Genomic DNA, 144179 nt, shown 5'->3' with positions numbered 1-144179 from the left:
CAAGGTTAAGGAGCATGCTAAGTGTTCCATTCTCATTACTAGTAACGTCCGACATAGGGGGGGGGGGGATTATGAAGTATGAAAGTATGTCAAGGAACCATTGTCATGTGTAAACACAGCCCTAAAATGTAAGTTAAATGCCTCTGCTATTACTGCCATATCATTACTCAAAACACCATTTACGACTAAAGCATCATTAATTGGCTTACTGGGAGAAATCAGCCTCCAGAACTTTTCCGGAGATGTTGAAATAAAGTTAGGAAGTTTCTACCCAAAGTAGCGTTGCTTGTAGCGTTCCAGAGCAGCAGCGTGTCTGCGCTGCTGCTCTGGAACGAGTCAAAACTAAACGAAAGCATGTCCAATATGGCGACATCATCTGTGCGCGAGAAGTTGAGCACGGAAGTGAAATCAACGCACTTGTCCACAGAGACGCCCAAAAGGGTTAACAACACAGCAGAATGATCGGAAATTCAAGGCAGTACTCCGCACTTTGCCCCGCAATAGATCCACTTAAGAAAAACAGATCCAGGATGGAGCAGCAGTTACCTTGTATTCTAGTGAAACTGTCAACTACTTGCCGGAGATCAAAAGAAAAATCATAGCAAACAACTGTTCCTGTAGCTTGTCATTAGAAACATTTAGTGTGAAGGTTGACCAATCCACCATTTGGCATATTGAAGTCTCCGCCCAGAATTAATTGATCACCAGGCTTCACATGAGGAATCGGGTAACTTTGCAAATGAGCAAAGAAATCAGGAGAGGAATTAGGTGGTCTGTAAAGTGCTCCCAATACATATACAATACATACAATTGCACCATAAGCTTTACAGAATATGCCCTCATTGTTCGGTGTATCTGGGATTCTCACTCCTTAAACACTTAAGCAACACCCTGCCTTTGCTTCCTCGATCTTTCCTGTGCACACTGTACCCCGAGGAACAAATTCACTACCTTTTATAAAATCATTTAACCATGTTTCTGTGAGAATAATTTCAGGGTTATGGGTCACCAATATTCGCTCAACTTATGTGAATTTGTTAACAAGACTCCGGCAGTTCCCGTTAAGCTCCTGAGGCTTCGGTACAAAACGTCAATTTTGATTTTTCTTTCGTTGAACACGTGCTCCTTTCTTTTCATCCCAATCAAGGATAACGCCGTCTACGGTCAATTCATTGTGCACAAGTTTGACTTTCGAGCCATTATTTCTTTCTAGAGTAGAACTGTTCCAAAGCTTCTTTCAAATTTCTCGATCTGTACGCGAGAAATCTTGCGATATTTAAACAGCTGTACCCATCAATTGAAATGCAGCCTTCAAAATTGACATTTTTTCACGAGAATCGAGCAACCCAAGCACGACCGGTCGGGCATGGCTAACATTTTCGTTTCCAATTCTATGGCATCTTTCTATATTCGCCACAGAAACACCCAATTTGCTGTGAAACAAATCTTTTACTCTCTTCACGATCCTCAGAAGATTCATTGCTTGCTTCATCAAGACCGTAAATGACCAAGCTGTTTCTTCGACTACGATTTTCTACGTCATCTAGTTTTTCAACAATGGAGGCTAGATCTGCTCTAACTGTACACATCGCAGTCTCCATATCCTGGACCCGCCTAGTAAGTACACCTAGTAACTACAGTTGGTGCTCTAAAACCATCAACACGATCAGTTAATGAACTGACTTGCTTGCCAATCTCTTTCTGAGACGCCATAAAAAAGCACCAACCATAAAAGCGCTCGCGTTCTTTAAGGTTTCTCACAAGTCCGAGAGATTTACTGGAATATTTCTCTAAGTCGCGCAACAAGGCATTCAAGACACAGTTGACAAGGCAGCAGCAGTAAAAACCTATTATCGTTACGATAGCAGGCCGTCGGCAAATATCCACTGACCTGGAATACGTATAAAACGGGTTCCTGACCATGTTGCCCATTTCGCTGCGTTGCTGCGAAGCACCGTGCTGACTTCACTTGCAGGGTCCTCCTGCAGGGTCACGTGAGTCGACGTGATCCATGGCTGATACCGTGTGTACGCTGTGATGCCAGGGCTCGATATCGTGTTGACGTGGCACATGTCACCAGGATCCGATAACGGGATGTGAAGCCGTCCGATATCGTGATTCCACGAGGCAGTTGCAGTGCGGCAGCCCAACAAAAGCTTGTACTTTGTCAGCAGAGCCGCAAGCTGGAATACGTAGAAAAAGGGGTTCCTGAGCATGTTGCCCATTTCGCTGCTGCGTTGACCACTGGACAACGATAAAGCCCCTCTATATAAAAAATAGCGCCATTCTTAGATCTTGCCGCCACCGAGCTCACCCCGGCGTTCCCTCCTCGCGGCCTCCTGTCGCCCCCTCTTCCTCCGCTTCCCCATTGGCCTTCACGTGGAAGCACGCATCGCGCTGTTGTATATTCTTCTTTCCAGCGCGCTCCGACCGCCATTCTCGGGCCTGTGCGACGAAAATGCTGTACGCACAAACTGATCAAACGTGTCAGGGACAAGAACTTCGTTATGATGACATGCTGCTGCGCCTTCTTCAGTTGCCGCAACCGACCAGGCGAGGGCAAAAGGCTTTTTTTTAACCATCCGGCGAGCGCAAACGCTGGCTGCACACTTGGTATTTGCGCCGTCTCGCATCGTCGCGTTCCTACTTCAAAAACGGCATTATTAAGGCCAGTTACTGACTGACGAAGCAATATCGGGCCCCAAAAACTGCTCCGCAGAGCGCGATCGAAGTTTTACGCGGATTTAATCTTGTAGCGTGTTAGCCATCGTCTGCTACGGCAGGGTTGACATAAGTGGCGCCACTGTCGATATCGCGCCTCGATCGCGCTGGCCGCGCCGAGCGCGACAGTAGAACGGAGGAGAAGGGCAGTGGTAGGCGCTACATTTTATATATATGGGCTTTGGACAACGACACTGGTGCCATCAGAAAGCTTGACACAGCTATTTCGCTTCCAGTTGCCAACAGTGACATTTACTGGAAGGACTCCCTTTCGCTATTCAAGAAGGGAGTCCCCACTGCCCTGGCAGTGGGGACTCCACTGCCCTGGCAGTGGAAGCAGTCAGGGCTGCCAGGGCAGCCACTGCCACTGCCAGGGCAGTCCCTGCAGCCACTGCAGGGCCACTGCCAGCCACTGCCAGGGCAGCCACTGCCAGGGCAGTCCCCACTGCCCTGGCAGTGGGGAAGCAAGGGCCCACAGTCATGCTCAGCAAGAGAGACGGGTGCTGCTTGTAGTTTCTCAGTCTGTACAGGTTCCACTGATCAGCAAGCCTATTGTACAGTTGCTTGAAAGGGTTAATTGCTTTCGTAAAAGCTTTTTAATTTTGCTAATGTGGCTTTCAAATGGAAAGGCATCCAGGCGTCAAGAGGCCCTAGGTGACGGGTATCAGCAGCACGATGGCATAGCGCATGCACATTATGTGAAACTTGGTGCTGCCCATATGTTTCAGCAAAGACACGAATGAAAAACAGCAGAAATGCTTAGCATAGCTAAAGTGATCTGGTGCACTTGATTACACAAGGATTGTGATCGCCACGTGAAGAGCTAAAACGTTTTCGTACATCCTTTCTAGTATCACAGAATGCAATACTGACACGTATACATGTTTATCTTTCACCGGTGGCCGCTTTCCACCGGCTAACAAATGTTAAACGTTATCTCTCGGCGCAGGACACGCCTGTATCGGAAGTTTCTAGAACGTTATCGATGCTTCTTTCCGTTGCCTGTTTTCACCGACGCTTATGTTATCTGATTGTATGACCGACGCGAATTGTCTAGAACTTTCTAGAAGACCCGCGGGCATCAGGGATTAATCAGGAACCTTCGATGACTCAGGTATAAAAGCCGACGCGTTTCGCCGCTGATCAGATTTCGACGATCGTCGACTGTGTTCGCCGCTTTCGTTGTGCTTCGAGCGTAGCTTGCTTTTGTGGGCACAGGTTCGCCCAATAAAGAATAAGTTTCGTCATATCCAGTTTTAAGAATGTTTACTTCAGCGTTTACTTCATGTTTACTTGAACAGGAAATCGTTCAGGCAGGGATGACCAAGCACGTGTAAGGAAGTGTCCAACACAACACGAAGCTTTGTCGTGACAGCATCTCAGGGGACAATTGCACAATGGAGCATATAATACACATTTTTCTTTGGCAGTAGCTCCTCTTCCACTCGCTCCGCGTGCTCTTGGTTAAAATGCACTCTTATTGCCATGTCATACTGCTTCAGGAGTTCCAACTATTGTCGAAGCCGGTTGAGTTGGGTTGCCTGAAGGCAGCCCAACTCAACAGCTATTCCTGGAGCTATTCCAACTCAACTATTCCTGGAGCTTGCATCATCAGCGGTATCTGGTAGCGCCCATCAAACTTGGTGATTCCCTCTTCAAATATGTCAAGTTCTGGATCGCAGTCTTGGAAGGAATTAGGGCTGCCAGTCAGAAACAGACTAAAGTATTTCTGTCACAGAGGTGGTATGAAATTAAAACTAAATAATTGAAAAATAAAAACGGGTACCTATCAATGGTTCTACTTATGATTGATAGTTATGACAGCAGAGCACATGCTCGGTAAGTAAAGAGCTCAAAGCAAATCACACTCGTGCACTTTAGATACCCACCGCATGAGTACAGGTTCCCGTGAAACTCCAGACCAGAAATGACGTCCCTAACCGGAAGTTGCTGCGCAAGGAAGTATCACTCGGTGCTCGTGCCACTAAAACGCACTACGATTGCGGGCAGCACAATCGTCGATTGTTGAAATCTACCGGTCAGACGCGTCGGCTATTTATGTGTCACTCATCGCACATTACGGGGCCATTGCTGGCGGTAACGCACATTCTAGAGTATACGCCAGTACCCTGATCGCGCACGAAATCTGATTGAAGAATCAGCAATAACATTCGACGCAAACAACGCAAAAAAAAAAAACCGGCGTCGGTGTCGGCTTCGGCCTAACTTCTAGTACGCTGAAGCTTTATGTCATTTGTAATAGCGACGTTCAGAAGGCAGATACAGGGGATCTAAGGACGCACATTTGCAGTCGACCACTTCGATGCACCCGTAAGTGCGCATTTCGTCGAATGCCATCTGGAGATGCCATGTCGTTGAGATGGTGAAGAACAATACATTCAATGCGATAGCGTTAAGGGCCCCGTGTCGCAAAAAAATCGGCGTCGGTGTCGGCCTAAGCATTGGCGTCCGTGGCATCCCTGGCGGAGAAATCGAACCACTACCGAACCACCCCGACCACACAGGCCCTCCACGTGGCGCAAGGCGTTGGGTGCAATATCCTATTGAATATCGACCGAACACGAGAAGACTAGGAGAGATTAATGTTGACATGTGAACAACCTACAGACATGACAGCTCGGATTGTAATTAGAATATACGAGAAAAAAGCCTGATAAGCAGCTAGAGAATTTTGAATGCTACCCCGTTCCACTCTGAAAGGCGATGCTTAAGCGTCCTCTAATTCTTATAGTGTGCGGCTGAAGCAAGCAACGCTCACGCAATTTTTAGACCTCAGGTTAACACTATTTTGGGCAAACTACCCTTATTTTTAAATGCGTGACCTTACTTAGCTTTTTAAGCATCAAATACTTTTAGCTGCTGTCGTCGGCGACATTCAAGTCACCTTGAGCCAAAAGCCAGAGCAGTTATCCGTGTACTCAAAACGAGGACATGCCGGGAATTTACAAATAAATCATAAAAAAATAAAAACGGGTAGTTATCAATGGTTCTACTTATGATTGTTGATAGTTATGACACCAGAGCACATGCTCGGTAAGTAAAGAGCTCACAGCAAATCACACTCGTGCACTTTAGATAATCTCCGCATGAGAACAAAACGAGATCATCCGGCCAACCAGTCGAAACAATAAAATTCGGTCTCTGGCCCCCAACCCTTTGTATAGAGGACTGCATGACATACGCTAGTTACTCTCCAAACAAGTTACAAAAAATATTGCTTCCGAGTTCTTCCTCTTCACAATACCACTGAAGTTGTAACTTCTAGTACGCTGAAGCTTTGTCATTTGTAATAGCGACGTTCAGAAGGCAGGGGATCAAAGGACGCACATTTGCAGCCGACCACTTCGATGCAACAAGAAAAAGTGGCGACAGACGCTGAGCGCGTTAGACTCTTGCAAGAAGAAACGCGGTTGAAGGCGGCGGCACCACAGGCAGAAAAAGACGCGATATGGCAGCGATTTCATGTTTACATCTACTCTCCATTACGGGGGAGCCAGCAATTTTTTATTGGATGAACTTGTGCCCACAACGCGTAAACCACCACAGCGGCCAGAACAGCAGTCAATTGTTGAAATCTGATCTAATGCTGAGCTGCGTGGACTACTTGTGCGTAATTTGAACATTCCGGCGTTATCGCTGGCGCTCGTACAGGTTCTAGAATGTAAACCGCTATTCGCATCGTGCACGAAACAATTGGACAAATATCGGATACATGCAGTTGCGAATTCCACGTTAGCAGGTAAAAACGGTCACCGTAAAAACCATCAACATTGTTCACATGTTAACATTCATTTGTCTTAATTTTCTCGTGTTCGGTCGATATTCAATGGGATATTGCACCTAAATATTGATTTCTCTGGACCATCATTAGCACTGTAAACGCCGACAGAATGAGCAGTCATAATATATATGGGCTAGCTTAGTCATATCGCTTTAAACAGAATCACGCATGAGCCCCTAATTGACTGGTTTTCATGCGCTTTGTCATTACTACAGTCCTATCACACCAAAATCGTGCCCTTCTCTGCGATTGCCCTAATGGCGCTCGCGGAGAGCCCTTGTGTTAAAGCACTCATACTCCGATATTGTATGCGGTTGCTTACTTAACAGTATCACTGAAATCTGAAATGCCATCGGACATGACATTATTTTGTACTCGTACTCGCACTGTATCCCGCAGCGTGATGGGAAATATATTGTCATGTAATATTAAAAGTAATCTTCATAGAAAATTAAGCCACCGCTATTGCGTAATAACGTTATACGGTTGTACCTTGTGTCGTAGTATAGGTTAAGGGCAAGGGGCGAATTCAGAGATCACCGCTTGCCAGCCCGGAAAATTTATAACCTGGGCCAAAAGCTTCACTCAGTGTTTTTGCAACCAGAAAAGGTGAGATCATTTTCGCTGCCTTTTCTTTTTTCTCGGAATGGATCACATTAAATCGAGGGAAATTCTCAGTATTTCGGCTAAAAAACTTGAAAACTTCTTCGGTGCGCGCTCGTTTCAGACGGCGATCAGAGAGTGCGGAAATGAACTTTCCATAAGTATAGGTGAATGTTTCGGCAGCAGCGCCAGCCACCCACCATGGAGCCCAACGAGGCGACGCTGCAGGACCTGGAAAACATAGGTCCTGCAAACGCCAGCTGTACCCCGCCACTATAACCAGATATGGAATATCCAAATTTGGCTACCCACACAAGGTTAACCCTAGCTGCCTGGGAAATTGGAAGTAAAATGAAGTGAAAAGAGGACAGGATAGATGGAAAGTGAGAGAAACAGACGAAGATTGAAGAGGAGGACAGGAAAAGGCAAGTACCGATTTCCCCCGGATGGGTCAGTCCGGGGGTGCCGTCTACGTGAAGCAGAGGCCAAAGAGGTGTGTTGCCTCCACCGAGGGGCCACAAAGGTCCAAACACCCGGTATTGACTACACCCCCATGATCCCCTTTTCCACGGACACGGCTAAGCCGCGCACGGCTACACGCGGGACGGTCCAACCATCATGTGCTCGGCTACGTGGTGGCGCAACTCACTAAACGCCTGCTGACGCAGACGCCCCTGCGGGGAACCTCGGTGTCCTGTCATGTGACCCTCACCACAGGCTGCAGACTTGAGAGTGCACTCGTGTCCGTATACAGGGTCCTGTTGTCCACATGTATGACACACTGGATTGTCTGACTGGGGACAGACGTCCGATCGGTGACCCATTTGGTGGCACACTTTACACACTTGAGTATTGACATTGTAGGGGTAGCAAGCAAGTTCTCCGCCGTGTAGTAAACGTACCGCGGCGTTATCCATCCAAAAAAGGTGATAACGGCCGTTTTCGTGTTACGGATCATGCGTGCTTGGAGAATTTCGACCCCTGCGCGAATGCGCAGATTCGCTTTTAGTGCTTCAGGCGTCGTGTGCGGGTCCAAGCCATGAATGACACCCTTGGTTGTCCCTGACACCCAGTGCGTCTTAGGAACAGTTGCCGCTAGGCAAGGCGGCACTTGCAAAATGTCTTCCACTCTCCCGGGATCCAGGCAAAGTCCTTCTTGTGTGAGGATGTGTCCCATGTGGCGAACTTGCGGCTGCAAAAAATGGCACTTCTTGTTATTGAGCTTTAGATTGTGCTCCCTGCAGCGTGCAAGTAAAGCTGCTAGATTATTGTCATGCTCTTCTCGAGACTTTCCCGAGACTAAAATGTCATCCATACAACGGCGACGCCATTCAAGCCTTCTACTACTTGGTGCATTGCCCGTTGAAAAACTTCAGGGCAGAGGCAATCCCAAAGGGCATGCGCAGAAATTTGTAGCGGCCGTAGGGAGTGCTCATAGTGCATATTAATGAACTTTCTTCGTCTAGCCTAGTTTGCCAAAACCCTGACGATGCATCTAAGGTTGAAAAGTACTTTGCCCCGTGCAGGCGCGGAACATCTTCTAATGTTGGCATATGATAGTGCTCTCTCAGTAAGGCCTTGTTCAAATCCGAGGGATCTAAACAAACGCGTACTTTGTCGTTTCTAACCACTACGACCTATGTGGCTTGACCAGGCAGTAGGTTCAGTTACCTTTTCAATGACGCGGTCGCGCTCCATTTTATCAAGTTCTTGTTTTACGCGTTCTTGAAGAGCAACCGCCACCCTTCGGGCTGGCTTGACGCTGCCTCGTGCTCCTGGCTTGAGCTCAATGTGGTACGTAACACCCTTCAGTTCTCCGAGGCCTTGGAATACATCACCAAAACCGGCGGTTGGGTCCTGGTTTGGCAGCGCGTCGACTGAGCGTACGCGGGATATCAGTCCCAAGCGTTCTGCAATATTGCCACTGATTGTTACTGGCACGTTCTGGGGTACGATAAAAAATTCCGCTAGACAACCTTGAGCCTTGCAAGATGTAGGCAAGGTAATTTTCTGCAAAGCTGTTTGCTTGTGGCCGAAGAAGGCACGCAAAGTGGTCGAGCACGGCTGTTCCGACTGTGTAGTTAGTTTTCGGAGCATCGTCTCAGACATGATGCAGCAGTTGGCTCCCGTGTCGATTTTGCAATCAACCGCTGCTCCTGCGATAATAATTTCCGCCGACCAACGGTCCTCACTGGCGATAGCATAAGCTTCTAGCGTGTGCAGGAAGTATCCTTCTTCAGTTCCTAGAACAATCTGACTTCGTGTGCCGTTGACCTTGATCTTTGTTGTGCGTGACGGCACATTCGAGCGAAATGATTGCTTCTACCGCAGTTGTTGCAGCGTTTACCCTGAGCCGCACATTTCCAATTTGTGTGTATTTGGAGACCGCACTTGGAGCAAGGCGTTGCACTCGCTTTGATTGCGGCAACTGTCGCGTCGGCTGTTCTTGCTCTGATTTCTCGAAGTTGTACTTGTGCTTGTTCTCGTGCGCGGCACATTTCTACTGCTTTTGAAAATGAGGGGTTTTCCGAGAGAAGCTTCTGCTGGAAGTCTTTATCTCTGATGCAGAGAATTATTCTGCTTCGTATCAGCCGTTCCTCGAGTTCACCGAATTCGCATCTGCTCGCGAGAATTCGCAGTTCCGTGATCCAGTCATTAAAGGACTCTCCCTCTTGTTGGTCCCTGGAGCCAAATCGGAATTCGTTAAAGATTAGGTTCTCAGATGGCTTGTAATGGGCCTCGAACTTTGTTAAAAGGCTTTTGAGGTCCTTCTTCTCGTCTTCGCTGTCGAACTTAAAAGTATGGTACGTTCGTCTCGCGTCTTCACCTATCGTCATCAGAAAAGTTGCGGCTTGAACTTCCTTAGGCTGCTGGGTCAGTCCCGTCGCCGTAGCAAAAAGGTCAAACTCACTTTTCCATACGGTCCAGTTATGAAACGTGTCTCCAGTCGTGTCGAGTGGCCTTGGTGGCTGTAGCAGAGTCGACGCCATTCTTGCAATGGGCGTTTGTGGTCGATCCGTAGATTCATTCATTGCCAACTGGCGGCGGTAGCAAAACGAACCGCCGATCCCACTTCTGACACCATGTAAACTGCCGAGCAGCAGGAAACGAACGAGCGCGTTATTGCGGGAAGCAGGTGTATTTCTACACAGGCAGACCAGGCTTGCGCATGCGTATCAACTATATTCCTGATGACGTTGCCACTGGTCACAGTCCCGTGACTTGTCGCTACATAGGCGTTGACCGAGTGAGGCCGGCCGTTGATGCTTAGCGTTTGAATGCGTCTAACGTAGTCCGCCACTGTCTGGTGCGGCGTGGACACGATAAAGATGTTGGAGCCTGGCTGGATTCTGAGCAAAAATTGCTCACCTGATATTTGCCGGCCGCATGCAGCAATCACGGCGTCCGCCAGTAGTGGACTAGTCAGGTTCTTGACCGGTAGCCCCTGATGCGGTCGAACCACTATCTTGAAGTCGTCTTTCGGGAGGGGGGGAAACCGCCTCGAGGCTGGTTTGCGTTTAGATTTTCCGGTTGCTTGACCAGCGGAAGCTTCTTGGTGCTTCAAGGTCCTCGAATATCCGGTGGTTTGGTCTTCTCTTTCGCAATGGCTTTTTTCTGCCAAAGCGTGAGGACCGTCTGCCAGCCCCCATCCGTTGACTTTTGCTCCCTGTACCGGTGTTCTAATCGCTGGGTCCTCTTGGTGCTGGGAGATTGTGAGCAGCGCAGTCTTGAAAATCTATGTTATCAAAGTCTTGGCGTCGCGTGTCCGTCAACCATGAGGGTCCGGGACGCGCGGTTATGTCGGGGGCTTGATTTGCAAGAGCCATCGAGCGCGCTCTGGCGTTCCTGCGGCCGCCTACGTGGTGGCTTTGGTCTTAGCGAGCTCGGACGAAACGAAGGCACGTTTGAGCTAGTAAAACAAGTTCCGGTCACTAACGGCTGTGGGTAGTTTCAGTCGATGTGGCGCCAGTTCACACATCCGTGATGATCGTGGAAACCAGTCGCACACACAATTTTCCACCAAAAAGCTGGAAAATTACCGGAGCACATGTGGACACGACAGTGCTCGTCGACGCCGCGCGACTGCAGTACGGCACCAATGCCGCCAACACGAAAGAGCTTTGAAGCGAAAGTTTCGTTACGCTACCTCAGGCAGCCGTCGGCGACTCAACATTTTTCACCTTGAGAACTAGAGGTCAAACCACAAGAGTGCATTAAGGCGCGTTTATAAAGCCTCCATGATTGTTCTGGTTAGCTTCCGAGTTTTGCCACTATATCACAATAGTAGAGATGAGCAAAACGGCTCACTTCAGTGAGCGGCTCGGAACGGCTCAGCTCACTGAAATGAACCGGCTCATTTGAACGGCTAACCGGTTCACTTAAACGTGTAACCTGTGTTATGCATATTATATAGTTATGTGGCTTTGAAAAAAAAAACGATATATGCATAATTTAATAACCGTGTTATTGGTATTTTTAGCTATGTTTAGAGAATATTTTTACATATATTAAAAGCGTGAATTTTTCGTTGTAATGAAGCTTTCTTTTCTGATATTGGGGATAAAATGCTTATGATACTGTGACAGGCAGAATGCGACGTACTTTTTCAGAAAAAAATGTAACTTTATCGTCATTGCAGAAGCTTGTCCGTTTTTGAGGTTACTTTAGAATCAACTTTTGTCAAACTAAGAACACAAAATGATTGTACATTATGTTTCAACTTTATTCATTTATTCACATACGTACGTTCACTATAATATGAGTAAGCTGTAACGCCACGCAAAATGAATGTAGAAATCATTTCTTGAAGCACAATACAAAAATCATACGAAAGATCCACAAAACTGCCGCACGTACATTTCGTTTTTTTCTTTCTCTTGAGTGCACGCGCGATACTGGCGATCATGCCATCATACACCAGGACAAAAAAAAAAAAAAGAAAAGAAAAAGAAATGAAGTTCTACTACAACACAACAGATCATTGGCCTCGTTTTATTGACGTGCTAATGATACACGCTCAGAAAATGCACTGAAGTGGATGTCATGGGCGACATTTTCACGACTACACGAATTAGCACAAATGAAGACCAGGACGTAAACTGTACGTTCACCTCTTGTCGTTAAAGGACCCCTAAACCACCCAGAGGTCGAAATTTAGTTCTGGTGTTGCAGTTGTGCACGAGTGTACAACGAACACGTAGCCACGGGAATTTTTCGAAATGGTGCCGTAATAGCGGAGTTACACGCGTTTGATGACTGAAAAACAGCCCTCGCTCGTTTTGCTCTTTCCTTCGCTACTCTCCTCATCCGCTGGTCTCCCCTCCTCGCCGAGTGCTTCTCGAAAGGTAACGTGACATACGTCATCGCCAACGCGCTTCTCAAAACACTGCATACTTCCGGTCACGTCCACGCTAGCGACACATATACCGACGGGGAGCCGTCCGCCAGTGCCGTAGAACGTCTGCCGCGTGAGAGGTGTCCAAAGTAGACGGCATTTCGGCCGGCGCCCCACCCGCTGCACCATCAATGGCCCAATCGACGACCGCGAACCTGCGCGCCGCCGCTACCGGCAATGAAAACATCAGCAGCAGCCGGGAGACGACGGGCTCGGCTGAGCTCGCATCGCCGCCGATGGCGCCAATAACATCAGCGTATTTCATTTCAAAGCGCCGTCCGTTTTAGCTTTGAAGGGAACCAGAAAAGGCCTAGCGACGATATCGGCGCCGTCGAGCGATTAGCGGCGGTGAATCTGCCGCACAAATGAGTCCCGGTCTCATCCTCTCTACGTACGGCAAGGAAATCTCGCCGTTTGCGAGCAAGAACAGCTGTCGAATGGCGGCCCGCGAATGGCAAGCGGCATGCGATGAGTTACCGTGCCGGTAACGTGGACTCAGCGCTTCTCGGCTACCCGCTGTTGCTGCGGTGCCGGCCCGTGTTATGCGAAGCGTACCGCTATAGACCCTGTGTTGCGAGCACGCCTGGAAAGGCAAACACTGTCGCACTCTGTTCGCGCAGCTAATCAGACCGCTAAGCATGACTGTGTTGGAACGCGAGCGATTTGGCACTTGCGTTGCGGGGCTGTAATTACCGATTCGCAAGGGCGCACAAACGAGCAACACGACGAGGAAGAGCAGAAAGCGCGCTTACCTGCTAGCAGACTAACCGGAAGTCGTAGGTTCTTGTTCAATCAACGGACATCGTTTCCGCAGTTGACATCACCCGATTCCCCCTGCTGACATCGTGACGACCGCTGGGGATACCGGAAAGGTGACGGGAGGAGAACGGCATTGTTTTTTTTTTGTTTTTTTTTTTGTGGCACTCCCGCAGCGCGTAGCGCTGCAGCGTTTGTCATCGTTGATCATGACGGCATTCTGAACTCGAGAGCGTTTACTTGAAATGTTAAAAAGATATCTGAGATGGTTTAGGGCCCTTTAAAGACACGGAAGACCATCTTCGAAGTGCTATTGGACCAGTGCACGATGTGCGATCGGTGAGAGTCGCGCGACATTGTTCGAACAGCAGCAGGCAACGAACGGTACCATCCTTTGCTAATTAAGACTTCTTTACTTCTCCCCTCGCTGGCATCGGGTGCCACACCATAAGACGCACAAAAAACCAAGGGGACTGCTGCGCACACCATACACTGCGAGCGAGTACCAGTAGCGCGAGTCGGCCCACACCGGCCACCATTCGTCGGTCAGAAATCGAAAAAAAAAGTTGCAGTGGCTTAGCTCGGCTATGCCAGGATATACGTAGCGTTAGCAAAGGTTCAGCTGATTATTCTTAGCTTTCCTGGTTGTCTCCTACGCTCAACCGCTAATTGCCAGGAAACTACTTCGGAATCCGATGAGTCAAGCTTCTCCGTTCTTCTGCGCTGTTGAGCAGCATTTGCGCTCTCCTTCTCCACGGCTATTGACCCTTTTCGCGGAGCAGTTTGTTTTAGAGAAACGAGATGGCGCTCACGGCGGCGCGCCATACCTCTCCTCAGCAACCGCGCACGAATACGAAACCATTACCGCTTCTACCTTGCTTCTGTGCGATCAGCTGTCGGAAATGCAACTGATGGCGAATTCCATTGGGAGAACAGGAGCACTCAAAAGCACGCTGAAAGTGCTCGTTCCACAGGCGACGTGTTTCAGTGGTCGAACAGGAGTGGGAGCGCCGTCATCCAGTGGTAGAACAAGAGCAGTTTCGCTGCGCCGAGAGCAGCTAGGAGCAGTCCGGACTGCTCTCGCTTGAAAAGCGGAGTACGGAGGAAGTCACGTGGCTTAAACCGTCATATCCTCCTCATTTCTTTTTATTTTGCTTCAGCCAGCGCGCGCGGCTGCAATGGCGGCAGCCTAGCGTGGTTTGTGTTTTGACACCGCTGATTTTGACGTCGGTGATACGAGCGAGATTCGCAGCGATTTAGCGACAGATCCTGGCATTTCTAGTCCGCCTTGCTTCTCGTCGGATGCGCGGGGGACAGCGGCAGCAAAGCGTCTTCGCCTTGCTGAAGTGCTTGAGACGCTCGACGGTGACAGCAGCGAAAGTGCTAGAGCTCAACTTGAGATGATCTTCGCAGGCGGAAACGTTGTGGGATGCGTCGGCGCTGCACAAAAGTATGTAGTACGTGGCCGCAAACGGTGACAGCGTTAAGCCCGACAGATTACAAGACGATCAGGCGTGTTCTGCCGCTCTCCTGCAGAGAATGGTGGGACGTCGATTGCTTTAGTCACATGGCACATTTCTCCTCACAAGTCCCCCTCCCAACTGCTCTCCGAATGCACGCCGTATTCCAGTGGCGGGTCGAGTGTGCCTGCTCTCACTGCGCTGTCACCCGACTCCGCACTGCGCGGCGCCCTGCTCCTCTTCTCCCAATGGAATTCGCCATGAGTTTTCGCTAACACACTGTGCTCCAATCATGCTAGATTGAATCATGTGGATTGAATACGTGTGCAGTAGTTGGCTGCAAAATAGTGACTGGCATGTTAGGCAACAGAATGAATCTGTGTGGCCAAGTTCGCGGATCGCTGCTGCCACTGTCCGAACATGTTACCGGCACTTCGTGATGTACGGCTTTCCTCGAGGATACAGAAATTTGCTCATCCGCCAGCCTTGTATCGCTAGCCTTCAAAGAAAGGGCTTCATCCCCAGAACATCGGCAAGAGTGAGTTCCACTCGTTAAAGAATGACAAATGGAGTAGCGCTGCCTCCTGTCATAGTAAGCTTCGCGCACGTTATCTATACACATCTGTCCCAAATGGCAGGGAAACTTACGCCCACTCTATCGCCGACGTATCAATAATAAGTAAATCAGCGCACACTTGAAAATATGCGCACTGTATACGCAGAACCAAATGACGGTCTATACAGCGATGGCGCACGAATGGCCGAAGCTGAATGTTTCGTGATGGTCCACAAGAGTAAGCGAGTTACTAGCTGTAATATATATTTGCTACAAGGTATTGCAATTTACAAAACAGCTACGCTTCAAGCCTTGTGCGCAGCAAGAACAAATCTATCGAAACTGAGCACACCCGCGAGCGATTAGGCAGAAAATAATCAGATAGTGCCGCACCGAGGAACTTCACTGAGTCAAACTTACAAGCCACTGCTTCAAAATATTTGCCGAATAAGAACAAAGAGCAAAACACACTAATCCTGACTGAATTCATGAGCGGAATGTTTGAATAGTTTGGAATACATATTTAGCCCCGCTTTTAGAACAAGCCCTATATACGCTGTTTGCGCCGTTTGGACATAGCTTAATCAGCTCCGAAAGCGCTTTTGCATGTTCTCTGAAGCTGTGATCAAAGCTTCGTGTCGTCCACCTAGTCACCGTCTATGATATATCAGAAAACGGAGGTTTTCTAAGCGCGCCAGCGTCATACACTTCCATTGTAAACAAGGAGGCAACGGAGGCGGCTGAGGCAAGCAATGGACGGCAATGGACGCGTCACCACGTGATCAAACATGGCAGCACCCACGGGATCACCGCGAAAAGGGTCAATACCACACTGGCAAACGCCAGTCAAGCGCCGCGGCTCCAGCGCAGTGTCAGACGGCGGACTGCACAGCGAGCGCGCGCCGGCGCCAGTGCGTCTACCACGGCTACGACGTCACTCCTCTGGAATGCGCAGACCGGCGGCGGTGAGTCGCGTGCGGCGGCGGCGGAGTGCGCGAGAGGTGCCGGCTCCGGTGCGCAAGCCGTGTGACATCCTGATCCTTGTGCATGCGCAGCACGGCTCTTGATGTTCCGCGCGAAACGGGCTCGGCTAGGCCAGTGTAGCTAACGCCACAAAACATCGAAACCCAGCAGAAGACCCAGGTCTGACGGAACGGTTCGGCACGGCTCATTCAAGGAGAGAGAACCGGCTTCCTCACTTCGAAGAACCGCCGCTCACTTACTGAACCACGGCTCCCTCGGTCTTCAAAAGAGCGGCCCGCTCCTGAGCGCTCAGGAGCGAGCCGGGTCTTTTGAAGAGCGAGGGAGCCGAGGCAAAAAGAGCGGCTCGCTCCTGAGCGCTCAGAAGCGAGCCGGGATCTTTTGAAGAGCGAGGGAGCCGTGGCGAAAGAAGCGGCTGGCTCCTGAGCGCTCAGGAGCGAGCCGGATCTTTTGAAGAGCGAGGGAGCCGTGCGAAAAAGAGCGGGTCGCTCCTGAGCGCTCAGGAGCGAGCCGGATCTTTTGAGCCGCTCTTTTGAAGAGCGAGGGAGCGGTGGTTCAGTGAGTGAGCGGCGGTTCTTTCGTTCTTCAGTCGAAGGCGAGGGGGTGAAGGCGACTCTTGCGAGGAAGGGCGGGAGGGCAGTTGATTTGCCGTACCGCTAATAGATGGCGCGGAAGTCGCACCCAGCAGAAGACCCGGCTCTGACGGAACGCATCGGTACGGCTCTCTGAACGCGACAGAACCCGCTGGCTCCCTTTCTGCAAAGAACCGTCACTCATTTTTACTGAACGACCGCTCACTCGCTCTTTAAAAAGAGCCGCTCACAAGATCCGGCTCGCTCCTGAGCGTCCCATCTCTAACCACCGGACTACCTCCAGCTTAAGCAGCTTCGCTGTTGATGTATACTCAACACAGAATACCAGCGCGCAATGCGTTGGAGAGCCTACAGTGGGTCAAAGGACGTCAGGTTGTCAAAAAATTGGAGCGGTTCCATGAAAGGTTTTGTTTCCTCAGTTGCTAGTGCGTAATGTCATTTCCAACGCAGAAAAACTGGAGCAGCACTCATGTACGCTTCGCGTTTCTCCCAATCGATTCCCTTGTCCTTCTGCTATTTCTCATTCTGCAGTGGACATTATCAACACTATTACGTTTAGAACTACGAGAACATCCTGCATCTGCGTAGAGGATAGCAGACGCGCTCCCTTTGAAACACGTTCTGCCGGCAAAGGTGATGCAACGCAGTACTAATATTCCTAAACCAAGTCCATAGCTGCTGTTTCGCATTGTTGGGTGCGTGACATGGTGATCATGCCGCCGTGGCAAATATCCGCATAAAATACATCACATGTTATCCAACTCAAATGCTGTCGATGATTCCATGGTCAGTCGTCACGCTGTCGACGTGTCATCACCGATTTCATTAATATCTTCATCGACATCGTTTAACCCGTTGTTCACCGCACCAAATACACGTGAAACTCATAATAAGGACTCTTCTTTAAATTTCTACAGGCGGCGCTGAGTATAGTCATACGGGGTGATAGCGCAGACGTTACGGCTTCAAATTTACCGAGCATCCCGGCCCGGTGAGGGGCGCCAAGTAACTCTGAGTGTAGCTGGCACGCGACCTAGTTGAGCGGTTCATCACTGGGTTTGATACCATGTCCTGGAAGTCAAACATCGTAAACTTTTTGGCGTGTGCATTTCTCACCGTTGTAAACAATCAAGTGCTCGGTGCGTCCAAGCTTGCGGAAAAAGTGTCAAGCGACCTTAGACGCTGGTCGTAGCTTGCCTGTGAAGGAAGGAAAGACCATAAACGACGTACATATTCCCACATTTTGAGCACGATACAAAATGAAAATGTCGAAGTTTGTTAGTACTTCAATGCGAAGCTTATTTGCCTCTTACGCGAGACGTTGTGGCAATTCGCAGAATTTGGAGCTTCATCAAGGAAAGAAAATGTCCCCAGTGATGGGATAAGGCAGAACGCCTGGAAGCGCAATAGTTGTTGATTTACCATGTTTTGCCCATTTAGAGAAGGATGTGGGCATGGAAAGACTGAATAACGGGAGTCTTTGCCACTCTTAATCGCTTTTAGCTGCTAAATAGCCCTCCATCAGCCCATCTTGCTTGACAAGACGAGGATACGGTCCATTCTGGGTAACGAGACCGGCGCTAAATGCAGCATGTCGCTTCTCGACGCCGGCTGCAGCCGACGAACGCCGGAGACGTCGGCCACGCTCCGCGCCGGACTATAAAGTGCCCGCTTTCGCTGGCATGGCGTCTACGTCCCGAGCGCGCTCACGCGTCAAAGCTACGTCGGACTTAGCTTCGACGCGCGGCCTTTAGAAGACTGAGCGCCGACCCCGGCTAAGTTTGGCTAAGAACCATCTAAGCCAAACCAATGTAAACAAAGGAAGCAAGGTGAAGCTAGGAAAGGTGCACCAACTTCGCCGTTTGCCCAGTCTCCGTACCACTTAGTGTGAAGTTACCCTTAATTTTCTTCTTTACATCAGCATTTAGCGTTCATGTCATTTTTTTTAATTCTACATATTTCTGCACACTACACTATTCATGAGAAACTGAAAATTTCCAGAATGCCGATTTTCTTCTTCTGAACGTTTGTGTTAACAACCATATTTCTTGCCAATGCGGGTGTTCGCCAAACGCACTCACGACAACAACACCAACCGTAGTTGATTAACAAGCGTGCCACCTGGACGAAGAAGAAGAGTTGGAAAATGCGAAACCCGAATCCGCCAGGTGCATCATCATCATCATCATCATCATCATCATCATCAGCGCGGTCGCGTTTCCAGGGGTCGCCCAACCGTGCGTTGGGACCGCCGTGGGCTGTGACCGCAAACCCCGCGCCTACTCCGCAGCCCAGGCGATATGGACTTCCCACAGCATCAGGAGGACCGACAGTTGCAGGGGTCCGCCAGGCGTCACAACCAGCTGGTATCTACCGCCAGAGCACCGACCCACGCTTTTCTCGTGATGCCGCACCTCAACCTGGAAGCACTGCGGCCACGATAGGCAGTGAAGAGGCACTTGTAGCAGGTGGCTACGGGGACCCTAGAGGAGCAGCACCGGAAGACTTCGAGTCCACCGAGGGAGAATACAAGCCGCGGTACGTGAGTGTCCTCGGACACTCACGTACCTCCACGTGCATCTCCAGCGGCTGTACAAGGAATGTCAATAACAAATATTTTAAATATATTTGTCATCATTATTACAATTTTACGCTTTTCGTGAATTGTCTTTTGATTTGATAAATTCCGCAAGATTTACTTCTTTGTTTAGTAATCATGGTGATCGAGTTCTCGTTTATCGAGTTCACCGAGTAATTCGTTTTGGCCTTGAAATATGCTTCTCGCCTAGCCCTAATGTTTCTAATTCGCATAGCTTTTACCAAGCGTTTCGATAATTGACCAAGTGGCATACTGGTGCTTAACTAAAGGCAAGCTGCTGATGGTAAACAAACACGACAAACTGATGAATGCACAACCATTGGGCAATAACTTCGGCACGTAAATACAAAAAAAGATGCGAACACTTAACAGCGTTTCTCTTCTTTAGAGTAATAGAAGATTTAGGTGTACCATAGAGCGATATCTTATACAGCCTAATTACTTCAGTACAAATTACTTGCACAATACATCTCAGTGGCATAGTAGATTGCAACAAGATTAAATTGATGCACTTCTGAATTATCTCTACGCAATAATTTGTTTCGGTGGGGTTCTTATTATTATCGTAATCGGCGAAATCTGCGAGTTTCTAGCTTTTGGATGCAGCTATATCTGTACGGACTCAGCGCAAGCATGCTATGCACAGCAAGAACAGTCATCTCTGACTGTTTTGTACGCATGTTTTGTTTCTGACCCATTTTTGGAGTGTGAGACTCTGCGGTTAAATAACAATAGAATAATGTGACCCTCTTTTGCATGCTCCATATTTCCCACCTGGATCTGTGGTCAAACTGTGCGCACTATGATTCATTCCCGCCATATATTCCTCACATATACTTGGGAGACGGCATGTTTATGTTGGCAATGTTCTTTTCTGATAATAGCTGCGTGCTGAGTAGTTTAGACATAAGTTCTGAGTGCTGCTTGTTCTACGTCTTCTGCTTATATTGGAAGATTCTTTGAGGTACAAGCGGGCCCTTTCCAAGCGTGGCAACTCTTCATCATGTGGATGGCCATCACTGGTCTTGCTGTCTACATCGCCAGCCTCATCGGTTTCCGTCACAGTGAGGTATGTTGGGCCATGCCACTGAACTTGCTTCCTTGTGGCGCTGGAATTGAGTTAAGCCTTAGTTCAGCAAAAAGTAGTCTGTGTTCTTATGATGTGCTTACATCATCGAAGCCGCGAAATGTAATGATGTAACGTCACGCCTGAGTTGCTATATCACTAATATTCTGTGAATATAGGCATTAATATACAAGTTTTTAGAAGCACAACTTAGGAATAATTCTAGTTGGGCGAGCTAGTATGTTATAATTACAAAATTTAGAGATTGCAGAGGACACACGAGAGTTGTTGAAGTAGTACAGCGACATTGCTGTGACCTGAGTGCAAGTGCCTTCGTCTGTGTTGTCCATGTTTTTTTTGCACTTTATTGAGTTCAATAAGTACAAAAGAAACCCACTTGAGCAGAGACCTCATGCATCATATGCAATGTAGAGGGTCACGTTGCTTTTTCTGATTACTATAACAAGCGGGACCCATTATGGGCACCTTGAAGATATCAGTCAAATTGTGGCAACACATGCGACAAGAATGTTTCACAGAAAAGTTGATTGGAAACAGCAAATGTTACAACGCTTGCGCCTCAAGTTTCAACCGCACGCGTTATCTGCAAAACCTTCAATAAGTTCAATAAGGGCTCTTTCAGCTGTGAAGACCAATCACATTTTCTTCCTGAGCGCAAAAAAAGTGTTCGCATAGTTACATTGCGAAGTAGCGTAACATCCGCTGTACACAACCCCAGCAATTCCGGACATCACCTTTAGTTCACAGCTTTTACACCACGTGGCGTACGGACCTTTAAGGTTCGAAATTCGCGCGATGACGCACGAAGTGTACTGGACGATAACAGAATACACGTTTTAACAATAAAAGAAAAAAAAGGACCACGCCAACAGCTTTCACCGTCGAGCATGGACGAGCGCGAATCGGGAATAAATGATCTGATAACCGCCGCGCGTATAAGACGAGCGGTCAGCTAGTCTACTGTGAATCAGCAGTTTTGCTGCTATTGATAGTCGTTTAGAGGCTCAGCCCCGCTTCGAGAAAGCGGGTGCAGAACCTTGAAAGAGCGGCCTCCGCCCCCCCCCCCTCCCTTCCGTCCATCTTTTCCTCGTCTAACTTTTTGTCCGATCGAATCAAAAAGCAAAAATGCCCTTTTGTCGCTTCATTTTTCGAAAGCTGATTCTAAAATACTAATGTAAGCTTGCTAAATGGTCGCGATGGGCGCATGTTTCAGGATATGCAGTCGCATGATTGACACCCTTCATCTCGGTTGGCCTCAGTTTACGAGTCCATTTGCGCATTTGCGTGCAGGTGCCTGATCGAGTTATGTTCACTGCCACGGAATTTCTGTTTTTCGAAGGCGAAAGCCTTAGGTGCATGGCTATATATTCGGTGCCATTGGCAGTGACCTTGGCGAAACCGCGCCATAACGAAAATGGCCGACATCGCAAAGAGTAAAATCACGTCAAGAAAAGCTCGGATTGACGTCAGTTTTCTCAGGGAGGTTCCTGTGAACAAAGTAAATTAGTAGCTTTGTAAAGAAAATTTGCTACATTTCAGCCGAACACCTTTTCTAATCTCTTGGTAAGCGACGGGTGTAAATGCAGAAAATCATCTGTAACTGGTCAGTGTTCGAAGACCTGCTTCACTGCACAGTGGCATAGCCAGAAATTTTGTTCGGGGAGGGGGGGGGGGGGGGGCTCACGTTGCAGCGCGGCCTCCTCCTTATAGAATTGGTCGAGGGATCAAATACATCAACAAAAACTGCATTACCACTGCCAATGTCATTGTATATTAGAGGCTGCAAATAAACTACTGAGTGCTACCCACTATCAACTAAAATATGTATTTTTTCATGAGAGAATATATTCCTATGTCCCAAAAATTCTGGAAGAAATAACTGATATCAATGCTTCCGCGTTTTTTTGTCTATTTAATTAGTAAAGAAAATATCACACGAACTTTAGAACATCAGAATATCATAGAATATCAGTTCCAAACCAGCAAAGCAGTGCCTACAGCTGGTGCGAAAAACGTAAAGGCCATGAAAAGAACAAGTTGAACACCAATATTTTGATAAATCTTTGTCATTAAAGAACCTTGTTTACTTTTTTGTACAGTCGCGAGCAGAAGTTTGGAGACCATGGCATCAGCAAAAAATTTAAATATATTCAAGCGCAGCTGCACGGCCCCGAATTGGCTTAATACGTTGTAATGGTCCATCACGCGCACGTAGGCTTGCGCTCTTGATTTCCGCCGGAATGCCCAGGCTGCGAAGGAAAAAAAATAAAATATTGGCAGCAGAGAGGCTCGACCTTTCTGTACCGACGTGGGAGCGGCCCGGTACGTGCTGACGCGCGTTCCGAGGGACCGTAATAAAACTTTATCATACCATCATACCCAACCTTTGGTGAACAAACTTTTGCTCGTGACTGTACATATGCAACGGCCAGAGAAAAACCTCAATGGCGCTGTCCTTCGTTGCAATAGATTGCGCATGAAAAGTTGTTACCGGTCGTGTATTGTAATTACACCGATAATATAGTCTCAGCAGTGAGTACATATAAGAAGCAGGAGTTCTGCAAGATGTAGATTAGAAATGCGAAAATAGAATGAATATACAAGTGCGAAGATACAAGTTGATAAAGGGCACAAAAGTGTCACTGGTAACAAAATGCACTGTTTGTATACACAAAGCCTCGCTACAAGATGTTTAAATATATGCATATGTATCCAATAAATCCACGTATTTAAGCAAACGTCACTGTATGTAATGCGTCGAACAAGACAAATAGACATGTTGCGCAGTCACACATAGTAGTAGCTTTACGCATAGAAAGACAGACAACTCCAGGCAGGAACAAAACTATGATCGCAGAAATCGTGATATGTTCCAGAAGGACCGCCTGTTGGGCTAGTTGGTCTAACATAGTTACTTTCAGTTTGGCAGAACAGTTTGGTTCTCCTAGAAGCTGACAAGGAAGGTGGATTTGTTGTGATGCCGAAAGGCATGTTCAATGAAAAAGCCCAAGCGGCAGGGGACAAGAACTTTGTGGCTGTTTAGAAAAGTGCAGTGAGGGTTAAGACTAAGTTCATCAAATTTATTAAGGACTTGGAATTGAATGATCTTGCTAGTGCTATTAGAAATAGTAAGGGGAACAGTCTGAAGGTTTTCTTTTCTGCAAAAACACATAAGGTAGATGTCCCTTTCAAAACCATTGTGAGCGAAGGGGGGGGGGGGGGGGCTTGGCAAAAGAATGTTAGTCAGTTTTTACTGAAGAGCCTTAAGTGACTCACGGTTGTTGATCCTTTCCGCGTGAGGAAATCTGAAGAAGTCACTGAATATGTGAAACACAACGAGAGTATAGATTATGGCTTGTCTGTCGACGTTGAGAACTTGTTATATTCAGTACCTCAAGATAAGCTTTTAGTTGCATTTGGGAAGTGCATTGAACAGAGTGGCGAAAGCGATTTCCAAAACTCCGCTTGCTTGTCGGTTCATAATTTAACGCTTTTAGAATTTTATCTTAGTGTAACACTTATTGTTTTTAACGAGCAGCCTTTTCTGCAACGTAGAGGAATGTGTATTAGGTCTTGCGTGGCTCCGATTCTATGCGACATATTTTTAGCTCATATTGACAGTGCGCTTGATTTGGCTTTTAATGGGGGGAAGGTAATCAAAGTGCTTCGGTACGTCGATGACTTTTCAATTTTTTTAAAGAAAGATCGAGGACGGTTTCACTGCCCTTGGGAGTGTTTTAGATGTTTTTGTTCAAGCTGGGCAGCGTTTGAGTTTCACTCATGAATTGCTTGGAACTGAGGGGTTACAATTCCTGGATCTCAGGCTAAAATTTAGTATAGGCCATGTTTGCTGAGAGTACCTCCCACGGGTTAAGAAGTATCCCCTGCCTTTTGACTCTGCCCACTCTAAAATAGTAAAAAGGGGCATCGCATTACAATGTCTGAATGCTGCGCTCCGTAAGTCATACCCGCATTCAATGCAGCATAGCTTTCAAAATCAGATTGGTCGCCCTTTAGCAGCGGGATTCCCTGAATTGCTTGTTGTTGCGGCGGCCGAGTCTATCCTGCAGAGGGTAAAGAAGAGAGCTGCAGCGGAAAGGGCTGCGACCCAGCGATGGATGGTGAGACCCGTAGCCATGCCTTATATGCATCAGGTCTCGCACAACCTGAAGAAGGTCGCGAACAGGCATCGTATTCCTGTGGTCTTCACGGCTCCTAATAAGCTATCCAGGCTCTGCCCTCGAATTTGCGGTGACAGGAAAGAAGGTTGTCAAACAAGCCAAGATAGCCGCTTCGTGGGGTGTGTGACAGGAGTGGTATACTCCGTTCCCTTGTTGTGCGGGAAGGTGTACATCGGCCAAACCGAACGGTGCATAAACGACCGGCTCAGGGAGCATGCGCTAAAAGTTAAGAAAAAAGGACAAGTATGCACATTTGGTTGCCCACATCATTACGTGTGGTTGCGAGGCGCGATTTTATGAGACCACTATCTTAGGGAAATCAACAAACTACACGGCTAGAGTGGCTCTAGAAGCATTCTACATCCACAAGAACTCAGGTATTTGTATAAGCGAAGCGTCAATTCTTTTGCACAGCGCCGAACTGAACTGTGTGAACTCTGTTGCCTGAGGGACATAGTACTGTTAACTTTTTTAGATTTCTTTTTATCACCTCGCATGGGAAAGGGGCGTGACACTGGTGTACGTGGTTCACCTTATAAATCGTAGGGTTTGTTGACTGAAGTAAACGGTTGGTAGTAGCGCTCGTCCGCGTCTGTCGTGTCTTCGTGTGTGTTGTGCGTACTTTTTTGCGCTATGTCTGAAAGTAACTCGTGATATGTACTTGGGCCATGCGGCGGTCGCGACAGCACCATATGGGTAGATAATAGAGGAATAACGCAGAAATCAGTACGAAAATGTGTAATTTAACTGCCTGCTGAGCGGCGACAAATTTTCTGCACCCAAAATTAAGGAAGAGTGTTGCTTCGGTTCAAAAAAGAAGTAAAAGCGGGTAGATAAAAAGGAAAGAAAAGACCAAACGAAAGCCACAGATGATGCGGCAAGTTAAACTACCCAATATCCGAGTGTGTTTGTTGGGAAACGCCGCGAGGGCCGGGCTTTCTATAAACAAGGTCGGTAAAAATTGATAATTGATGTCCTCGTAATTTTGGTTTTCACACGATAGCTTTGATCATGATGCTACCTGTTTGAATAAACGGCGATAATTTCTGCGGATTTAGAAACTAATGAACAGTCATACGTTTTCATAATTACGCGTTTATGGACCTGAAGGAACAGAACTTTTACTTGCATTGATTTTTGCCGCTTCCCTATCTAAAGGACAAATTTCACTCGGCGGGCAAGTTTAGTGAAGCGGTCAATGACTTCGGACACGTTAATGCCGACGTCTCTGTGGACGTCGACATCCTTGTCGAGCCAGACCTTGTTGTCCGCAAAAAAGAAGCGCCTCAAAAATAGGCCGTTAACTTTCTTCTGTTTTCTCTTATTTTACTTTGCCTGCCTAACCATGTGTTCCTCAGACATTGTGAATCGCAAGTAGTTTTCTAATTTCATGTTAAAAATATACTATCTGCGCTTGAAGTGGTCACTGGAACGGTGGCTAGAATCTGAAGCCGTTTCTAGACATTTACATAGAACCTGCAGTCGCAATGAGAGAGGGCATCTATTCCGGTGCTAAAACGTAAAAGTACTCCTTCGATGTCGTTGGCATCCTTGTTTAGGTACCTTGCACAAACAGTAAACTGTTGGATACCAGAAATATCCGTCGTTTCGTCAGCAAATATGGAGAAGCGGCCTGCACCATTTACTTTTGCATCTAGGCTTTCTTTGATAATTTCACTACAAATTTCTATAATTTCGTTTTGTACATCTGGGCTCAAATGCGAGGTATCACTGGGGCAACATGCAAATGGTTCTTCAGATATGTATCTCCACAATCAGCTCCCAAATGAAGAAGCGCTCTGAAAATACCAATATTTTCAGAGGGGATTTGCTTAAATCTATAGGACCACTGTCCCTATGGCCACGGAGAGCCAGACCTTGTCGTCCGCGAAAAAGAACCGCCTCAAAAACAGGCCGTTAACTTTCTTCTGTTTTCTCTTATTTTACTTTGCCTTCCCTGGTCCAGCTGATTGATCACATCGGGCGCCCTTCCTGAAAATGTTTGGAGAAAATTATCAGCTGCCAGCTGGCAGTCACGGTCATATTTAGTATTTTCGTGTGTGTGGAAGATTGCGAGCGCGGCCTTCCATTTCTGAAACGGCTTGGACACGAGGGCTCCAGTGCGCGCATGTTAGCTCAAGTTTATAAGAACATTAAACCCATAAAGTTCCAGAATTGAAAATCTAAAGCACGCCTTTGGAAATGTCAGTGCATCCTTTCGCGTCATAAGTTTATGAGAACTTTTTACCCATAAAGTTTTGGAATTGAATTCCATGCACTCCGTAGATTCCGCGGCCGCTGCGAGATGACGCAACGCGCCCGCTCGCTATCGAAAAACCCTTGAAAGTTTGTGCTCGGATGGGGCTCCTTGCGTTATGCGAGTCCAGGTGCCAAGGGCGCTGCGACGAAATCCAGCCCGAGTTCGCAATATGCGTGCCGAAATGTGTTTTCGATCGTGAAAAAGACATTGTGGACAAAATCCAGAATTATTCCCGGCGCCGGTGGTTGTTTTGGTCGGTGGTGCATGCCAGCACGAAATAATTTCGGGGGGGGGGGGGGGTCTGAAGTCCCATCAGTCGTACTACTGCTACTACTACCCCTACTGCTACTACTATTACATGAAATACATTATTATTAAATAATTATTATAGAGGAAGTACAACAACAATGAAAGCTTTACGTGAGATCCAACGCAGTGATTTAGCATAATTGATGCGAATATTCCATTGCGATTATAGAAAAGTTTTCATGTGTTAAATTTGCCGATTTGATGCAGATTGACAGTGGAATCAACATTATCTGGCTTACTTATCGTGATTATTTTTTTTCATTTACCATAAACCACTTCTCCACTATTAAATCTCCTAAGCAAACTTTAGTGGACACTGGGCTTGGACTCCCGTGTACTGGTGAGGGATGGTGCCCCTGTATACGCAGGGCCTCTCTTATCCTCGCGCCACCAGCACCGCCGTTGGCCGAGCGTCGTCACGCCGTGACAAGTGATATAAGTCGTTCTACTCGGCACAGAGCAGAGAACATGGCGGAAACAACGCCGGTATACCACTTTCTTCAGCTCTTGTGCCATCCGTATCGGCAAAGGCGCGTTCCCACCACTGCGTCAGGAAGCACATCTGGTCGCTTAGGCCGGAGCAGCGGTCTCACTCCTATCGCGGGCACTCGAGCAATATAAACGCTTGCCCTCATCGCCGCGCAAGAACTATCTGCAGCAACTCTGAGCATGACGGGGCGCTGCGCACCAGGTCTGCGCAAATCGCAATGAAAGTGGGAAAGCTGTTTACTCTGCGCCGTACAGACGGACCGTTGTCGTCTACAGTAGTCATTAATGCGAAAGCATTACATGAGCCATGAGGCAGAAAAGCCGGCGTCATCCACAACCAGTGGTATGAAAAGTCAATGTGACTTCATCAGCGTCTTGAATGAAATCAGTAGTAATAGAGAAGATAGTAAATGGTATGACAACGTTAATTAGTAGTAATTATGGGTAGTTATTGTGAATTAAGGTGAATTACAGTGAAGTGAATTAAAGTTACAAGTTAGAGTAGGGTGACTTAAGGTGAAGTCAAGTGAATTAAGGTGAAGTAAACTAAATTACAATGAATTAAATTTGGTTTAGGTGGATTAAAGTGGATCACCATATCAACTCGTAGCTACTTGGCGATGAGTTCTGAATGGTTGTGGTATGGTGACTAATGAACGCAGAGAAAAGAAAGCGAAGGAAGGATCGCAAACAGGTTGTAATACTTAAGAAGTCTTTATTGGTAATGACTAAGAGAAGTCATAATGCTTTCGCATTCAAATCACGTAAGGATACTTAACGTACAATTTTTTTGCGCATATGAGCCGCCACAGGGCTATCGCTTTAAACCCCACCGCGCCTCTGCCCGCCATATAACGCTTTGCAGTAAACCTTCTCTGTGATAGCGTTCATGATCCACCAATAAAACCCGCCATGTTTGGCTACGTCATAGTGCACAGCTGTCGCTTTAATATCAACAATCTTTTTAATCTTCGGCGCGAACGTCCGTCACATCCAATTATCCTAGCGTTGCAACGGCAGCCCCTGCCGCATCCGAGTTTCACCCCACCGCCCGTATATTTCGGCCGGCAACATGCTGCACTGTCAATGCTTGAAGGGGTTTGCTGCGTCACCGCGCGAAGCTCCCCTCGTTAGAAACCGGCGTAGTTTCTGCGCGCGCTAAGAGTGCATGTTTATTTCCCCTTAAACACTACGATTAGCAACATCTAGGTTTAAAAATTTAATTAAATTTTCGGCTTTTACGTGCCAAAACCACGATCTGATTATGAGGCACGCCGTAGTTAGGGACTCCGGAATAATTTGGACCACCTGGGGTTCTTTACCGTGCACCTAAATCTAAGTACACGGGTGTTTTCACATTTCGACCCCATCGAAATGCGGCCGCCGTGGCCGGGATTCGATCCCGCTACCTCGTGCTCAGCAACCCAACACCATAGCCACTCAGAAACCACGGCGGGTCGGAACAGATAGGGAATTGAAATGAATCACATGCATCAAAGTTTGCATTGCGAGTATAATGAAGTACATTTTTAGTTTTTTTTCTTGCAATTTATGATATATGACAGTCTTTGTGATGACTTCAATTTCCTGTTTTACGTTTAGGCTACTGACACTGCACAAACTATATTTTTGTCATAATACGCAATACAGGCACCAGAGTACGGCTCATAAACACATCGGTATAATGAGGTGTAATTTGTGGATACATTTCTCGCTATGGGTAATATAGGAGCTCCTTTCTCGCAAATATGTGTCTTGGGTCAGAGCGCTTATGCTGAAAGTGGACTGATTTTCCGCGCCTTCCGTGGAGCTACCGAAGTGACTGTGAAAGCCTTTCGCTGTTTAAAGGCTTAAACCTTTCGATGCCAGGCGCCTGAATAAACACAAAGAACGTGCTCGTCCGGAACCAAAAAAGTCGCAAGCATCATGAAAAGGTCGGCATTACCCTTCTATGGGTTAGTCGCGTCCTTGACAAAAAAAGAAAAACCGGGGAGTCAGAAGTCATTTGTAACGACGGGTGGTCGTTCTTATCGTGATCACACATGACGACTTGCGCCAACGTACCGCGCTTTGTCGGGAAGCTGTGATGGTTCATTCTTTAGAAAGGGTATTTATTTTTTCCGCAACGTAACTAACGTCATCGGGGCAGATTTAAAAATACAAAGGTCACGAGTCAGGCGGTGGTACCTAGGTTAAATGAACGCCCGAGAAAGATGGACTTGTAGTCGCTTTCTTTTGAAAACACTGATAACGTTGCAGTTTAAACCACAATAGAACTTCGTACACAGTATTTTTACCAACAGCTTAACAGAGGGCTACTCAGTCGTGATATTATTAAACTTATAACTTTTCAGCAGAGACACTCTCACATGACTTCAACATATATACAATAAAGGGCTCTGTAATTTCCACCGTGACTTAACCTAGGTACGTTGGCGTACTTCATGTAATAATCCCAGTCAGCCTACTCACATATACCGCATTACTAATCACATCTACCATGGCCTCGGCTACATCCAAAGAAGCAATTGCCTACCTCTGCTCATTGCTAAAGATTCGGTAGGCGTAAGACAGGCCAAAATTCGAATATGAATGCCCTGTATGGAATTAGCATGGAACCTTCAGTGATATAGAGCGTATGCATTACACTCGAGTCTGTCCAGAAACGGGCAGTAACATTATTTACTCTGACTATTCACTTATCATCAGTGTTAATAAACAAAAAGCATGCTGAGCTTCTATCGCTAGGTTTGCGTCGTGAAGTCACCTGACCTTGCACAAGTTCTACAATTCTACGCTCTAATATTCCATCATCAAGAGCTCGGCGCTTGTCATCACGTATAAGCTAAGAAGCAGCCTGGCCTTCAGAACGTATAGTCAGCGTCCAAAGCTTTCGCACGCCTCAAGCTGAAAAAATATTATATTTCTACGCCTGAGGCACGCATCGTGGCATTCGGATTTACAGCGTATACTGGTCTAGAGTAAACAAAAGTTTTGCATATTTTACTGGCTGTGGGCGTAGCTGCGTTGAAAATGAACTTATTCGCAGAATCTCGGCCGCGTAAACTTTTGAAGGTGACTGTGCCATTGAACACCTGTATTTTCTTTATTCTGCACACATTTTTTAATGAATGGCCTTCCAGCCAACGTCATGCAATGCTTACACCTGGTTAATTTTCAGGACAGCCATCTCAGACATGATGTATTAAGTGTAAGAACTGAACTACTATGTAGTCCGTCATTATTATCACCAATGAGGTGTAATAAATTTGTAAACAAATAAAGGATAATAACATTGCCTATGAAATTTTACTCAAATCTCAGGACTACTTCAAAATTTCGCCTGTTCGTCTTTTTTACCTCCCTATGCTTTCTAGGAAACTGAAAGGGCGAAAATCAAGTGTGAAATTGACATGTCCTGTGGCACCATGGCAGAAAAGGCAAGGTTTGGCTTAGTAGGACCATGTGAAAGGTTCAGCTGCCATTGTGCTACTCACACACAAGGAACGACACTTTTGTATTTTATTTATAGGCAGTAGACAAAATGATAGATGATGCTCAGTGCACGCTGGCGTGATCATGACAAAACGACCGTACCGATATGGGTCATAAACGATTCTAATAAAGGAACATTTCTGCAAACCATCACGGTCCTTTCTCATGTTTCTTCAATTATTCAAACATGTTAAATTTAGGGTAGGAGAATATTCGCACAGAATTACTAAAGAACTGCACCAGTAATTATATCATGGTGCTGTGACCTGATTCAGGAATAGAGTTAGTCAAGAACAGAACAGCAAAATGCTATATGGCAACTTCGGTAATTGTAGCCGAAAACAGTGTCTTCATGCACAACTTTGTGGGCATAATTCAAAAAGGGTGTGGTCTGTGATTGGAGTCGTTCTCTATTTTTACACGACAAGCTAGATTGACACCTCCCAGAGTCTTTTCGCATAATTTCCAATACTTCTCTGCGTAAGTTGTGGTAAAAGGGTAAAAGGATATGAAGACCTTTAGTATTTCTGGAATTTTGTGAAGGTATGTGGGAATGGTTCAAATGATAGGACACGTGCGGCGCATATTGAGGGTAGAATGTTTATGTTTCGAGGTACTGGTTTGAACTAAGCAAACAACCTTGTGCATTAATTCGGATAGCCTTCATTTGCACTGAAGGTCAGGTATACGCGAAAATTCTGCTTTGAAATAATGCAAATATACTCAGTCAAATTGCTTCAACTGTATTCCTTTGTAAAAATACTACTTCTGGGGCTGCAGCCAACTTTTCTACTTCTGTGTCTTTTAATTGCACACACTGGACGCTATTTATTTTTGTGGTACGTTTCAAGCCGCACAAGAGTTGCACAAACACGCCTTTCCCAAGACGTAGCTGAAAAGGCAAGATATTTCTTAGTAATGTCTTCATAAATATTCACCTTAAGAAAGAAATGTACTTTCAAAACACGTTACCTGGGTTTATTCTCCAAAATACAATATACCTAAACTGCAAAAGATGTTTGGAAGCACGTTCGCATGTTCTCGAAACCAGCCAGCTATTCTTTAGGAAGACGTTGGTAAAGTAAAAAGAAACCAAACAAGAACCGTAACCAAATGTCCTGCACTTCGGAATATGCAATCGGGTGGAAAACTGCCAAACTAAGCAGCGACAAAGTGATAAGAAGAAGCGCGGCACAGCTGGCTTCGAACCTGCGAACTCACGATCGTGCTTATCAGTGATCTTGATCTGTGGTCGCTCAACACGCTCGGCTACCGCTTCGAAGGGCTGCTGTTGGCGAAAATTAGGCTTATATATGTACCACAATAAATTCCGCGACCTTGTTATGAAACACTGCGATTTTGGAACGACTTCTTTGCAATTTCAAGAGCTGCTGCTGCAACTAGCTGAAAGCTGATTCATTGAAGTTGATAAATCCCCAGGAATACATCAGTAAATGCAATAGGTTCTTCGCTAATTGCTTTTACTGGCCAAAAAAGCCTCCAAAATGTTGGCTTTTCAATAGACTCCCATAATTGAAACTTCGCCCGCAATTTGGAACGAGTTTTCTGCCGTAAGTAATGGTACCACTTGCATGATATTTCGGGCTAAGTGCCTAGAGCCTATTTCCACGGGAATATTTTAAAAGATGGCTTCTATGATTAGTTATTTGGAAAAAAACGACGCTCTCCCATAGAAAACGCGTATGTTTTCAGAGGCGGCCGCTAGAGGCGCTGTTCGGCGATGTCCCAAATTCCTGGTAATGTAGAACAACTTTACACGCCTTTAATTTCAATATCTTTTTATTTTAGTCTCATTGTAACTAGTGTATGCTACATACCGGGGCCGGATTCACAAAAACGTTCTCACGCTAAAACTGTTCGCAGAAGCAGGTGTCAGCCAATCGTGGTGCAGCACTTACGTTCGAAAAGCTTTGTGAATTCGGCCCCTGGTGCTTTGTTTCTCTGTTTTAGATCTTGTTTGGTTTGGGTATCACTTATAATGTTACCTTGAAAAAAGTTTTAATGCGTGTATACATCCTCCCCGCTATAATCCTCCTCGAGCGAATATGGGACTGTGTGATAAATAAATGAAAGGCTCTTCCAGTGACTGAATTGTCCTGGTTCTGTTTTCAAGAAGGCTTAAATGTGCGTGCGATGAGGCGAAATTTAGTCACGGTGTTACGCAGGCTAATAACCAAAGTGGGCCATGCTGCAATAAAACATATACGTACCGCGGCAAATATACACAGGCTTCAAGCGTTGAGTTGTACGAACAATGCTGAAAATGTGTTCCTATAATAAAGTTTTACCCCATGGCCTGCATATTGGTTCTTGGTTCACTAAAGTCATGTTATTCTATTGATGGTCTAGTCGTATGCACGCCGTCATATGCAACAGTTGTCGCCTTGTGTCACCCTTGAATCACCTGTTAACAATAAGATTTTCTAACTTAGTGTGTCCTAGTGGTTTTTCCCACATTCCTTTGGTGCGAGATATCATTTTGTAGTTGGATTCATGATCTGTCTCGTTAGCGAATTTATTGTAAGGATAAGACCATGCCGCGTGCAGTTGGGCCTTTTCTGTGTGCTCTATTATGTCTGACTAGCGGCATTTTCAAGCCTAGTACATTAAATAAAAGAAGCAAAACAATGCAGCACTTACACCATTGAACATTCATTTGAAGAGCACAAATTTTTCATGTGCCAAGAAAATAACAATGTAAGGGTGTGTAAATGGTGTCATGCCACTCAAAAAGCGCTTAGCATTAACGAGAGTGCATCAATCAGCTGCTGAATATTGTATTTGACCTGTTTTTTTCCCGAATCTCTACACAACGCCGCCACACACGTCGCACTGCGGGAGAATAATACTGTCGAAAATGTTAACTTCCTATTGGGAATGCTTATTGTAACCAGAAAAACAAATTCTGCCGATTTTTTTCTAGGGCAGCATGGGCTTGAAAGAAAGCAAGTGCTAAGATCCAAAGACAAAGAGTTGATAGACGGTCACTATCCACTTTCAAAAGCACAAAGCCAATTTGCCTTGTTTGTGGTAAGGTTGTGACTGTTAGTTGACCGACTAGGGGGGTGGGACGGTTTTTTGTCGAGAAAACAAAAGTAGTAGCCCTGGCATTGTCCGATAAATGACCATACCCTGAGAGTCCACGTCTCGGCCGCACGAGAGTGGAGCCACGTGTGCAACTTTCAACAAAAAACGACTACAGCGCAAAAGCTTGTAATACTCACCTTCGCGCACTACCGTTAAATGTCGCACGTTTAATAAAAGGAAAAGAAAGATGGATAGCACTGTGCTTTTTGATCACCTCGGAAGGGGACTACTTCCCAGAACGCTGAACGCAGATGACTCTACCTACTGCAAAAATGTTTAGGTGGTTCCGTCGAACGAGGAAGTGACGTTACGTTAATGTACTGAGACGCTGCCCAAAACAAACAGGAAGAAAACAACAAGAGACGGGAAAGAGCGCACACAACCTAATACCACCATTTTTGGGCACTTGTACTTTGGATTCACTTTTAAAGCAACGGCTTGCGCGAGAGAATATATCCATTTTTCCAACAAGGAATCGACCCACCACCCGAAATTTACAACATCTCTATGCCACCGTATCCGCAGTGGCAGACACCAAGCTGCTTTTTGTAAACGACACGCTGTGCCCCATTTGCTCGAAAAAAATTATCGGCACTCAGTCGCAAGAAGACAGAACTGCGCCTGCATTCGAAACTTGTATGTGTATTGCGCCTGGCTTGAGCGTAATAAGTAATAATAATATTAACTACAATAATATTAACAATAAGGTCAATTTCACCCGACAGGCGAATCACTGATTCCGACAGAAATTTATTAGACAGCTGTGCAAACTAAGGTTAGTCGTTTTATCAGCTGCATAAACTGCTGTAAACATTTACTTACTAACTAAATTAACCTGCACGTTGTCACGCGCGCACAATCACACACGAGCACATCTCTCTCGATAAGCGCGGACACTCGCTGTCAAAACGATGGCGTGGGGGAGAGCGGCAGCAACAGCGAGCGAATTGTCCATCGTGCTACTTCTAGCTTCAACGCTAACTAATTGCGCCGAGAATACACCGCACATGAAGGCATCAGGGGCGCTATAACGAAAAGCTATTGCAAACTGCTTCTATTCTATTTTTGCAATCAGGCATCCACGATTGCCCAACTTCACTTGTGTTTCGCGCAACCTAAAGGAAAAATATTAGCGTAGCTTGCACGGGAGGCGCAATGCTACAGAGAAAGCGGAGCTGATGGGCACCTAGCTTGGCATGGCTTTTGGGCTAGGCTAAGCACTACCGAGTCATCCCCAGCATTTTCCGGAATTTATTGATCATTTATCGATTATCGATTAGCTGCTGGTTGACTATCGATTGTCAATCGATGAGAGACTAAGCTTAAGTAGTCCCAAACATGCTTATCTAGACTTAACCAGGCTCAGCTTTGCCAGTTCACAGAGGTGTGTGTCATTGCGCTTGGACCCTTTCTGCACTACCGCCAGGATCGGCCCACAATTTCTGTCCGCAGGTTACGGACTAACGCTCGACTTAAACAGCTCTGCTGTTAAAAAACCACGAGAGCTACTCACTCTTATATGACGTGTGCACACTAATTATGCATGTGAGACCAAACAACAAAAAAATATTATTTTTAGATTCTATGCCTTTTTACCATCAGCCATCCGCAATTGGTCAAAAGTTTTCGGGCTGCGTCCACTTCGCCTGTCTGTCACTTGACGTCCAAAAACCGTGAAAAATCACTGCGTCAAAGTGGCGTGTACGCATTAAAGATGCATTATTACGCCGATCAAAACTTAATTTTCTTTTTAATAGCCGGACACTGCCCCGTTCCGACATCAATACAAGGTGGGTACCCGCTGATCGCTCTGGCACTGGCTAGTCGGAGCTGCCGTGGAGAATGGATTTATTTGCCTATTTCAAAAATTTTGCGTGACATTATATGGTTGTAGAGTCCTTTCAGCACGTAAATGACATCGCTATGTAAAATTTTCTTCACTGAAGATTCGTTTTAGCTGCATTGTTACGTTTCCGTGGCACGCCGACGTGATTTTCTAGCAGACACCGAAAGCTAAGTAAGAAGAAGCAGGGCAAACGCAGACGCCGGCAACACCCTGCTCATCAGGTTATCTACTTTCACTGCGTTACCGCCTCCACTTCTGCGTGCTCATCGCCCTTGGTCAGCCAATCAGGTAAGAAATATATGTTAAGTTAGGCAATGCTATTCCTTTTGAAAGCAAACAACAGTGACCTCCTATAAAATAGGAGAGCGTTTCAATAGCCTTCTCAAACAACGCTGCGAGTCACCGCCCGATGCTTGCGTTGGCGGTTACGTAAATTGGACATCAGGAGATTAGAAGGAAAACAGATTGGAATAGGTTTACGTTATAGGGTCCCAGCCATCGGCCCGCCTAGACTTTGTACCCAGCGCAGATCGCTTTCTAGTTCGGGGCCGGGCGGCCGTGCTCAGCCACGTCATACGTAGCCGCCACGGGAGTAAAACGTCCCCCACTTTCCCTGCGGCCTTGTGCGCGATGGAAGACGGAGCGCTTTTTCCCCGCCTTCCTCCCTTGCGCACGCGAGACTGAGCAACCATTCTTTGCTCACCCTCTCACGCTTTCACTTTACCCACACCATACGGCGCGCGGCCACGATGTTATCGCACTTGGACATTATACGAAACATCACGCCATCGACGACGGCGGAAATGTGCCTGGAGTGTCCATATATTTGCCGTCGCAATAAAATTATGTGGATCCGACTCAGTGTGGGAAGCACAGTAAGCGAAGCTTTCTCTGCTGTTTGCTTTGACTGACAATAGTACGCGGTGATCTTAACAGTGAATGTTTAATTTCTTCAGCATTTAGTGCAATGCGAGAGTGGTGAGTTGATGTTCTGCGTGCACCTGTTTGTCCGTGTAATACACACAATACACAGCCAGACGTGCTTGCTTGAGGCATTGTTGTGCGCCGTTTTTCATAACCTTCGAGATTGAGCCACCAGGCTCCTCAGATGAATCTGGCACGCTTCCACTCGCACCGGCAACATACGGCATCCGGCCGCGATGTTATCGCACTCGGACTTAGCACGGAACATCGCTGTGACAGCGAAGGCGACGCGGATGACGTCGGCGTAAATGCGCCTGGAGTGTACATATAACTGCTTTCACAATAATAATAAAAAAAATTGTGTACGGGAAATACCGCTGTCATAAACTAGAAGCTTGTTTCCCCACTGTACGACTGAGTTTGTGGAGAAACAAACGCGTTGTATGTTTTCTTCGTATTTCCAAGCGATTTGGTGCGACTGCATTTAAAAGCCCGGAATCAGGTTAGTCATGTCCGAACGACCGTCAGACCAGTGTTTTGTTGCGCTACGAGGACATTGTAAGAGTCACCTTACGAGAGGAAATATTCCCGACAAGGCGGGGCTCCGAGAAGTATTGTCAAGCGATTACCTATTTGCGCAGCTAAGCAATCGTCTGGCTCACAGCAGGCCCTACAACAATTGACCCGGTGTAGTTCAGCGGTTGCGGCTCCACTTTCTCAAACCTTCACAACCTTACCTTCGCGTATAACGTGCGAGATTTGCGTACACTGAACAGGCACGCATGATTTTAGCTATACTTCCAAACTGATAAAAGAAATCACGCAGAAACTCCTCTGGGAGTTGCCTAAGTATGCACAAGCATTGTGCCGCTTGCTAATCCTTACGCTGCCCGGTGTCATCATCAATGTTATGAAACTTGATTCGACCAGCATAAACCCTTATAAACCGTCATCGCTCGTTATCAACCTTATCGAACACGATCCGACCATTATGAACTATTATCGGTCCTTATCAACCTGGATGTCCAGCTAAGCTGTTACAAAACCACCACTACAATTGCTGAGGGAGCATGCAATGTTTTATTCATGGTTCGGATGCTTGTTTTGAACTTGTTCTTTATTGAAACGTGTGCTGTTCTGTGTATTGCATGGGTGATCTCAATGAATGTATGCGCTGTTCGCTTCACTTAGCTGAGCGCTTGTAGCCGCTGCCTTACGTGGTTATGAGCCATTGCATTCGTCTTACGTGACGGACGGACAAATTTCTCATTTGGTAGGCATAGAAATGCTTATGCATTTAAAACTAAAACGGGATGGTTTATTAAACGAGACGAAGCTGCTGATTTTCGCTGTAACACGGGGACTATCTTTTTCTCTTTATTTCGTTCCGTCGCGCGTTCTATAGATCATGAGTTTTTACTTTCAATTTGTTTTTACACTGATAATATTCAAAGCTTCGCATTGTCGGCACATTGCACTAAACACACGTAACACACGTAACAAGTAAACACTTAACAAGTAACACGTAAACACACGTAACAAGTGCTCTATTTGGCGATGTGCTTTTGTGTCAAAAGTTTGCCTAATACTAAATCTGTCTAAGCACGTTATCTTTCTAAATACCAAATGAAACACTTTACCATGCACCGAAACTTGAGAAAAAGGGGGGCTCGCAACCAGGCTTCGCGCTTCGATGCCACTCCATAAAGCCATTTGGCCCGCTCCTTCTTGCAGAATCTAACACCATCATCTTTCCTTATACGTCATGGCGCAAATACGCATCACAGCTGCACATTCGTGTCCATTTTTAACATGGTCCGCAAGCTCTTTCGCATCAATTCCACGGCGGACGAATCTTTTGCCCCTGTAGAGATGCTTTGCCGCATAGTAGCCAAACAAAAGCACCCCAGGAAAAAAATTCAGCAAGCGGATTAAAACCAAACTGGACCTACATATATAGAGAGACCTAAAGTATGTGCCACTAGAGTGCAATTAGCGGATGAGTTTTACTGTGCTGCAAATTACATTTTAAAATCACCCCATGCATTTTCAATGGGTCTACAAAAGTGCCCCAGGAAAAAAATCCAGCCAGTGGAATTAGACTACACTCGACATATACCGTGAGAACGTTGTCGGGACTTAGTGCCTAAAGTGCAAATCGCGAAAAACTAGCCATTGCTCAGTAATAAATTTTAAAAAATGCTTCCCATAGAGTTACGCCAACCGCATCGCCCCATGGTCGGCTTCGCCGCAGTAGTCGATGTCCCAGATTGCTGGACTTGACAGCAAATTGTACTTGGACGCTTACTGTTCTTAATTTGTGTTAAAGGCCGGCGTTCTCAAATTACGCCAACCATTCAGCTAGGCGTAGACGACTGTTATTTGTCGTCAAATCCACTCATCCGCGGATCCTATTGTTCTTCAGAAAAGATCTTGATCGCGACAATAACTGTTGTTTAGCTTGTCAAATCACCCTGAATACATTTACAGGTAAACATTTGCATTCCACCTTCAGTTACTCGCTTGACAACTGCCTCGTCACTCATGCATCCTTATACCTTGGCATTCTTCTAACACCTAGCTTGTCGTGTTCTGACCACACAGAAAAAATAACAGCTAACACCTCGCGCACGCTGGACGGTGTAAAACGGAACCTTCGAGGTGTTCCGTCCTTCACAATAAAGCTTGCGTATAAAACATTAGTCCACCCCAACTAGAATTCGCAGCTTTAATTTTGTTATCTCACTAGGCCTATTTAATCCACATTTCCGAGTCAATCCAAAACCGTGCTGCACGTTTTGTTGCCAGAGATTACAACACATGTTCGAGCTTAGCTTACTTAGCTCAGATTCGCTTAACGAGCTTAGCTTAGCTTAGTTCTCATTCCCCTTAACATACTTGCAATCACACCGCAATTTAGCGTTACTTTGTCCCCTACATAAAATTATTCATAGTGAGCGCCCGTCCACCTTGACTCTCGTTCGTCCATTCTGCACATCTAGGCGCTTGCACAATCACGTCGTCTACCACTGCATTCTTGGTCGGAATATTTTATCTGCCTCGTCTGCTTTGCCACGTTCCAATGAACATTGGGATGGTCTTGCCGATGACATCACTAGCATTGACGATCCGGCAGCATAGAGACAACAGATCTGTGTAATATTGGGGTAGTGTTCTGATTTGCTGATTTGCTATACTCGGGGCCCCTGTGGTTCATCTTGTATTATTATTCGGCCTCAATCTCCGGTCTTGTAGCATCATATCCATGATTAGTTGAGATAGCAGTGTGGCTGCCCCGGAAAGACAGTTGTCCCGCGTTGAATATGCTGATCAGGGGCCCTGTATTGTTAAACTGTCCCAATATGTTTTATTCCCATTTTCTCGCGTGAAATTTACATAACCGCCGACGCAAGCATCGTGCCCTGGCTCACCGCGTTGGTTAAAGAGCCCAATAAAGCGGTCTCCCCTTTCACAGGAAGTCACTTTGGTTACTTTCAAAGCGAATAGCATTGCCCTACTTGACAAATGTTTCTTACCTAATTGGATGACCAAAGGTGAGTAGCACACAGAAGCAGAGAGAGTTTCGGTGGGGCGGGGCTAGAGCAAGGAAAATAGACAACCTGATGAGGATGTGTCGGAGTCTGCGATTGGCCAGCTTCTTCTTGCTTACCTTTCGGTGTATGGCAGAAATTCGCAGCGGCGTGTAAAGGAAGGATAAAATGCAGCTCAAACAGATCCTCAGCGAAGAAACTTTAGCAGAGTAATGTCATGTACGTACCGAAAGGGCTCTGTTACACCATACTGTCACACAAATTTGTTATTATACTTATATATCTTGCTGGCAGGCGCAAGTAGCCAGTGCCAAAGCGATCGGCAAGCAGCCATCTTCTATTCATTTCGGAACGTGGCAGCACCTAGGCTATTCCGAAAATAACTAATTTTATTCGGCGTATTAATACATCTTTAATGCGGTACACGCCACTCTTCGCCAGACAGGCGAAGAGGGCGCAGCCCGAACCTTTTGACCAATGGCGGAGGGCAGATGGCAAATGAATTTTTTTTGTTCGGTCTACTCATGCATGATCTGTGTGTACACGTCACATCAGATGACGAGCTTTCGCTGTTTTCCTGACGTTGTGTGACGGACGAGCGAAGTGGGTGCGGTTTGAAATCATTTTGACCAATCGTGGTGGGCTGACAGCAGAAATCGAATAGAAAAATTTGTAATAGCTTTACGTTAAAACTCCCCAGGGGTGTTAAGCAGGCTCCCCTGCGCTTCCTCGATGGCAGTCTTTGAAAATACATAGCGTGGAACGCAAGCAATAATAGACAATAAATCTGGAGATAAAGCTGCGTATGACAACGCGACCGCACCGCGCACGTGGTGCACAGCGCTTCCTCCTTTCAAACATAGAAGGCTCAAATATTAAGGTTGTTTCATTGAATTGGCAGTTATTCACACCGCATTATTACCTATTTCAACAATTCTACTGTTCAGCAATGTAAGTGGTAAAGTAAGTATTTATGGAAAGGCTGACGTTGTTTCGACATTGTAATATGAAGGAATTGTGAAAATATAGAGGCATCATTAAAAGTTTTTTTTTTTCATTTGGCTGTAGGCATGAGGGTTAAGTACAGCTCCATGATGCAACGTAGCATGAAAGGGGACTTTAGACAAAGTTGATACAAGGTATTCGAAAAGTTTTCCTATGAAATGTTATAAGCGCCTAAAAACTAATATTACCAAGAAAAGCACTTGGATGACCTGGGAATATAGAGCCTGCGTGAAAACATTTTCCTGCATGGTAATTCGCTCAAAACGCAGGCTAGGAGCACGCGATCGTACAGTGCTCTCTGAGTCAAGTTCGCGGCGTTCAGGCTAGGGCGCACAGCAATTATTTTCTTTGCGGATGCCGTTAATACCTGCTCAGTTATAGACGTAGGCGTGCACAGCGTACTTTTTATTATACAGGGGAAATAGAAAGTGATTGGTAAAACTTGTGAGTGTATTGCCATCTAGCGGATCAGTTTTATTAGGTGAATAGAATACCTTAGTGTATGATCGCAGACGACATTCCCATGGACACGATCTGGGAGCCATTAACCAAGTTTTCTCCTTAATTACTTGTTTTGCTGCAGCACACTGGCGCCATGACTCAACGATGGTTTCTGCGCGCCTGTGCCTGTGTCTGCGTCCGCCATTCAGCATCTCGATACGTTTACGAAGATTAACATTTTGGCGGCAAATCTTCTGGCAGGACGTATACCAAATGCGCCCATTGATACCGCTAGGACGGTGATTTCAAACAGCGAATGAAGTCACTTCTGGTACAAAATGAGCGTGTAGTCGCCCCACAAATACTCATCGTAGCCTATAAATAAGTATTGCTATTGCTTCGTTATTATATTGCACAAGACATAGCACTCTGAAAAAAGTTACCATTTATTTTTGCTAATTTACGTAACACTTATGTGATCGATTTACCCGCCACTGAATAAATTATCACGGCTTACGCACAGTTAAAAAAAATAAGGTCTATTTTCAGAACACTCTACAAAGGAATTGTCGCTCATCCCGAAAACAGCGTCATCGATAAATATATCAATGACACAACCCCTTCATAAAACCGCGAGGAGTAACTCAACAGCTCCATGATGCAAATGCATCATGCAGATGGCAAATGCAGGAATCACCGAGGCTATCTGAAAATGTCATGACGGAGCTGCATAAGGGAATTTATAAATGCAACTGTATTGAAACTTACGCTTCAGTTCTCAGGCTGAAAATACGGTGTACGCTCGGCAGTTTATGACAAAATGTCTATTTCATTTAGAACCCCTATAATTTATAGTTCGCCGCAAGAATTATCGGAGTAGAGTACATAGAGACAGCAATGATTACACATTTTAATATATGCCACTGCAAAAAATATTGGAGAAAACTGGAAAATAATAAAAACGTTCTGTCATGTTAAAACTGAAAGATGATAATGTAAGCACATATTTTGATAATCGCACAAAATATAGCTACCGATCCAGTCGAACGTTTCGCAATAACAGAGATTTCTCAGTTAGTTGTAGTTTCTTGCTTTGACTGATTTTCACTCTGTTTTACTTGTAATTTCTTCGTAAAAGTGTTTCCTTCAATAAATGCATCACACTGTTCAATAAAATTAGCTTTGCAGTCACAACTTCTCATTCACACGACGTCTGTTTTCCTCTCGTTTGCTTTGCGCTTGTGTAGAATTGAGAGCGGAGAATTGCTGCTGACAACGAAAGTTAGCGCTGACATTGAGACAACTCTTCTGTTAGGTGTCTCATGGTTAGCGCCAATTTTGATCGTCAGCGATGAAAGACTATGAAAACCAACAATTTTGTGTTCTAGATAATTTTCTGGACGATTCCGTCATTTGCATCATTAGTACTCCACATTTCTCTGACGCCACCGTGTCAAAGCCCCGATTTTGAAGATGAGTGAGCGTGCGCTGAAATTACGACTAACCTCTGCCGCACCTTTTATCAGAGCATAAAAGTGTACATGAAGCTTTAAAATAGTGTAATAAAGTTACCACTCCAACAGTTTTTGTACATCATGTCGCTATAAAGATATGTTTTGTTAAGCTATTGTTTCACGGTACATGTTTACGCCCAGAGACATCTTGCACAAATATTTCAGCCACAAAACAAACGAATAAACATCAAACACCTGTGATTAAGTGACTTAGGATATTAGGAGCATAACGTCTTAACGAACCGCAGAATCAAAATCGAAATGATGCAGCGACTATGCCCACGTGCGTAGAGTAGAGAGCCGTGATGCCTACTTGTCGGTATGGACGAGCACGGCATTAAATATTGGAGAAAACTGGAATATAATAAAAACGTTCTGTCATGTGAAAGAGCCCAACGGAGTACAATGGCGTCGAGTTAAACACATGCATTTTTTTCCTTTCTTCAGGGGAGGGAGGTTCAGCTCGTTTATTCTAGGAAACTGCTAACACAATCTGGCGCAAACTACTGCCAGCTGACTGTATGATAGCCAATGTCCGCGGGATCCGATAGGTAGTTATGAAAATGGTGAGGACCCGCAGGGGCGTCTGCGCAAGCAGGCGTTGGTGTGTTGCGACACCACGGACCCGAGCACAGGGGGATTCGACCCTCCCGCGTCTAACCGTGCGCGGCTTAGCCGTGTCCGGGGAAAAGGGGATCCTGGAGGTTGAGCCGAAGCCGGGTGTTTGGACCTTTATGGCCCCCCGGTGGAGGCAACACACCTCTTTGGCCTCGGCTTCACGTAGACGGCACCTCCGGACTGACCCACCCGGGGGAAATCGGTAGTTGCCTTTTCCTGTCTCTCTCTCCCTCCAACCTTCGTCTTTCTTACTTTAACTCTTTCCTGTCCTCTCTTTATTTTGCTTTCACTTCCGACTTCGCGGGCTGCAAGGGTAAACCTTGTGCATTATAACCTGCCTTGGGTATATGTATTTGGTTATAGTGGTGGCGTACAGTTGGCGTTTGCAGGACCTGTCTCTTACAGACTCTGCAGCGTCCCCTTGTTGGGCTCCATGGTGGGTGGCTGGCACCACCGCCGAAACTCATCCCACATATATGGATAGCTCCTTTCCTGCACTTGCTGATCGCCGCCCGAAACGGGGGCGCACCGAAGAAATATTCCAATTTTTTGGCCGACAAATTGAGAACTTTCCACGATACCACATGGTACATAGTGAGAAAACTGACAAGTCCGTGAGAGTGATCTCACCCTTTATTGTTGCAAAGACTCTGACAGAGACTATATAGGACCAGGTTACAAGGCGACGAAGATGGCCAGCGGTGATCTCCTTCTGGAACTCCGCGATAAGAAACAACATGATAAACTACAGAATCTAGTGTCGTTTGGAAATCTTCCTGTGACTGTGACCCCGCACCGCACCATGAACACCACCCGCGGTGTTATTTCTGATGACGACATGTTGGAGCTCACTGAAGATGAACTTCTGGAAGGATTTAAGGAACAAAATGTTTTGGCTGTAAAACGAATCAAGATGAGGCGCGATGGTAAGGAGATTCAGACAAAACACATAATTCTTACTTTTGGTTCAAGTGTTCTACCCGAGACCATTGAGGCCGGATACGTCAAACTACGTGTCAGGCCATACGTGCCAAACCCGCTCCGATGCTTCAAGTGCCAAAGATTCGGCCACAGCTCGCAGAACTGCCGAGGCCGACTGACATGTGCTAAATGTAGTGCCTTGGAACACACATCTGAATCGTGTGAAAACTCTGTCCGCTGTGTGAACTGTGATGGGGAGCACGCCGCATACTCGCGGTCCTGCCCGTCCTGGAGGAAAGAAAAGGAAATTGTAACTATAAAAGTGAAAGAATATATTTCATTTAAAGAGGCACGAAGGCGGGTGACCTACCTGTCTAAAACCAGCTTTGCCGATGTGGCGCGTCAGGGGGCAGCGTCACAACGGTCTCCGGCTGCTGTCCGGCTCACACGTAGTGAGCCGGCGGTGACGCCATCCGGCCCCTCGGCGGCTGCAGCTACCACTGCTCCGCCATCTCACAAGAAGGGGCGGGGCCATCGACCTCCGGGCTCGTGGCCTCAAAGGTCTCGTCCATCGAGACGAGGCCCTCACGTCAAACACTGCGCTCGCAAGAGCGCGTCTCCAGCGCCTCGCAAGAGCCGATGGACACAACAACCGGTCAGACGGCGCCACCAGCGCCTAAGGATCTCCGCGAATCTCGCGATCGCTCCAAAAAAGAAAAACCCCGCATCACAGGGCCCGACAAGAGCTCTGTAAGCTAATTTACAGTCCCTTCACACACAGCACAAACCTCTTTCTCAATATGGACACGCAAATATTGCAATGGAATGTTAGGGGACTTCTCCATAACATCGATGACGTTAAAGAGCTCCTTCATAAATATAGTCCGAGGGTGCTGTGTGTCCAGGAGACGCATCTCAAATCAGGAAACACAAACTTTTTAAGGCAATACGCCGTTTTTCGTAAAGACCGTGACGACGCTACCGCCTCGTCGGGCGGTGTCGCTATAATTGTAGATAAAGGTGTTGCCTGTCAACAATTAAACCTCCGAACTTCCCTTGAAGCAGTTGCTGCCCGAGCAGTACTGTTTGGTAAACTAGTCACGGTTAGTTCGATTTACATCCCCCTTGCTATCAACTTTCCAAGACACAGTTTCAAAATTACATAGATGAACTTCCGCCGCCATATATAGTTGTCGGAGATTTAAATGCACATAACACTTTGTGGGGAGACTCTCGTTGCGATGCGAGAGGGCGCCTAATTGAAAACTTTCTGTTTTCTTCAGGTGCATCTATACTTAACCAGAAAGAGCCAACTTATTTCAGCGTTACATATAACACATACTCATCCATTGACTTAAGTATAGTATCGAGTACACTAATACCGTACCTGGAGTGGTCTGTTCTCAAGAACCCCTTAGGGAGCGACCACTTCCCTATTATGTTAAACTCAACAAAACAAGATGGATGCTTGCCAAGTTTTCCTCGATGGAACGTGGACTCGGCCAACTGGCAACTGTTCCGAGAGCTTACATGTTTATGTGGCGATGACATTGCTGATTTTAATGTAGACGATGCTGTGGCATATCTAACATGTTTTATTATTGACGCTGCTACGAGATCTATTACGCAAACTAGCGGATTGACCAAGAAGCGCCGCATCCCATGGTGGAACGATGAATGTAGGAAAGCACGCAAAAACCAAAACAAAGCTTGGGGATTGCTTCGCAATTCTCCAACCACCGAAAACCTCATTAATTTCAAGCAGGTTAAGTCACAAGGCAGAAGAACCCGTCGACGTGCAAAAAGAGAGAGTTGGGAGAGGTACCTCTCTGGCATAAACTCTTACACAGATGAGGCGAAAGTATGGCATAGGGTGAATAAATTGAAAGGCCGGGAGTCGAACCCTTTGCCCTTAGTAAGTACCCAAGGAGATAGCCTGGAGGATCAGGCAGATTGTCTGGGCGAACACTTTGAATATGTATCCAGTGCATCTCATTACACAGAAACATTCATGATGTTCAAAGGACGTGCAGAGCGACAGCCCGTTAATCGGAAATGTGCTCGAAATGAAGATTACAACCGCCCGTTTAGTTTAGCTGAATTTAAAACTGCTCTCGCTTGTTGCAACAGCTCAGCACCAGGTGCTGACCGTATCATGTATGAAATGATCAAGCACCTACACCCTGAAACACAAAAGACCCTCCTCTCTCTTTTTAATGTCATGTGGGCTGCTGGGTACATTCCATCTTCTTGGAAAGAAGCTATAATAATCCCTATACTTAAACAAGGCAAGGACCCGTCCTTGCCTAGTAGTTACAGACCCATTGCCTTGACAAGCTGTCTGTGTAAGCTCTTCGAAAAGATGATTAACCGGCGCCTTGTCTATCTCCTAGAAAGCAACGGAATACTAGATCCGTACCAGTGTGGCTTCCGAGAAGGTAGGTCGACTACAGACCACCTTGTCCGTATTGAGGGGATTGTAAGGGATGCCTTCATACACAAACAGTTTTTTCTATCTGTATTTCTTGACTTAGAGAAAGCGTATGACACCACATGGCGCTTCGGTATTATCCGAGACCTATCCACTATGGGTGTGCGCGGCAATATGTTGAGTACTATCAAAGCTACCTTTCTAACCGTACCTTTCGTGTAAGGGTGGGCCGGGCATTGTCGAGGTCTTTCACCCAGGAAACTGGTGTCCCGCAAGGCGGTGTGCTTAGCTGTACACTGTTTATTGTGAAAATGAATTCTCTACGCACGGCTATTCCACGAACGATGTTCTACTCTGTATATGTAGATGATGTCCAGATTGGTTTTAAATCGTGCAACTTTGCTGTCTGCGAACGACATGTCCAGCATGGCTTAAATAAAGTGGCTAAATGGGCTGATGAAAACGGTTTTAGGTTGAGCCCACAAAAAAGCACATGCGTCCTTTTCACTAATAAGAGAGGAATAGTACCAGACCCTTCTATTGAGCTCTCTGGTACCACATTACCTGTAAGCAAAGAGCACAAGTTTCTCGGCATCATACTGGACTCGAAACTCACATTTGTTCCGCACATCAAATACTTGAAGGTTAAGTGCATGAAAACAATGAACTTATTGAAGCTGCTGTCACGTACAACATGGCGCAGTGACAGGAAATGCATTTTAAACTTGTATAGGTGCCTTGTCGGCTCACGACTTGACTACGGCGCGATAGTCTATCAGTCTGCTGCACCCAGTGCTTTAAAGATGTTAGATCCTGTTCACCATTTAGGAATCCGCCTCGCGACTGGAGCCTTCAGGACAAGCCCCGTACAAAGCCTTTATGTGGAAGCAAACGTGTGGTCACTCTACCTTCAGAGGACTTATGCCAGTTTTACATATTTCCTTAAAACCAATTCAAACCGTACACATCCTACCTATTTTACCATAAACGATACTACATGTGCCACACTATTTAATATTCGACCAACAGCGAAGCAGCCCTTTTCGTTACGCGTGAGAAAGCTCAGTGAAGAAATGGGCGCTTCACTACTTGAACATTGCGTAATGCCCCCAGCGAAGCTGCTACCACCATGGCAGTGGCTGCTGGTTGAATGTGACACATCGTTTATTGAAGTCACAAAACACGCGCCAGATGCACACATTCAAATGCACTTTTTAGAACTAAAGTCGAAGTGCTCTTGCCCTGAATTTTACATAGATGCATCAAAGTCACATGCTGGCGTTTCCTATGCGGCAGTCGGTCCGTTCTTCTCGGAATCCGATGTACTTTATTCCCAAGCAAGTATCTTTACGGCCGAAGCCTATGCAGTACTATCGGCAGAGAAACACATTGATAGATTGAAACTCCAAAAGGCTGTAATATTTACCGACTCTTTAAGCGTTGTTAAAGCGTTAATGATGCCGCAACATAAACACCCTGTAACTCACTGATCTGCTCTGCTTATGCATCTAAACAACAAATCATAATATGCTAGGTGCCTGGGCATAGAGACAATGAGGGTAATGTTCTTGCCGACCAAATGGCCACATCAATAACATCGCACGCTATTAATCCTACAGCTGCTGTCCCTGTAACAGATTTGAAACCTTTCTTGCGAAAGAAACTGTGAAGCCACTGGCAACGCTTGTGGGACGCTGAAACAGATAATAAGCTTCACCTGATTAAACCACAGTTAGGTTTCTGGCCCCCCGTAACGAAAACAAGACGAACTGACGTCCTATTTTGTCGTCTCAGAATAGGACACACGTACGGCACCCACAGTTTTTTGCTGACTGGTGATGAACCACCAACCTGTCGTAGATGTGGAGAGAGGCTGACCGTCCTCCACGTCCTGCTGGAGTGTCGGGAAGCCGAAAGAGAGAGAAACATTTTCCTCTAGCATACCGCCATTATGTTCCTCTCCATCCTGCTATGTTTCTTGGTGAAGAGCCGCTTTTTAGCACTAAAGCTGTCCTAGGCTTATTGAACGATGTGGTCCTGCATGTTAATAGTCCAATCATTTCGTAGCGCATCCTCTCTCTAGAGGATGCTGCTGTGATAGTAGTTCAGCATATATAGCACATGCCTCCAGGCCCTTGCACTTCAAGGGCTCTGAAAAGGCAGAAGTGCTTTTTGAGAACTTTCGCCTCTGACATATTTTACTATACCATCATTCTTTCACAATGCATCTCTCGTGTCGATAGCACACTTCATTACTTATTGCCATATTCTTATTACCTATAGATTTTACACACTTTACAGTGACTATTTTAGGCCCTTTTACAGCCATGCCACATCTGTTTTATTCACAACTTATGATTCACTATTCATACCACTGACAAGCCATTATCATCGCCTTGGCGCTCTTTGGCCACATCTGGCCCTTGCACCCAATAAACTCTAACAATCATCATCATGAAAATGGTGAGGAGGAGCCCTCTCTTGGAAACAAAGAATGACTAAATATTAGGAATGACGTCGCCTTCTTAAAAGGAGTGGAAGCTTCGTCAGTTATTCAGACTACCTGAGCTTATTGCTACCAGCACGCTATTCTTCGCTGTATTATGCTTCTTGAGCAAAAAGTTGTTCATTCCTACTCTTAATCTTTCTCTGTTAAGGTCGCCTCCTCCTTTCACGCCCCGGACAGGGCGTGAAAGGAGGAGAGATGCCTTGAAAAAAAAAAAGAACTTTACTAAAGGGCAATAAATTAACTGTACTCTCTCGTGACTAGCACCAACGCTAAACAATTTCTAGGGAATTGTAAAGAAGCGCTGTGGGGTAGGTGTGTTGCAAATAGCCAGCTCATTAACCCTGGCGTGTAAACATGTTCCAATCGTGCATATACTGTAAGACAAGGGCCTGAAACTCCCGATACCTCCCTTGGTACGCTCGGTCCCGCGCCGATACTAAAGTCCCTATACCTTCGGAAAAGTACCGTCATCTTTTGAACAACGCAGCGTCTCTCTCTCCTGTATCTCCAATTGGACGATGACAGCGCGCGCTTTCACTTCTTTATATTTTGCATTTTTCCGCCTCAGAGCCATGTTGAAAGTCACTCTGCGCAGCCGCCGTCGTCGGCCGCGGCGGCGGCGCGTGCCCGGCTTGAAAGCTTCAACGGGGGTTTTCGAGTTGCGCCAACGTCGACTTGCTTTCGCAAGCAAAAATAAAGAAAAAAACAAACGCTTTAGGAGAGGAGACGACGAAGGCAAGCATAGATGGTGGTACTTTTACTATTAGAGTGCACTAGAATACCATTGTCTAGTACACTCTATTTAGTATATAGAGATTTTAGCCGATACGCGGCGGCAGCGCCGCCTCCACCACTAGCGGTTGCCGGATATTTTACAGGAAATAATTCACAAACAAAACAATGCCTCTATGACGTCACTGATGAGGTCGGAAGGTAGAGGGAGAGGGCGCTCTGCCGGAAGGAGTGGAGTTGCCGCGGAAGCCCTACTTTCCCCGCTTCGCAGGCAGGCGGGCTGTGTTCGTGCTCTCCTGCAGGTCCGCCGGCCGCGGCGGCATTGGCCAAATCGCGGAGCAGAACCCGCTGAAATGTGCCGTGTTTAAGAAGCGCTTTCTTTCTGCCACGTCTACGTTGCAAACTGCTATTCAATTTTAAACCACTGGGACATCGCTCGTACGCACCAGTTCCAAGTAATTACAATGAATATTTATATAACAAACCGTCGTTATTTGCCAATATTCGCGAATAATACATTACATTTCGTCATTTCGTGAAATTAGTTGCTTTGAAATTCCTATCTAGCGGTTAAGTTTAAGGCTATACTTCAACTAGCCCACAGAAATAGAGGGGGGGGGGGGGTGTAGCCTACTGGAAATAACTTCCTGGCCCCATCACTTGTTAATTTTGTTCGTGTGTTGTAAGTGGATCAACTAAACTAGCCGATTTCTCGGCCATCCAAAACTGAACACAAGTAAAGGTTGACTGATTTTGTTTTTATTCGCACATTCCGTACTGGAAAAAGACTGACCTCCACGCTGTGGGAAAGTGTCAGTCTGCAGAAGCAATTTTCATTCACAACTGAAATGTATACATGATGACTGTACATAGATTCCAGAAGATCTAAACCAATGCGAAACTTATTAAAAGCTGATTTACACTTCGCTGACACGGCACCGATTTTGGTCTGCTGACTGTTGGTGGCAGCGTTTTCCGTCCTGGAAAAAAGTCGTTGTCGTGTCGGCATAGTGTGAATCAGCTTTAACCATCACGGGCTGGTCACGCGGAACTTAAATATCACGTATGTTATGACGACGCAGACAATTTTTGGCTTACAGAAAGAAGGTAGAGTACACTACATGCATTTCATTGACATTATGAGAAGACCCACAAATTTAAACTGGCTACATGCATCTGCACGTATAGTAAAAAGTGAAAAAAAAAATGTATACCCTAACAAACACGCACTCAAGCCCTTCATTACAAGCAATCCACCGACAGCAGATGGGCTGCCGTCATGACGTATGAGTCAAGCGACACTGCTCCTATGTCAGTCCACTCAGGCTTGTGCAGAACTGGTTCACTCATACAAAATGAATAGCTGCTCAGAAAAAAAAGTTAAATACTTGTGCTAACCTGCTCTCATTAGAAAACCCGAAAAACTTGGCAGAACTGGAATTCCCGGTGTTCAAGCACCACAGAGCCGCACCACACATGTAATACCCCGATTTAGCCATCTTCGTCTTATGCTTGGTCTACCTAAAGCCCCTCTATATAAAAAGTAGCGACACTCTCCTCCTCCGCCTACCCTCCTCCTCGTTTCTCCTCTCTTTCGCACTCCTTTCTCCACCGTGGCGCCGTCTACACCGCTTGAGACACGTGCACTTGTTTATCTTTCACCGCTGACCTCTCTTCACCGGCTAACAAATGTTAAACGTTATCGCTCGGCGCAGGACGCACCTGCATGTATCGGAAGTTTCTCAAACGTTATCGATGCGTCTATCCGTTGTCTGTAGTCACCGACGCTTATGTAATGTGATTGAGTGTCGCGAATTGTTTAGTATTTTCTGGAAGACACGCGGGCACCAGGGATTACTGTCGAACCTTCGATGACTCATGACTGAAAACCGACGCGTTTCGCTGGTGATCAGATTTGGACGATCGCCGACTGTGTTCGCGGCTATCGTTGTGCTCCTCGCCAGTCGGTAGATGCTTCTCGGGCGAAAATGGCGATGGAGCGCGATCGTAAACAAACGCAGCCAGCGCCCAGCGGCGCGACGGCCCATGTGATACCATTAGGCCAATACCGACGTGGCGTCCGCCTCGGACAGGGCGTGAAAGGAGGAGGCGGCATTCTTCAAACCGTGTCGCTACTTTTTATATAGAGGGGCCTTACGTGTACCTGGCTTCCTGCGCCTTCCGTTTGTTGCACGCCTGATCAAGCCACTCTGTGTTATCTTTCCCATCTTCATACTTGAGACGACAACCGAAGCAGATGACCAAGCGCTATCCGACTTGTGATATCGCTGAGCGAGTGACAAGGGTGAGGAGAGGCAAGCTCGACTGACGCACGAAGATGACTACTTCCCGCGCTTTGCCCGATTTAAAATTCACAAAAAGAGAAATAACAAAAATAACTTAGGTTGTCCGGCAAAGCCAGTGGTGCGCCAGCCATGGGCTATATCTGTGTTAATTAATTACGTGGCCACACTTCACGTCCTGTAAATTAAAAGCCCTAAACCCTCGAATGAGTGGCGCGAGCTAATGGGGAACTGAACTAAGGTTGGAAGGGTGACTTCCTCCCAACGACGAAGTCTCCCCAACCCATTAAAAATAAATGTTTCCTCCCTCTCCCTCTCTCCTGGCACAGTCTGTTGTCCTGTGGTAAGAAATGACAAGTGTAGAATCGCGAGAACGACCACAAAACACGAAGATTTCGCGCCCAATACATTCGTTCTATATCTCAGCAACCTTCGGTTTGCAGATGACATTGTCCTACTCAGCAACAATTGGGACGAATTGCAACAAATGATTCAGGACCTTAACAGAGAAATATTAAGAGTAGGAATGAATAATAATATGCAGAAGACAAATATCACGTTCAATAGCCTGACAAGGGAACAAGAATCATGATCATGAGACGAAAATTTACAGAACAAAATTGGACTTGAATGCATACGGCAGGTACTGCCAAATCCTGACTGGGATCTTACCATTGTCATCAAAAAGAAAAGTGCACAATCATTGCATTCTACCGGTGCTAACATACGGGGAAGAAACTTGGAGGTTAACAAAGAAGCTCGAGAACAAGGTAAGTGCCGCAGAAAAAGCGATGGAACGAAAAATGTTAGGCCTAATGCGAAGAGACAGGAAGAGAGCGCTGTGGATCAGAGAGCACACGGGGATAGCCGATGTGCTAATTCTCATTAATAGAAGAAATTCAAGCGGGGCAGGCCACGTGATGTGTCGGATGGTTAAAGGGTTGACAATTAGTTACAGAATGTATACCAAGAGAATTGAAGCGCAGTCGAGAATGGCAGAAAACTAGGTCGATTTATGAAGTTAGGAAATTTGGAGGCGCAAGTTGGAATCAGCTAGCGCAAGACAGGGGTAATTTGAGATCGCAGGGAGATGCCTTCGTTCTGAAGTGGGCATAAATATAGGCTGATGATGACCACCCTCAGTAGTTGTAGAGGTGGTTTTACAACAGCTTCGCTGGACATCCGCTTTCGTTGATTGATAACAACCGATAACAGTTGATGAGGGTCGGATATAGTCCAATGAGGTTGATAACGATCGTTAAAGCTTGATAAGTGTTTATGCTGGTCAGATCAAGTTTCATAAGATTGATAATGACACCGCGCTGAGTGGAGATGAGCAAGTGACAAAATGCTTACGCATTCTTAGGCAACTCCAGTGGAGTTGTCTTTTTTTATTTTTTGTTTTGCTAGCGCAATGTCTGCCCCCTACTCGGACACTTCCCGCTATAATATAGCTGCGAAGTAAACCAGAAATGTCAGAAATATTTTTTTTCACATTCACAGGGTCAGTTTGCGGACAAAAGCTGGACTTGGCAAGTGTTCTTCATAAATATCTCATTTACATTTTGACTAGCAAGCTTGTTCCCATCCACCTTACCCTCTAGCTCATCAGCGTAGTTCCCCTCCTTCTTTACGAAGCTTTACAAATATGGGCCCGTAAGATTTTTTAGCAAATGTTCTTGCGACTGCATGCTGCATAACCATGAAAAGGGTTTGTGAAAACTTTAAACTGTGTGTTCGTGTGACTGGCGCTTCTCTTTCGTAGCATTGTAGCGGTCGTTTAGTTCGTAGAATATAACTGTATCATTCATACGTTTAAAAGCTTCGCAGCGGATTTGCGCCTGAAACTTAGCTCTCAACTTGAGTACATGCGCGTATGGGACTGACAGTCTATGATTCCGCTAATCAAGTTCCACTGTTGAACTTAAAACATTAGTAAACTAGCATTTATTGCGCTTCTAACGCATATTACACACACATCTGCTTTACTAATACTTAATTTCCGGCACACCTTTATGCGCCGTGTGTGTCTTTCTCTCTTGTCAGCTTTTACGCAGTGTTTGTGTTACGATGTACTACCAACAGACACAAGCCTCTCTTATAGAGACATTTATGCAGCACAATGCATCATTCCAAATAAATTCATTAAGTTGGGTAGATGCATTGAACTTCTAGATGCGCTTGGCAATTGGTCTTTATTCATGGCCGTTCAACATTGCCCAACGACAAATAATAGCCCCAAAGAATTAAATAGTTTGGCACATGCTGATTCTCGCTAGCATTGAGCGGAAAAATCGGATTTAACGCTGAGCCATGTGACCCCACTGATGGCGCAGAATCTTCATGCTGTTCAATTATTGCAGCAGTGTCGATACATCCTCGCAGATGCAGACTTTTTACGTAGGTGTTCTCTACTATTGAAACACAATACTGGCTGCAAGGTTAGAGTACTTGTGGAAGCAATACAGACCCCTGGGGTCTTTGCTGGAAAGGAAAAACAAGTGTTCAGGTAATCAGTCGATAGATATCTCTTTAAGTGTGCCTAATGCTGCCTGTAAATTGTTCTCTCTACCATTTCCGTTCAACTTGCTTTTGCATTCTCCCTTACTTTTGATCCAGCACGTGATGTTATCATTTTGTAAAAAATGGTGACCAAACGCCACTTTTTCCAATTTAGCAGCTGATCTTCAATAATAAAAATAGTCTAGTTCCGAATTTATAACTTACAAAAAGTTTAAAAAGAAGTATCAGTGTAATGCCTAATAGTTGTTAGGCTTCAGGAGTTTATACTTAGATTGAAATTCAACACAGAACTGATACATGATAGGCTTTTTAAAGTATTCCCATCTCACAGTTCTATTCTTCATACTACAAAGTATAATGACTGCCTAAGCACACTGTATCTTAAGCAGTCTTTAATGCTTACTGATGCTTTGATTGTGTCATACAAAAATTCCTGCGACATAAATTAGGTACGGAGGAGGAAGGAAATTAGGAGACTGCTATTTATTTATTAATTTGAGACCCAAGAACGTGGCAGGAAAGAGATGGTACGAGATGCGTTACAAGAACAAAACAATGCGGGTGCTTAGAATATAAATACTTCTGAACTGCGACTTTAGATACAGCTACGTGTGTTCAGCGACAGATGTGGGCAGGTAGTTCTATTCATGGGATCTAGCGGTAATAACAATCATGCAATACATATGCACGGTGAAATGGTAGGTCTACTATAAGTTGGGGATCAGTTTTGTTTGATAAAGTATAGGGTGGCTGTAGAATAGCGTGATTTTTTAAATCAACATCATGATTTATCTTATGAAAGAGGAGTCTACGGGACCGTTGGCGGCGTGACAAAATAGGTGCGGCGCGGAAAATTGTTTTAATAGATGACATGTGCGGGCGTATTCTGAAGAAATGCAACCTTAACTGCGACATTGCAACGTTTCCAAAATACTTCCACGAATTTAACAGACGGTATCTTAAACGGGACTGGAGTATTCGAATGAAGAAAAGTTATACAGAGACGAAGTTTACATGAAGAAGGTTCCGTGTAAAAATGCCTACGTATATACCAAAGTGACAAACATGCGTTGGTAATAATTATGTAGCTGAGAAAGGTTTGCCAAGACAAAATACAGGTAATATTGTGACCTAGGAATATGGAGAGACCATCCTCTTCATCCTCAATAACTAGTTTCTAAACACTTTCTATGTACATACTGTTTTCCAATCTTACTTTTTACCAATAATCAGACAATTAGTACTCAGAAAGCCTAAACACTTTCATCGCACACTGAGGTTAGCTCTCTCACTGGAGCATTCAATCCGCCTGCTGTTATTATCTTCTGTTTATGTGTGATAAACTTCTGTCATTTACTTATTAACCGTCAAATGATGCTCTAAGCCACACATGGTGCATTAGGCGGACACATTTGACAAAACATAAGATAACAGCTATCCAAATCTCTAAGTTCTAAGTCACATGACGGTATTTTCGCAATGCTAAGACTTCCATCTACATCGGTGCCTATTTTAACACCAACGGATAGGGCGTCTTTTGTCGGCAACTATTTCCGTAGAAACATTTTTCGATTATTGTTATAAGTTCCTGCTGCCTGCTGTCAGTTACTGGTATTGAAACAGTCTTTTAACGTTAACTGACTACCCCCCCCCCCCCCCCCATATTTTCTTGTTATTTTTCTGGCCCTTACTTGTGTTGGCTCATCTGAGCGCTGATTCGCGTTATTTTTAAATCAATACGTGCAAGTATGCGTGGCGCAATGATATTTTCACAAACGGATTATTTTGTGGACCGCATTATGAAGGCAAATTTGATGAGAGCATATTTCTCGATAAATAGTCTTTTAAGCGAAAATCTTATGCCAGCGTAATAAACAAAAACAAAATTAACATCCTGATGACATTAAATTTTGTGTAGACGCGTCAGCGAGTGAACCTCGATCAGCGTTTGTTATTGTATTACAATAGTACAACTAGCTGTACAAAAGTTTTGCCTTGATTGCTGGTGCTTCCTGTTTTAGTTCAGTTTGAGATAACTGTGTTCGAAAAAAGTGAAACAAGAGGTAGTAAGAATCACGAAGCAAAGTAGCAGGAACGCTGCCAAATAGTGGATGCAAATTTATCAGGCGTCCTTTGCAGTGCACACGAATGTGAAAACTAAGTTGAGCATAGTAAATGTCAGTTTATAACTCGATACTCCTCTTGCGAGGTAGGGCTTGTTGGGCAGCACCTGTTGTAGCAGCCCTATACTGAGTCGCACACCAAGTCAGGTAAAGTTAGCGCCTTTTGCACCTAGCATTTTAGATTGCTTGAAACAGGAAACTAGGAATTTTCAATACACATGCAAAGAGTGTATGCAGGTCGTTCCTGTGCACTATTCACGAGGGCTCTTTGAAAAGTAACGTGAAAGGCGTCACTTCATTATATGTAAAACAGAAAAATACAAGGTGCCTAATATTGTCGCAAAAATGTATTATTTAAAGATACACTTTCGTAAAACAAAAGCTGACTTGTTTAATGCGAAAAATATGCAGTTGTCCAGGACACAAAAAGAGAGTGTACAGTAGTTGAAATTGTCCATACTATAAAAACTCCAGCGTGAGTCGCTCGCGATACATGTCAGGATGCAAACATGTAAATCACATTATAGTAATACTTTCTCGAGTAGTCGGCTCCATATACCGATATAGGCAAATACTGCCACGAAACAATGTGATGCTATGTTATCATTCCTTATTTTGTTCCAGACTAATACTCCCACATAATTTAGGCTTCTACTGTGCCTTAAATTTACATGATATACACATGTTACAGAAATCGTTAACGAGAATGGTTGAAAACATGCCAATTTCCTACCATACATACGAGTTGTTTCTTAAATATAAACGTAACGGCCACTAGAGAAAATGTGTAATTATCCCATCTGCAAGGAGCAGGAATTACAGGTAAAAAATTATACCTTGATCTAGGAAATCTATCAAAATTAAATCTGTCAAACACCTGAATATAACACGAGAAATTCTGAGCCTTGAAAGGAGTAAAAAAATGTCCCACATCTTAAGGCTTACTATAAAATTAAAACATGTTACCGATGTTGTTGGACAAGTTACATATGAGAAATATGAATCCTCAACATAAGAGTTTTCAAGAACTACGAAGATATATCAGCTGCTCCTATTGTGGTATAGAGCAGCTACCATATGCGACTTGCCATATGATAGGCCCTAAATTTTCTGGAAGTGCTGCTTTTATTTCTAATTGCTCGTTGTGGCTACTGCATAGCATTCTAGGGCTTCTCACAGTGGGATTCGGAGATGGTGTTTCAGTCAGCCACGAAAGGACTCCTGAAGTGTGCCCAGAGTCGCTAAAGAGTGCCTAATGCACGTCATGAGGAATGCAATAAGTAAGTGTCACGTTTTGAAATCCGTCCGTCAAGTTTCTAGACCGCAATAGAACAATGGAAAACATACCTTACGTAAGGAGCGCTCGGTCTAGGAGCTAGCTAGGTATGGTCGCAAAGGCATGTGATATATTTTTGTAGTGTACCAAAGCACATCGAGCAGCAAATCAGAGTCGCCAAGCAGTCGTCCTCTGCCGTCTCATCAACGTGGAGCCTGCGCGATAGTCTCATAAATGGTATCGAAGGCAGCAGGTGGGGGCGCTACGAATGGGCAAGCGGTGTCACGTGATAGATGCGGCTCTCTGCTATGTGTAGAAATTTATGCGGAATGAAAAGTGGCTCGGTTAAGGAGTGTGAGCATTGCGCCCAAGCCGCACGGTAAATTGGCGGGAAACAAACGGCAATACATTGGCCTTACCAGCGACGACAAACTTCGCCCATTCGCGATAGTCTTCATTAAGGAGTTTCGGACTTTGAAATCGAAGCTCTCTTTGCACCTTCCTTCGCTTTTTCCACAGCACCTCGTTTTCTTCGACGCCACGTCAGGAGGTGGTTCAGAGCGTGTATACACATGGCAGGCGCGTGGCAGAGAGGGAAATAGACGCCAGAAACTCTTTTAGATCTCTCCATCGCGTCGCATGTGGACAATGCCCTCTGCAGCACCCTGGGCGCCGCCAAAATACCATCTTGACATCTGTAATTCTCTGTGGCCCACGTCAAAATGATTGCGGAAACTACAGCGCTTACCTGTCTACTAACTTCCAAGTCCAGAGTAGACAAATATAGAATGGATAAGAGGAGGTAGGGAGAGGAGGAAACAATATGGATAGAACCGACAGAGTTACGAAACGAGGGAATAACAGCCTTGTCCCTCTTCGTTCGCAGTTATCATACACGGGGGAGGACGGGAGAGGGAAAATGTGACGTGACAAGGCAAGGAAACGCTGCTCTAGATACGACAGTAATAGAGGACAAACTGGAGGTTCAGTAAGGTACGTTTCTGCTATTTCTGAAAAATAAACGGCCTGTCAGTTGGGTCAGGCGGACAACTGACGCAGATCGTACAGACGCAGAGCCCGATTAAAGCACCGTAACGCTTAGGCGACACTACTGAAGCGGAAGCACGTTAAATCGACACTTCTGTGCCGGCTTCAGTAGCATTGCGGCTATATATGACCTTGAGCTAGGTCATGGGTAGGACCCCGACCACGGTAGCCGCATTTCGACGGGGGCGCAATACAAAAACGTTCTTGCACTTTGGGCGCAGGGACTCCAGGGTGTGAAAATTAATTTGCACTTCTGGCTCTTGCACCAAGAAAATTTACCTAATATTTAACACTTCTGCCACGATGCAATGAGCCGTGTGTGGCAATGACGATGATGACCTTCTCAGCGGTTATGAACAATGGCGCGTAACAATGCCCCAAGCAAACATGTCTCACTTTATGTTCTGTGTAGTCCGCAGACAAACAGCAGTGGTGCACGCAAGGTAACGTTTAGCATCAATTTACCCACATCGTGTTAGGCTAAATGGTGTGTAAATTAAACATTCTCCGCTAACATAACCGATAATTATCATCAATCAAAGCAAACAGCACAGAAAGCTTCGCTTACATCGATTCCCACACTGCATGGGATCCGCGTAATTTTTACGGCTTCTTTTATGCAAACTGTCTCACGCGTACCTGTGTTTCTGTACTTGCGTTATTTTGTTAAATATCTGTATTTTGACATGACTTTGCCATTTGCGTTGCACTGAAGTTATGTTTGGCAACTGCGGCCAAAATTTTACAGTCGCTGCAGATGTGCGAATGCTCAAGCCTGCAGCATTGTCAAGCTCTGACAGTTTTTCTGCTTGCCTCCTGCATTCTGTACGACTCGCTATGAAAATATGTAGTAATAGTATTAGTGTCATTATATATGCTCTGAAATTTTGCCGCCGCACCGTTCTCGACGCCCGAAAGGTAGTGTGCTGCCATTCGCTGCTCTGCCCCTTCATTTGAGAGTCGTACTGAAATAAAAATGTTTTAACTTCGGCAATGTGTCCCTGAATGCACGAGACACAAACTAACGACTACCTGTCCTCTTGGTTCTACAAGTGTTCGGCACAAATCTGTCATTCGGCTTTCGTTACCACAAATTTTGACGCAGAATTTGGTGGAATATTTTCTTATGAATGTCGGGGGCATCTGATATCATGTGAACTGTGATGGGGTGGTTTTTGCCGGATTTATTCATTCGTTAAGAATGAACGATGTCGCTGTATTTTTGCATTTGACTAACGTTCTTGCCGAGACGAACCCCCTGTGTCATTGGAATACTCGCGCCCGCTGTAACCTATCGCTGTCGCAAGCGTCGCGAACAAACATATATCTGTGTGGCAACCTTCAGAAGCTTGACAGACAATGTCTTGCGCACAGGCTCTTATATTTCTACACAGTCACTCACAGTAGAATACTCCAATAACTAGCCGCAACCTAGCTTTTTCCCACGTAGTGCCATCTAGCGGTTGTTGGAGCAACGAAAAAAAAAGACAATTTAGTCTTAAGAGATGGCGCCACGATCCTGCGCCAACGTGTGCCTTGTCGAATCGCTTCTACAAAAGAAAACAAATTAGACTCACGGCTTTACGAACAAACAATATATTAGACATATAGATGAAAGGACCTTATAACTCATCGAGCCCCCAGCCCAGCCCGGCGCTCCCAAGAAACTCTACGCCTGTGAATCATCAGCTGGTGAAATAAAGCAAAACTGCTCATTGCAGCGAGCGTTTCGTTGCTGTTTTGTAGAGTAACGTTACAGAACGCATAGACCGTTTTTTCATGGGCGCCGCCAGTGCGTACGCAGTGGCGCCTTCTATGGGCAGTTGGCATGCTGGCTTGGGCGAACGCCCGTGTTGTATGCTGTGGTATACGCTCGGCGGCAGTTTCTGGTGGATTTTCTCGCACTCGCGCAGTCTATTTATCATGTAATGGCGTCTTTTACGTGGGGAATGGCCATGTGAGGCGTAGTGAAGGAATTTAAGTCTGAAGTAAAATAGTGGCTGCAGTAACTGCTGATGTTAGGGCGGACGGAGCACCCAGCGCGAGGTGCGCGCGTTTGTTTCAGCTTACAATCAGCCTCGGATATCAGGCATTTCTGACAATTCGTTTCACCAATGTTACCTCACTGCAGCATTCTAAGCACGGTAATTATAAGCTTAGGTTTAGCTGCAAAGAATAGTTAGGAAACATTTGACGATCCTAACAGCGTGAGTACCGTGCTGCTGGAGAATAAGTCGTGCCTCGCTCCACAAAAATATATAGTCTAATTTTCAAAACTACATTTAGGGCATTCTTAGCGGAACAATTTTTACACTTCAGTTTACAAACTTCAGGACATATTTAGAACGTTTACAAGTTTTTTTTAAAGTTATACTCTCCATTGAGCGTTATTGTTGGAGGGCAATGTATTGCACACAAATGTTTTATGCTTGAAATTCCTGAATAGGTGCACTTTATTTTTTAATTCTGCAAGTGCGTTAAAAGAATACAGGGAAGGAGAGCCCTAACATCCAACGACAATTTTGGAAATAAGCGCCGTGACTTTCCCCACATTTTTTCACGCGCTTGTCTATCCAAACGCTTTACTATGGCATACCAACTTGCCCAAATTGTCACGAATATGGCCACTTTACAGAATCCCGATTCCGTTAATGATTGCCGAGTTACGGGCTTCAAAATCTGCTTCTCGTTCGCAGCAAGACATAATAAATATCAGCATAAATTGAGAGTCCGCGTGCTGCGGCAACTTTTGTTTTAGACTAGATGCAATTCTAACCGTGATGCAATTATGCCCTTTTAAAATTAGATTTTTTTCTTGTGTTGCTCCATAACACTGCACTACAGTGTTACGGATAGGTTCGTTTCTCGGTTTGTCCTTGTGTATGGCTGCTCACCCAGTTAGGTACGTTTTTGTGCCAGCGCTACAAAACGCGCAGAAAGTCGACCGAACCAAGTGCTATTGATTTAAATTTTGTTGACGGTAACGTAATACAAATACCCTTTATTTGCAGGTTAGTGCCACCAGCCCGACATAAGGACATAAACCAACAAACCGCCCCACCTTGAAAATTGTGACACATCTGGAGATACTCTGTTCTTTCTCTTCACAGAGCATTACTCTGTTGGCTCGTGCAAGATTCTCCATTTCTTTGTAAGAAGGGTATGGCTCAACTGCTTAACGCGTGTGATGACCCCTATTACTGCGCAACATGACTGCGTGATTTACCGAAAATGAAGTAGCTGCACATACGGTAAAAACATGGACACAGGTGATGGAAACTCCGTACGAAAAGCTGTTTCAATACGCTCAAGAAATACAAAGAAAAGAAGAATTCTTAAATATGATGGTGCATCCACACAAGCGCGGAATGGGTTCAACGGCGGTAAGCCACTAAAACTTTTAGCAGATTAACATCACTCTCGAACCGCGTCAGTGGCGGTTGCCGAACGCACGTGTTGCCATTTTTCTGTGGATAACGAACGCTTGCGTATAAACGGTTGAGCCGTCTGGTAAAACTGGTTCACACCTTCGTTGATGGCAGTGCAACAGGTAACCTCAAAGATACGGGAAGTTGGTTTTGCGCAAGTGTAACCTAAACTCCAAACAGGCGGTCTTCTTGAGCAAGCTGTGGTGCTCTCTGGGCCAAATGTTCAGGCACCAACCGGTTTGCCCGATGCCTTTCGTAGACGAAAGGCATCGGGACACACGAACGTCTTGTGTCACTCGAACACTAGCACCCGCCATCATGAATCGATGACGTAAGCGTCACGAAGAAATTGATACGTCGGTGAGGCAGTCTTGCCAAGCATCACATCTAATTCTATGTTCACAAGCTGTTTAAAGCAGACGTATATATCTCTGAACAGTCGCTCACAGTAGAACGCTCCAAAGACTAATAGGAGTTGATGATGGTGATGACGATTTATTGGCATCCCCTTTGAAACGGGGCGGTGACAAATAGTCACCTAGCCAACTTGAGTTAAACACATGCTTTTCTTTCAACCATTTTTTATACATCTCCTTAATCTTTTTCTCTTCCTCAAAACATGTCTACCCTGTACCGCTTCCCACGCTTGTAAAGGGTCCGGTCGTATCAATCTCTTCCCTGCTTTTATTTCCCAATATTTTTTTCCTGCTGATTTATTCCGCACGTAATGCCATGTAGCGTATGTCGCAGCGACCTAAAAAATTAAACAAGTTTGTCTCAACAGATGGCGCTAGGCTCCTTTGGCGACGTACGTTTCGGAATATCATTATTTGTATACAAGAAAATGAATTATTCTCCAGACTTCCCGAGCAAAACGTATATGTGTGCATGGGTTCCAGAAGCACATCGAGCCCCAGGAAAAAAACCTCGCAGCAAAGAAATGGAAACCCTCCGCGTATGACTCATCCTGTCGAAGTATTCAGCAAAAAGACTTAGCGCAGCAAGCTGTTTTTTTATCGTTTCGTAGAATAATGTTACAAAACGAAGATATACCTTATAGCGCCGTCTATGCGCCAAGTACCCAGCTCGACCTTGAAACAATGGGCGCGTAAATATTGTCGCTGAAACAAATATACGCCCCTTGAAAAGCATAATTCCTTTAAGGAAGCTTTTATTGGCTTTCTGCGCAGGTTCTGGCGCGTGTGCACCGTCAGTTTCTCGCAGACTAATGGCGGCTCATCCCGGAGACATTGCATACCTGTAAACTACGTCGATCGTATGTAAAGAAACTACAGGGAGTGTGTTGAGGAAGTCGCTAGGAGCGATCAGAAGAATGTGGGGAATTGGAAGAGGCGGGAGGAGAGGAAAGGTTGCGCGTGGTGGGCCACAACCGAATCAAATTAACCCTTTCAGGCCCAGTGATTGCAAATAGAATCATCAATTTTATAGCTCAGTGGGCAACCCCGGGTTAAAATAAAAGGTTGTTCTTACGGTACAACTCATATTTTGCCCATATGCTGGCAAGCTGATAGACTCAACGAAGTGCTGCCACCTCTGAACGAAAAAATAAAAAATCGCTTGCACTGTTCCCGCCATTCGCTGAGATCCCCTTTATTTTTCACCGCGCAGAGGTACGACAATTATTTCATTTTGTATCGAACATTTGGACTTTGACTATTAGGTGTTATGCTATCCCTTCGTAGTAAACTTATTCGGCGAAAAGCATTTGCGGGTACCGGAGAACTTTGCGAATCTTGATGATTCCAAATGGAATGATTGGGGCGTAGCGGCCCCGACTACTCACGCTATACATTTTCGATTGACGTTACCTCACTGACTAAATCGCGTGTTTGTTCGCGCTCAAACGGAGTTTACATGCCATACTTGGTCATGTTTTGGGCGCGTGTTACCTGATGGATCATTATCGCGTCAGGAGCCAGTATTGTTGGTGGAGCCTTGCTCTGCTTTTTGTGATTTTATGCTGCTGATATGAGCTTATCCAGTGCAGACAAACTTTTTTGGGGAAATCCCTCCGTAATACGGAAACATTTTCTTTCGGAACAGATCGCGACAATCAGCACATGCGAGTTTTATCGGAAAAAGAAAGAAGTACCGAAGCTTGTGCTGATCCATCGAGGTGACATTGATTCTTCCGACGAAAAAGAAGTCATCGCGCAAACTAGAAAAAAAAATAGAGAAGAATGTGCTCTTACTCCCGCATTCGGTGCGAGACGTGTGGCACACACCTCTGCCTCAACAAAGAAAAGAATTGCTTCAAAGAGTTTCATCTAAAATAGGCTTTTCACGTATTGCTTGAAACGACGCATTTCAAGTCCAGCAAGTCCCACTGATTCCATTTGGAATCATTAAATAAGTTTTGATTTAAAAGTGTAAGCACAAATTTAAAATTTTTTAGCTACCACAGTCATTCACATCTCAAATTGTAAAGACCAATTTTTTACATTAAACAGAAGTAATTTGGGCCTGAAAGCGTTAAATCGCATTTCCCATGTGGCAATGAAAATCGCTATCGAAGGTGTCTATCATTTTTTTTTCATAGCACTACGGCACGGAGCACAGGAGAAGCGGTGAATGGCTCTCGCACCCACGATAATGCATCCTTGCCGTAAGAGTCACGAAGACGCTGATACCTCTGTGTGACAGTCTTAACAATCTTCACGCAGAATTTTGTGTTCACAGCTGTTTAAAGCGCAAGTCTATACGTCCATAGTCACTCACAGTAAAATACTCCAACTACTTGCGGCAATTGGTGATTATGATTTATTGGCGTCCCCTTTTAAATGGGTCGGTAACAAATAGTCACCTAATCTGCTTGATTTAATCAAGCAGCTTACATCTCCTTTATCATTTTCCTCATGTAAACTTCTCTATCCACCTTGTACCGCTACATATGCTGCACCAGTTCGGGTTGTATGAATCGCTTCCCTGCACTTTTTTTCACCAATTGGCCTCGTGCGCTACCGACGGCGGCGCTGCGAACGGCACCCCCGTGATGCTGTGGCTAGAATGGGTACTCGTGATGTCAGAGAGGGGACTGGCATTTGTCGTCTGTTACAATCCGGCTTGAAAAAGCTTCATTTTCATGCGTTTGCTCGCGCTCTGATCGCGTTATCGCGTAGCACGGCGCTCTCCAATTACCATCTGTATTTTTTATAGTGTTCGTTGTATTATTACCAGCACTATGAGGCCAACAATGCTTGTATGTTAAATGTATCTGCAATATAAGCGCCCAAACTGATCGCCCAGTCGCGCTGGCGTTGCGCTGCTTAGCTCGAGGTCGCTAATTGGACCTCTTCCAAGGCTGGGGGCAAGCTCTTCGAAATGGGAGCAAATTGCGAACAGGCTCGTGTGTACTTAGAATTAAGTGCTCGGGGGGGGGGGGGGGGGCTAAAGAACCCCAGGGGGTCAAAATTATCCCCCAGTCCAGCACTAGGTGCCTGATATTCTTGTGGTGCGTTTGGCGCGTCACATCTCAGATTTTATTATCTCCATATATTTTTATTTTTCATATAACCCCATCTCTCGCGGGCAGGGGCACCATCTCGTGACTCAGTCATGAAACATCGCGCTGAGCCAGCAAGTGAGATTTGTCACAGCTTTGAAAATTAAGCACAATCGCAGGGCTCATGAGCAAAATTTTGCGTTGACAAAGCGGCATTGTAGGTGAATGCGAATTTCACATTTTGTTTGTAATTCCAGTAACTTGGGGCTCCATGTGTAAAACATTTTCTGACAAAAAAGGTCTCGTTATTTTACTGAGAAGCGGTTTACCTTGAACATTAGTAGGGCACCACGCGCTATGTTTCCCAATTGTCAACCATGCTTTGCACTATTCTCTTGCAAATAAATCTCATTAGCACTTTCTAATGAAGAAAAAAGATATTGTTCGTTTGGGTTAGCATAATACCATTTCCTTCAACGCACTTTCCGACTACCGGAAACCACTCGGAAGACATTATTTTATCACCGTTAATAAAATATGCTAAAAATGCAGAAATGCTTGTAAACATTTCGACTTTACAAGTCTGCCTCCCACCTCTCACCTCCGTCTTTTTCGTTGTTTTTTGAGAGGTCCAGCAACTTATTCGGCATAGTTCCCAGGAAAACTAAACTTATCAGTTTTCTTGTTTTAGTTTTGAATAGGTATGACCCGCTTACACAGCAAACTAAATTGGAAACGATGGCCTAAGAAAAGTTTGTCGCCTGCTTTTGTTACACGATATCACTAATTACTATCGCTAGGCAAATCTAGACCAGGGAATGTGCACGCTACCCACGGTAGGAGCAAGGAAAGAAAGGGTTACGCTGAGCCTACTGACATGCAGGGGTGGGCGGTCTCACGGTGAATGTAATTCATTTTAATTAAAAATTATGCGAAGGTCAGTACTGCAGCACAAGACTACGTAATCTTGTTTTGATCAGAAATTTTATACGCCCTTGTGTCAGACGTTTCAGCCCACGTTTTGCTGCAGTTCCGCTAAAGCAGTGCATGCATTAACGTACGGCAGTGACCACCTAGTTTTTTTTTTTTTTTGAGAATGGCATCAAGCTTCTTCCATTATATGCTTAACGCGTTGGGCAGCAACAAAATCGGAATGACTGTGGCAAACAGAGTGGGCGACCGAACACGCAGCACGCGCTGAACAGACAAACACGCTATTACAGCGCAGGCACCGTAGCTGAAGGTCAGATGCCGCAGTTCATTGTCAAGAAAGGGCCGACAAATCGTTGTGAATGCACTATGAAAACGGGAACAGCAATGTCGGAAGCCACGCCGTGCACGCACGTATACAGACTGATGACCAGCAGACGACGCCCGGAGCAATCCACACTGAGCGTGGTGACGACTACTCGGCTAGATTCCGCAGGGAATAGTGTCCCGACACATTCCGTACATAGTGGTCAAAAAACCTGCAGACTCACTTTTCAAATACCAGAGCAGAGTAGGGTGGTCGACAGCATCAAGCTGCTTTCACGCTTTTTACGCGCAGCGCGTAAGCCGTGCCCCCCCCCCCCCCCCCCCCTTGACGTCACACGCTGAGGGCGCCGCTCATGGATCTCGGGGCGAATACTGAAAAGGTCTCTTGCTTACCTTGACTGCTCACCGGTTTATGCTAAGTCCACTATAAATACAAACGCTTCTGGAAGGCGTACATTACATAAGGACCTCACTGGTTGAATCCTTTCTCATTCGGTTACGATGTGCTTAGTGGTCCTTTCGCTGCAGCATAGACAAGCCTTATAATTTTGCGAATATTTGCTCCGGTGTGTTTTTATTCTTAGGCAGCCAGCTCTAGCCACAAATAGCAAAGCACTCCCCTTTGTCTCATCGTACAGATTTTCCCGTCTAATTTCTTTCTTCTCATTCTTGTAAATATCCATTGTCATTTTTGTTTCCATTCTTTGTATCCAATTCACTGTCTCTATTTCTCTCATTTTTTTTCTGATGACACCTGGTTGTCTATTTACAGCTTTAATTATCCCGTACTTGGTTGCCAACTTTCTCGACCTCTTTCGCTATTCTGTGCCCACACTTTTCAAGTACAGATATTTGCTAACCTCAGCCACTCAGTTATTTGAACCATGACCATGATTCTTTCAATACCAATTTTACTCTGTGCCTTTCGGACTTCAAAAGAGATCCCAACCCATGTCACCCGTCCACTGCCTCAGTTGTTGTTTAACTGTGGGCTCCCAAAGCCAACCAGCTTACCCATCTTCGGATAACTTCCAACCCCGACAAGATATCAGATTTTTAACACAGAGTGGCAACTGCCCGAACGTTATTGCTTGCACCATTACTCATTTCCATACTGCACTCACCACCTCCTCTTTATTGTGGCCCCAAAGTGCTCCATGTTCCATTATTACGGCATTCCACTTTCTCGTTATTTTCAGATAAATTTACCTGGCGGATGTTTGAGCAAGTCTTTCCTTCGTTTATGTTTTCGCCGTACTACTTATATTGCTTGACTATGGGTATGACTTGCTGCTGCAGATTTTTCTGTGCTAAACTGAAGACCTAGAGTTATCGCTGCGTTGCCACTGATATTTAAACACACTAGTCGTATATACAATTAAATTGGACATATATTTCTAAGCGGTGTATTTTCCAATTTTGCCTGCTATATAGGCTTCACCGGGTTGCCATCAGAAAAATAGGCGCTTCATGCTTCTTGTCACAGGAAGTCATAGTAAAACAAAGAGGGAACACTAGGCTGCCCGGGTGCCAAGCGAACAAGAAATGAGTTCACACCAAGACGACTAAATAAGAAGGGAAAATAGCCGTTTACGAGAAGTTTCAGCGAACACTTAAGTGTTATTGTGGAAGCGTTTCATCGTTTGATAAGATGAGATGCAGCGATGATGGGTTTCTTCCGGTGGTGTTGACGATTATCGACGCTCGTGTAGTGTCGTCCAGGCGGCGATAATCCAACATCGGTGTAGCCTCAAGCTGGACGTGGTGGAGCAACCGCTCGGCGTTCCCCAGCCGGAGCTTGTGCACTGTGCTCGAGACGCTGGGTCGGTGTCTCCAGCACTTTAGCGGCTTCACCGGGTTGCGTCAGAAAACTAGGCGCTTCATACTTCGTCTCAAAGGAAGGCACTGTAAAAAGCAAAGAGGAAACGCTTGGCTGGCGGCAAACATACCAAGCAAACATGAAATATGCTCATACCAGGATGATTTAAAAAATGTTCACAGGGTCTCTTTTGTATCCCTAAGACGACTTGAAGGCGAAAGATTGCCAGAATGCCACTGATATTTACAAGTGTCTGTAAATCTCTTGTAATTTCCGCTAGTAGCACTATGTCGTCCACATACATCAAGTCAGAACATCTTCATGTTGCACCTTTTGTCAATTACGCTTGTAGAATATATCAAACCCTAAGTCACTGTTTTCTAGTCGTCTTTCTGTGCTATCAACACCTGAACAACAATGGAGACACAGGCCATCCTTACTTCAGTCCTTGGTGACTTTCCACCACTTCATTACATTTTCAGCCTTCCCATACAATTTGTACTTGGATGTCTCGGTATAGCTCATTCAGCAGCTCCACGAAATCGTAATTTATGCGTGCTTGGGAATGTCCCATAACAATTCCCTGCCTTCATTATTGTAGGCTCCTTTAATATCTACCATAACAATTCCCTGCCGACGTTATCTTAGGCTCCTATATTATCTAGAAACATAAAGGTCTAGTCTTTGCTAGTGAAATATCCATGCACTGAGTTAGTAGAAACTTGTTGTCCTCTAAATGTCTGCCTGGTCTGAACCCACTCTGTAGTTGCCCCAGTACATCATCTTTCTCCACACACTTGGACCATTCTATTTTTTTGGCTTGTATTTCCATTCGATATATCACCGAAGTTGAATGGCCTGCACGAACTCGTGTTGTCCTTACCGTCTTTGCCTTTCCAAACGAGCTTCATCTTGCTTTCACGCCATGTTTCGTTCTAACCACTTGCTATATGGCATTCGTCAGTAGTGCCTTGGTCTTTTGACCGAGGTTGTTGATTAGCTGTATTGCGGCGGTGTTATTAGGAGTATTTTCATCTGCACTTTTCTAGTAAAATGCTTCTATGCTGTATTTTGAACTCACAGCCTTTTCTGTTATTCCTGGATCTGTTTGAGTCTAAACAACGCTTTGTTTCGTGCCGAAGTTATCTTTAAACCCCCTATGATGTACCGCAACCCATCATTTCCTTCGAAGATGTTACCGTCTTCATCCATTACCACCGTTCGTTTCCCCGCATAATTTCACCTAGCGGCTGTCGTAGCGACCAAAAAATGAAGCAACTTCGTCTTAAGAGATGGCGCTATGCTCCTACATCGACGCACTTTTCGCGGAATCAATTGTACAGAATAAAATAACCTAGTTACAAGACTTCACAAACAAAGGTTATATATACACAGGGTGTTTCAGCGAACACTTTCAAAATTTTTAAAGGTTGCCTGTGGCAGATAGCACAATTATAGTTCATGAGCTCGTCTACTCGAAGAGGCGGACATTACTTGCACGCAAAATTGAAATGCATAATTGACTAATCAAAAAAGTTACTAATTACGTTTTTAACTAATTACCTGATGGACCATATTGCAATTTACAAATCGTATCCGTGGAGTTCAGAAGGCGGGTCCACTTGGAACGAATTCTCGGGATGACACCAGTTTCGAGATAATAATTCCAACTTTCTGGAGAAATGCATTGGCGTTCCAGGTACTTTTGTGCTTCAATGCATCAAACCACGTTTTGTTAAGAAACTAACTGGAACGCCAATGCATTTCTCTAGAAAGTTGGAATCAATATCTCGAAACTGGTGTCATCCCGAGAATTTGTTCCAAGTGGATCCGCCTTGTGAACTCCACGGCTACGATTTGTAAATTGCAATATGGTCCATCAGGTAATCAGTTAAAAACGTAATTAGTAACGTCTTGTTATTTAGACGATTGTGCATTTCAATTTCTTGTGCATGTAATGTCCGGCTTCTAGAGTAGACTAACTCATGAACTAGAATGGTGCTATCTGCCACAGGCAACCGTTAAAAATTTTGAAAGTGTTCGCTGAAACACCCAGTATATGGAAAGGTTCCAGAAGCTCATCGAGCCGCAGGCAGCCGCCTCGCCACAAAGAAAATTAAATCCTCCTGCCTATCACACATCCTGTCGTAATATTCGTCGGAACTACTCAACGCAGCCAGCTGTACGTTCTTCATTGTTTCAAAGAATAACTTTACAGAACGAAGATATACGTTATGCTACCAGCAATCCGCGAATTAGCTAGTTCGGCGTTCAAACAATGGGTGTATAATTAGTCTCGCTGCAACAAATATACCAGCCTTCAAGAGTATAATTCCTTTTGAAAGCTTTTTTTTGTATTTCTGCCCTGATTCTAGCGCGCCTGCTAGGTCAGTCTCACGCCGAATACTTACGGTTTATCCCGGAGGCATTGCAGAATTGTAAACTACGTCGATTGCATATAAAGAAACTATAGGGAGTGTGTTGAAGAGGTCGGCTACGAACGATCAGAAGAATGTGGTGAAGAGGCAGTCAGGGGAAGCGAGAAAATGTTGCGCGCTGTGCTACAACTGAACTGAATCGGAGTGGATTGCACAGAGGGAATGAAAATCATTATGAACGGTTCGTACCATTTCTTTCGATAGCACTACGGCCCGGTTTACTGCAGAAGCCGTGAAAGGCTAGCGGCGCCAGCGATGACGTCGACAGCTCGAAGCCGGGCTCTGTAGCCAAGTAGCCAGCTGGGCTCTCAAACAATGGGCGCATAAATGTTATAGCTGCAACAAATATATGCGGCTTCGAGAGCATAACTTCATTCGTAGAAGCTTTTTTGGTTCATTCAGCACAGATTCTCGTGCGTCTGCTCGGTCATTTTGTCGCCGAATAATTGAGGCTTATCCTGGAGACATTATTTATTTGTAAACTTCGTCGAAAGCATATAAAGAGAATATAGGGTGTGTGTTCAGGAGGTCGGCTAGCAGCGATCACAAGAATGTGGTAAAGAGGGAGTGAGGGGAACTGAGGAAAGGTTGGGCGCTGTATATAGCTAGAACAGACCTAATTTAAAGTGGATTGCACAAGTGGTAATGAAAGTCATTGCGGTTGGTTTCTACCATTTTTTTTCTCATAGCACTACGGCACGGAGGACGGCATGGCCGGTATTTTGTAGTGATGACTTTAAAGTAATAATGCCTTTTCGCGCTTATCGCGCTTTGTCAGTGGTCAGAGCGACGGTCCGCTCGCGTTATCAACGGGATCAGCCGGCCGTGAGCGGTGGATGATAAGACTATTCAAAAATGAGTCATAAGACATCGCTACAAAATCGCGGCCCAGAAGTGGTCACGGGCAATGTGCGCGTGCGATGACGCCGGGCTCTGATGCCTATTCCTGTCACCTTTCCGTCACTTCTATAGCCTGCCCGAAACTATTGACAGATGTTCAAGTGCCATCCGTGCGCTAGATTGTAACAGTGACGTCCGATGGCTTTTTACTTTATTTGACAGTTCATTTTTCTTTCTCTGTCTCTCAAGGCTGGAGACAGAAACGCAAGGCGGAGGCAAGACAAAAGTGACGACATGAGGCTGACGTTTTGCAGCAAGTATTGCGAACGCACATCCTAGCCGGCGCGACCAGACCGTAGTGCGTCTCGTCAAGACATGTTTTCGACTCTACTTTGCATTTAATTTCACTTGATTTTCCTAAGGGTGCCATATCGGGGAGGTGATAACACAAACCGATAACAAAAGCGAGGTTATAGCACAACTCTCCCCGTCCTTAAAAAGGGAAATAACAGTTTATTCATTCAATCATTCATTTGACAATGATGAACACGCTTTGTAAGACATCACCAGTCGATTGAGTGGTGATGTGGTGCGATGCTGTACAGAAGGCCCTATTAGTCGGTTACGGTACGTGAATTTAACGATAACGAAAAACTGACAAACGGGCATGAGGGCGCGGGACGTACATTGCATTTGGTGAAATGTATGATTTGTTGTTAAGGATGCCGCACGAAAACCTATAAAATAACCGCAGGCTCACAATACAACAACTACAAGAACTAGTTTATCAGTGACATTCTAACTGTATCAAAGTTGCGCTGATGCCTTAGAAGTACAACGGAAGGATAAACCTAGCAGTTAGATTCTGCAGCGCTTCAGTGACGCTTATGAGGTATTTTTAGCTAGGGTCCCAGAGAGTTGGTTAATGAGTATTTTAGCTCGTCGCTGAAACGGTTCTTTAACAAAGCAACATGCGATGTGGGGAGTTACACAAATGTGATTACTAAAACCCCAACATTCTGTTTGCGCATGAGATGACGGTAATTATATGCGAGGACCAGTCGAGATCGGAATAGACCATCGCTGCCACGTACTTTTAAGAGTTAGCGGCTTCAAGGGGGATATCAGCGACGGAAACAAAATGAGAGGCTCATGACGATTGCCATGTTGAGCCTTCTGCGACCATCGCGTCCTGCACTCGCCAACCCAGGCGGCCGAGACAAGCGACAGAGCTTAATCGCAGACTGCAGCATCTAAGACTTCAGACGACTGCAAATAGATTTCATTTACAAGCGAGGAAGAAAGATCGATCTGAGCTGGGGAGCTTTAGTCTGCTACTCAGCACTTGGAAGAGGAAAAAGGAGTGATAGTATTGGGATGGGTGATGATGATGTATAGAGGAGTGAATCTCTATGTACAATAAACGACACGAAGTTTTTGCGCGAGCGTACGCGTGTCAGAGAGCGAAATGAACGTAAAAAAGCTATTTCCATTCAATATATGCCGATGCCGCGCACTTTAAGAGATGTTTTAACTGAAGACGAATATAGGAGGAACGGCGAGTCTCGACAGGAGACTTGCAGCGGATTCCGGCGACAAATGCGCCCAACAATCGTCAGCGAAAATGGCGGACCCAGCGGCACCACCGCGATGACATACTGTAATACCTTCAGACGCTCTCAACCTCCCCGTCTTTCCGTTTATTCCTCCTTCTTCAGAAGCTGTCGCGTGAGAATGCGTGTACCTACATGTATTTTCTACTGTGGCATAAAACTACGTGGGGTGAGGAAATTAGGAAATTTGCAGGTGAAAAAAGACAGGAATAATTGGAGATCACAGGGTGAGACCTTTGTCCTGCAGTGGGCATAAAACTAGGCTGACAATGATGATGATTACGTAACAACCCATAATGTGTCATCTAAAATAGCATGGTGTCTATAACCAGCCGTGCACAGCCCTTCAAAGAAATTTCCAGAAAAAATAAACGAAAGTTCCTATGTTTCAGAAAACCTTTAGTCACAGTGCATACAATCTGAAAGTGTACCAATAAGCTAACGAGTAAACTTTACGTTATTGCCGCGGGCAGGATGGTGTGTTAAACTGGGAGTTAGAATATGAGAAACATCATACTGCATATGGCGCGATGTAGGGGAGGGCAGCTATGGAACTGCATGAAACGTACAGCAAAAACGAATTTATTTTAGTGTACTTCTGTGGAAATTCAATGTACTCAGAAGTACTCTTCGAGTGCAATTAAAGTATTTCGTTCTGACACACGATTGCATTGCAGAATAGATTGCGATGACGATATTTTCATTGTTATCATGTGCAAATAGCACAGAAACTGTTCTGCGTAACTTGAGGTAAAGTGCGAAAGAGCACGCAGGTCGACAGAAGGAAACAAAGACACAGTGCTACTAACAAGTGATCGTTTACTGCACATGGTTAATACATATATACGATTGTACAACGGGAACAAAGCAGAGGAACACAGCCACCGTCGCTGCATAGATTCCTTTTCGGCATAATCATCCATCACGGGCCACTACCGCAATAGGTACTGGATTTGGTTTTTCGACAGTGAAACAGATAGGCAGCTGACATAATTATTGCTTCTGTATTCATTACGAACACCTCGACAATCTTCCTAGTGACTTGATCCGTGTTTCTGGATATCACTTTTGATCTATCAAACAGGGTTTACAGACACGGTGCATGCAGTGTGCAGCTATATAGATTACCGGTCTTTGCCAGCTTGCCAACATTGTTACAATGCTCCCGTAAGCGATCATTGAGGCATCTTCCCGTCTATCCAATATCGTCCTTCCCGCAGGAGAAAAGAACACAGGTCAGCAGGCTTCGTTAGCACGTGGAATTTCCTATCCAGATGTAATAAAGGCGACAGTTTTTCATTCGAAGAACTTATATTTTAAGTTTGTAAGGGAAGTGGGAATTAACGGGGGTTGGAGAATAGTCAAACGTGATTACATTCGTACTACGTTAATGCTATAGCGTTTGGCTGGCTCCCCGCTGCCTTGAACACCTCACGCTGCTTGATAATTGTGATGGCATCCACGTTATTCCGACTCTTCTAGATAATTCCTGATGGTGAAGGTGTTTTTATTAGGCATAGATATCTAAAGAAGAATTGTTTTTCTCATCGCGATATTATTCTACAAGCGCAGTTATGTTATACAACGCCTTGTTAGAGCATGATGATCGCATGACGATGATGCGGTGTAAGGAGTGCGAGCATTTTCGCCGATGGAAGAAACACGGTTTGTATCGATAGGCGAGACAAAAGGGGCAAACTTATCTTTATGATGTGTGTGCTAGGGCCGCGGCTAGGCCGACCAGCGCCGAAAAATGATGAGCGAGTGAAGCGGTTCAGGAAGTTAGAACAGGAACTCAAAAGCGAGCAAAGGGAACGGGATGCGGTAGACTATCAGCTAAACAGAGTAGAAATGATGCTGAGGTTCCCCATTCCACAGAGCAATGGTGGAAACTTCGACGCGAGCACTGGCCGGGAACGGGCGTGGGTGCGAAGTGGAGAAAGGTTAGGATGTCGACACGTATTGATGGTCACGAAGAAGCGACCAGTGAAATGCCGGTCGCGCAGTCGAGACCAAAGCCAAGGGTGAGGCTTGCGCAGGGAGACGGAGGGAACATCTCCGAGTTTCCTTGTCTTTTTGGCGGATTCCAATAAGAAGCCTGCGCACGCTCGGTTCGGTCTGCTGACTTTCAAAAGAGTGATATACGCCACGTGCCTTCCTCAAACTCTTAACATCCACATTTCTTCCATTACTTGAATAAACCCCCCGCAGGGGCGTCTGCGTAAGCAGGCGTTTGGTGCGTTGCGACACCACGTACCCGAGCACTTGAGGGTTGGCCCCTCCCGCGTGTAGCCGTGCGCGGCTTAGCCGTGTCCGGGGAAAAGAGGATCCTGGAGGTTGAGCCGATGCCGGGTGTTCGGACCTTTACGGCCCCTCGGTGGAGGCAACACACCTCTTTGGCCTCCGCTTCGCGTAGACGGCACCCCCGGACTGACCCACCCGGGGGAAATCGGTAGTCGCCCTTTCCTGTCTCTCTCTCCCCAATCTTCGTCTCTCTCATACTTTTTCGCCTTTCCTGTCTTCTACTCTCTTCCATTTACTTCCATTCTCCCTGGCGGCAAGGGTTAACCGTGTGTGGCTATCCTACCTCGGGTACACCATATTTGGTTATAGTAGCGGCGTACGACTGGCGTCGTGCAGACTTGTGTACAAGCTCTGCCGCGTCCCCTCGTTGGGCTCCGTGGTGGGTGGTCGGCGCTGTTGCCGAATATAGACACCTTCTTATGGCAGCGCAAACCTCTGTTGTCTATGATCGGCCTCTGAAAAGAGGCCGCACCGAAGCAACGTTTCAGTTCTCCTTTCGGATCAAAACCCCAGCATTCCCCAAATACCATGTAATGCATAGTGAAAACAACATACCCATAAGAAAGCTTTCACCATTTCTGGTGGCCAAGTGCCTGCAAGACAAAATTGGATCAACATACAAAGCCTCAAAAATGTCTAGCGGGGACCTCCTCCTAGAACTAAATGACAAAGATCAAGTGCAAAAGCTCTCAGAACTTACCAGCATTGGCGACGCGGCAGTCACTATTTCAGCCCACAGAACACTAAATACAAGCAGGGGCGTGATATCCGAGGAGGACTTCCTTGGCTTGAGTGATGAGGAACTGCTGGAGGGTTTCCAAGAACAAAACGTGACTAAAGTACAAAGAATCGTCATCCGCAGAAATGATCAAGAAATTCCGACAAAACATGTTATACTTACCTTTGGGACAAGCGAAATGCCTACCTCTCTGAATGCAGGATACGTAAAAGTAAATGTCAGACCATATATCCCCAACCCCAGACGATGTTTCAAATGCCAACGGTTTGGACATGCTTCACACGCATGTCGAGGACAAACAACCTGTGCTAAATGCAGCTCCAATGACCACCAATCTGACAATTGCACTTCTTCTCCACACTGTGTTAACTGCAAAGGGGACCATCCAGCTTACTCGCGGTCTTGCCCTTGCTGGAAAAAAGAAAAGGAAGTAATTGCACTAACTGTTAAAGAAAAAATCTCGTTCTTTGAAGCACGAAAGCGATTGTCTTACCTCTCCAGAAGAAGTTATGCCGATGTGACGCAGGTGGGGGCAGCGTCACAGAGGCCTCGGGAGTCCTCCGAGCCCACGCACAGTGGTCCCGCAGTGACCCCTCCCGCCCCCGTGGTGGCAGCAGCCAGAGCTGCTCCATCGTCTTCGAAGGGCCCGCAGACACCAGTCTCGCAAGGCCCTAAACTCAATCGAACTCCACGGCCCGAGACACGTGTCCCGGCGCCCAACTCTCGATCCTCCAGCGCCTCTGAGAGAGCAATGGAGGTCGACGCAAAAACCCCGGTGTCGTCGACACCGAAGGACAAGCGCTCTCTCGAGCGCGCCAAGAGGGACAAAGTCCCAATAACCACGTTAATTCAGAAAGTGATAACCTAAAGGTTATCCCTCCTTTCTAATAACCCTCTCCAAACAATGTCACTTAACATCTTATACCTTATAGAATCATAATGGCATTTTTTACCTTTATGTTTTAAAATGGCTTTTATTATCCACTGGAACTGCAGAGGACTTTTACACAACTTAGGTGACATAAGAGATATACTAAATAACCTCTCCCCTGTGGCTTTGTGCCTACAGGAAACAAACTTATGTGACAAAAACATTAATATCTTAAAAGGCTTCACTGTTGTACGGCGCGACCGTACCCAAGCTAACCGGCTTTCGGGCGGTGTGGCTGTGGTTGTGAAACACGGAATTCCAGCTAGAGCAGTAACCATTAATAGCCACATAGAAGCCGCTGCTGTCACCATTTTAGCACATAAAACCATTACCATCTGTTCCCTCTATATTCCTCCACACACACAGTTCACTGTAAGAGATTTAGACCTGATTTTAGACCAGCTACCGGAACCATTTCTTATAGCGGGAGATTTTAATGGGCATAATACACTATGGGGGAGCAAAAAAACTGACCATAGGGGACTAACAATCGAAGATTTTATCCGAAGTAATGAACTATGCCTTTTAAATACTGGTGCGGCCACGTACTGTTCCCCTAGCACAGGAGCTATGAGTTGCCTGGATTTGGCAATGTGTTCCCCATCTCTGTTCACCGATCTTCATTGGACTGTAATAGATAATCCCTACGGTAGTGATCATATGCCTGCAGTCATAAAACTAACATCCGTACTGCCTATAACACTTTCTAGGCCACGCCGTTGGAAACTGCACCTAGCAAACTGGCCTCTCTTCACTGAAAAAGCCAGTTTAGAAAAAGTTATCTTAGATGGCCTAAGCATAGATGAAGCGAATGAGAGGATTACTGCTTGCATAGTTGCTGCGGCGGAAGAGGCTATTCCCCAATCTTCTGGATTTGTGAGTAAAAAACTAAAACCCTGGTGGACGAATGAATGTACAGAAGCTAAACTTCAAAACAAAGCGTGGGGTATCTTCCGAAGGTACCCAACCCAAGATAATCTCTTATTATTCAAAAAAGCGAAAGCAAAGGCGAGGTATATCCGTAGACAAGCAGAACGAAATTCATGGAAAAACTATATCTCCTCGATTAACAGTTCAATAACATCCAAGAGAATGTGGGACCAGGTTCGCAAGTTTAGGGGCAACTATGCTCCCTACACGATCCCCATACTGTCAACTCCAGGCACACAAACAAGTCTCCAGGAACAAGCAGACATATTAGGCGAGCACTTCTACACCATATCTAGCTCAGCAAACTATTCAGCAACATTCCTAAAACACAAACAGTCCGCCGAAAAACAAAAGCTTCCGACAACGGGAAGTTCAGATAGACCGTTCAATGCCCCGTTAACACTCCACGAAATAAACAGAATAATCTCTTCGGGTAAGAAAACAGCACCGGGTCCTGACAAAATACATTACGCTATGCTGGCCCATTTGTCCCAGAAAGCGGTAGAGGCCTTGTTGCGGTTTTTTAACATGATCTGGGAAACGGGTAAAATGCCTGCAGAGTGGAAAAAGGCTATTATTGTTCCCTTTCTGAAGGCGGGAAAGTCACCAAATACACCTAACAGCTACAGACCTATAGCACTAACAAGTTGCCTCGCTAAATCCCACGAAAGCATAATAAATATAAGACTAACATACGTTCTCGAAACAGATAACTTACTAGACACTCATCAGTGTGGTTACAAGAAAGGCTGCTCAACAACTGACCATCTCGTTCGTCTTGAACACACCATACGTGAGGCATTCCTTTATAAACAGCACTGCCTAGCGGTGTTTTTCGACCTAGAAAAAGCATACACCACATGGAGGTATGGCATTTTACAAGATCTAGCAACACTAGGAATACGCGGCAGAATGCTCAACTGTCTGGCCGATTTTCTGTCAAACCGAACATTTCAAGTCCGTCTGGGAGCAGCACTGTCCCGAGTCTTTGTCCAAGAAAATGGCGTCCCACAGGGTTGCGTATTAAGCACTACTCTCTTCGTGGTGAAGATGAACTCCATAAATTCAGTTATACCGCCCAACATTATGTACTCCTTATACGTCGACGACCTTCAAATTGCATACCGTGCCGCGGGTATGTCTACATGCGAAAGGCAAATCCAGATAACAATTAACAAGTTGACGCAATGGGCCGATAAAAATGGATTTCGGTTTTCTACACAAAAAACTGTGGCAGTGGTATTTTCACAAAAAAGGGGGTTACACCCTGACCCAGCTCTCAAATTAAATCAAAGCCCGTTACCGGTTAAGCCAGAGCAAAAGTTCTTAGGAATCATTTTTGATAGTAAACTAAACTTTATCGCCCACATTAACAGCGTAAAAACTAAGGCAAACAAAGCACTTAACATCCTGAAGGTCCTATCACGTAAGCATTGGGGCGCCGACCGAACATGCCTGTTACGTATTTACCGCTCTGTCGTGCGCAGCATTCTTGACTACGGTTGCATAGTTTACGGGTCAGCAAGGCAGTCGTACATCAAACGTCTTGACCCCACGCACAACCACGGACTACGCTTAGCAACTGGTGCGTACAGAACCTCACCAGTAGAAAGCCTATATGCCGACAGTAACGAACCCTGTTTGGAGCACCGAAGAGCTTTGCTTACAATTTCATACGTGCTCAGAATCACAGCTTTACCTAATCATATATGCCACACTCTTGTTACTTACACCACACACAGAACACACTATGCCAACAAACCACATAGCGTGAGACCACTTATCCTTCGATTCGAAGATATGTGCCAAAGCTACAATGTTCCGAGCGAGGCTCTCAAGGTCGCCGAAAGACCGAACAGACTCCCCCCATGGCATGGTTTCGCACATTTTTGCGATTTTACCCTAACATGCCACAAGAAAAAAGAAACACCGCTTGAACACATAATGCAAGATTTCTTAGAACTACAAAATAAATACAATGACTACACCGAGTTTTACACTGACGGTTCCAAGACAAATGAACATGTTGGAAGCTCAGTTGTATCGGAACACTGGGAAAATTGTCTTAGGTTGCCACAGTCTGCTTCGGTTTTTACAGCCGAAGTATATGCCCTGCTTATGGCCTTGGAAAAAATAGTAACAGAAGATTATAAAAAAGCAGTTGTCTACACAGATTCCCTAAGTTCACTTAATTCTCTCCATAGAAAATCAGAGTGCGAACCTTTTCTCGGCTACATCCTGAGAATGCTCGGCAAATGTGAAAAGCGTGGTAAAATAATTCGTCTCTGTTGGGTTCCAAGTCACGTGGGAATCCCGGGAAATGAAAAGGCGGACAAATGTGCAGCACTCACAGCCTGTAACAAAATTAGACAAATAAATCTTCCATTCAAGGACTGTGTCCGGGTGGTCCGTGCTGCGATCACCTCAAAGTGGCAAGACGAGTGGGGCTGCCAAGTAAATAACAAACTACAAATATTAAAACCCATACTACAGGAGTGGAAGACATCTTATCACCAGGAACGTTTCATGGAAGTCATTCTATGTCGCATTCGCATCGGACACACACATCTCACACATAACTTTTTATTGAAAAATGAACAACAAACGGTTTGTGACCACTGCCAAGAATCCCTAACTGTGAATCACATTTTAATAACATGTCCGGCGTTGGAGGAAAAAAGACAGAAATATTTTTATGAACTTTACAAAACACTAACACCACTTCATCCATCCCTGATCCTAGCTGAAAATGCACTTGTATCTCTAGACGATGTTTTTAATTTTTTAGATGAAACAGGGTTCTTAAACAAATTTTAATGTAAATGATCTTTGTTGCTTGAAGCACTTTTATCAAGTTACATATTTTCAACCTGTGCATGGCGCATCATAGCCTTAGTTGCTTTTCCGCCACAAAACCTTACATAACTAACTAACTTGAATAAACCTGAGTGGTGTTGAACGGTGCAAGGAATTTAAATAACATATGTATTGATCGCCTACGTAAAAATTTCATGCTTCATCAGAAATAACTAAAGCCACGGCTGCTCCATGGTTCTCGCTGACTAAAGGTGTGGCCTAGTGCGGGCACTAACATGCGGCACTCTAGGTACTAAGTTAAGTGTTCATATGCGGCGTTCAAGAGGTCGCCTTAGTGCCACACGTGTACTTCACATTGCGGCTCGTTATGTCTTGCAAGAAGTCTAACCCCAATTGTACAAGTTAATGTATTACTAAACGTGCTACAGGTTTTGCAGCCTGCTGAACTTTGCGTTTGAATGCCAAAACAGGCAATAAAGAAAAAAAGGCGCAGCCGTCGCATCAGGGAAGCGTGCTCGTCTCGCAGCCCAGAGGCCCGGGTTCGATTCCCAACCAGACCGCAATGTAGAAAAATTTTCATTTGAAAGCCACTTATTTACTTTGTTTACAGCAACTTCCCTGAGAAATGTGACGCCAATCGTAGCATCTTTTGCGGCGTCTGCCATTTTTCGTCACGGCGCAGTTTCGCCATGGTCACCGATAACGAAAACACCTAAGGCTTTCGCCTTAAGTAATAATGCGTCACCGATATGGGAATCCGACTTCTTCGTCGAGCTCAGCGGCCCGGTGCTCTAGCCTCTAGGCCACGATCAGACACTTAATTTCCACTTGATCGAGCAAGCCAGTTCTTTGAAACACACGGCACGTGACCACTTCCTCGTCTTCTTCCCTCCTGACATCTACCGCTTTGAGGCGCTGTATTAGACTGCACATGCTCCTCCCCCTCCCCCCCTCCCTCCCCCCCCCCCCCGTTACACCTCACACCCCTCTGTCCCATCTTTTGTTGGTGGCGCTACCAGAAAGTACGGCGATTTCGCATTTTATTGCGATAGCAATTATATGGACACTCAAAAGCAGATTTCTGCCGTCGGCGTCGCCGTCGCCGTCGCCGTCGCCGTCGCCGTGAGGTTCCGTATGACGTCATTTGGAGATGAAATCGTCGCCGCGCGCCGAACGCTGTATGTGCGAGTGAAAGGGCGCGAGGGGCGCGTCTTTCACGGGGAGTGAACGCACGGCGGAGAACAAACGCGCGTTCTGCGCCGTGCTCGCTTAAGGGCTGCAGAAGTAGGCGTCTCTTTTCTCCTTTACAATCACCATATATGTAGAGCAAACGCGCCTTCTTCGGACGCGCGAGAGGCCGTGGGGGAGGGGGAGGGAAGGGAGGCGACGTTTAGCTGCGGCACCAAGTGCCTATTTATATCAGAGGCTCCAGCAACAGTCACCAACGCCGCACGCATTTTGAGCTAACGCGGGCAAAACGCCGATGGCGTCGACAACAGTTCTGCGTGTTGTTGCTACCAAAGCCGCTCACCTTACTTCGTATGACATTGCTGTGTTGCTATCGCATTCATTGCTTCGCCCTTAGGGCGAAACTGTGACATTTTTTTCCAAAGCCAGGCTCCCAGACCAATGCCTCCTAAGAAAAATGTCACAGTTTCGCCCTAAGGGCGAAGCAATGAATGCGATAGCAACACAGCAATGTCATACGAAGTAAGGTGAGCGGCTTTGGTAGCAACAACACGCAGAACTGTTGTCGACGCCATCGGCGTTTTGCCCGCGTTAGCTCAAAATGCGTGCGGCGTTGGTGACTGTTGCTGGAGCCTCTGATATAAATAGGCACTTGGTGCCGCAGCTAAACGTCGCCTCCCTTCCCTCCCCCTCCCCCACGGCCTCTCGCGCGTCCGAAGAAGGCGCGTTTGCTCTACATATATGGTGATTGTAAAGGAGAAAAGAGACGCCTACTTCTGCAGCCCTTAAGCGAGCACGGCGCAGAACGCGCGTTTGTTCTCCGCCGTGCGTTCACTCCCCGTGAAAGACGCGCCCCTCGCGCCTTTTCACTCGCACATACAGCGTTCGGCGATTGGCGCTGAGCCGTGCTCCCTCAAGGGCTGCAGAAGATAGCGCCAACCTTTCCCTTTCCCTCAAGAACCACTTATCATCGGCGACGATTTCATCTCCAAATGACGTCATACGGAACCTCACGGCGACGGCGACGGCGACGGCGACGGCGACGGCGACGGCAGAAATCTGCTTTTGAGTGTCCATATAATTGCTATCGCAATAAAAGGAGGCATTGCTCAGACAAGCGAGGGACGCTCAATTTACGGCAAAACGACAACACCAAGTAGACGCAGCATTGCGCTTCGCTTCATTGACATTGCAGGTGAGCGAGGACAGCGTCCTAACGGTACGCGCAGTGGACAAAAGATTTCGCTGCTTCAGCTTGCCACGAACGCGAATTCCAGCCGCTCCCTTTTGTTTAAATTTTTGCAGAAGCGAGGCTATACAGCGTGTGTAAGTCTATACCTGCTCGCCAGATAATTTCCCCACCCGAAAGAAAGAGAGCCAACCAAAACACTTCAGACACCAGAAAGCTCTCGTGCGATATGGCTCGCGTCCCAGAAGGGGGCGTCCACGATGAACGCGCCGCGCGCCTAGAATCTCGGTCGCGCTCAGCCATTTGCTTCGTGAGGACCTACGTGCGACAACGTGACAGCGTTCCTGAGGCAGCTCGTGCACTTCGGGTGCGTTCGAAGCTTCTCTAGTGTGTCCGATGTGGGCGTGTGACTAACAATTACCTGTTGCTTGTACCGGCGCAGGTGTCGTCGCGCTGCTCTTGGTTAACCGTCAAGTTCACCGGAACAAACCACCTCGGTGACAGTCCTCTGGGAAGCCTAATCTGTGCGCCACGAAGTGCGTCTGTTTCGCAGCCGAGGATCCACATCAGCGCACGTGAGTGAATGGTGACTGCGGATCTACCGTGCATCTTAGTTTAGGGTTTCATTAGAAGCTTTGTTTGCACTTTTACAGTGGCTGGCCACGTGTATCTCACAGACAAATCTGTGCCAATCTCGCGAATGCTGTAGTACGTTAAAGAACCCCAAGTGGTCGAAATTTCCGGAGTCCCCCACTACGGCGTGCCTCATAATCAGATCGTGGTTTTGGCACTTACAACCCCAGAATTTAATTTCTTTAATGGTCTAGTGGAGTACGTGACCACGCATGATGCGTCTCAGTGCAAGGGATTTATTACGCCTTTTACAGAGCGCCAATGCTCACACCAGGGTAAACATGGGTATCGGCGGGAATTTATGGTGATTTATTACAGTCGCTTAGGTGAAGCATGTTTATCTAAGTTATTTGCCTCTTTCTCCGTATTTGGCGTCGCTGTGTAGAAAAGACGCAGCGCGGGGTTCTCGACGTAGCGATTTTGTGCGAACATCACCCAAGGATTTTGGAGACAAAGAGTTAGTGTATATCACGGTGTAAAAAAGGAAGGTGATCCGACGGCGGCGCGAGGCGCGGCCACTTAGTGTGACTATATGCACGCCGCTGCCGCCAGGGGCAGCACCTGTTCTGGAGGCTACTTTTTCACTCACTTTGCTGTCGCATTTAAGGGCACGCGCGGCAGAAGTGCTTTATTAGGGGCGAAGCTATTATAGCGGCACCCGTTCCGTCCCCGTCGTCGTAGTAGTAGTGTGTAACCAGTAGTGTGTAACCAGTATGAGAAAAATTAGAAAAAAAAATCCGAAGTTGTGTCCGTAGCGCGGAATCGAACCAGGGACCCCTCGCTTCCGAGCGCGCGGCGTTAGCCCACTACGCCACGAAGCGGACATGGACACACGCACCACGATGGCAATAAATACCCAACATTAACGAAAGGCCGCGTTTCTAGCGCGTTTCTAACGCATTTGTGCTAGCGCGTTACGGCCCGTGTCAGAAGCTGGTGTAAGACGCTGTGGCCTCTCCGCCTTACCTTCAACGCGTTTCGAACGCGCTGCCCAAAGTGGTGGCCAGTCAAGTTCAAGTCGAGGAGCGTTTATGAATACGGGGGGTATACTCTCTCAGCAGTCATGTGATGGCGTCGGTAAACGCGGTGCACGTTCCGGCATGTGTAAATGGCTGCGTAAGACGCTGTGGCCGCTCCCCCTTACTAGAGAGTACTGCACGTTTCTAACGCGTTTGTGCTAGCGTCCCCTTAAGCGGGAGATCCGATGATTCCCTCCGGAGCTTCGCCCACTCATCATCATTCACCCCGTGGATATGCTGTGATTTTTTTCGATGAATATATGTTGTTCACCTGCTTAAAACGACTCTACTTGGTTGGAGGAGCGTCCCTTTATATTTCTGCCGACATTCCGATTGACTCCTACGCGGCGAGCAGCGGTAAGCGCAGCGCGCCGTCTGCCCGAGCAGACGACGCGTCTCTCTCGTGTTCGAAATGACGGTATTTTGACTGTAAGTGGCATGAAACCTTCTACCTGCTCAGGATTTGGCGTCTAAATAACGAAAAATTGCTCATCTTTGGGTATGGGTGTTTAAATGCTGACGGAGGTCGTAAATTATCCACTGTTGTGCCGCTTCTCCAAGGCCTCCTGAACCCGGGCTGCCCCTAGCGGCGGCGCTCACTTCCGGTCACACGAAGTGGCCGTTCTCTCGCCCCAGCGCGGGCGCGCCGTCGGAACACCTATCTTCTTACACCGTGGTGTATATTATTCTAATGCTTGTTTAGCCACCTAGTCGTTCTTTATATTGTCTGTTTTCTGCGCTGGGTGTCTCGAGTTATTCAAGATGAAAGCATACCTGCTACCAGAGTTATTCACAGTAGAGTAGTACAATTTAGGCACGCGTTAAAGCACCCCATATAGTCGAAAATAATCCACATAGCCACACTAACGCGTGCCTTGTAATTAAATTGCAATTTCGCTCCGCAATGCCGAAGATTTTTTTCTCTTTATTAGGTTCTGCATCGAGATAATAATAATAATAATAATAATAATAATAATAATAATAAAAATAATAATAATAATAATAATAATAATAATAATAATAATAATAATAATAATAATAATAACAATACTTTAATCCGCAAAGTTACAAAGAAAGCAGTGTATATGTCAGGCCTGCCAAAGCTACATAGGGCTTGAGCGGCAGTGCCTGGCAGGCAGTGGAACCAAACAGTTATTGCAATTGACATGCTTTTCACTTTTAAAGTAGTCTATGGAGGGAGACAAAAGGAAGCGAGTAGTTCCCCGGGGGCGACTAGTCACTTTGCCTGAGCCCTTTTTTACCTTCTATTTGGTGTGAGCGCGCAAGGCACTTTGAGACAATTTATTAAAATATTAAGGAACATAGTAGTCTCGTAATCTCTTGTCATATCTTGTACAACGCCTGGGTACGTGGTAAAGATCCTTAGGCCGCAGACAGCGTGCGGGAACGTGCTTTACCTTGAAAATACTACTTTCTCCGAAATGCCAGCACAACAGTTTCCTGTAGTAGTTGATTAAAGTCTGGCATAAATATGGTTTTGAAAACGTCACTTTTGTCATTAAAGATTAAATCACAGCTGATGTTCGTTAGGATAGAACGGAGAATAGAGTTGACCCTAGTCTGCCAAGGAATTGCGCAATTACCATGCAGTGTTATGTTGTACCTTAATACACAATAACACAAGGCATGTACAACAACTTTTCGAACAGAAAAGGGCTTATAATACCTCAAACTGTATAGCACACAAGATACTGCACGAAGTCGTTTGCATACGTAATCTAAGTGGGAGTTCCAGTAAAGATCACTATCGAAGTACAAACCGAGCTATTTTACAGAAGTCACGTAATCTAAAGGTTTACACAGACTTGGAGAACAATTTGAATTGTGTAGCACAAACTGATTATCGATGTCTTGTTTTTTTTTCAGACGATTGTGAAAACAAATAAGTTTTGTCTTTGACGTATTAATATTAAGTTAGAGAACCGGTTCATAGCCTTAATCGCCATTGCTTGAGAGGAAGTAATAGCGTGGATAAAGTTTGTTGATTGAACTATAATGACAGTAACATCTGCCGTTAATTGGATACAATCCAACAGGCACCATACGAAGTTTCCGTAAAGCAGTACTGTGAATACGAAGAACCAGTAACCAAATTTCTTGCTGCCATAAAGCTGTCATCTAACCAAGGTGACGGTGAAAACGCGCAGTAAGACATCAACGATGGCGATAGTCAACTTTATGAATATGAAAGACCAGCAACGCAGTGTGCGTCTTCACCTCAAAGCCAAATTCAGGGTGTCGGTGGAAAGGCGTAGTAAGACCAGCGGCATTTGATACTTTTTCTTATGGTCACGAAACTTCCCCGAAAGTTTCATATAGGGACAGAAGGTGGTGGCGCCAGCGGCGCTGGCATGCGCAGAAGGTTTTTTTCCCTGTTCTTTATGACACGCAGGACATTAGTCAATAGAAGAATAAGAGCTTGGTAGCTCAACCTACCGCCCCGTTCCAAAGGAGACGCTCATAGCATCTATCCATTCAACCATCCATTTGGGGCAAAGTTAAATTTTGACCAAGGGAAAAAAAAAGTATGATGTATACAAAAGATACTTGGGTGAAAATCATGTATAGCATACCTGATAAACTCAAACGGCTAGGGGACTATTTGTCACCACCACGTTTGATTTTATCAGGTATGTTATGCGTGCTTTTCATTCATGCATGAGAATATTTCGATTCAAGCATGTGACGCTGCCACGGTGAACTGTGTCCTAGCGGTGACCCCCGTGAACTTGCAAAGACCCGTGGACAGGTAGCCGCATCGGAATGGGCTGCGGCTCCGGGATTGGCTTAGTTGCTGGAACAGACTGTGATCACGTGACTGGCAGCAACCCCTGGACCTAAAACCACCCCATAAACTGAGAGTGCCCTCTGGTCAGCCGGTGGTTAGGTGACCGGCGGAAGACCAGATGGCGGCTCATGAAGCGCTTGCGCTGTCATTATTGTCACCGTTGAGTTTTCCCATTGGGCCTCTGCGTCTTAAAGTGTATCTTGTATCCCATTGGCGAAGGTAGTGGCCTTGCCGTGGAGCTTGCACATCTGTACCGTCGCACTTTGAGCAAACGTTTGTCAGCAGTACAAGAAAATTACATGCTTGGTGCCAACTGTCTTTTTATGACATGTCGCATAATTGTACTGCAAATTGGGCACTTTTGCTAAAAAGTAGCCTCCAAAGCTTGTCGAATCACACTACTACCGATAAATTGTCCACCGAGGCCTTATTTGCAAGAAAAAGCATAGCATTCTCTTCAATAATTGAATTTATTACAATAATTACCCTCTTACTTACCAATTGCACGGCCCATTAATATATCGGAATGTAGAAGGGAATTGGCGCGAACCTTAAGTTTAATGTTTCAACATTTGAACACCGCCTTGTAAACCGACATATTTGGTCTCCAATTATTCGTTGAACTTACGTGGTTTAGTAGGCGGCACTGCGAAGCACGGCTCAATGTGCAACCCGTTCGTGGCGTAAAAGGGAGGCGTAAAGTGAAGCTGCCGTCGCATTTTTCCCTTTACGCGAATTTATTCTTATTGATGCGGTGTGCAGCTCCCGATTGGATGCATATTCTCTTCAGCAGCTGGGGCGAGACGGGCGGACTGACCATGCTTACTTGGCCGGTGGTGACTAGAATGGCAGCGACCCACGGAAAGGTAGCATCCTCTCGATTGGCTGCTGCTCCGGGAGTGGACGCGGTAGCCCCGGAATTAGTTGCAGGGCCTGGTCCTCACTGGGCTGCACACCCGGGATTGGCTGTGGTCTTGGCACTGTCTGGGACCTTGAGACTGGCAGGAACATCTGGACAGACAGCGACCCCTTGAGAGCGAGCCACCCCCGGACGGATGAGGCTCTGCTACGGCGGAGGTCAGAAAACTCTCGTCGACACCAAAGGGGCCAATGGCGCCTCCTGGAGCAGCTGTTTGTTGTTGAAGGTGCGTGTTTTAATTCAGATTGTACTTGCTATAACGTCGATTGCAATGCTCTCTTCAACGTGTAGTGGTTTCACTTATCACGTTCACGATCAGTGTTACCATACTTTTTGAAGTGCATTTCTAAAGCGAAATCAGAAATTGGCAAAATTTGCGTTTAATTTTGCGGGTGCTTTAGGTAACACAAATTTTAGGCAACACAGGCGTTTTCGAACACCATATTATATGCGAGCACGGGCATGTCAGATAATTTTTATCGGAACGCACCACATTTCTTTAAGGTCCGTGTGAGTAGGGCCTAATGAGTAAATTTACCAGTGGTGCAGTGGGCTTTTTCTTTAGTATTGCTAAAATTTACTACAGCTGAAATTTGGCATTTACACTCATATTGTGAGGTTACAAATTCAGCATGTTTCAAAAGAACGTAAGAAATCAGATTTGCTTCGCAGGCAAATGCCCTGGATCCCACGTTATCAGTGAAAGTTGCCAAGTTCTCGGCGCTCCATGAAGGATAGCGAAATTCTGCAAGACACACCATTTCTGATAACGAGACCTTCTTGCCGGTACCTTGGTCTACATGAAGGCTCTTCGCAGTATTGATTTGTCCAAAACACATGTGATACAGAAGTAGTGTGTTCAGGCTTCGCGTGAAGGAGTACGCCATCCTACAGTTCTTTTTAATCTTGTGCTTAAGCTGCAGCCTTTGCAATATCATAATAAAGGGAGTAAATGTCCACCATATGACGCTATTTAGTGAATGTGCATTATCCGGAGTGTTAAGGCCAACTTGAATAGGTTTCGAAAAAAACAGAAACTTGCATTTTGCTTGTGAGCACACCCTCAGGGCAACCATTTCTGCATAAAAATCAGAGTCCACGCGTCCCACAGCAAATTTCGGCCGCTTGCTTGCATGGGCTTCCTGATAAAGAAATTGCGTTATAGAAGGCAATTCTGAAAGAAACTTTCTATCCTAGAAGTCGCTAACATGTCGCCATTTGTTCTGTCCCGTCGTTGCAAAAGTCGGCAGGGGCTAAGTTGACAAATTTGTCCCTAAACAGACAAGTAGCTAAATCTAGCGACAAAATCACTAAAATAATAATGCTCCTACGTTAGCATAAAAACTGCCTGTCAGGCGTTTCGCATCATCGTCCTGGTCCTCCTTGTACCATGAGAAGGTCATGTGGGGGATCATTATCAAGTGAAAATATTCCAACATTACAAGGCAAATGCAATGTTGAGGACGGCAGGTAAAAAGCCCTTTGGAGGTTCGACTGGTCCTGTATTCTATACACTTGGCACAGCAGTGATAAGAAAACACAAAACTGGTTTTAAAAAGCCCATAAACAAAGCAATGTAAGGTTTCCAAATCAGTTTTAAGAGATAAGCGATATGGAAAAATTTTTGAGGGAAGAATGCGTTACAACATTTTAAAACTAATCCCTAAGTATAAGAACGTAGAATAGCCTTAAATTTGGGAGGGTTTCTTTTTCCAACATCAGTGTCTATACCTGTTAAAAATTTAATAACCTCGGTAAAATATTTTCAAACATGTTTGCTATAATTAGTCCTATGTCTTAAACATTTCATGTTTCTGTGCGGCGGCCGTTGTGGCAGGTACATTGTGATTCAGGTTGGTGATTTCCACTAACGTAAAATGATCTTCCTTTATGCTGAAGCAATACTCCCTTAAGAGTATCTGTAAAATTCATGAATTTTCCTTATGTTTTGCCTATCGAAGACAGGTGTGGTGTGTTCAGTTTTGGATTCATTGGAAATGATACGTAGCGTCCTTTTCGGCATGACCAGCACATTGTTAAAGTCTGATTTCGTACCCCATACTAAATGACCGTACTTGATCTGCAAGGCAAGCAAAGCATTATAAAGCAGTATGATAACAGAAGTGGGGGAATGATTATCTATTGCGGCTTAGCATACCAACTGTGATGCTGCGCTTCTGGAGAATTTAGTCTATGTGGTCATTCCATTGCAAGTTCCTGGATAAGGTTACACCAAAAAATTTAATTGTATTCACAGCCTCAATATTCATAGAATCGAACATTATATTGTGATAATGTGGTATTTCTTACCTTACGTTGTGATGAGTATCCGTCTATTATAGACACATTATGTTTTAAAGTGCAGAGCTCGGAATTTCCGTATATTGTGTTTGGTGTGGGTGTTTACCTGAGCGTTTGTGAATCACACAACTGCGCCATTCGTGGCGTGATGCAATTAGTGTGTTTAGTAAGTTTGGTTGCAAGTTTTGATAGATATGAAATACAAAACGAGATGAAAAGATGTAGTTATGCTTTTTATCGATCACAGAAAATTCCGCGCTTGTCAATGCAGCCAGGAAATTGGATGATGCTATTGTTAACTCTACTACATCCTCTCATTTGTGTACTTGGTGCTTCTGTCTTTGAAGTGTTAAAAGACAACTTTGGTTAGGAGATTTTGCAGCTGGTTATGGGCCACTCGATATGTACGCAGTCTTGGCTAATAGACATTATTGGATGTGGAACTGTGAATGTGCCTGAATTGACAAACACAATACGCATATGACGAAAGAAATGAAGTTGGCAACGAAACAATTATGCAGAATGTCCACTGCCGCTAAGTAAGGGTATGGATTGTGCCACTTGCTTATCTCCATGCGGCCAGGTGTCATTACAAATTTTATCAAACTTGATCCGACCAGAAAAAACCCTTATCAACTCTGATCGGTGCTTATCAACCTTATTTAACCTAATGCGATCCTTCAGAATGAACCCTTAGGTTTCTATCGAACTTATCGTACCTGATTCGACCTTTATGAACCCTTCGTCGTTGTTATCAACCTTATCGCAAGTAATCGGGCCCTCATCAACCCTTTTTGGTAGTTATCGACCTTATCGTACTTAATTCGACATTTATCAACGCTTAGAGGTGGTTACCAAACTTATCGTAATTAATCGGACCCTTATGAGTCATTATCCGTCCTTATCAGTCTTCTCGAGCTTGATCCGGTCCTCATCAGCTCTTCTCAGACCTTCTCAGAACTCATCGGACCATTATAGCCCTTATCACTTTTTAGCGCATTAGCCATCTGCGTCGAACTATTATCAATGGTCATGAGACCTATATAACCCGTCATCACTCCTTATTATCTTTATCCAATCATTGACTGCTTACCTGTCAGTGATGAGCCTTGCGAAACTATTCGAAACACTGCGAATAATATATGCGATGTAGAGGTGCTTTTGCTGACGTCATTCGTGTACCACATGCTAACCCGAGCGTGTTTTTGTTACTTTAATATTGTAGTTAAAACAACACAACAGCAGTCTCCCTTGTACGGGTACAGTAATTTTTCAGTGTAATTGGTGAAGAGCGTTTACGTTGGAGAAGAGCGCCGTAAGAATGCATTTGAGAAAGAGCAAACATCGATACCCTTCAAAAATTGAAGTTTTTAAATGGATTCAGACGATTTCAAGAGTCAGATAAAGCGGATATCACCAGAAGGATTTGAGTGCTAGCGTTACCATTTGACCGTCTGTGGAAGGAAAGCAGCTAGTGACGAGATCAGCAGGTGGAGATCAGCAGAAGAAGGTTAGAGTATTGGTTAAGAGAAAGTGGCCGAGATGGGTAAGTCATCGTAATAGGCATGGATAACTTCACGGGATCAAGTAAACGTAGACACAATGGTAATACATTATATTGACACGTACGCATATCACACAGGTTACTTCCATAGTTGTCACCTCAATGACACGAAGGTTCTGTCAGTATGGATAAGATCGTCAGTGTCGCTCTACAGCCGGACAAAAGGAACTGGAACATTATATAGTGAGCAAGACATGCTTTTGTGGCGATTCTTTGTCGGCATCGCCATTTTACATTCAAGGAGGAATAATGAAGCTGTCGGGGGTCAGGTGCGTAGTGAGGTGCCTTGAATATGGAGAACGTGGAGGCGGCCGAGGCCAGAGCATTTACTGTGCGCCCCATGGGGCCTTGGTCTAACTTTATCAAGTTGAAATGTGGAAGACGTAGGAGAATGGTGATAAACATGCTCGGGGACAGATCCGGTATGCTTGGATAACATCAGAGTAAGCCCCCACAACTAGCAGTACATGCGGCCGCGACGCTCCTCTATGGGGTTCTATGTAGCGTCATTCGAAGGGTCAGTGTCTTGGCCGGCGTGATGAGGTTCGCATTATGAAGGCGCATAGAAGGGTATGGGGGAGGGAGCAGCGCTTTGAGGTTTGCGCGACGTTACTTTCGGTGCTCAGACTGCTTCGCGCTCCGGCAATACGTTTCATGCTACGGTATGGGGGTGCACGGTGCAGAGGTTTCACGAGCTAGGTTACGAGCTTCCTCAGTAACCGGGACTCCTGGTGGCCAGGCTCCTGCACAAGCTGGACATGTAGGCATGAGGGGGTCTGCATGTGGGATGTTAATGTCACTCGTAGGTTGGGTGGCACTGTGCTTAATTCGAAAGCCCGACGGACACTTTTGGTATCGCTGCATAAAGTAATTGTGTGTTTGCTTTGATAACGCAGGCAAGTAGCTTGCCTTGGCTAGGACGTCAGCGTCAGTGGGGGTTGAGTCTGCTTCGTGATGACGCACGATGTTGACACCTGGGCCGACAACTGCCGTGGTGGTTCTGTGCGTGGTGTGAGTAGCATCGACCTAATATGTCTCAGGTGAGGGAGTTTGGTGGTTCTCAGCTCTGGCTTGAAGACGTCCATTGTTATATTTCGGATTTTTATTCCATGTTACGGGAAATATCCAAGTCTTGGAGCTCGTAGTGGAAGATTTAGAGGAATAGCAGGGAGGCTACTGGTGTCATAGCCCCGTTCACGGAGGATTTCGCGGCCTTAATGAAAGGAGGCGAGATGTTGTTTGCCCTGAAGGTGCGCTTGCAGCTTATCGTAGAGCGTGCTATGGAGTGCAGCCACTCGAAGGTAAGTGGTCATGGCAGAGCGGGGTACTCTCATTTCAATGCGGCGGAACTTTCGAAGTGCTACTTCGAGGAGGCGGCATTCTGTACTTCTGATGGTGACGTAAGGGAGGCCGCACATGATGCGTGAATAGATGGCACCTTTCACTATTTTGTTGAGTTCTAGTTCATGAAGACCTCAACACCTTTTGGTGATAGCAGTGATCATGTAGAGGACCTGACTGATTTGTGTTAGTGTGCGCCAAAGTTGTTCGCAGTTGCCACCGCCTTGTTGCTACATAAATCCGACAAGAATGACTTTACGGGGGAGATAAGTATTGACCGCCAAATCGCCAAATTAAGCTCGATCAGGCGCCGATAGGCTTCGCCTTTGCTGGTGTGGGGATTAGGGAGTGTAATGTACTCCCATTCTTCCTGAGAGCATGCAACTCCAAATGTGCGAGTTTATGAATCAATGACATCCAGAGCAGCTTGTACGGACTTCATCCGGACTTGGTGTAACGCACCAAAGCGAGATGTCATTGGCATATATGGTATGTGTTTCGAAGAAGAAATAGGCGTTTTATAGGTTTCATAGTGAGACTAAAAAAACATTGGAGAAAAGACACAGCTTGGAAGGTTCCTCACTAGACGCGATAGACTTCGGACGACTGGCTGTCTTGTTCTATGAAGCGAATGGCACGGTCTCTGAGAAAGTCACTGACGTACGAGATTATGCGCATACCAGACTTCTGTAGACGACGTTTTTGAGGGTGGGGTGCACGTCGTCGAAATGATGAACGTCGTCAAAAGACTTCTTCACGTCCACACCGACAATTGTGCGGAGTTGGGCACTAATTGCATGGATATGAACCCTTTCGTAAATAAGCAGTGCAACGTTCTGAGTGCGAAGGTGCTTCCGGAAGTTGATCAGCGAGATTGATTGAAAAAACAGTAAATTTGATTCAGAGAACACAAGAAAAGAAACAAGCATTAAAATAGGAACAAATATTTCAGAAATAAAAATGTACATTAAGTCAGAGCGTGGCAGCTTGCAAACATTGCCCCAGCTGGATTCTTTGGGTAAAGCCGTAGAGAAGCAAATATTTTTAACAACGAGATGCCTGACTACTACAGGAAGAACTCTGGAAACAAAACAGCTGATTGTAACAGGATGAAAACACATCCAGCCAGAACAAAACAAATTAACACTCCATTGAGTATCTGTATGAGATTTGAATGCAAAGAATTCTGACTTCCTAATTGGTTACGCCCATGATACATGATGTCAGACATTGCCACATCTCCTTCACAACTTTACCTTAATCCACGTTGCTCTAACTTGTACGAACCTTAATCCACTTTTATCCACCTTAGTCTACCTTGCTCTAATTTGTACTAACTTCAATCCCCTTGAATTCACCTTACTTCGATTTAATCCACCATTATTCACCTTGTTCTGATTTGGATCAACCTCAATCTACATTATTCCACTTTAATTCATCCTATTCCATCTTGTTCTAATTTGTACCAACGTTAATCTACCTTCTTCGTTAGTTACTTAACAGCGCAACACAAAACACGGACAATAGGAAGGAAAAAATGACAACGCGGCGCTTACTCTCAACTGACATTTTCTTGAAGAATGGTATAACATATATAGGTGCCAAAATCAAATAATCATGACATGCGCGAGACACAGAGATACGTCAAGTCAGCTATGATGAACTTGCACATAATCAAGATGAGAAATGTAACGAAACTCCTTGGCGTGAAGAACGATAGACGGTTCGCTGATACATGTCTTGTCCCTAATCTGTAATCTGTAAGCCTCAGAGATTTCTCTTGTCAATTGGCTCGCGTGTTTAAAGGTGACGTTAGTTTTCTTTAAAAAAATGGGGCGACAATCGCACGGCTTGCAAAGCACCGGAAGATGAATTAGCACAACCTCTTGAAGAGACAGCTCATGCTCCCCGAGTCGAACATTCACACATTGTATCGTTTGTCTCACGTACTCTCTAACACAAGATAACGGAATGGCATACACAACTTGCTCGGCTGATGTGATGCACCCGTTCAAATGATTGACAGTGCACTTTCGCTTAACTTGCTTATACTTCTGCATATTGTGAATTATCGGGCATATATATGCGACCTGGAACCAACGTGTTTATCCCATGCGCCAATTTGTATACATACGGTACTACTTCGCTTTTTTTTCTTTTTTTCTCTGACTCAGTTTTACCACCTTTGTCATTTATACTCTTGACACCACGAACCATAGTTTCACACACAGATGAAATGATCACTTCAGGGTAACCAGCCTCCAGTAAACGGTTGACCTGATACAAACAATCTTGTACATATGTAAACACGACTTCTTAGGTGCAGCGTTTGGGAAAGTCTTCGCTATAGCCCATTTTGCAACATTAGAATGACTGGATTTATAGTTTAAAATGGGCTTCACCGACCTGGGATCATATTTCTAGCACACAAACTTTTACCAAAAGTTAATCTTAGGTTTAGAAGCTGCAGTTGATGACTTTTAGAGACTTCGAAAGTAAGATCAAGACCCATGCCATGCTGCCTGAATACCGTCATAATTTTGTCAACACCCTCGGGGTGAATGTCACTATTGATAAGTATAAAGGAATCAACATATCGGAAAACCCCACACGAAAGCTTTTCAAGGTGCATCTCTAGTTGCCTGTCAATATAACCTAGAACTATGTCACTGATGATAGGAGCCACACATGACCCAATGCATACCCCAGATTTTGGTACATAAAGACCCCCTCGCCACAAAACAAAGGTAAACATCAAGTAAAAAGACAGAATTTCAAGAAAAGCTTGTACTGAAATACCGCAACCATTAATGAAGGCTCCTTCATCATTGCAATACACTGTGGAGTCTCAAACGCCCTTCAGAACCGGGGCACGTGGAAGGGAGTAATATAAGTTTTCCACATCTACACTGAAGGCACAACAAATGTCCACCGAACTGCCTTTCAGGTACTTGCAGAGAGTATCAGAATTCGCTACACTGAAAGGGTCAACTTTTTTAAGCGCACAAGATTCTTCTGCAGAAAACGCAACACAATCAACAGCCAGCTGCCTTTTTACGAGACTATAGCCCGGAAAGGCATGTCAACCTAGTGCGATTGTAAAAACACATTTTTCGCTTTCTTTACGCTGGCTGTTAAAGGTGGCAAATTTATTTCTTCAAACAAAGATAGTGCTTGCTGCTTAACTTTCACAGCTTCAGCTTTTAGAGCTTTAAAAATTTTCACAACTGCTACCTCAGACATTTGCGAATACAAAGCAGAATTCATAACAACGAAGTACCCTTCTTTGTCAGTTACTAACACATGCAATTTGTTTTCACAACGAAAATTAACAAGGAGCCTAAGCACGTCCTTGCCACCCCGCCGTCTTCCCGTCCCGCAATGGCATCTACACACTCTGAAACACACCTTGAACCTTCGTCGTCTTTGGCACATGTTGAGACCGGCCTTGGTGTGGCCACCTTCTTGAAGGGGTTCAGGTGAGGCTCGAAGCAGTACTTCGGGCCGACACCCAAGACCTGCTTGTATTCCGCCGGAATGTGCGTCGTCCACAGGTTAAGCACACGGCCGTGGACATGTTTTCCTTTCTACTTCACCAGCAGCGTAGGACGAACGCTGCGCCAAAGGAATTCGCTGGTGAAATTAGCTATGTTGCACCACTGCCAGTGAACGTGGGGTACCCTCTAGATGACTTGCATGCGCGATTCGAAGCAAGCCCTTAAGAGTTCTAACTTGTCGCCACCAGTCGTACTTGAGAAATTTGCACAACCTTCGTGAATGACCAAGCGAAGGCTTCTGCCGCCCGCTCAGCACCTGGACGTCGGCTGCGCAGATTCCTTGTCTGACGTGCCCAGATGCAACCCTGACCTTACACACACACAAGACAATCATGGCGGCCAACAGGCTGGGTTATCAAGGTTTGAGCTGACACAAAGAGCCCTGAGTACTAGTATTATACTGCATCAAGACGGCAAATTGGCCCACTTGGTTAGGATTCATCGTAACGTTGATAACAGCACAACCACAGACACGGAAAATTGGAAGAAAAAAAATGACAACGCGGCACTGACTGTCAACTGATTGTTTACTGAACAATCGTCTAACATATACAGGTTATAGACTCGCGTTGTCTAATTCGCGAACGGAATTATATATGGCTACCTGGAATATGGTGGCCGCCCACCTTCGGGAAGGAACAGTTTGGTCTCATATAAAGTTTATTCACTGAATCAGTGGAACTCTTGTTATTGACCCCGCATGAAAGTCCTAGAAAGTGCCAACCTTCCTGTCACTGTGTAAAGTGTCGGGGCACTCAAAAATTGCAAATTTTGAGCATTAAGAAGAAGGCGTAATGTATTTTCTAGGATTAATTTCTGCAAATTAGAATATTTTACACAAGAAACGAGAAAATTATCGGCTTCAGGTTCGCCGGAGGAGAAACTGTCGGGTCAGAGAACCAGACCAGCTCTTTGTCGGTGAAACCTTCGAAATGGAAATCGACGGCGTAGCCTAGTAACTGCGACTCCGAGTGTTCGTGTTTGACAGAGTTTACGGTTTCCCTTATGCGACAAGTGTTGAAAATCTCAGGAGTTTATGAAATACGGGGCCTAAAATTCGCACAGTACCATTTCTCTCCGAAAGCTTGTTCCTATGAAGAAAGGTAATGCCGGTAGTACTTGAATAATCGAAACATTTCGTTGTTGTTGTTGCCTCAAAACATGGCTCGTACCCACAGGGGGATTGGCCACATTAGGTTTGAAATGTGCGTCTAACAAAAAAAAAATGGGAGAAAGGCACATTTAATACAAAGCAACATTCAACTCAATGCCAACAGAAAATTTGAGAGGGCATATTCATAAATTTAGGGGAAGAAATAAAGTGAAGTGTCCCACGGTCGGTACCCTAGCAGTGAAGCCTTCCTGACGCTGCAATAAACTTGTGGATAGCAGAAATCATTGACCCATGGCTTGTGCCTAATTGACACGCACCAAAGGACAAAATGTTTGGTGTAGTAAGCGCTAAACCAAGCTTACTTGTAGGATATATGAGGAACATTCTGCGGAGGGAGGAGAAGCGGCGGCAAGAAAGAAAGAAATGGTCCATAGTTTCTGGTTCATTACAAAAAGAACAAAGGTTAGTTATAGACAAACCAGATCTATGAAGGTAAAAATTTAGGCGAGGAACTCTACAACGGAAGCATGATAATGTCACCTCGCATTGTCGTGAAAGGCATTTGCTCGTGTTCCACTGGAAATTTAGATGTCGAAAATCCTCTGCAGAAAGTAGGGATGATTTAGTACAATGTAGAAATAAAAAGCGTTTAAATCTAGTACCTGTTATAAAAGCGAAATCAGGAAGGATATTTAAGACATTCCTTGAGTATTTAGGATATTTAAGACATTCCTTGAGTGCTGCTCAAGTTCTGACAGGCGTTTGGTCAATGCTTGATTCTCGGCCTTTAATTCTTTGTTAGCCGAGGTCAAAGAAATATTTTGAGCTCGAGCATCTTCAACAATTGAGTTGAGCATGTCCACACTTTTTATCAAGGCTTCCATTTCACCTTTCAGTTCAACTATGTTTGGTTCTGTTGATAGCTTCGTTGAACACTTTCTCACAAGATCAGTGACTACCTCATCACATCGACCCTTGAACAAGGCTTCTAGCTGATCAATTCGTTTCGCGAGCTCCGCACAAGTCGGCATAGTGGCAAGCACAAAATTTAATACGAGCACTTGGAGCAGCAGTGGTCACGGAGGAAACGGTAATTTTAACAAATGCGTAACCCGGAGAGGCACTAACCTGCAAAAGTAAGCAGAAATGTTCTCCCTGAAGTTCGTAGCTTCCAGCCGTGACCACTGCCGCCAAATGATGCCAAGTCGATTCCGTCGTCCCTTTTATACCGACAAAAGCGCGACGTCACGATCCGGTAGGTGCGCAGTGGAGGCTTTCAACTCTGGTAGACCACGCAGCCAGCTGGTCCGGTGATGCACGAAGATTGATGACGAATGCAATGCAGTTGATGTAGACACAACACGAGGGCTGCAGTGACCGTGCTTGGCTTGTAGGTATGGACGACGAATACTGCAAAAGTAAGCAGAAATGTTCTCCCTGAAGTTCGTAGCTTCCAGCCGTGACCACTGCCGCCAAATGAATGAATGCTTTAGCTACTACCTTAATTGTACTAATAGTTAGTGACTCTGTATTATTTCCAGTTTGTACTTTATTTACTTTGCCTAATATTCTACTTAGTGATTACTACATTGTTGTTTTAAGTTATATATTAGTACAAATGTATATTTTCTGTCAGGAGGTCCCCTTTCAGCTACATGCTCTGGGACCTCCTTCTGTATACTTATGTAAGCTGTATTCTACTTACGAAAGAAATAAACTGAAACTGAAACTGAGGACCATTTAGTGACAATGATGCGAGCGAGTCAGCTGATTCATTTAAAGAAATTCCACTATGACCGGGGACCCATACAAAGCGGACTTCAGACAAATTGTCTCGAACAAGAGACGAAAATGTATTCAGTAGGTGTGAATGATTTGTAGAAAGGTAAATGTGTACAAACCGACAGCGCATCGGTAACAATTATTACTTTCGATGTCTGGGTACCCGATTTTCTAATGGCTAGAATGATGGCCAGAAATTCTGCAAGAAATATTGGGGTGTAATCTGCTAGACGAAGAGCAAAAGACCAGTTAAGCTGATTTGAAAAGATGCCCACTCCGGCGTTCTCTGCATTTTGTGTAGCGTCCGTAGAAATAACCAAGTGAGACTGAAATTGATTAAGATGATCTTGAAGGAGACCTTCAAGTATGCGTGACGGAAGAAGTTTAGCGTGTGTTCGAAAAATATCATCAAAAATCAAGTTCGCCTTTAACGAATCAGTTTTTGGAGAAATCAGGCACGGTAGGCGAACATGAAGTTTTGATAACAGCGTCTGAACAAAAACAACTTGAGGTTGTCGATAACGCCGCCAATGTGTTCGGAAAAATAAATCGGGATAATTGATGAAAACGGATTGCAAACGGAATAGGGATGTATCATAAAGCTTTAGAAAAGTCACGACAGTAAGTTGCTTAAACCTGGACTCAAGCGGGAAAATTCCAGCCTCCAGATAAAGCACATCATTAACCACAAAACGTGGCAACCGAAGACAAAGACGTAGCGCTTGCCTTTCTAGCAGTATAAAGGTCTTAGCTTGTGTGCTGCACATCCTGAAAAAAGAACACAGGCGAATTCGAGAATAGGGCGGACGTAGAGTTTGTAAATCATCAGCAACGTAGCCGTACGCATACCCGTCTTTTTATTACTGAAACGGCGCAAGAATGCCATTGCACGTTCTCCTTTCCTAGCATTTGTTTCGATTTGCTGTTGCCAGTTTAGTGTACCATCATAGGTTATCCCCAAGTACTTCACAGCTGCAACTTGCGGTATTGGCTCATTTCGATAATGAAGAGAAATAAAAACGGGAATTGATAATGGAAATACAAGTAACGCGCATTTCTTAACGTTAAGGGAAAATGACAGTCCGTCCAGCCAGATCTCGAGTGCAGACAAATAAGATTGTAAAATTTGGTGCAACGTATTGATATCCCATGATGAGGAGAAAAATGCAATGTCATCAGCATAGAGGTAGAGTTGCACATCCTAATGAGTTGGGACAGAAGATAACAAAATATTAAACAAAAGCCGAGAGAGAACTGATCCCTGTGGTACGCCTCTCGTCTGTTTATGCGTACCCGATGTCACCGCATCCTTGAAACAAAAGAATTTTCTATCAGAAAGGAACTCTTCTATCCAGGCCACTATATAGTCTGGAACAGCACAGCTCACTAATCTAGAAATTAAAATTCCATGCTCGACACTGTCATATGCTTTTGTAATATCTAAAGTTACTAAAGCTGATACGTTTCCTGATAATCCTGCGAGTCGAATGCGGCTTTCTAAATCAACGTGAGCTGACCATATTGAACAATGAGGCCTAAATCCTATTTGCCTCGAGCACAGAATACCCTTGGAAGAAGTGAATTCATTGAGCCGGACAAGGATTACTTTTTATATTATTTTGACTAGGTTCGATGTAAGTGAAATGGGCCGAATGTTGTCGAAGACATATCCGAGGTTTTGATATTTTAGTAAAAGTAACTTTTGCAATTTTCCAAGAGTCCGGGATCCACGTATATTGAAGGGAACTGTTAACTATATTCAAAAGCTCATTAGGGAAAGAGTTAAATAATACTTTAATCATTGCTGTTGTGATACGGTCAGGTCCAGGAGCCGATTGATGAGCAGTTAAAATGACATCGGATAATTCTGTCATGGTGACTTCTACAAACTCGTATGTCGAACTATGTAGCCTTCTAGGTCTAGGACACAGCGAGGAAAAACGAGCTTCAAGACCTTTCGCGATATCATCTAGTAAATCTGCCGCTTCTTTGGGGGATAGTACATCGGAATGTGACCATACGGACTGCTGGAAAGATTTTTTGCTCCGTAGAAACCTAAAAAGTGCAGATCTTCTTTCTGGTTTTGGTAAAGATGAATGCAGTCCGTTTTTTTGTTTCTCTTTAGCTTTTGCCGCAGTTCTTTTAAATACAGCTGCATAGAATTTATAGTCAAGCCAATTTTTCGGTGAATGATTATGTTTGAGACTTTTCCATGCTGCTTTTCTGCGCCTATAAGCTCGTGTACATGCTACATTCCACCAAGCTGAGTTTGACGGTGAGCTCCCAGACATCACCGTAAACTCAGCGGACTGAATCGAAGAATGTAAAAGCGATACAACCGAGTCAGCCCTCCGCTGTTCATCACTAGGGGTTAACGATGATACCCCTGCATTTATAGCTGACTTATAAGTTTTATAATTAATGAGCCGTTTTTGCCATACAATAGAAACCTGACCTGAAAGCATAATTTCAAATGTAATGGGTAAACGATCGCTACTTGTTGCATTATCAAAGGTGTCCCACGATGAAATAGCCATCTGAGCGGAAGACAATGTCAGGTCTAATGCAGATGAGAATCGCCCACGTAGAAAAGTAATTTGACCTGAATTGTGACATTGAAAATTCTTATCATTGATCCAATTCCACAGCCTCTTTCCACAAACATCCGTTTTCATTCCCCAAGATGTATGATGGGAATTAAAGTCTCCTGCAAGGAGCATTGCATGTGAACAATTTCGGCACAATGAGTCCAGGTGATCAGTGCACTTGACTCCATTCGGGAAGTACACATTAGCCACTGTAAACGCAGCGCAACCAGGCAGTAAAAAATCTAAACCTAAAATTTCACAGTCAGAACATACATGTTCAAAAGTTACAGTTGCCTTGTGGTACATTTTTGAAGAAACTAACACTAGTAGCCCACCGCATCTACCTGGGCGATCTAAACGAAATGTTCGAAAATTATTAATAGTAAACGTTGATGTGATGAAAGCCATGATTCTTGAAGTAAAATAATATCTGGAATTAGATTATGAACTAGATAAAGAAGGTCAACGTAACCGGAGGAAATAGAGCGGCAATTCCATTTAAGGACTCTTACTGATGCTATTGTGATCCTAGTATGGATGATTCCACGGCAGAACGCAACGCATCCTGCTCGTGGTGTTCAATGTTTTTTCCTTTTTTCGCCTTAGATTTAGGAGAATCAGTTGGAGACAGTGGGGAACTCTTACGTCTATTGCTGATGGTTCCAAGCCTCATGTGCCCAAAAGAGGTGCTGGGCACCGCAGTCGGTGATAGCGGAGAAGCCACGGAGGTATCAGACTGAACCTCTGCCTGTCTGTCCAAGTTTGTTTCTTTTGAATATTGAGCAGAACTAGTAGCCGAATTGGGGGCAGTAACAGTAGAGTGCGATTGAAGGAGGCTGTTGAATTTAGCAGTCAGCATCTCGGTAATACCTTCGGCAAACGTGTTGAAAAGTCGCTCCATCACTATTGGCATTGCCTTGTCAATAGCGGCGGCTACGGCGGCCGAAACCGTGGCTTCTAGGGATGTGGACTGACGGGATGCTGCAGCTGCGTATCCAACATCACGCTCTTTAATTTCTGCTATTGCTTCCGCACGAGAACAGTGACGTTTCTCTGCAATCTCAAGCACCTGAACCTCCCGCCCTCGTGCAGGACAGTTATTATCCGTAGCAGTATGTGCGCCATCGCACAAGCAGCACCTTGGCTCATCTACGTCACATGCTGATGCGGAATGAGAGCCGCCACAGCTGCAGCATCTCACAGAAGATCTGCAAGCATTCGCGCTGTGTCCATATCTCCAGCAATTTCGGCACTGCAGGGGTCTAGGTGTCAATGTCTCCACACGGAATAAATATGGCCATGCCTTCACCTCGGACGGGCGCGTTAAGCCGGCGAACGAGACAATAATACTCTGGGTAGGAACGTGGTTATCACCCACTGATCTATTGCATCTGTAGACAGAAACAGCACCAGCCGGAGAGAGCATCTTTAAGAAGGCCTCAGGAGTGATATTAGTGGGAACCCCACGAACAATGCCTTTGACGCATGCAAGATGCGGTGGCACGAATGCACGAACCACGATGTTAGCGAATCTGGAGCAGTTAAGTAAGTCATTGAGGCATTGAACGTTAGACGACTTACATGGAATGCCAGTCTTGCCAAACCGTCCTCACCTCCGAGATGTCAATGAAATGTTCCGTTATGGCACGCAGCTCCTCCTGGAAGCTTTCCGATTCAGTCAATCGAATGGATCCACCATCCGTGGGAACGAGCGCCACGGGCAAGGTATTCACTCCATTCTCAAGGAAACACTCCAGCGGCACCGACTCAGTGGGACGGCTAGCCGACCAGGGCGAGCCCTGGCCGGGACCAGAGACCGGCATTCACGGTGCCTGGAAAGGAAAGAAAAAGAAACAACCTTTAGAGGGAACAAAGTACTCAAATCAGTTAAAATGTGACCAATCACCTCTCGGACACGTCAGCGATCGAGGAGCCAGCGATCAGGACCGCGATCAGGATGCGGCTTGGGGAACGTCATCAAGATGCAGAGACCGATGACTCCATTTCGTCGCCTTGTCCTTCTTTCGACTGCTTCCTAGAGCCTAGATGAAGTAATGACATTTGTTGTTGTTGTTGCCTCAAAACTGACATTTCGTGTCGCTATATGCCAATCTACAAACTTCTTCCTCTTTCAAGTGAGTCACGCGAGCTTTATGCAAACATATAAACAACTACATGCGGGATTACAGGTTCCCATGGTCCACTGCTATTATGAATTCCGCAAGGAGAGCGGAATAACACAAGCGTAGGCCTGAAACTGCGTTTCTTTGTAAATATGAATCCATGAGTTCGAAACCTGGAATCCAACATTTCAATTAGATGTCAATCAGCATTCTTGATTGACCGAGTTACTTTGCTTGGTCTCAGCTCGTGTTCGGCCCCCTCGCATGAACAAGAAAGAAGAAGCGGTGGGATAGGCGTGCCGACGTGTCCCGCGCAGCAGCCGCGTTCGAAGCTCGTGAACCGGCCAACGGCCCATTCGACAGCCCTCGAGGTAAGCGAGCGGACGCACCTTGCCATCCTCCGCCTTTCTCTTGGATAATTTCGATCCCTATAGCGCCCTGTACCAGGCCGCACCGCCTGGCGCCAGCATTGCCTTACGGTGTAGCGACAGAGGCCCCGGGCAAGCGTTACGATAGGCTGGTTTTTATTCTTTTGCACTCGTTTATGGCATTTTCGGCTGGTCGTTCCGGAGTGTTCTCAACTTCTCTAGCGAGCCGCCGTGTCTTCGGCCGGTTCAACAAGAGCCTTGCGTTCTGCTGGTTCTTCACGGTCGCTCACCTCTCACGCCGAGCGCTCTCAGGCACTCCGAGCCCTGTGGTCCGAGCAGTCTCCGAGATTGAAAGCGCACGGCCGCTGGATGTGGAAAGCGTTTCCCGCCACGTCATCGCAGTGTAGGGTCGCCGCTGTTGGCGACGGCGCACCGTAAGCGTTGCATGCTGGCATCTCGAGACCGCCGTTTTTCGCGGCAGCGCCGCGAGCTTTAACTATGGCATTACAGGCCAAATCGGATGGTGCAGGATCGCAGTGCAGGGTCGCCGCTGTTGGCGACGGCTCACCGTAAGCGTTGCATGCTGGCATCTCGAGACCGCCGTTTTTCGCGGCAGCGCCGCGAGCTTTAACTATGGCATTACAGGCCAAATCGGATGGTGCAGGATCGCAGTGCAGGGTCGCCGCTGTTGGCGACGGCTCACCGTAAGCGTTGCATGCTGGCATCTCGAGACCGCCGTTTTTCGCGGCAGAGCCGCGAGCTTTAACTATGGCATTACAGGCCAAATCGGATGGTGCGGGATCGCAGTGCAGGGTCGCCGCTGTTGGCGACGGCTCACCGTAAGCGTTGCATGCTGGCATCTCGAGACCGCCGTTTTTCGCGGCAGCGCCGCGAGCTTTAACTATGGCATTACAGGCCAAATCGGATGGTGCGGGATCGCAGTGCAGGGTCGCCGCTGTTGGCGACGGCTCACCGTAAGCGTTGCATGCTGGCATCTCGAGACCGCCGTTTTTCGCGGCAGCGCCGCGAGCTTTAACTATGGCATTACAGGCCAAATCGGATGGTGCAGGATCGCAGTGCAGGGTCGCCGCTGTTGGCGACGGCTCACCGTAAGCGTTGCATGCTGGCATCTCGAGACCGCCGTTTTTCGCGGCAGCGCCGCGAGCTTTAACTATGGCATTACAGGCCAAATCGGATGGTGCAGGATCGCAGTGCAGGGTCGCCGCTGTTGGCGACGGCTCACCGTAAGCGTTGCATGCTGGCATCTCGAGACCGCCGTTTTTCGCGGCAGCGCCGCGAGCTTTAACTATGGCATTACAGGCCAAATCGGATGGTGCAGGATCGCAGTGCAGGGTCGCCGCTGTTGGCGACGGCTCACCGTAAGCGTTGCATGCTGGCATCTCGAGACCGCCGTTTTTCGCGGCAGCGCCGCGAGCTTTAACTATGGCATTACAGGCCAAATCGGATGGTCTCGCATCTGGTATTTACTCTATTTCTCACCCAGCTCATCTTGCTGCACCTCTTCGCACTTGCCGTTCTCGACGCTTGCCACAGCAAAGACTTGCCTCCTAGAGTACCCGACACTTTCGATCCAACACCTTCGAGCCCACGCGTCCTCTAGCAATCCGAAAACCCGCAACCCTGAGGAGGCCCTGCCTCACCGCCGACCCCACGCCACCAGCGAGTCAACCTGGAGAGAAACATCTGAGTGGGTAAGTGGTGCAGCAGGTTTCTCTTGGTTGTAACGCGTTTACTTGTCATACTTCTGTGTGCGTAAAGGCCTTTGACATCTGCGATAACCACACGCCTGTTGTATTTCACTCTTTCAACATAGTGAAAAATGCAGCTTAATAAGCTCGATGCGTAGGCAAGTTTGTTTTCATCAGTTGAAATTCCAAACTATCGTTTATGTACAGGGTGTTCAAACTATCATGCATCAGCATTTAAAAATATGCAAATGTCACGTAACCGGACTGAACTCATGGGCTGTTGTTTGCCGTCGCTTGAGGATTCTGACATAATTTTCTGCATTTCGCCTAATTAAATAATGATCCTAATTAATGAACCCCATAAACATTTTAATTTGATGAAAAGCGTCAATGAGAAAATTGCAGACCAACATGAAAACTCCCGATACAGCTTTCTGTTGCTGAATACGTGCTCCATAAAAGTGATTTTCCGAACGAGGGAGAAGCCCGCGAGTACACGAAAAATTGCCATGCGACTGGCCGCTCGAGCCACTTTGCGTGTATTCGCGGGCTTCTTTCACGCTCGGAAAAACTGATTTAGCACGTACGGAGCAACAGAAAACTGTATCGGGAGTTTTTCGTGTTTCACTCGAATTTTCTCATTTAAACTTTTCGTCTAATGAAAATATTAACCAAGTCGATTAATTAAGGTCTTGCGCTCTCTCATACCGAAATTCGTCGTGCCACACTTCCACGCGTAATCGCATGTTTCGATATCCAGAAGTTTATGTCTTGTACGGAGAGCTTGCTTCAATTTTCTAATTACATTAAGCCCGCTTAAGGTCGCCCGTCATCCCATGCTCGCCAGTGGGTACGGCCTGTCTCCGAAGGAACTGCCACTTGAATAATTATCACTTAATGGCATTCGTGGCGTTCCCCTAGATTACACAGCCTGTGGAAAGAAGGTGCAACATCGGTTAAAAAAAAGCACGGGAGAGATTCATACGACCGCATCTCTAGTCATAGGTAGCGGTACAAGGTGGATTTCGAAGGGAAAAAATTATACTCTTAATACGTTTCATAGGGGATGCCATTCAATCATCAGCAGCAGCAGCAGCTGCGCCAGAGAGGAGCTAGGCTATGCCTCATAAATCGCTCGTTTCGGCGGTGGAAGTACCATTTGTCGTAACGTTGCTTCGATACGAATCGAATTATCGACAATGTCCATCTTCAAATGGGTTCTGCCGTAACGCTTGGAAAGACTACGAGTAAACGGTTCGAAAATAATTGCAGTATGGTCGAAAAATAATAGTGATAAAATTTTTTAGTTTTAATTCAATCACCATTATTTTTCGACCATTTTGCAATTATTTTTCGAACCGTTTACTCGTAGTGTTTCCAAGCTTTACGGCAGAACCCATTTGAAGATGGACATGTCGATAATTCAATTCGTATCGAAGCAACGTTACGACAAACGGTACTTCCACCACCGAAACGAGCGATTTATGAGGCGTAGCCTAGCTCATCTCTGGCGCAGCTGCTGCTGATGATGACGATTTAATTGCATACCCTTTGGAACGGGGCGGTGAGAAATAGGTGACCCATAAAATAGCGAGGGATTGTGGGATGCGCCGTCTACTAGCTGCTTCCGGTTCGAGTCAGCGCAGCCGCCGCCACCGCTTCGCCGTTGAATTCCACTGATGCGCTTGTTGTCCGTTCTTCTTTCTGGGGTTTTACGTGCCAAAACCAGTTCTGATTATGAGGCACGCCGTAGTGCAGGGCTCAGGATTAATTTTGACCACCTAGGGTTCTTTAACATGCACTACAACGCAAGCACACGGGCGTTTTCGCATTTCGCCTCCATTGAAATGCGGCCGCCGCGGCCGGGATTCAATCCCGCGAGCTCATGCTCAGCAGCGCAACGCCTTAGCTGACTGAGCCACTTGCGCTTGCAGTCCGGCTTTGTCCCACTCGAAGATTACCCGGTTGCAGGTGCCTAGCAAAACCATCGTCGGCTCTACATTCAGCCGTTGGCTGCTCAAGTTCAAGTGTTAAAGGTGAACGCATATAACTACTGCCTTGCAGCAACCCTTGCTGTGTCAGCTGTGCACAAGCATCACATGAATGGCTGCCCCTTCCAAAACTGTAACAAGGCAGAGACCATCCGTGAACAAAAAGAAAATGTACAGTGCCAGGTGGCGATTAGCTGTGTAAGGGCCGACACGAAATGATTCCCCAAGATATTTCTTTCTCTAACATATTGACTCAGGCAAGCAGAACTATCTCAGTACTCGCATGCACATATAGAGGTATTATGAAACGAGGTTTTAAGGCGCGAATTTAAGCGGGACACAGCGAGATACATACAAAATACTTGTAGCCAACTAGCCCTCCTTAGCTCCTTCAGCACAGATAGAGATAATCCGCAGCCGTACGGCGATACGGCCATTTTTGACAAAAAAAGCGAGAATGTATAACTACGTACCACTTCAAATGAACCTCGAGTTTCGACCAAGAAATGCCCTTGACAGCGCGCAAAGTTATCATTTTCAGCGCTAGCTGCGCCGTTATACCGACAGCATCGGTTTCTATAGCTACGATCAGAGAACAGCATGCACCGCTGTAGCCATCGCCTCAGCACCTGATTTTCTAAGTAATGCTTCTATACGCTTGATAAATTAGCGGATAACGATAACTTTTTCACTTGTCTGACTGACCCGCAGGCAGAGCAGTCAGTGATGGTGCGTGCAAGCAATGGCAAATGTCGTAGAGCTAAACCTGGCAGAAACAAAAGATGCCACCGAAACGAAAACCAAATTAATTTATGAATAAAAGCATATCCTTGCCTTTCTCGGCTCGTCATCGTCGCGCCCAGAGTGAACTGAAACCTAGAAATCCGCTGCATGAATGGTACGACATTGCTGGTAGACAACGCGGACGGAAAGCTTCGCACGACTGACATTTGAAACCGCGTAGAAAAACACGTGCGCCGGGCATGACGCCGATGCCGCCGCGTGGTCCGTCGAACCGGAAGCTGCTAGCAGACGGCCCGCCCCACAATTCCCTGCGATTGCTCGTTTTACGGGTCACCTATAGTATACACCTCCTAACTCATATTTTTCTTTTTCTTTTTTTGCCTTCGAAATCTAACTTGTACCGTTACCTAGACTGACTGTAGAGATCCGGTCGCATCAATCTCTTCCTCTTCACATGTCGGTTTGCTTTGCGGAGCAAAGTACCGGATATGTAATGCGTAGGATAAACAACCGGTGGACTAGTAGAGTTGTAGAATGGATACCACGAGAAGGGAAGCGCTGTCGAGGATGGCAGAAAACTAGGTGGGATTATGACAAAAATGTATAGAGTGTGAATGCCTGACGGAAAGAACAGAGGCAATGCTTGTCGTGTTAGACTAATAACAGAAAAAAAGATGGTTTTCTTATTCTTTGATTTCTGTTATCGAGAATACGATGGATTTGTTCATTAAGTACAGGGAATGAAAGCCACGTATTAAGAGTATAGCCATCTAGAAGTTTCCCTAGTTGTATCGTAATATAGGAGCCATTGTTCAAGAGATAGGACCTCTTTTGCTTCAGTGTATTATTTATTCTATGTTCATGGATCGCCAGACAGCCTCTAGAGTCTGTAAGGGGTATGTTTATCCAGCTCAATTACTCACAGGGGAACCTGATCATGAGAAGAAAATTTACAGAACAGTGAAATTGGGTTGGACAATCATTGAATTCTACCGGCACTAACTTATGGGGCGGAAACTTGCAGGTGAACGAAGAAGCTCGAGAACAATTTAAGGACCGCACAAAGAGCGATGGAACGAAAAATGTTAGGCCTAACGTTAAAAGACTGGAAGAGAGCGGTGTGGATCAGAGATCAAACGGGGATAGCCAATATTCCAATTGACATTAAGAGAAAGAAAATGGAGCTGGGCAGGCCATGTAATGCCTAAGATGAATAAAGGTTGGACGAATAGTTGCATAATGGATACCAAGCGAAGGGAAGCACAGTCGAGGACGGCCGAAAACTGGGTGGAGTAATTAGGTTGGGAAATTTGCAGGTGCAAGTTGGAATCAGTTGGCGCAGGACAGCGGTGATGTTGATCGCCGGGAGGGTCCTCCGTCTTGCAGTGGACATAAATATAGGCTGATGATGACGATGATGATGCGTTAAATATTTCTTGCTCATTTGCCGTTATTAGTAAGATATTGAAGTCAAGGTTTAGCTTTATTTGGTGTGTACTAATAGGTGCTTCACACTATGGGAACTAGAAATCTGCAGGAGTAATTTTGATCAAATTACACTGAGGTAATAAGGTAAGCGTGTGTGGATTCCGATGTGGCACGTGTTTACCCTATTTTCGTCGTAATAATGTTTTGCGGTCGCGAGAGCGGAAGGTACATTATATAAGTAGTTCGAATAGCATTGTTACATGTAGTAATACGGTCAATATTGATTGATCATAAAGGGATTTGTGGTAACACTGATATAGACTATGTAACGTAGGGCTAAGTGCATTAACACGTGACTAACGTTGCATGTTTAAGTGATCAGTTCCATGAGCTAGTTATACCAATTAGGAACGGCGTAAAGTTCACATTACAGACTATCCGTACCTCTTCAGTTTTTTATTTCCCTTTATATGACTCCATTACCTGCCACCAGACAGGTGCAATAAGAATTGAATGAGTATATATCCTGTATATAAAACAAGAGGCAGAACAGGAGATCGAATCTTGCGCTGCACTAGACTGTACCACATAAAGAGATATGGCCATTAGTGTGGCTTTGAGTAAAAGTGGAAGTTACAGCAACAGCCATGTTTGAGTAACGTAGTAAAAATATTACAGTAAGAGGTCACAGATTTCTGAAAAAACTCCCCCGTGTATCTCATATGATTACACAAATAGGGTTATTGCACAAAAACAACAAAAAAGTACGGACATGTGAACAGTAAGAATACTAATTAGGTAAGCTGATTATAACGAAAGTGGATACAAAGGGTAATGGTAATGCTAATTATTGAAAAACTTGAAAAATAATCAAAAGCGTGTGAACTAGCAAAGTAACAACACATATTAACAAGAATAATCAACTTGACACAAGCGACGAAACTGCATTCATAATCATTAATATTCCTTACAACAAAATAGATCGACATATTGACAGGTAGTTAGGAAATTCACATGAGTTGGTTAATTCCTAAAAGAAATACTTATTGCTGCGCGTGGAGAATGCATGAACGTTGTGGGATAATTTTATTTCGAAAGATGAGTTTTGTATTGCTATGCCAAAGAAGAGGGTTGTGAACCTGAAGTAATTTCTCCTTACTGTAGGCAAAATATTATTGCGCAGAGAAAAACTGGTGTTGTTGTTGTTAGTAATGTGTTCTGAATCAACACATTTAATGTAGATGTCGTATTTGATGAACCTATATGCAATTATAGGTAGTTTCTGGCGGAGTAATTGTCTTAACGGGAAAATGTTACATTTAGGAAACAGTGACCAACGGGACAAACTAAATGGGCTGAAAGTCATTAGTCCCATAGCTTGTTCCGAAGTGGCAGCAGAAGTTCAGTGTGCGTGAACAATGTATTGGCCCACGACGAGACACAATACGAAAGGCGGCAAAAAAGTGCTAACTTGGGCTGTTTGAGGACGTGACTGAGACATACGAAGCGCTGTCAACTAATATTTTATTGCGTACGCGGCAATATAAAGGTTGTTTCAGTGAACACTTCGAATTTTTTCAAGGTTGCCTGTGGCATAATTCTAGTTCGTGAGCTCGTCTACTCGAAGATGCTGACATTACTTGCAGAAAAAATTTTAATGCATGATCAACTAATTAACAAAATAATAATTAGTTTTCTAACTAAATTACTTCTGGCCCATGTTGCAATTTACAAATTCTAGCCGTGGAGTTCGCAAGGCGAATCCACTAGGAGCGAATTCATAACAAAACGTCGTTTTATGCATTGAAGCACGAAAGTAACCGGAACGCGTATGCATTTCTCCGCAAAGTTCGGGAATTCGTATCTCGAAACTCATCCTGAAAACCACCAGGGCGTCAAAGTTAATCCGGCGTCTCCCACTTCGACGTGCCTTATAATCAGATGGGCGTTTTGGCGTGTTAAAACGACAGATTTTTTGTTGTTGTTGTTGTACGTCTCGTTCACGCTCTGTTTGCGCTATTACTCGTTTTCTGAATCGAATTGAATTCTGGGGTTTTACGGGCCAAAACCACAATTTGATTATCAGGCACGCCGTAGTTGTGGACTCTGGAATAATTTTGGCCACCAGGGGATGTTTAACGTACGTCACACGGGCATTTTTACATTTCACCCCCATCTAAATGCAGCCGCAGCGGCTGGGATTCGATCCCGCGACCTCGTTCTTAGCACCGCACCACCATAGCCACTAAGCACCATGGCGGGATAACCATTTTCTCAGAGGAAAGATTGCTATGAATATAAGCAAAATACAAAGACCATACGATGTGAGGTGGAAAGTTAGTTCTTGTGCCGATGATAATGTTAATGCCAACTGCATTCTTTTTCACAAGTGATCGGGCGCCTCCATTGGATTTTAAAGCAAACTTTGACCAGCGCACAGACAACGAGACTAAAGACGAGAAACACGAAGACACACACATGTTTGTTCCTCGCCATTTGCCTCGATTTTTTTGGTGCTGGTCAAAGCTTGCTTCAAGATCATGAACCAACTATCTCGCACCAAAGTCATTTCGTGAAACTTCAGTTCCGTATCTAAAATAGCGCCAAGAAGCCGCTCTTCGTTCGAAACCTTTGTGATGTAATCGCTAATGTCAACAGAAGGCAGGACGTCGATCGAAATTCGCGGGGAAGAGATTGCTGTTTTAGCGGGAAAAATGTGTCTATGATTATCTTGGCACCATAAAGCAAAATTATTTAGGTCTGTGTGAAGTTTAGACTGGAGCGTGGCAACTGATTTTACTGGATGTAAAGTTGGTCGTGTTATGCTCATAAACTATGCTCTTGGTCTTGGCAACAGCAGTGGATAGGTCGTTAATAAACATCAAAAATAAAAGGGGGCTGGGAATTCATCCCTGTGGGACTCTTACGTTAATTAGCTTCGATAATGAGAGATGACCGTTATCCTGTAGCATTCGAGAACGGTTTATAAAGTACTTTCTCATAAAGTTTAGTGGAGAACCAGATATGCCGAGGGATACGAGTTTAAGAAGTAGTATGCGATAGCTTATGGTGTCGATGGCCTTCGTCAGATCGATACAGATCCCACAATTAGATATCTGTCAATAGCTTGCTCAATTTCTTCAGTTGAAGTAGTGAGCGCCAGTTCAGTTGTATAACCTTGGCGAAATCCGAATTGCTCGGGAAACAAAACGTTCAATTTCTTCAATTAGCGGATTAATCAATTGTGGAAAATCTTTTCACTGTACCAAAAAAGGAAGGATACAAATTGGCCTGTAATTTCTAATTGAAGTCTGATCACCTATCTTGAAAACAGGGACAATTATACAAGCTTTGAGGCAGCTCGGAAACGCCCCTGCAGCGAACAATTTGCAAATGATTAGTGCTAAAACTGATATTTCATCCGAAATTAGTTTTGCTTTACATGGATCAATGTGGGATAAGCCAGCGCTTGTAGTCTCTAAAGATGTCATAACCTGATTAGCTTCAGCTGCATTTATTTATTTATTTATTTCAAAATACGTTCTCAGCTTCATGAGGAGCATTGAGTAAGGGGGGGGGGGGGGCATCGCTGCAAGAATACACGTGAATACCGATAGCCGCAACCACGAGTAGAAATCGTTGCAAAACGGGGTTGGTTACAAATGCAGATGATTAATAATCCCTAGCATTTTCCTGAATTTATTATTTATTGGTCGATTACCGATTAGCTATTCATTGGCTATCGATTGGCCATCGACGACTGACTAAGCTTAAGTACTCCCAACCATGCACAGCATCACTAGTTCACAGGGGTATGTGCCATTGTGCTTGGACCCTTTCTGCACTACCGCTAGGATCGGCCCACATTTTTTACGACGCATCACGAACTTACGGCCGGCTTAAACAGCTCCGCTCCCACGTTTTTTTTTCGTCCGTTAGGGAGCACACGAAAGCAGTAACGTGCACACATCGACGAACATTATCATTGCTAGTCATTGCGGTATGTGCGGATGGGAGCAGGAATTTCCAGAAGCTAGTGTATTTTTTAAAGGAATAACGAAAGACCCGTAAGAGCTTATTGAGGCTGATATGATTGATAAACAGACATAACGTATATCATCAGTAAGTTGTTGCACCACCATTTCTCGCAAGTTCCTGGTCGAGTGATTTGCGCATAAATACGGTGTCGCAACATATATAATGTCGAAATTGCAATATCTTTATTACGCGTTGTTTGTACACCTATTTATTGATGGTAATTATATCCTGTTAGCTCTGTTTAGGACAGGCCGTCACCTAATACATATTTAGGTAATGAGTCTATCATCTGAATGAGCAGCATTTTATTTCATTTTCATTTCATTTATTTCTGAAAGTGCCCAAGAACAGCTCTAGGCCTTAGTATTGGTGCACTTGTGTTACACGAAGAACAGAAAAAAAAAACTGAAAACCTGAAATAACAGCCGTAAAATGCAACAAAACATTTAATTACGTCAATGACACAAGTCAGATAGTGAGCAAATACAACAGCGGAAAATATCAACATCGTGACGCAAGGTATTTGGTTGTGTGACAAGACGTGTTATAGCGTCAGAGGTGCAAGAGGAGTTAACGTAGAAAACGCTGGGATTACGCTAGTTTGGGCGGGGCCCGCAAAAATTTACAGCCGACAGTAACCGTGGACAGCAAAAGTGGTTATGAATTAGTTTATACAAGAATAAGTAATCGCGATATTTTTGCCTTATTTCTAGGGGTGTAATATTAAATATGCGCAGTACACGCTCATAGGCATAAAATACACTGCTTCCCAGAAATCGATCGTACAGGATATGAATGAAACGTCGCTGAACGCATTAAATTTTTGCCACATTGGTCAAATTATTACAGTTCTATACAATCGAAACTAAACTCTAACTTGGTGCGGACAAACGAAGAATACAAGAGAACGCAGTTGACATTCGTAATGTTTTTTGTCATTCTCAATATCAGACATAACTTTCTGTAGGAGGCATTAACAATGCTTCAAACATGTTCAAAAGTTAGTTGGAAGTCAAGCAATATTCCTAAGTCGCGAGTACAACTCGCTCTTTTCAAAGGAATGTTATCAAGTGAGTATTTGTATGATAAAGTAGTCAATTTACGACTAAAGGAAACAAGTGTCTCAGTTGGGTTAATACGCAAAAAGATAGAAGCACACCACTCCACTATAGAATTCACGTCTTCCTTTAATAATTCACAATCCAGCGCTGTTTCTATATCACGGTAAAGCTCAATATCATCAGCGTACAAAAGGAGACGCGAATGACTAAAACAATCTTCAAGATTATTAACAAAGATATTGAAAAATATCGGCCTAAGATAGACCCTTGCGGAACACCGGAAGTTGATTCATAGGGCTAAGATTATTTAGCACCAACGCGAACATAATTTAACCGAGTGGAGAGGTAGTCTTTAATCAGTATGCACAGGCTGGCACTAATGCCGTAACTCGCTAGTTTATGGATAAGAAGGTCGTGAGAAACTTAATATGCTTTTGCCGAGTCATGCTCATGATTATGACTTCTACCGTTATCCTTTAGTGTTTCCTTTACTTATTTGGTGCCCACGTCCGAACCCATTTTAGTGGTTTTAATCTTTTTTGTTGAGTCATTGTCATTTTTGTTGGGTGATGCTCATGGGTATGACTTGTACCATTATCTTTTAGTGTTTTCTTCACTTAGTACCCACGTCCGAACACATTTCATTGGTTATGAGCGTTAATGTTTTTTCGCTGGGTCATTGTCATTTTAGCCGGCTGTTTTATGACCTACATGACATGCGTGTCATGATATTCATGTCATGATGATGATGAAAACATTTTATTGACAGGAAAGGGAGAGGGGAGTTAGGGGAAGGGTGGTCGGATCCTTATTCCGGGATTCCGTTGGCTAAGGCCGCCGCCCTGGCTCTTTTCACGAGGGCTTGCTGGTCCTCGAGGGTTGAGCTGGACAGGGCTGCCTCCCATCCTTCCCACGTTGGCTGTTGTGTGGTGTCTAAGGCACTATTAGCCTGACAGGCCCATACCATATGGTACAAATCTGCTTTCTGCCCGCAGAATTTACATTCGGCTGAAAAGGATTGTGGCTCGATAGCATGTAGCTTTACTGGATTGCTAAATGACATGGTTTGTAATCTCCGTAGAAGACATTCTTCTGATTTATCTAATCCTTTGGCAGGGCCCGGGTATTTTCGTCGCGATAGGCGCAAGTGCTGTAATACATCTGCATAAGTTACTAATGACAATGGGTGTTCCGGTTCTACGGGGAGGGAGGAGGAGGGACCCCGGGGGAGGAAAGCTCGGGCGGCGGCGTGTGCACGCTCATTTCCCTCTACTCCCTGATGACCTGGCACCCAAATCAGCTCTTTGCGCGAAGCGAAGACCCCAGATTGTTTCAGAATCCTGCAAGCTAGCGGCGCAATTCTGCCCCGCATGCAATTTCTATATGCAGTTTGCGAATCCGTAATGATGTATTCGGAATCAGGATGCGAAGCTGCCATAGCAATCGCCACCTCTTCCAATTCTGCAATTTCCCCGTGCCGAACAGAAAGTCCACTGACCGTCTTCCCTTGATGCACAACGGCTGTTGTCGAGACCCCTCCTACAGGACCCGCAGCATCCACGAAGAAGGCTCCCTCTATTTTAGAATAGATCCCGTCCATCTTCTTGGCTCTCGCCCTCCTCCTTGCTTGATGATATTCAGGGTGCATGTTTTTCGGCAGGGGCAGTGTCGCAAACTTGCTCCTCCACTCTTTCGGGATGTCTTGTCTTGCTGCTGTGTGGTAAGGGCAGCTGATTTTCAAGTCCTCCAGCACCTTGCGCCCCGTTTTTGTTCCTGCCAATCTGGCATACTGACTTAATAGGTGGGCCTCAATTAGCTCATCTGTTGTGTTGTGCACCCCCAACTGCAGCAAGCGCTCCGTAGATGTTTTGACCGACAGTCCCAGCGCCTTCTTATATGCTGTTCTAAGGATGACATCGAAATGATTTAAATCGCACTTCCTCATCCGAAGGTACGGAGCCACGTACACGATTCGGCTGAGTATAAAGGCTTGGACCAACCGAAGAGTGTCGTTTTCCATCATCCCTCTCGTCTTATTGGTGATACGAGTGATCATACGTATTACTTGTTCGCATGTCGTACGGAGCTTGGCAATCATTTCTGAGTTGGCACCCTTGTTGTTAAGCAGTAGTCCCAGGATACGCAATGTCTCCACTTCAGGGATTGCGGCGTCGTGAACCCTAATTTCTACCGGGGCTTCATCTTGTCGTCTGCGCATGATGAAAAGAGCCGATTTTTCCGGAGAGCAGTGCAGTCCGCACTCCTCGGCATATCTTTGGACCATCGAAGCAGCCTCTTGAAGCACCTCTTCCATCTGCCCCAGACTGCCCTTGGTCACCCAAATAGTGATGTCGTCTGCATAGAGGGCGTGCCGAATTCCCTCTATGCGATCGAGTTGTTCCGGCAAATTCATAAGGGCGATGTTGAAGAGCAGAGGAGAGAGGACTGCTCCTTGTGGCGTACCCCTAGAGCCCATAGGGATTGGTTCGGACCTAAAATCTCCAATCCTTACATGAGTTAGTCTGTCTTGTAGAAAGTCTCTGACGTATTCAAAAGTCCTTCTTCCACATTGTGTCTTCCGCAGGTTGTCCAGTATTTTTGAGTGCTTCACATTATCGAAAGGACCCTTGAGATCTAGGGCTAAGATGGCTCTACTATTGCGTTTGCTGGGTGGGTCAATAACTTCCATCTTGAGCTGCAACAGTACGTCTTGCGTGGATAGGCGCTCCCGAAAGCCAAACATGGTGTGGGGCATCAAATCGTTTTCCTCCAAATACGCTGAAAGCCTGGTATGCACTGCTTTCTCCATCAGCTTGCCGGCACATGAAGTGAGCGAAATCGGACGGAGGTTGTTAATGCTTACCTCTTTGCCCGGCTTAGGGATAAAGCTGACATCTGCCGATTTCCACGCCAGGGGGAGTTTGCCAGTTCTCCAGCACTCATTGATGTAAACCGTCAGGTGGCTTAGCATCTTCTTGTTCATGTTGGCAAGCAAGCCTACTGTGATTTTGTCATGTCCTGGCGCCGTACCTCTTCTCATGCTTAGTAACGCCGCCTGTATTTCTTCTTCATCGAAGTCTCTGTCGAGTTCCGGATTATCCTTGCCTTGATAATGTAGCACAGGTTCGTCATCTTTGGTCGTACAGAGGTATTTGCTCGCGAGGGCTGTCACCAGCTGCTCATCCGTTCCTGCATAGCCGTGGAGTGCTCTCTTCAGGTTCCGCTTTTGCTCTCCCCTCGTCTTGCTGGGCTCGATCAGGCATCGCAGGAGGTTCCACGCGGACTTGGCGCCAAGCCCGCCTCTCAGTGAGTCGCACTTGGTTAGCCAGTTGTTCTTGGCCAAGGTCCACGCGTATTCCTCTGCTTGTTGTGTGATTTCAGCGATTTTGATTTTAAGCTTGCGATTTAGTTTTTGCTTCTTCCATCTTCTGGTGAGGCCTCTCCTGGCCTCCCAAAGGTGGAGCAGGTGATTGTCAACTGCCGGGACATCCTCTGAGGTCTGGAGCGTTTTCGTGACTTTCTCCCTGGCAGCTAGCAGCGATTCAGCCCACTTCTCATATTCTTCTATAGGCGAATTGAGTTGAGGATCCTTGGACTCTCGAGTCATGATCTGCCATTTATGTTTGTCATACACTGTTGTGACACTGTGCCAATTTTGGTACCTACCAAGCTAACGAAACGACCATGAGAGCACCAAGACGTAGGCAGTTGTTTCATGACCTACATGACACACGTCATGATATTCATATCATGACCTATCATTCGCGTTTGTCATTCACTCTTGTCATAGCATACCAACTTTGGTAAATACCAAGGTAACGATACGACCATGAGAGCACCGAGACGTAGGTCGCTAGATAGATAGATACTGTAAAACTGGCAAATGTTCGCCAAGAAATGCTTCGCATTAAACCTGAAATGTTTAAATGGTCATTGAAGCTATACTGCCAGTCGCCAGTGCTAGGAGCATCCGCTGTATTCAAGAAAGCCAAGAAAACATGTTCACCGAATGCATTGGCGATATTGTCGCAGTTTCTAAAAATGCCACGAGAAGGATGATTTATGACAATAATTTCGGCCCGCTCAGAACCCTAATGTTTTGCACAGGTCCAGAAACGTTTGGGATCGCATTTTACGCGCTCTACGACGAGCTTAATGTCTCTAAGACGAGCATCACTGTCTCTACGCATTAGGCGTTTCACCTCGCTTCGCAAGGCACTAAATTCTTGTGCCACCCCGATGATTGATTTTTTGAACTTCCTATGGTACCCTAGGTTCTTACAAAGTAAACCACACAATTCCTTAGAAAACCACCTAGGATAGCGTGCAGGGCGAAACGCCTTGCAGAGAATGAAGGCTTCCAAAGCACATTAACATAAGCACGCTAACTGCTTTGTTGACATCTGTGGCACGGTACAATTCAGACCAGTCGGCATCATTCAAATAATGGTAAAAAAAATAATGGTACAAAAGATAATGGTACAAGTCATACCCATGAGCATCACCCAACAAAAATGACAATGACTCAGCAAAAAAGATTAAAACCACTAAAATGGGTTCGGACGTGGGCACCAAATAAGTAAAGAAACACTAAAGGATAACGGTAGAAGTCACAATCATGAGCATGACTCGACAAAAAATGACAATGACTCAAAAATCTGCAAAAGTAAAGATTAACACTGAAAAACCACTGAAATGGGCTTCCAAAGTACATTAACATAAGCATGCTAACTGGTTTGTTGACATCTTTGGCACGGTACAATTCAGACCAGTCGGCATCATTCAAATAATGGTAGACCTAGATAGCCACCGTTCACTCAAAAACCACTGAAATGGGCTTCCAAAGCACATTAACATAAGCATGCCAACTGCTTTGTTGACATCTGTGGCACGGTACAATTCAGACCAGTCGGCATCATTCAAATAATGGTAAAGACCTAGATAGCCACCGTTCGGAAAAACAAATGAGCGAACAGGTTCGCTAGACACATGAATCGCCTCTAGAAAAACTGCCAATTCGAGAGGAACATGGTCAACAGGCACTAAACGGCCAACAGCAACAGAAAACTCAATTCCCCTTTCCCCCTCCGCAAGTGCAGGGTAGCCAACCGGGCACGTCCTTGGTTAACCTCCCTACCTTTCTCTCTTCGTTTCTCTCTCTCTCAGTAACACAGAAATTAGCCAGAATCAGATCTAAAACATTTCCAGGGGCATTTGGGACCTTGTTAAACTGCATTAATCCAAGAAATTCTATAAACAACAGCTCATCACAGCGAGGGGATAATAGATACGGATGTCGCGCGTGACGAATACCAAACAATAGACGGAACATTGAAATCGCCAGCTATCAGAATATTATATTTTGCTACATCAATAACTCCAACTAAGTCATTCATACGCTCAGAAAACTGCACGTTACTTATGTTAGGAGGGAAGTAGGCTGCGCAGACCAAAAAATGTTTGTCGCTTTTAACAGGAATTTCAACCCACACAGTTTCTGGTATAATCTCAAGGTCCGCACGACTTCAAACGCTGAGATTGTTCCGCCCGGCAATTAGCGCACCGCCGCAGTATTTAAGCATTACTTTTCCTGAAATGCCTTCGCATTTTGCATCGCTGTCTTTTTGATAAGGCCCGGTTTAGTTTGACGCCAAGATCGTAGCTGTTTGCCTCCTTGAATATTTCGCAAACAAGGTGTGGCCTACATATATATATATATATCAGAAGCACAACTTCGCGGTTATCTTAGGTTTATTATGTTCCCAACAGTTTCGGTCGGTGGACCGATATATATATATATATATATATATATATATATGTATATATGAAAATCAGAAGCACGACTTCGCGGTTATCTTAGGTTTATTATTTACCCAACAGTTTAGGTCGGTGGACCGATATAGATATATATATATATACTTTCTTTTAATTCACGGACACCAGCCTCAATCAAGCAAGAGTCCAAAACGAAACCATTATTGCGTGCAGCCTCGTTTAGTGGCATGGCACTAACACTTTAAAACATTTAAGATATTTCAAAAATTTTACCTAACCTGTGCCATGACTGCTCGTTTTAGATAAGCTCCAAGTGCACTTTAAAGTAGTACAAAATCTTGTTTAGCTTCGGAGTTACGCATTTGGCAACTTCGTGATGGGATTTCCAGAAACAATTTCGGGGAGTTTTGGGAAAACTTTGCATCTTGCATGTCACGATATTGCTGTTGAAGATTGGTAGATTTTATGGCTCTTCTTTACATAACGCAAATTTAATTCACATTAGTTAAATTGGGAGACCTTTGATGCCTTTAGCTCGTATTCGAAAATGGAAATCGGATTTGTCCTTAAGTAAAACTTCCTTATAACTGAGCTTCCCGATTTCCAACTACAAGAATGAGTGTATGTGTGCTCTTTAGTGACGCTTATTAGACCTGGGGATTATATACTGGAAAGCCACGTGAGTGCGAAATGAAATAATGAAGGGCCAGCTCGAGAAGCGGTTCTTAAGCGTTCAAAGTGGGCCGCGCAGCAGCAGACGATCAGATGACGAGAAAAGACCGCACTGTGCATCGGTGGGTTTGATAAGATAACAGAATTTCTCAGCATATAGTTTAAAGTCGGCGCATCCTCTCTGCACGATTACGCCCTTGCACCAAATAATTTTCAGCTCTTGCGTTGTAGTGCACGTTAAAGAACCCCGGGTGGTCAAAATCATTCCGGAGCCCTCCACTACGGCGTGCCTCATAATCAGAACTGGTTTTGGCATTTTGCGGTCGCCGGAAAACACAGGAACGAAGGCAGTGTGACCGAGATGGCGATAGTTCTTTATTATATTTTATAAGGTGGTGCTAACTCTTTTGTCTTCTTTATTATTTTTTCAGAAGAAACAACATGAAGACACAGGGTAAGTCCTCAAACATTTACGTTCTCTGTTCGCGGTCGTAGTCCGGTTACTTTCGTGAACAGTTGCGCTTGGCATCATCTGAAATAGAATTTGCTAGAATCCTAGTATTTCTAAAAAAGCGGGTCTGTATTTCGTACTGTCACGTCTTGCACGGACAATGTTCGTTTGTTTCAAGTGCACGCGAAGCTTCAGGGCAAAATATAACGTCGCTTTGGGAACCTAACTATTTGCTTGAGTCCGCAGTCCGTAGAGGAGAACGTTGCGATCTTCAAAACGTTGGCATACTATAGCCAATACTGTGCAATAGTATGTCATACAGCACATAATTAGCAACCGCTAAATGCTCATTAAGCCGGATTCCTTTTCCATGGCTTGAGTATCGACTGATGTTTATTCTGATTTCAGCGTACATATTGTTGCTTTTTGTTAATAAGAAAATACCCCCAAATATTACCTATATGTCTGTAGATTATTGATTAGTGATCGATTGGCTATATTTGCTCCATGTACATTTGCTTGAATTTCATGAAATATTTGAAGCCAGCATTGAGAACATTTTTGTGCTTTCATTCTGGTTCTCTCGTGGTTGAATGTTAAAATTCCATGTGCGTGGAGGTTTTGCTCCCCCCCCCCCCCCCCAAATCGTGTTTGCTGTTCCCTATCGGCTGTTCCCGGTATACCAATGTACTTATTCATGTTTTTAAGATATTGAATAACAATAACTAATAAGAATAACTCAGTTGTCATCTGAGAAGCTAGCGGATATAACAGCAGAATTTTGTTGCTATTCTTCCGTATTGTTCTGTTAGCAATGTGCGATGTTCAGAAATTTCATCGGTATAAACCATAGGTTGCGGAAACATTATCCGCAGATGCTCAAGCATTCCTGCAATCAGGCACTGAAGAATAAAGGAGACACGCCCTTTCCTACGCAATTCAAAACACCCGTGTACTTAGATTTAGGCGCACGTTAAAGAACCCCAGGTGGTCGAAATTTCCGGAGTCCCCCACTACGACGTGCCTCATAACCAGATCGTGGTTTTGGCACGTAAAACCCCATAATTTAATTTTTTTAGACGCTGCTAGCGATGGAGCTGCAGGTATTCGCGTGTACTACCTCGACGCTTGTTTATGCAATGATTCTGTCAAATATACCGGTTACTGATACCACATGATTGAATGTCAGCTCTCCCAATACCTACACATTTCTTCAAGCGATGTTTGATTTCTTACGTCATTCCCAGGTATCATAATCATCATCCCCATCAGATTACATTTTGTCTACTGCAGGGCGAAGGCCTCTCTCGCTGATCCCCCATTAATGTTTTCTTGCGCTAACTGATCCGAATTTGCGCCTGCGAATTTCGTGACTTCTTCGCACCACCTAATTCTCTGCCATCCTTCACTTCGCTTCCCTTCCCTTCCATCCATTATACAACTCTAATGGTCCACTGGTTATTTACCCTACGCATTAAGTGGCCTGCACAGCTCATATTTTCTCTTAACGTCTACTAGAATATCTGCTACAGCCGTTTGCTCTCTGACCCACACCACTCCCTTCCTGTCGCTTAAAGTTAGGCCTAACATTTATCATTCCATCGCTCTTTGTGCGGTCCTTTACTTATTCTCGACTTTCGTTTTAACCTCCACGTTTCTACCTCATGTAGCACAAGTAAATACAATCAGTGTACACTTTCCCTAGGGGTAAAGCTTTTGGTCAGGCTTTGATAACGCCTTCCTATGCATTCGACAGAGTGCCAGATATACACGTAGTCAAAGCTAGGATAATGAGCGAACGTTCGCTCTCTCTCCACAGCAAGATTCCAATGTTTTTTTTCTTTGTCCAGATTGCGAGCATAACGTTCCCTTTAAGGGTATTTGTTCGCCACCAGGCATCTAGTGACATGTCAATTTTATGCGGACCAAGGCATTATCATCCTCTCTGCCGGCTTGAGCATCCTTCCTGGGCAAATGTCTATATTTACTTGAAGAGTATCAGTTTCCATCGGACATTCTTGTTCGCATGGCCAGAATCTCGGGCATCAGCTTTCTGTATAGTATGAAACGTACTCTTTCGAGGATTAGATCCAGAATCCTGCATAAAACTTTCCGCCACGCGTTGTTTTACAACTTGACGTTTTTAGGCAGACCGCGACTCGCTGTTAGAATAGTTGACGCCATTGGTTCTCGTAAGTAACCGTCAGCACTTGACGAGTGCAGTGAATGAGAGGGAATCTGTGACAGTGCAACACCACCTCGGTACCACAGTGTTTTCTTTTTCTGGCAAGCTGTACGGGCAAAATCGCTGCTGAGAAGAAAAACCCAACGCCGTGACATAAGGAATATTTGAATATGCATAGTGCAATTTGCTACGGACATTGTTAACGTAAGCCTCGGGGGGGGGGGGGGGGCAATCTGCGTAGCCTTCGTAAATATGCTATAATTCGATAATGTTGAGGATTTCATAGCAGATTTGTAGCAAAAAGGTTTTGATGGGGTAACAGCGGTGCCTGTGTGGTCTCGAACATTACAGAGTATGACGTGATTCGTTAGGCTGATCAGCTGCGATCTGTGCGTTATGCTGCTGACAACAAGGTCAAGTTAGTGTGATTGTATGACAATAGGATAGCGTCCAAAATCAGGTCAGCGCAGTTTTCGACAAGAATAGACTATGGTTACGTGTTCTTGAGGACAGGAACATGGTAAACATGGCAGAACTAGACATCGCTTAGTACTATCTCACACTGAGGTAGCAGATTGCGACCATGCGATAACGTCGGTATGCCTTGACGGGGCAGAAGTTATAAAGTCATGCTATTATTAACATATACCCTAGAGCCATACTGGGTGATAGAAAAAAACTGTATATATCAACAATGAATAAAAACATGTTTAACCAGTATGAAGGCTATATTACCAGGGCCAGGAAATCACGTGAATTTAATAAAAGTATATAAATAAAAATATGTATTGTGCGTTAATAAAAAATTTATAAGCACTGTATGCGAAACCACTACTCATTAGGTCCCAAAGATAAAAATTTTTTAGGGTTGTGAGGTTAGGCCAGGCGTTCTAACGAAAGGTTAAATTATGAGGTTTTACGGGCCAAAACTACGATGTTATTACAAGGCACGCTGTAATGGGGGACTCCGGAATAATTTGGACCACATCGGGTTCTTTAACCTGCACCTCGTGCTTAACAGCCGAACACCATGGCCACTTAGCAACTATGGCGGATCCTAACTAAAAGTAGCCTGAGGATGAATTGGTAGACAAAAACGTGGTGCGGAAAAATGCACAGCGCTATATAATTTGTGCTCACGCACATATTCGCAAGACAGAGTGCATTTTCTCCACAAAAACAACGCACTAGAACAGGGTCTATGAGGAATCGCGTATCAACGCAATATCGAGTGGTCGCGTTAGTGAAGCGGTGTCGTGACCACTGACGCCAGAAACACGAAAGTGCATTAGAACCGAAAGAGGAATTGGTAGACCTAACGTGCACGACACGATTCGCGGGGATTGTTCATGTTTACTTCAATGTTTACAGCCGCTAAAGCTTCGAACATTCCTTCCCGCCGTATTGTGCAAGTTTTGCCGCGGCGATGTCCCCAATAGCTTTTCCTCTCCGAGTTTGTGACATCGTGGGCTTTTCAGACCCCATCGCGTTAACCAAACCATCCCTGCGTGCGCCACTCGATGTTTACAAAGCCAGCGAACTCTGGAGCATGGGAGAAGAGCGTAGTCAACTCTATAAAGTACATTCCACACCAGGGTTCTCCAAACTACGGCGCACGGCCAGCAGCGGTCTTTCTGATAAATCGCAGACCTGCAAGCGTGCCGTTATTTCTAAAAACGGCAGTCGCGCTTCCGCCTGATGATAGGTGGTTTCTCGACAAAGCCTTCCCAGTTTGCTCTTCTTTCGTTACAAGATCACGTAACCTCGTGCGAGAAGTGCCGACGAATCGGTAGACATGGGACCGTGGCCGGAGAAGCACCAATTGGCTCGTGCCAACCCCACGTCGCGTGGGGCGCGTGTGGGCCTAGCGGATTGAAACGTCGTTGAAGCCTCAAGCTTTAACGATTAGATTAAGATTAGATTAATATTTGCAAGTCTTGCTGGCATTATTAACAAATTTAAGTGGTTCAAGACCTTGAGCAGATAATTCGGAAAAATTGGAAAGCTATTCACTTACTCAGACGAGAATCTTGGAAAAATTACGTGTACATATTTTTCGTGCGTAGCGAACAGATGTACTTTCGTTGAAACTGCCCGCGATGCCCAGCAGGAATTGTTTTTGATAAAATATAGGGCCATAGTACGCATTGCACTCTTTTGCGTAGAAACACAATGGGCAGGCAAATAAACTTGAGAAGCTAAGGACCGCGTAACGAGAGACAAAAAAATGTTGCCTAACGTTACGTGACTACAAGGACAGTACGTGGTATTGAAGAGAACGCAAAGGGGAGCAGGCGACATTGTAGTGGACGTTAATAGGAAAAAATAGCTTCTCAAATCATATAATGCATGTGACAGACAACCGGCGGTTGATTAAAGTTTGAACAGTGGTGTCACGGCAAGGAACGTGAAATTAGTAAATTTATAAGCATAACATCAATTCGGCTTGCGCAAGACACGAGTAACTGGAAATCAACTTGTGCTCACTCCGATTTGTGCTACTCTGCGTTGTTTTTACTGGACAACATCGTACTTAGTCATAAACTTAAAACCATCCTAATTATGTTAAAACTTATTTCTGTTTTCATGAGTTATTTTTGCACCTTGGTTCAATTAAAGCTGTCGGACGTTTCCTCTATAAATATTGAGGTTATTCCTACGTGCACTAGAAGGCTTTTACTTATGCTCAATTTGTCTTATACCATAACTACAAAGTGTTGTTGTTCTATCACTTGGGAGTTCACGATGATATCGCTTGTAGCCAGCTGCCTCCAATATTTTTTTAAATCAGACTTTAAAGCTGTGATGAAAGGCTTACTTTTTAAAGTATGCCGATTTGGTCACACAGCCATCTAGCAATTTAGTATTGGCCCAGACGCACTTATTTTTAAACCAATCAAATCGATACAACACAACAATAAATTGCCTTAGTTTGCTATTTGAAAATGCTTGTGCGCACCTGAAGATATCTCTTGTAGTTCACTTTGTTCAGGAGCAAAATATTCAGCCTGGCAACGATTATCGTTCACAAGTAGCATATCTGCAAACCAAAGGAATTGAAACTGCACGACTGCGGTCGCATAGAATATAAAAAATGGCGACTTTTCAAATGCGAGCTGGGGCAGCACAAATAAGCTGATACTCCACAAACAGACCTCATAGGTGTTATGTAAAACATACCAACAAGTTCGCATAACGTCGTGCGGATGTCGTTTATAAAGTTGCTGTTAGCTGCGGTGCAGACAGGTCGTTACAGCAATCAGACACTGAGCATAAAGCTTCCTTGACCGGCGAAACACCGTCACTTTTCGTTGCAATGTCACCGTTGCAAGTGCACTGTGAAGTTCGCAGACAGTGCGGCGTTGTTCACTCATAAAAACAGTGAGGCTCGCAGTATGCGTGGTCGAGGCTTAGCAGGTTACTTATAAAAGTGGTAGCACGTGCGTAACTCAAGCCTCGATACACAAAGGGGTATTCTGCCTTATACAGTTATGTCTTTGGCGAGTGCCCGTACGTGCCCGTGATTGGCAGCTTGAAGATAATTTATTGTGTGTGTGTCATAATTGTGTCATAATTTATATCATGTAGTGAGCGTGTATGTGTACGTTTTCTTTGTTTTTTGTGTCCGGGTTTGTCCACTTACCTTTCTTTAATTATTCATGAAATCACAAGAGTTGTCCACACTACCTTCTCAATGGAAATGCTACAACATATATGGCCGGCTGGCCTTGTGAAACGTAAACACTACGGGAAAAAGCAACACGATTTCGTGAAAATACCGAACTTGTGATAGTGACAAACCTGCCCATTAATAAGGAATGGTGACGTTTCTCAGACCACCTAACCGTCGTGTAGATATCGGCTCAGTGCAAATGACAACCTGGTGTCCGGCCATCAAGGTTTGTGAGTATTTTCAAAAACATAGTGGAGGCTTGGAACCGGCTTTAATAAAGGAGGGTCCCTGTCGGAAACGTCCGATACAAATACCTATTAAATGGCGAGGAAATCGTTAACCTTAAACTATACAGGTTCGTTTTTAAGTTTTAAGGAATTTATAGAAGTCTCCTGTGGCAGGTAGTCTAATTCTTGTCATTGGGCAGGGTTATCCGATGAGGCGGACATTAGTAGCATGGGAAATCGAAATACATAATCAACTAATTAAAGTTCACAAATAACAACTTACTTACGAGACATATTGCAATTTACAAATAGCAGCTGGCGAGTTTGTCAGGCGTATCCTCTTGGAATGAATTTCCAGAATGACACCAGTTTAGAAATATGCGCCATCAAACTCACTGTAAAAATGCACTCTTTCTTCACTTATTGGAGCGATATAACGTAAAATGATTCCAAAATATATATTTTATTCCAATTTCTGCAATCAGCCTCCACGATTGGTGAAACATTTTCGGGCCACTTCGAACTTCGCCTGTCTGTCACGCGACATCACGAAACAGCGAAAACTCACCACATCAAAGTGACATGCACGCGAAAAAAAAAAGCATTATTATGCCAAACAAAACTGAAAATTTTTCTGAATAGCCACAGACTGCCCCGTTCCGAAAGGAATAGAAGATGGCTAAGGCCCTCGCTACTCGCACCTGCCGGTGAGCATGTGGCTATTTGCGCATGATAAACAGTCTTGCGTGGCAGTAAAACGTTATCGAGCCCTTTCGGCATGCATACGACATCGCTCTGCCAACTCTTCCTTGGTGAGGATCCGTTCACGGCCGGGCTCGACTGGCGCGCGCGCTCGCTTCTTACGGCCTTCTCACCCGTCGGGGAAACAATGGGAGAGTTTCTCAGCACGTTTCGCCACCCGTCGGCGGTAGGGGCGCTGCGACCCTGACCCTTCCTCCCCTGCCACCGCGTGCATGCGCTTGCCTTCACGCTCGCACGATCGTTTTCCCGCGCATTTTATTCGGTGCTCAGTCAGTGTTGTTCAGTATTCAGTAATTTGTGGGCTCCTGAAGACGGTCGTACAGTCTTTAGCATGCGCAGCCAGAGTCGAGACATAGCGCCGTTCATTGCGCATCGGTATATAACTGCTGTGATGTATTGCTGTGTTCCATATTGCAAGTCGCGTTCCGGGAAAACACCCGATGTTATTTTTCACCAGTTTCCAAGCAATGGGTTTCTAGCATGAGTTTCTAGCGCTTTTGGACAAGATAGTGTTTTTTTTTCGATAAAGCCTCCGAACACCTGCCATGCAGGAAGAGCAGTCCAGCCGTATTTACAAACGCTCCCACCTTGAGCTGCCCTGAAGGTGTTTACGACAGCCATGCGAGACGATCCGCAAATCTAATTGCCGAGAAGTTTCTGAGAATACTCCTTGTAAATCACTCAAACCAACTGACTGACGAAAACGACAAGCCTTCGTCCTATGTACACAAGTCGCCAAGGAAACACTTTAGATTGTAATTCCCGACCAGGAAGCATTTTTCAACCGCACAGTTTTCCTATATTGAGACCATATACGTGTGATCTTAGTACCTTCGCCCTGAACCAATGTCAACAACAGTTTAGAGCTTTCATAAAATTTCCCCTATCGTTTCGGAATTACGGACGTCTGACTTGCCATATTCATTGCCCCTGTTCTTCGAGTTATAGTTTAAATTGCATTCGTTTTTCGAACTGCTCGCTTCTTAGTTAGTGCGGGTGAAGAGACGTCACCGCGGAGGTCCAATTCTCCGACAAGAAAGTATTCTTCAACCGCGAAGCTTCTTTTTGAGAAAACCACATGTTTTATAGCTTGCTGATGCAATCAAATGGAGGAAATTTGACTTACACACACGTTCCTCGAGTCATGCGGATTTATGCAAAGCTATTCGCCCTCGCTCAGTGATCTCTTAGCTTCCGGGACACATTTGTGAGCTACTGTGTCCGCAAGTTTTCGCCTGAAAATATGGCAACCATTGTAATACCCTTGTAACAAGGCACGAGTAATGTCATTCGCAGCGAATGAGATTAAGTGTTAATGCCATTTTTGTTGCTTCTACACGGGCATAGTGAATGACATTCACAGCTAATGGCATTTGCCCATTGAATGAGTTTCCCGAACTCATTCACGCGTGACTTGTGTAATCTCGACGACAGGGGCTTGGCAAAAAATGACAAAATCGTTAAGTCAAAACGAAGTGTAATATGCGCCATCAAACTCACCGTAAAAATGCACTGTTTCTTCACTTATTGTAGTGATATAACGTAAAATGACTCCAAACTGTTTTGATTCCAATTTCTGCAATCAGCCTCCTTAATTGGTCAAACATGGGAAGTTTTGCCTTAAGCTACCTAACAATATAGTGAAAATATCTGAACAAGGAGCACGATTTGTAAGGTCTCGTTATCATAGCAGCCTGCCGATAAACATTGCCATCAATTGCGAATGCCATTTTGTTTACCCGTGTAGACCGGGAACGCAAGACTATGGTGGCCAGCACCATAGCAAGACCGCAATTACATTCGGTATGAATGTCATTTACTGCAAATGACATTACATGTGCGGTGTGACAGGGGTATAAGTGCATACGTGCAATGAATATTTATTTTCATTCCTCAAAATGCATCTGCGTTTGATGGGGGAGAGCTGTTCTCCTGGCGCATGCATCTCAATTTCCCCAGTGAATTTAAAGAAGCTCGATGCATTAATACGGTTACACTGCATGCATTTATAAGAAGCCCAGACGAACCATTTACGCGTCCTTTACAATTAGGCGACTTGTTCTTGAATGCACGGTGAGGTAAGAAGCGCTCCCGACCCCATCTTCCAGCGTGGCGCGCTGGTTTAAAGCATTACAAGGTGGGTTTCTTTGTATCCGCATAATTGGCAAATAGTTCAACTTCGCCAATATTAAGGAACACTTACTGCACAAGCAGGCACGTGCCTGCCTGCTTGTGCGTCGCAACTGCAGTGCTCTGATGCACTCCGTGTGTTAGTCCGCTTGTGGATATTGTATACTGTTTCGCGAGCAAGTATGCCAGTGCCGTAAATGGCGCAGCGAACGCCTGCGTCTTTTCCATGCCCATCTTTAAGCCATGACTTATGACGCGTGAACTCGGACAATGGACGGCGAACGAGACAGACGTAGACGAGCCACATTTGTAAGCTGCACCACTCCGTTCTAAATTCTCTGTTCCTTCAATCGTGGCAAGTTTTAGAGCACTGCAATCTCTGCGCGCAAGCGAACAAGCCACATGTATTTTTTTTCCCCGTATGTTAAGGGCTTTGTTATGGATGCCGCATGGCTGCTAACAAAACGTTCAAAACTGCTGTTAGATATTTCTAGAACGCTCCACATAAGTTTCATGGGAAGTTTTGCCTTAAACTACCTAACTGCGAAGCTGGTGATAATGAATAATGCAATCAAGCAGAACACTAAAAATGGCGTGACATATTCCATATAACTGCCAAAAAGCTGCATTGTATCGCGACCTCGTAGAGAGCTGCGGTACATTTTAAAACGCTGGTGATATTTTGTGGCCGCACCATACATTTGCATAATGTGTACGCCTACCCACCTGTCCGCGGTGTTCAGCTTACAGTCTACGTTGTCTAAATTACGAATAATTTCATGTCGTGCGCATTACTTGCTGTGCCCTCACGTCAATAAAAGCTGTTTCTCTCCTTGATGTGCTCTTTGGACAATCGTAAAACACAGTGCTAAACAAAAACGGGGGTATTGTGAGATGGCTTGTCTCTGGTTGCGAGAACAGTGATAACGCGACGAGTGTGATACCGGTTGTAAAGTAGTAGCTCTAAGGTTGCGCGGAGGCGTTCAGGCTTTGTGAACGTACGTGTGGAGCAGCAGACAGAAGCCGCAACATGCAGACACCACGTGTTTTATATACATGATTACTGCATGCTACGTTTGCAATGGTCCTAAATCGCATACAGCTCTCCCAATTTTCGGCCTATACCTTACTCCTTTCGACACCCCTAATTTATGGTTATCTTCTGTTTTTCACAACCTCTCATTCTGTGGGCCCCTATCTTACTCCATTCAGCACCCCTAATTTATGGGTATCTTCTGTCTGTATTTCACAACCGCCCATTCTGTTTACGTGCAGGAACACTTGAATTGATTCTGCTAGCCGCGGCAAAATTGCCGTTTCTCACGTTTGTAAGCCTTCGCGCATCTTGCGGCCGGTAAGAATTTTAGGTCGGTGCTAGACTCGGCTGGATTACTATGCAGAATTCCACAGAATTCATTTGCCATACTCACTGTGCCTGTACTTTTTTAATAATTTGTTATTTGTCTATGTATCTGCTGGCCTTCTGGTTAAGTCAGATAAGGAATGACCACCCATCAAATACATTATTGCCGGTTTGATCCCCGGAGGAGGAAGAATGTTTTGCAACTGCACAGCTTTCTTTCGGAGAAAAGCTTCGTGCTAAACTTGATTAGATGACATTTTCCCCTCTGATGGGCCTTCCTCCACCGTACGAGGTTCGGGGGAGCAGGTTGCCCATGTTGAGCGTCGTTGTGCTTGTAGAAATTTTCGATAGATTCATCCTCGCTCAGCGGTCTGTTTGTCTCCTGGTTAGCTCGGGTGCGGAACAGACGCACAGGAAAGACGGTTCTTTCTGCAACCGTAAAGCTCATTCTCCGAAAAACTTGCGTGGGCTTTCTTTGCAGCTTGCTAAAACCCTCAGCTGGATCACAATTTTCTTTCCTTTCATAAGCCTTCCTCCAGGCTTAATGAGTTATGCAGAATATTTTGCTATAGTTAGTCTTTGTTTGGAACTGTATTTCCCTTCACTTTCAGATATTCGAGCCTACTGGTTATCTCAGATATAGAGCGTCAGCCTGGGAAAGGCGTTCTGTCCCGGGTTCAAACCCCAGACCAGGACGAATTTACTGAGCGGCTTTATTTCCCAGAAACCCGAATGAGTTACCTTAGGGGCTTTCTCGCACACTCTCCTGGATAACTATATTGGCCCCTTCACCGACCAGGACCCCGACCACGATGCATTTTTCAACCGCACAGCTTTCCTATATTGGGGAGCCTATACGCGTGATCTTAGTTCCTTCGCCCTGAACCCATGTGAACAACAATTTATAGCTTTCATAAAATTTCCTCTACCTTTTCGGAATCACGCATGTCTGACTTGACATATTCAGTGCCCCTGTTCATTAAGTTATCGTTTATTTGCATTCGCTTTTCGACCTGCTCGTTTCCTGTTTAGCGCGGGCGAAGACAATAGATTAGCTGAAGGTGCAATCCCTCGACACGAAAGTACTATTCAACGTTTTTATAACTTACTGACAGAACCAAATCGATGAAGATCTTGACGCATACACGTTCCTCGAGGCTTGCGGATTTATGCAAAGCTATTCGCACTCGCTCAGTGATCTCTTAGCCTCCGAGCTAGCTCACCCGTAGTAACCAATTTTGAAAGACGTTGGACCCACGTTCAATCCCTATACGAGTGCTAAATTTTCATGAAAAATTAAGCTTTTTTAGTTTCAAGGTACGCGCGCGGGGCTGGATTACAACTGAATATTTGTGCTTGTTGAAGAACCTCGCCAAACAAATTTCTCGTATTCATGTCCCCATTTTTTAAGTCTAATAATTTATGCCAAATTTTTCTTCAACTGCGAAGTTTTTCCGTAGCCGGTGTGACTTAACGTTCGATATTTCATGGATTATTTTCTCCCTTCGGAAACTCAGCAGAACTCACTTTCCATATGCAGTGTACTTGCGCTTGAGTTCACGAATTCACTCTTGCTATGCGATCGACCCGCTTCCTCTTCATGAATTTTCCTACACTTGCAAGATTCGGCAGAAATTATCTGGCATATTCATTTGTCTATTCTTCAAGTTGCCTAATAACGCGCGGCCGTATCTTGAGAGTGATCTGCGTCGGGGGCAGCGGCTTGTAGCTTTGTCTGTGCCGTGTGTTCTTGGCGATCAGTTTGCGTTGAAGTGATAAGACAACAGCACGAAGGTCACTTCGCTCGCTGGTGTTGCGGCGTTTCCTTACGCCAGCGTTTTGACGACGCGTGTCCACGGTCACAGTGTGGTGTGTTCATGTTTGCTGTGCGCGCTGACACCATGCTTGTTAATTTAAACGGCAAGCGAATGTTTACAAATTGATCGATGCTTCCCATTTTGGGCGGAACTGCGACTTTTTCAATCAACTACAGCGCTTTCTTCCTGTAAAACACTTTCAGGTTTCATTACTATGTTCATGGTATCGCTGTAAACAAAAGACCATGTGGGAGTTTTAATACGTGATTTGCGCTGCATACTTATCAAATTTAAATATTTACTCTGATATATGAGAGAAAAATGTCATTATTTTATTTACTCCAGTCACAACTTTCGGGAACATAACGGCGACATGACATGATTTCATTCAGACTTTAAAATATAAACTGCCCACTAAAGCAGATTGATCATATGGCTGAAGGTTTATTTACATCAGTAAAGTGGTTTTCGTGCCAGCCTTTCGTGGGACTAGTGTTTTTTTTGTTTTCGCCCACTTCATTCCAGAAAGTGTACTAGACGCGTCTGAAGCTCAGTTTATCTCAGCTTCGTGTACGTTAGCTGTTATCATTTTGCTGACAACGCTGAATGCAAGAGCAACGTTTCCAAGTGCAAAAAAGGCTTAGGTAAGACGGCAAAGCTCCTGGCCCCTAGAAAACGCAAAGGCATCCCCAGTCCGGGATTTCGGCGTCAGGGCATCCGTACATCCTAAATGATCTTGAAGGCTCCCGATCTGGCCCATTTATCCATCCCAAGTAGATAATGATAACATACCAGATACATAAATATATTACCATTTTAGGATGACGACGGGACGTGTTCCAAGGCACTACTGTTTGACACTGCAATTAGAGGGCGATTATTATGTCACGTTGCTCATAAAAGACGCGTATAGAAGCAAGGTACGAAGATACGCATCGTTTGTGCGGTGTATCTTCGTTCCTTGCTTCTGTCCGTGCAAATTTTACGTCCGTGCAAAATTTTACGTGCAACGCACGTTACACGTACTAATGGCAACACCAACAGACCCAAGTAGCAACCCTAGTAGAGGGCAATTCTTTACAAATCAGGTTAAGTTAAAAACGAAAAGCTTCGTAATTGGAATCATTTTGGGATGAGCTCATGTACTCGAGCATGTGCTCTACAATTGAAAATGTGTGTATTGCACTACTTGACAGAAACAGTAAACACTCTGCATGTAAAAAAAGTATCACCGAGCTTTCTGGTTATCAGGCACAATGTCGCAAAAAATACAGTAAGTTCGCAGACAATGAAACCATATGTGCAGTTGTATCTTACGCAAACAGATGTCCAGAAAGGGGAAGCACGCAGATCACGGTTGCCCGCCGTCTGTTTCGTCCTCGTCACTGAGAGGTACATCTGAAAAGAACGAACGCAATGTGGCTAAATAATTTTCCAAATTAGCTCGGGCATGCCGCATCAAACCAAGCCCAAATGACCTAGCACCTATCTATACTTACGCCACATGTAAAAATACTTCCAACAATTCCTGCTCCTAATGAGAATTTAACATGCTCTAGACACCTGAAGTTGTCAAAATGGTTGTAAAAAGATTACGCAGATCCAATGCACATGCTGGATTTTATGCGAAGCTAGGCATGAGAGGCGCAGGTAATTAACTACTCCACTTTAATATGTAATGTTTACGCTTATCAATTCCACCATTCTCAAGCTATGCCAAAATACCAACGGCAATGAGATGTCGAGGCAGAAATGCCATGACACCGAAGGCAATGTTAGGGCTTGTATACATGTGTCTGCGCGGCACGAACCCAATAGAGCAAAGATGGGGGAGACCAATTATAAGCACCAATGACATTAAATCTATTGAAAATTATGCGCTATTCTATTAAAGGGTCTATGCACTTCAGAGATGCCTATGGGACAACAACCTACGTACATTTCTTATGTAGTAAATTATTTGAAAACACCGAACATAAATGCGCTCACTGCACTACCTTGGAGCTGAATATTGACATTTTCAATTTCGGACTTGTTCGCTGTCGCAATCGTTGGTCTGACACTTGTTGCCAGATACATTCATATTTTCAGATGTATGTGTACTTCTAAAGATGCTTCAAACAATTATTCATTGTGTCTAACGCAGTACAATGAAGTAATATGCAGGACATGCAAAACAAGACAATCAATGTACGTGAACCACGTTCACCTGCTGTAGGCATCTCTTCTTGAAAGGGTATGAAAAAAAAGAACTACGTTGAAATATAGCAACGAGAGAAAGTACAAACATGCACTATATTGTTTTGCGAGTACTTACTGTAGATAACATCACAAAATGCGAGGGCAGAGAAAGCCTTTTTCTGTTTTCGTCCCAGCCAGCTGTAGCTTACAGGCACCTCTTGTGTCATTATAGCATCCAGGATACGCCTCGTCGTAGTCCTAGCATTAGAGCCTCCTGACGAAGAAGGTTCCGTTAGCTGCAGAAAAGATAATAATGTGAAAATCCGTTATTGCGCACAGTAGACCAATTAAAAACTCTTGCGCTCATAACAAAAGCACGTTTTGCTGCTTGTGTTGGAACATCTGTTATATGAATAAATATGTTTATAACGAGGTAGCACTAAATACATTATTTATTTATTTATTTATTTATTTATTTATTTATTTATTTATTTATTTATTTATTTATTTATTTATTTATTTATTTATTCAACATTGCTGGCTCAAGGTCCAAGCAAGGTGGACAATACAAATACAAAGGCGCAAAAGCCAAAACAAATAGCAACAAAAGAGGAATACCGATGCATGATCAAAAACGGTGACTCGCAATCTGATCACTAATTGCCTCAGTAAGGCAATTCCAATCATGTAGGATTCTTGGAAAATAAGAAAATTTAAACAGGTCAGTACGAGCAAAATATGGCGTCAACGCATTTGGTTGGTGGAGTGGGGTGAGTATGCTAGTTAAGGGTGATAAATACTGGGATAGATTTAGAGCTAGCATGTTATTCAGAAATTGTGAAAGAAATTCTAATCTAAATGTTTGCCTTCGTGCCTGTAAAAGTGGTATGCTATTAGCTTGCATTAAATTAGAGGGTGAGCCTTAACTTTTTCAGTCCTTTCTACAACTACCAACCTCTCATCACCATTTAACTGTGTTCATTAGTGTGCGGCTGAGCAGTCGAGTGCAACCATTTAAAAAACATAATACAAAAATGCACCTGACTTTATTTAAATCACACTGCTCATTTATGAATGAAGCATTGCTACATGAAAGAAATAACTCATTAGTCTTTACCTCAGCTGACTGCTTCGAGTCTTCGTTAAATCTCTCAAATTCTTACACACTACACAATGGCCCCTTCAGCACTTCCTCCTGCATCTCAATGCTTCCATCAATGCTTGCATCTCACAGCCTCGCTGATACAGCATCCAAAACTTTTCTGATGTTCGGAACTGCTTATAATCTGAAATTCAAAAGAAATAAAAATGCGTGATTCAGGAAGCATAGCCAGAACTAGTCAAATTGTTTGCACTCAGAATATTGCAAAAAATGCCTAGGAGGGCAGAGGAGCATGGAGTTAATTTTGAGCGATTTTCACCGATATGCCGAATTGGTTTGACAGAATCAATTTTTTACACATGAATGCTTAATTTAAGAAACAGAGCTATGATGACGGACGCCTGAAGGAAGAGTGTAAAAGCTCTGAGAATGACGTAAACGTGCTACCACGTATGATAGTGTGTCGCTTGTGGTCCCTCCCCTGCCAAGGAAAGGAGTACGGGCAAGCGTGGGCGTCATGCGCTGTGTGAACGCGTCTTCAGCAGCCCATCAACGATCACGCTTGTCAAAAACTGGCAGTTTCTCAAAAATTCAAGCTGTCTTCAAGGCAAACTGTTGGCATTCAGCTGTGGTTGAGAGTTATATTATGATAACGTTATTACGTTATCACTGTTTTAAATAAAGCCTCGGTACTTTTCCATGAAAAATAATGCAAGGGGTAGAAAAAACAGGCCCTGGCTTTGCAGTCCTGGAATGCTTCAAATATTTTAACACATTCGGGACCAAGAAAAATCCCAGAGTTCCATTTTGTAGATTTTTTCTTCGTGTCAGATATTTTCACACTGTAAATACATTGTGGAAGTTTCACGAGTGGCGTTTTTTTGTTCTTTGAAACGCTACGATAGTGTACCTTATAAAGTACGCTGGGCTTTGTGGAAGCAATATATGATGTAGGCCCTCAAATGTATATGCTATATTTTGCAGCTTCCAAAAACAAAAGTCGTTCACCGAAGTGTCGAACGAAACTTTGCGCAAACCCACATAACCTTCTGGTAGCAAAATTACCATTTTAGTGGTAAATATTCTTTGCTCTGAAGTGTTTTTACTATCGACGTGTCTAGCATGACTTCATGCTAGACAATTAATGGCGAGTAATGGCGAGTGCCTTTAGGGTTGCATTGAGAGGCGCGCGCGCTGAAAATATATTATTGGTGCAGATCTAGGCGCGATATTCTACGAAGAAAGAAGACATTCATGCCTAAAACATTCAGAATTTGGTTCTGTGGTAACATTTAACAAAGTGGTGGCATCTGCTCAAACGACTGTCGGTTCTTGCATTAAAATCCTGTTGCTCTGATTTGCTCGGCTATATTTTCGCTAGAAACTTCTGCGATTTTGTGATATGGAGTCTACGTCTGGTTCCCCAATGTGCGTTGGCCTAGTTCCATTGCATAATTTACCTCGATTGGCATGGTATATATATCGTTTATGTTGCTTTGTTTCCTCCCACCAATTTTGCAATTTGTAATAAAAGCCTGCATAAATTATCTGTCGTTTTATATAAAGTTATTGTGATCAAAATTTACCACAACACTGGTCGCTATTTTATTTACTGAGAAGAGCGTCGCCATATTTGTCGGTAGTAAGAAAGGAAGCAGGGGGAATAATAGCAATTTTCATGTATCTTGACGTAATCCTTAATATATTTTGTACATACAACGGTCTTTTGTAGTTTTTGTAGTACGAAAAAAGTATTTTGTCGTAATGCAGCTAAAATACCATCGTGTGTGCTTCGAGAACAAGCACAGATAGGCCCAGTGTACTTTGCAAAGTACAGCTGCATTCATTTTCTTGCAATGCTATAAATACGGATAATATATGGGATATCACGCATTCATCATTTACACAATCTTTTCGAAAACTTCCACACAAACAGCTTCGAGAAGCATATGCTGTGCTTGAAAAAAAATTAAGTACACCTGCATAAGTACGGATAGTATTTCTAATATCATGCATTCGTCGTTTACACCGTTCTTTGTGCATCAGCACCTGGAATGTTCAGCGTTTTTAAGTTTGGCGGTGAATGCAAATGACAAAACTACAATGTGGTCATCTTGGCAGGACCCTCCCTAGCAAAGTAGGCTGCTATGGAACACGTTTCTTCAATAATTATTTACAAATGAAAATAGTACTGTACTTTTAAAAGTACGCAAGGCCCTAATATGCGGCCTTTCCTGTACATTCCGTGCAGTTATAATACCAAGTGTGGCTTCTTATGCGAAGCACAAACGCTTTTGTCGGTGCATGACAAATCAGGGCATTTAGCCTGACAGGAACAACACCGTGACTGAGCTGTACTCCAGATGTAATTAGCTCCTTCACTTCGTCGACAAATGAGCGCAAAAACTGATTGGCGTCGCTTGGCTTCCAAACCCCATAAAAAAGCACCAACCAAAAACCCTCGCCTTTTTAAGGCTTCTCACAAGTTCGAGGATAGTCCAGAACTTAATTCTTGAATACTTCACAAGCGGCAGCCGGTTAGTATTAAAATTTAATGTGGCCTCGTCCGGTACATCACCAGTTTCTCTGTTGGCACGAACTCCTTTTAAGATACCGATGTGACGATACTTACCACCAGCGATAAGTATGATGCTCGGGGAGTTCCTCGGTGTTTGCAGCAATGCTCTCGCTAAACGAAAGAGAAGCAATTTACAGCATACGTGAATTTCTTACAATGTTCACAAGTGTTCTGCAAATGTAATAGTGCCAATTTCACGGTATAATGTAGAGAAGTGTATAATACCTTTTTTTCTCACATTAGATGTGATATTAGATGTAATATACACAATACAATTTTTCATGGCTGAGTTTGTAAACTTGACAGTTTCGTTCCCTCGAAAGTAGCAATTTTTACACGTTTGATATCGAAACTCCTCTTCGAACAAGCGTAAATTTTATATTTTAAGAGCAACGCGCCAGATCTAATGGGCCACTTGTTATGACTAAGAAATAGTGCAACAAACAAAACAAAACAAAAGTAAATTGTCTCCGTACGTCGGGATTTTGTGCGGATTCGCCACTCCACATAATTAAATATACGACAATGTTTTTTTTATTTTCGAATACTGTTAGCCCTTCCTGCCTGTTACAGGGTGGGATGGGTACATTCAATCAATACAGCACAGTTACAGCTCTTTTTCAAAAGTTTCCAATGAACACGCATTGTCAAATACTCGTCGGTCGAGGTTATTCCATCGTATAATGCGTTTTGGCCTCCTTGAGCTCTTTACCCACTTGCGCACTGTGAGTAGGCAGAAACGAATATTTATAGACGTCAACTCTTGACACGTAGGGCATAACTGCAAAGGGATGGTTAGTACATGATGACAGTCGACCGGGCGGCCGCAATTATAAGCCGAACTTCAAACTGAATGCATTGCGATAGAGCTGGTAAAGATACTTAAGCCTAGCAATTTTTCTGCGAACAGCCAAAGTTGGTAGCTCTGCACGTGCAAGAAGTTCTGTTACGGACTGCGTTCTTCGGTAGCAGGAAAATACAAACCTCACTGCCATTCTCTGAACACGCTCAATCTTGTCAATAAGATATTTCTCATTTGGATCACAAATTATACTTGCG

This window comes from Dermacentor silvarum, chromosome 10 (genome assembly GCF_013339745.2).
Source record: "Dermacentor silvarum isolate Dsil-2018 chromosome 10, BIME_Dsil_1.4, whole genome shotgun sequence".
NCBI classification, from domain to species: domain Eukaryota; kingdom Metazoa; phylum Arthropoda; class Arachnida; order Ixodida; family Ixodidae; genus Dermacentor; species Dermacentor silvarum.
The sequence above is the reverse complement of the archived record's forward strand: the minus strand, read 5'-3'. Positions refer to the sequence as shown.